Source organism: Myodes glareolus, chromosome 24 (assembly GCF_982192425.1).
Source record: "Myodes glareolus chromosome 24, mMyoGla1.1, whole genome shotgun sequence".
NCBI classification, from domain to species: Eukaryota; Metazoa; Chordata; class Mammalia; order Rodentia; family Cricetidae; genus Myodes; species Myodes glareolus.
Genome location: NC_142049.1, coordinates 45,871,317 through 45,991,405, shown reverse-complemented (window position 1 = coordinate 45,991,405; position 120,089 = coordinate 45,871,317). Strand labels below are relative to the sequence as shown.

Here is a 120,089-nt window from a genome sequence, read left to right as displayed (position 1 = left end):
AACTTAACTAACTTAATCTACTTATTTGCTGCTGTAGATGAAAAACTGAGACAGAAAAAAGTTATTTTATAACTTGCCGGGCAGTGGTGGCACAAGCCTTTAATCCCAGCACTCTGGAGGCAGGGGTAGGCGGATCTCTGTGAGTTCAAGGCCAGCCTGGTCTACAAGAGCTAGTTTCCAGGACAGGCTCCAAAGCTACAGAGAAACCCTGTCTCGAAAAAGACAAGAGAGAGAGAGATGAAATAACTGCTCTATTGTTGTATAATTATTAAGTGAACAGCACATAAGAGATTAACCAAACTGGATTGCATCCTCCTGTTGTGGGGTATCCACCAGAGAAGGGCAGACACAAGTTTAAGCCAATAGAAGTCTCCATTAGCTACTAAGTGTCCAAGTGTCGTCCTTAGCTGAGCCTTTCTCAGGTGAGCTTTTTAGCACAAAAGCCATATCCTGAGTTGACATACTTAACAAGAACAGTTAGCTAGAATTGGAACTACAGAAGGCAAAAAGTAAGATTGGTGTATTTAGGGACTTTGTTTTCAATTTGGCAGATGATGCAGTCAATGTGCTAAGTTTTATGGCCTGAATGGTATTTCAGGTCATAAATCATGGAATTAGTTGTGCTAAGGTCTGGGACCTGTTATACTACTACCCCCACCCTCTTTTGAAATACAAGGTCTCACTTGTAGCTGAAACTCTGTGTAGACCAAGGTAACCTCAAATTTATGGAGATCTGTCTGCCTCTGCCTCTTGAGTTCTGGCATCAAAGGTGTGCGCCACTAAACCTGGAATACCTGTTCCATATATGAATTAACCCATGAAGATAAAATAGCTATCAGCAGCTAACAGTATAGTAGTCATGAACATATGCATGTGTGTGTGCGTGAGTGTGCGTTTGTCTGTATGGGACACAGTAGGTGATAAGTCAGTGCTGCTGGTGGTAAGGAGGAAGGGGAAGACAGAATCTCCATCTTTATCAGGGGAAGATAATGAATTCAGCAGATAATTCCAGAGAAAGCACTGCGTGCTTGGCCTGATGGACAGTACAAAGACCCAGCTCCTGCCCAACCAAGGCTTTATTCCAGTAGTAACTGAGTAAGGAAAGTTCGGAGTGGAGAGTTGCTAGAGTTTACATGGAAAAGGGCAGTGACCACATTTGTTATGCTTCTGAAATTAAGTGTAACTGGGTCTCCCATACTTCAGCCGGCAAGTTCAGAAGTAATAGAGTTGCAGTTGGAATATAAGCATGGAGCCAAGAACATCCTTCGAGGTTCTGAGAATTAGCGGGTCTATTTAGGATGGTATGAAATAAGGTCAGAAAAGTTGCACAGTTTGAGAAGGTATTGAGAGCCAGGGTAGGAGGGAAGGAGCTTAAGGCAGAGCCGTCAGAGCTATGCCGAGTGGTGCATGCCTTTAATCCCAGCACTCAGAAGGCAAAGGCAGGTGGATCTCTGTGAGTTTGAAGCCAGCCTGTCTGGTCTACAGAGCGAGTTCCTGAACAGCCAGAGCTACATAGTGAGACTCTGAGCAGGCAGGCAGGAAGAAATTAAAGTCCGAATAGCATAGTCTTCTCTATTCCCTTCAGATTGACACAATCCAAAAGCTTTTGCAAATAAGCAATGCTCATAAGGGTCAGGGAAATGCACTGTCATGGAAATATTTGAAGTCATCTTGGTAAAGTATAAAACCCAATGCTGCAGAGCGGCCACTGTGTGCCGAACACTCTTCTGAATAGCTTTTATATATAAAGCACTTGGTTTCTTACAGCATCTCTGCTAAGTGTAGTTATCACATGAGTGGTCTAAGTTCTTTCAAATATTGTCTGTGCCAACATTTGGCTTTAGGTTCTGTTGTATACTATTACTATTACTTTTTTTTTTTTTTTTGATAAGGGATTTCTAGACAGTGTTGGCTGTCTTTGAACTTGCTCTGTAGACCAGGATTGCCTTGAACTCTCAAAGCACTGTCTCTGCCTCCCAAGTGCTGAAATTAAAGACGTGCGCCACCACATCTGGCCTTGTTATTTTAATTATGTGTAAGTCTGTGTGTCTGTGTGTGGGTATATGTAATCAGCACAGGAGGGCATCCGATCTCTAGGAACTGGAGTTACAGTCACTTGTGAGCTGTCTGATATAGGTTCTGGGAACTGAACTCTAGTACCACCTCTCCAGCCCCGCTCTCGCTACTTTTTATTTAAAATGTTAATGTACCTAGTTGGATGTAGAGATTCTTTTTCTAGCTCTACCACAGAATGCCCACGTATATGCAGAGCCACTCAAACAGTTTCTGCGGAGGAGTGGGTGGGTCATGGCTCTTGCCATCAGGTCCAACAACTTGAGTTTGATCCTCAGGACCCGCACGGTGGAAGGAGGTAACCGACTCCTGCAAGTTGTCCTCTCGCTGCCACACATGCCAGAGCATGAACACCTAAACTCACCCTCATCTCCCCCCCCACACCATAGGATGTAATCCAAACTTTAACAAAGGAAAAAGAACATTGAAAACACCCTGAATGGTGCCTGTTAGACATTGGAGCGGAAACGTTTGTGACCCTACAAAGAACAAAGTGGATAATGATCTTTTAGATACATTGTTAGAAAAGAGAAAGGATGTTACAGTACACTGTTCTAAAGGAAAGTGAGCATAAGGTGCTGGTGGTGGGTGTAGCTCAGGCTTAGAGCCTGTATCTGACACATGCAGGCTCCAGGCTCAATCCCCACCCAAAGAAAGGGTTTCACTGTGCAGCCTTGGCCATCCTGGAACTTGCTTTGTAGCCCAGGCTGGCCTTGAACTCACAGAGATCCACCTTCCTCTGCTTCCCGAGTATTGGGATTAAAGGTGTGTGCCACCACTACTAGGCTGAAAGTTAAGATTTTTTAAAAAGTAAATTTAAAGTATATTCACACAAACAGGCTTGTCTATATAAGGGTTCAGCTGAAAGGAAGGCCAAAGGCCAGCAGATGCTCTAGAAAATGGAGAGAATCAGTCCCAGGCAGGAAGGAAGTGGGTTTCTATTTGAAGGTTTTTCCTTGAGTAAATATTTTCGTTTCTATTTTTTTTTTTGGTTTTCTCTTTTGAGAAAGAGGATGTGCTATCCTGCTGATTTATAGTGCTCTCCACTTATTAGTGGGCTCTTCTATGAGTTTCTTCTTCAGAGTCCTCAAGAACATTAACAGCATTAACAGTATTTGCACCGCTGAGTAATTTTCAGAAAGAAACGTGTCCTTTGGGCCTCCAAGTTGCTGTGGTGGGGGAGCTTTTATTATTGTGGTTTAGTGAGAGGCAGGGGCTTGCGCAGGCTGTGGCAGGGTTGGGCAGGGCAGGGTTGGTCCTGTGGGCTCAGCTGAATCAGCAACATTTCTCCATAGTTCAGTAACCTCAGCCAGCTTTTTAAAAGAGGCTTCAGCAAATGGTGAAGAAGAGAGAACTCATGTTAATGAGGTGTGAGGAGAAGCAGGTGTGTGTGTGTGTGTGTGTGTGTGTGTGTGTGTGTGTGTGTGTGTGTGTAAGCTATTTGGGGAGGAAAAAGATAAGCAATTAATGAGGGAACCTTGGGAGAAAGGCAAACAGATAGTGCCAGAGAAACCCCTGCAGTCTCTGGTATTTGGAAGCCTGCCTAGCTGAAACTGAAAGCTGGAGGTTAGCAAGGCAAACTCTGCAAGACCCTGTCTCAAAGTAAACGATTACTTGGCTGTGTGACACACACCTGCAGTTCTAAGGCTTGGAGTGGGAAGCAGGAGGGTCAGGAGTTCAAGGTCACAATCTTCCAGGCTGGCGCATCTTTGAGTGGAATCCAGAGGCTTCTCCTAAAAGATAATTTAAGAAGTCTCTTATGGGAGGGAGAGGAGCAGAGAAAAATGTAGAGCTCAATAAAAATCAATTAAAAAAAGAAATCTCTTATTAGCCAGGCAATGGAGGTGCATACCTTTAACCCCAGCACTAGGAAGGCAGAGGCAAGCAGATCTCTATGAATTCAAGGTCATCCTGCTCTACAGAGTGAGTTCCAGGACAGGCTTCAAAAATGTGCAGCTGAGCCTGGCGGTGGTGGCATAAACCTTTAAACCCAGCACTTGGGAGGCAGAGGTAGGCAGATCTCTGTGAGTTCGAGGCCAGCCTGGTCTACAAGAACTAGTTCCAGGACAGGCTCCGAAAGCTACAGAGATACCCTGTCTCAAACAAACAAACAAACAAACAAGCAAACAAATAAAAACATATGAAATGAGATCCATATGTTATGGAATGAATCTGTAATCCTAGCACTTTTTTCTTTCTTTCTTTTTTTTTTCTTTCGAAAGGGTCTATGTAGTCTTGGCTGTCCTGGTATTCTCTAATGTAGACCAGCCTGGACTGGAACTCACAGTGATCCAATCTTGCTGGGATTAAAGATATGCTATTATGCCTGGCTAATCCTAGCACTTTTGAGGCTGAGGCAGAAAGATTTAAAAAAAAAAATAGGGCAGCCTGGGCTACAGATGAGGCTCTCTCCCAATGCAACAATCATACAAAGAAAAAAATGGCATATGTCCACTGTTTGTACATGTGTTAAGGTCTGCATTCTGCCCATCCCCCCATCCATCTCTCTAGCCTGAATGTGTTTGGAGACAGACCCCTTAATGATAATAATCAAGGCTGAGTGAGGTCATTGTGGGCCCTGATCCACATGACTCATAAAAGAGGAAGTCAGCTAGAAACGTGAGTGCGCACAAAGAAGGTCAAGTGAGAGGCAGGTGTCTCTCCAGAGTTTGGAGCCAGTTTAGTCTACAAAGTGAGTTCCACACCCCTGGGCTATCTTAAAAAAAAAAAAAGGAAGAATAACGATGAAGATATTTGAGGTGAACTGAGGGGCCTAAGGCCATCAACTGACACAATGGCTTCTCTCACCCAACTGAAAGGCAAGGATGCTGACGGGAATCAAAGGGCACGGAGAAGGGGCCTGGCAAGTAGCTCTGTGGACCCTTCATGTGAGGCTGTTGAAGCTTTTTGGCACCTGTGAAGCAGCAATCCCAGTGTAGGAAAATGCACAGATATAAAAACTGCCAACACACAAGGGTAAGTGTACAATATTTATTGCGGGCTTATGTGTTTTGGCACAACCCTGGAAGTAGCCTGGATGCTCTCAGAGGACAGGAACACACAAAGAACCCACTCCACCCGTGCCTTGGAACAGGGGAGTTTGATGGGAGAGAGTTATGGAGTAAAATGGGCTTCGAGTAATGAGGGATTGGCTAGTTAGAAGAGGAGAATTTCCTAAAATTCACCTTTGTGTACTTATGGGCGTGCCCCTTACGTATCATTCCAGCTTGGCTTTTGAAGCAGGGTCTCGTTGCCTGGATAAGGTAGGCTGTTTGCTTAGATAGCCCCATTGATTGTCCTGTCTTCTGGCCCAGTGCTTGAATTAAAGGCATTCTCCCACAGGCCCACCTATTTACCCGCGGTGAGCTGACACTCAGGAATTTGTGCGGGCAGAGCCAGCAGTTTAGGGCTGAACTATCGCCCCAGGTGAAGAAAAGATTTCTAAGGACTACAAAAGGGCATCAGTCCTCTGAAACAGCATCCGGGGAAGAACTCCGTCTCCAGAGCTAAGATTCAGATGGTGATGATGCGACTCTGGGTCGCTGCTGACTAACAGAGAAATCAGTGGAACTCGTGGGAAATCTGCCCGGTGGAATTTGACATCTGCCTGCTAGGGTGCTTGGGCCCACCTCATTGTGCTCCCTCCTACAGAGCTGCCTGAGGTGCAGGAGCAGTCTGCGGAGAGTGCTTCTGGCTCTGCTGACTTCCCCACAGGGCGGTCGCCAGGGCGCAAGAAGCCATGCTGAGAGTAGAGTTTGTCCAGGCCGGGCCCACGCAGGAACTAGGACACGGGTTCATTCCCGTTTCTCTGGCGCCCTCTAATGACAAAACTTCATTATTGCTAAGGAAAAATATTTAAAGAGCCCAGAACTCTTTTCTCATTGAGCAGTCAACCAGTAAATTTGGAACTGAGAAAATTGATAACTGAATCAATGAGATTATTCTTACAAGCAAACATCACAGAATTATTTGTAATGGCTAAAAATTAGGAATGACCTGGATGTTCTTAAAATGATGACTGATCAAGACCATATCTCAATCAGCACCTCACACCTGTAATCCCAGCACTCTGATCCCAGCAGGGGGATCTCTATGAGTTGAGGCTAGCAGGTTCCGGCTGTGAGCCATCATGTGGGTGCTGGAGATTGACCTTAGGGCTTCATAAGTGCTAAGCAGGCGTTCTACCAACTGAGCGACACCACCAATCTCAGGGCAGCTATTTTTTTTTGTGATAAGATTATAGATGATAATTTTTTTTTCTAATTTTGACTTTTAAATAATTAAAAATTATTATTTTGAAACAGGATCTCCTGTAAGTCCTGGCTGACCTGGAACTGACTGTGTAGAACACGCTGGCCTTGAACTCACTAAGCTCCACCTGCCTCTGCCTCCTGAGTGCTGGACCTAAGGATGTCCATCACCATGCCCAGCTATTTTCACTATTTTTAGTTCCAAGTAGGTGTGTGCATCTCTGTGTGGGTATGTGCACGTGCGTTCAAGTGTCCTTAGAAGCTAAAGGATGCTGGGTCCTCTGCAGCTTGAGTCAAGCAGTTACAAGCTGCACACTGTTCTGGAATCTTTCTGGAATGAGCACTCCACCAGTGAGAGTAAAAGGGAGGAGGCGCACGGGAGACGGAAACCAGGACAGCTCCTGAAAGGCTTCCCTCTGGCTCCAGTTTGCATCCTCGTTTTATAAGCAGAAGTGGCAATCGCAGGTTGGTAAGGGCAACGGTCCTTTGTCTCGGCTGTCCCTCCGGCTCATTCTGCTCCAGGTAGCAAGTGAAGTCCTGCTTGGCAGACAGGCAGTGCGAGGAGTGCTTTAAGTGAATCATTCTCATTCTTAATGCAGCTCCTCTCCAGGTTTTAAAGTCATTCCACCTCTTGTCTTTAGTCTAAAGCACAGTCAAGTTTATATCTACATATTGTTTCTGTATAACACTCTCCTTTCACCATCATGGCCTGGGGGTCCTTTCTCCAAATAAATCGTGTTCTTTTGGAAGATATCACATGTCATCTTCCTTTCCTGACCAACTACTGCTGTTCATATATATATGAACATATATATACATATATATGCATACTCAATATATTAAATATATATAAATAACACACACATATATCAGTTTCTGGTATGGACTCGTTATGAACTGTGTTGCTATGAATCTTCTAGAAGAGGTGGTTTGGGGCAGGGAGAGGTTCGATGAACAGAGCTTGGTGCCCAGATCCCACGTGAAAAGCTGAATGCAGTGAATATCTGTCATCCCCGTACTCTGGTGTGCAGGACAGGAGCTGAGGAAGACTGGCTGGAAGCTCAGGTGCCAGACTGGCTGGAGAAGCAGCCTAGAGAAGCCCACGCACACCATCACCTGGCCCCTGTGCCCAAACTCCTTCCAGGATGAAGGATTTTTCTCCTTGCTAGTGGTGGAACCCCGGGTTTGTGTAGGTGCTCCACCACGAGCAGCACCCCAGTCCTCTATCCGTGTTAAACAACTTCCCATGGGGCTGGGAAGATGGCCCAGTTGGTAAAGTGTTTGCTACACATGAGAACCTGAGTTTGAACCCTAGAACCCACCTGAAAAGTTAGGCACCTGCTGGGGAGGCTAAACCAGGCAGAAAGAACTTTGGGGCACACTGGTGCATCAGGCTAGACTAATCAGTGGTTTCCAGGGTGCCACTAAACAGCAGCACCAGCAACCAAACAACGTGCCTGTGCCCTTTCTCTTGTTCCTGGAGCAGTTCTCTGAGCCCCCAGATCTACTGCCACAGTTTCCAGACACCTGGCAGCTTCCTTGCTCACAGCCACAGTCCTCCGTGAAACCGTCACAGTCCGCTGACTCCCTTCCTCCGAGTTCTGAGCCCTGAGCCCACCTCTTGAAACTGAGGCTACAAAGGACAGTTATTAATTTAATGCGGGGGTGTTGGGGCTCCGCTTTTGCGGTTCTTAGTCTCCTTAATAAAATAATTTGAGTGAATCTGTGAGTTCGAGGCCAGCCAGCCTGGTGTACAAAGTGAGTTCCAGGACTGTCTCCAAAGCTATAGAGAAACCCTGTCTTGAAAAACTGAAAATAAATAAATAAAAATAAAGAAATAAAGTCATTTGAGAAGAGACGGTGGCTCAGTGGTTAAGAGCACTGGCTGCTCTTTCGGAGGACCTTGATTCAATTCCTAGTACTCACATGGTGGCTCACAACCATCAATAACTACAGTTCCACGGGATCTGACACTCTCTTCTGGCCTCTTGGGGCACCAGGCACACATGTGGTGTACAGATATACATGCAGGGAAAACACCCATACCAAAATATAAAAATGAATAAATTAATTGAAGCCAGGCAGGGGTGGCGCAGGCCTTTAATCCCAGCACTCAGAAGGCAGAGGCAGGTGGATATACAAAGCAAGTTCCAGAATGGCCAGGGTTACACAGAGAGACCTGTTTCGAAAAAAAAAAAAGTAAAAGATGATTTATTTATTATGTATACAGTGTTCTGCCTGCGTGTATGTCTGCAGTCCAGAAGAGGGCGCCAAATCTCATTACAGATGGTTGTGAGCCACCATGTGGTTGCTGGGAATTGAATTCAGGACGTCTAGAAGAGTAGCCAGTGCTCTTAACCGCTGAGCCATCTCTCCAGCCATGAAAGAAATGAAAAAAAAAAAAAGAGTAGACTGAAATCATAACTCAAGGACAGTTTTATTAGAGTTTAAAATTACCCCAAGGCAGGCAAACTGCAAACTTCAGCAGTCATCTAGAGGAGCGGATGGAGGGAAGGATGGAAACAGCCATGCCATTTAACCTGATATAGAGGTCAGACATACACATGGCAGACATACAGTCACAGGGTAGGCAGGGAGGCACTAGAGAAAGAATAGGGAAGCCCAAAATGTTGTGTATGTGTGTGTGTCGGGAAGCACAGCCCAAAGTATTGAGGAAAGCAGGGCTTAGGAAGGAGGAGAAAGAAAAGGAAAGGTTAGACTGCTCTAAGAATTCAGAAAACCAGGCTGACTTACGCCCTTCACACAGCTGTGGTCTGTGAGGCTCTGCACTAGGGCAGTGGGTCAGGACAGGGGTCACATGTCAGATATCCTGCGTATCAGATATTTATATCATGATTCACAACAGTAGCAAAATCACAGTTATGAAGTAGCAATGAAATCATCTTATGGTTGGGGTCACCACGACAGGAACTGTATTAAAGGGTCGCAGCATTAGGAAGGTTGAGGACCGGTGCAATTACTCCACCTATCTCTTTGTCATGGTGTAAGGTGAGCCCCCTCCCTAGGGGTAGTCCCTTAGTCAAAATTAACGAACCGGCCTAGTTCTGTTCTATTCTCCTGATCAGGAGCCTGTTTTACATTTTTGCCCAGCGGCAATCATTCCTTCCGGAGCCAGTGCTGAGTGACCACGGCCCAGCTGCAGATACTGCTTGCTCCGAGTAGCATGATTCATTATGGAAACGGCTTCTCAGAGTCTTTACCATTGTGGAATGTAAGAAAGTCACAACTTTCCAGACATGGTGGCACACATCTTTTATCCCAGCACTTGGGAGGCAGAGGCAGGTGGATTTCTGTGAGTTTGAGGCCAGCCTGGTCTATGTAGAAAGTCCCATAGGTCTCAGAAGCTATCTGGTGACATTCTTAGCTTTGGATTAGTGTAAGATCTGCTGAATTAGTATAAGTCTGCTAAATTGGTATATGATGAAAAGTTTTACTCATTTAAGTGGAGAAGATGTTATTCAGACACAGAAGTAGTCAATAAGTGGTTACTAAGGATAATTTTGGTTCCAGATTTGCAACATCCAAACTCTCCGGTCAGGGTGGTCTAATATATCAATTAACCAAAGTGTGGCTGTTTTTCTGGAAACTTCACTTCTCAGAGCCCTTGAAATAGAATGCTCAGATAAATTATAGGCTACCTAGTTAAATCTGGATTTCAGGTAAGTGAACTTTTTTTAAAAACTATAAGTGAACTCAAGTAAAAAGTTATTTGTTGTTCATTCAGAATTTAAATTTCTGAGTGTCCTGTATTTGGAATTGCTGGTATCAGCTACCCTACTTAGAAAACTAAGGGCAAGAGTCCATTTGGAAAAGAGAGCCTCAGAGAGGTCTTGTGGTAACTCCTCGCCTTACCACTGGGTGGCGGTAGAGCACTGAACAGCAGCACTGCTTGTAGGGGGGGGCGCCTTCATCTCTCATGCAGAATCTCAAATCATCTTGGGGTGGTGGGATAGCTCAGTGGGTAAGGATGCTTGTTGCCACCAGGTGGTAGCGGTGCAGGCCTTTAATCCCAGCACTTGGGAGGCAGAGGCAGGCAGATCTCTGTGAGTTCAAGGAGAAAAGATGCTTCCCGCCAAGCCTAATAGCCTACGTTTGATTCTTGGAAGGAGGGAATTGTCTCCCACAAGTTGTTTTCTGACAGTACACTTGAGCATGTGTGCGTGAACACACACACACACACACACACACACACACACACACACACACACACACACGAAAGCCAGAACTACTTTAATTAGGGAAACTAGTGAAAGCCGAAGTTTTACCCAGTAGTTTTCCCCTTTATACTCAGAGGCGCATAGATGGCTACTCATTGTATTTGTACCAGACAAAAACAAAGCACACAGCCTAATTATCCACCCAAGGGCGACTGGTTGAATAAATGATGACGTGCTCTATGGTAGAATTATAATTATAGAGCCCTGCAGTGCTTGAAAGACTGATGCAGACTTGGCAAGGAATTCCAACAGCAGAACCGGGCGGCGCTGGCTCAGGGCTGGTAACAGGGAGTCAGGAGGCCATCGCTAATGAGCGCACAGACACTTCCAGAGCTAAACCTTTGACCTGGACTTGCCCTCCCACCCACATTCAAGCTGACCTATGGGCTGAGCAAAGCAGCATTTTCCAGACACATTCTTGGTATCTCAGTGATCTTCCCTGTAGCAGGCCCCGTACTACCCAGAAACTGAGACCTCACTTAACCCCTTCTTACAAGATGCTCTCACTTCCCCAGAACTGGTCTCAGTTCCTTGATGTCCAAAGTTATAAACACAGCTGCATCTCTGTAAGACCTTGGAGTGCATTGCACGTGTGCCCGGTGTCTTATAGGCCAGATGAGGACACTGGATCCCTGGAGCTGGAGTTATGGTTAGGAAGGTATTATGTGGGTGCTGGGAACTGAACCCAGGTCCTCTGCGAGGGACCAGCCCCCACAGAAACTTTTTTTATGGGGGGGGGCTCTGAAGATTAGCATTAGCAAGAAGAGAAAGACAGAAGGGACTGGTCACTGGGCAGGTGTTAAAATTAGGAACCGAAAGACATTTTCAGAATTTGGTGTGAGAACAGCAGTTCCCAAAGTGTGGACTCCAGTCAAGGCCGTAACCAAGAAAACCAGGGGTGCTTTCTACTATGTTTGTAGCTAAAATAAAGGTACAGAATGAAGCTTTTACTCAATTTAGTTGCATACCTAAAAGTGTCCTGAAAAATAAAGTTTAGTGGCAGTGCACACCTCTCATCTCGGCACTTGGGAGGTCAAGGTTGCCCTTGGTACATTGAGTTTGATGTGAACCTGAAATTCATGAGACCCTGTCTCAAAACTCCTAAAACTCCAAACCAAAGCAAGCAATGCCTTGCAACAAACATAAATGCAAATAGAGCAAACAAAGAAAGCCTTCAAAAAATGAATTATACTGAGCACTGATGGTGCATGCCTTTAATTCCAACACTTGTCGGGGAGGTAGAGGCAGGCGAATCTCTGTGAGTTCAAGGCTAGCCAGGTCTACAGAGCAAGTTCCAAGACAGCTAGCGCTACACAGAGAAACCCTGCCTTCGAAAACTAAAAATAAATAAATAAAACCCCCAAACAACCAATCAACCAACCAAACAAAACAACAAAAGACTTATTTGTTTATGTATGTGGGTATTAAATCTGCATGTATGTTTGCATCCCCTAAGAGGGTAAGCAAGACCAGTGGGATTGAGTGGAGCACACTTCTAAGGCTAACAATTAGGAAGTAGAGGCAGGTGGATCTCTGTGAGTTCCAGGCCAGCCTGTCAGGGTCACATAGTGAGACCAACCCTTAAACAACCCCTAAACAACCCTTAAACAACCTCAAACAATAACACACAAATATGAAAAACTGAATTTTCCAGGGTAATGACTTCAATATTCAAAAAAAAAGTAAAACACCAAATCTAAAATATTTTCCTAAGTTTTTTGCTTCCTCTCTTTGCCGGCCCGCTGAACTCTGACTTCTGTCGTCTGTTGGATAGTCCACCTGTCTGTTTTGGTGGCGACTGCAGTACTTCTAAATGAGAAGTCCTTGGGGTAGGGTCAGAAACCCGAATTCAAACAAGAATTACAGTAAACGGTGCAGTAAGTAGCCTCCAAGATGGCTTCCAAATGGTTCCTGCTTCTGGAGCGGAAGCCCTTGAGTAGCTTTGCCCCACGCTGTCCCGAAGCCGTCTGTGTGACCAGAAGCACAGAACCTGTCACCTGAGACAAGGCGATTGATAAATAAATGGCTGTGGCTTTGGTCTTCGGTTCTTTCGAACTTTCCTCTGGGAAACTTACTTCTCTGTGCTGTGTGGAGACTGGGAAAGGCGCCTTGTACGATGGTTGTTTCTGCCCTGTTAGTAGCTAAAGTTTGCCCATCCCCACACGAGTGAGCTTGGAAACCAGGTCTCCACCCTGTTCAGCCCTGGCATGATGACAGACTCAAGTCCTCAGCTGTCTGATTGATTAGCCTCACATGACCCTGAGCCAGAACCACCTTTGCCAAAGCGACTTTGCGGTTCCTCCTGGGCCAGGGCCATTGCTGCAGCTTGTGGCTTTTTCCACTTTGTGAAGTCATGTGTGGCGACCATGTTGGTGTGAGGTGGAGTTGGTTGCTACTTCTGAAGCTTCCTGATACAGCGGTGTTGATTTGAACTCCTATAACACACTGTCACTTGACTAGTGGGGGGAGGGGGCAGAAGCTTGAGCTGGATGCAGACACCCCACTGCTACAACAATTGCAGGTTCATGGAGAAGGAAGCTAGGGCCAGATACCCTTCAGAGAGGAGCTTTGTTGTAAGAAGGGTCTTCCAAACCAAGGTGTGTGTGTGGTGTGGCTGGGAGGTGGGATGTCCTTAGGAGATGCACACCAGAGGGAGTATGATGGAGTCTCAAAGGACAGAGTCTTCCCCTCAGGAGAGACAGCTGCCATGTACAACGTGACGGGGATCCTGGAGATTAGAGTCTGCAGAGAAATGCCCTGAAGAAAAGGACTTTCATGGCTTTTCAGGGAGTGGGGGGAAGTTTCACACCTTGTGATTTAGTCTGGCTCAGCCTATGTGACCAGCACTGTAAATTTACCTTGTAGCTGCCAGGGAGAGGGGCTGGGTTTGCCCCTCTCCTGCATCTGAGTGCTCTCGTTTTTATAATAAGGGTGTGTCAGTTGCGTGGCCTTATTTCCAGAAAAGAGAGAAAGGCAGTTAGAGCAATGGTTCTCAACCAGTGGATCACGACCCCTTTGTGGGGTGGAATGACCCTCTCACAGGGATGGAATATCAGATATCCTGTGTATCAGGTATTTGCATTACAATTCATAACAGTAGAAAGTTTACAGTTACGAAGTAGCAACAAAAATAATCTAATGGTTGGTGTCAGTCACCACAACATGAGGAACTGTATTAAAGGGTCGCAGCATTAGCAAGGTTGAGAACCTCTGAGTTAGAAGGTCTGACCTAAAGCCCATACTTCCCAGCTGGGAAGCAGCAGGGGATGGTGTCTGGATTCTTCCTGCTTCCTAGCAAATCTTGGTCCTTCCAGTCATTTGCTGAATGACTTTGGTCTCATAACTTTGCCTCTCTGTACTTCAGCTCTTTATTTTAATAAATCCAATCATGTATGTATTAAAACACTACTGAGAACTCCCTAGGCACTGGGGCTGTCTCTCCCTCCCCCCCCCAGTGATTTCTGAAGTGAGGTTTGAGGTTTGAGACAGTCTCACTGTGCAGGATCAAGCTGGACTTGAAACGGGCAATCTGTAGCCACAGGAATGCTGGGATTATAGGAGTGTCATCTTGCCTGGCTCAAGGCATGGGAATTCTGTGTTGAACAAGACAAAATCCCTTATCTCTGAGAGCTTTTGGATGTAGAGGGTTATTCTGGGGGAAAATACCCTAATATATATGAAGTAATGTCATTTGGGAATAATACTGTGTGCTAGGCTCTCTATTAAATGTCAGTGATGCCCTGGTGCCCACCCCACTCAATCCCCAATCACCCCTCAGACAGGGTCTCAATGAGCCCCACAACATTGCTATGTAGCTCTGGCTGGCAGATCTGGAACTCACTAGGCCAAGCTGGCCTTGAACCCACAGAGATCCACCTGCCTCTGCCTCCCGAGTGCTGGGATTAAAGGCGTGCGCCACCACCGGCCAGCTCCAATTATTATTATTATTATTATTATTATTATTATTATTATTATTATTTTGACACAGGATCTCTCTGCACAGTTCAGGCTGACCTTGAACTGTCTCTCCTCCTGTCCCAACCTCCCGAGTGCTGGGATTTCAGACCTGGGCTACCATCTGCTATTCTCACCCACTATGGAGACTATAGTTTAATTGAGAGCAGATAACAAAACAGTATAATTAATTTATCTCAGAATTACAACTTGAGATGACATCTTCATGAGTCGACATATTGAAGGCAGTGGCTGTGATACTGTCCTAAAACAAGTGAAGTCACGAGTAAGGTGACTTAGGGAAGTCATTGAGCGTCATAGAGAGTTAGTTACTGTACATACATGGATGAATTCAACCTCCTCTGATAAACACAGTACATAACCTTCAGCAAACAGCTCAATTCTCCACAACAAACACTTCCCCACCAGTTGGAGTCTCATTCAGCACAGAATGGCTGCAAACTCACTGCGTAGCTGAGTGTGACCCTGAACTTCATGATTTTCCTGCCTCCATCTCCCCAGAGCTGGAATTACAGGTGTGTGCCACCATGCCAGGCTTACGTGGTACAGGAGATCAAACCCTAGGATTTATGTACTCTAAGTAAGTAACTTACCAATTCAGCTACATCTTTGCCTCCAATAACCACAAACATTCTATTTTTTTAAATAATTTTTACTGATATTTATTGAGCTCTACATTTTTCTCTGTTCCCCTCCCTGCCTCTCCTCTCCCCCATTCAACCCTCCCCCAAGGTCCCCACACACCCAGTTTACTCAGGAGATCTTGTCTTTTTCTACTTTCTACTTCCCATGTAGATTAGATCTATGTAAGTCTCTCTTAGTGTCCACATTGTTGTCTAAATTCTCTGGGATTGTGGTTTGTAGGCTGGCTTTCTTTGCTTTATGTTTGAAAACCACCTATGAGTGAGTACATGTGATAATTGTTTCTCTGTGTCTGGGTTACCTCACTCAAAATAATGTTTTCTGGCTCCAACCATCATGACTTGATGTAAACCCACTTATCTCTCAAGGAAAGCGAGATGCTATCACAATGGGCATTAAAGTTTCTGCATGGAAATTTGGGAGAGAGATAAATATTCAGTCCATTATAGAAACCCAACATTATGATAGTTTACAGAACATATAGACTTAAACTTTTTAAAAAAGATTTTTAAAATTTATAAAACACACACACACACACACACACAAACACACACAATGGGTATGTGCTTATAACTGTAGTACTTTCAGAGGCCAGGAGATGGTGTCTAGCTCTGTGGAGCTGAAGTACAGGTAATGTGAGCAGTCCAGTGTGGGTACTGGGAATGACCTTGGGTCTCCTGGAGGGTGGTGTGTGCTCTTGACTGTTGCACCAGCTCCCTAGTTGCAACTTCAACACACTTAGGAGCGCATGACCTGTGAACCCTCAGTTCTTTTCCTTTCTTGACCAGGGTGCACTGTCAGTTGGCACCTTATCTACCGCTTTCTTTTTCACAGTTCCTCAGTCGATGAGGAATTTTGCGGAAAAAGGCCAATTAAAGAATTATTTGGCATTTCTGACTTTCTGTTTCCTCATTTATGACCAAGGGCAAGTCTCTTAGCTGGCTTTGTAAGGCCTTTGTCAGTTCCTCATCTGTAAAAAGTAGATAATGATAGACCCTATGTCGTAAAAGTATTGTGAAAACTCAAAGGGGAAATGCAAGCCAAGCAAATGGCATGCTGTCTGGCATACAACAAATGCTGGGAAATCGTCACTGTTACGGACATAGAAAGAAGAGATTGCAGAAAATTAATTGAAATGGGAATATGATTTTTAAATGCTTAATGGGGCCGGAGAGATTGGTTAGCAGTTAAGAGCAAGTGCTACTCTTGCAGAGGACCTGGCTTGTTCCCAGAACCTAAGCTGCTGACTCCCAGCTACCAGTTGCTAGCTCCAGCTCCAGGGGATCTGATGTCCTCCTCTGACCTCCAGTGACCTCTTCTGGCATGCACATGACAGTATGCATACTCATACAGGCACACACACAAATTTAAAAATATTATGCTTAAGTAAAGCTTTCAGACAGTCATTAATCAGATGAATTAAGGTTCTTCAAAGTTGTCACAAAAGCATAAACTCTTTTCGGAGCGTAATTTGACAGTTTATCTGGAGAGTAATTTATGATTCACAAATATAATGATGCCCTAGTCAACTTACTTCCAGAGATCTGTACTAAGAAAGCAATTTTAAAAAAGCAGACATTGTGGCATATGCCTGTAATTCCAGCCCTGAGAAGAACGAGGCAGGAGGATGGCAAATTTGAGGTCAGCCTGAGAGAGGGAGAGAGTGAAAAAAAAAAAAAAAGTAGGAGAGAAAGCAATAAAGACAAGGATCGATTCCTGTGATGTTTGCTGTTGCCTTTTTAAATAGGAAAACAACTTGCATACCCACAAGTATGGTTATATTAAATAAGCTATCATAAATTTACATTTTAAAGCCTGATATATGTGTGTGAAACCATTGGAAGAAATATACTAAACCTTTCCAACTGTGATTATCACTGGACTGTGGTCTTAGAGGTGGCCTCTGATATATTATTTATGCTTTTCTCTATTTGCCAAACTTTTCATGATAAATATGCTATGTTCACAAGCAGAATTAATATCAGCAGAGAGAAAACTGTTTCCAGTAAGCTGTTGAAAAGGGTTTCACAGAGATGCCACCAGTGTAGTAAAGTGACATCCCTTCTAATCTTCTTAGTTCTTTAAACATTTTATTAACATGGATTCATTATACAGGATAGTGGATTTCATTATGGTATTTCCATGCACGTCTACAAAGTATCTTCATATTTTCCCCATCCCCCTTTCTCGTCTCCCTCTCCCTCCCACTACCTAACTAGTTTGTCTATTTTTATGTCTTTTATTCTTACTTGGTGAACCAATGTATTTAATTAGGGTATCTTGTGGGATCATGGGCAATTCAGCAGTGGCTGTACTGTTGAATACGTCTTTTCCTCCCCAGTAACCACTGATTGTCTATTGATCCACAGGGATGGGTGGAGCCTTGTGAGACCCTCTCGGCTCAATGATGGAATGTTGATGATTCCAGTCTTACACGCTGTCACAGATGCTTAGAGTTCAAGAGCCATCCCTGGAAGACAGATGGAGATAATATGCTACAACGCAATGCTCCTTCTTCTGGCTCTAACATATCTAACTCATCTCTTGTCCATTTGGCAGAAAATAGCAATAGCCTCAGATGCACCAATCATGGGCTTTCAGTCAGGTCACATGGTCTGAATGGTCTCCTGTGGATGGGGCTTCAAATCCACATAGAAAGCACTTGGTTACGCCAATAACAGTCATGCCACCAGTCACTGCACCAGTGGGCTTGTCTGCAGCGTGTCATACAGTCAATGTACAGCTGACCGTTCTACTGGTCTCTCCACAGGAAGCGTACACTCCACCTGGAGAACCCGTATTTGCAGAGCTATGGGCACACCAGTCCTTTGGATAAGTCACTGTCAATTCTGTGAAAATCTTCTGAAATCATGACCTTTCTCCCTTCTATAGTACCCCACCAGAGTATAAACCTGACTTTTCCTGTTGGGCAACTGGATACCTCCACTGACCCCAACACACACCATGAAGCCATGGTGGGGAAAGGATTCAGTCAAGTCTTTGTTCTCCCAGCCAAAATCTACATAAAATTGTCCCCCACAAACCTTCTTTATTGACAGTAGTCACTGATGAGAAAGGAGCCTCATACAGGAGGTAACATGTCTGCTCTAACAGCAGACTCAGGAAGGTGAAATCTACTGGTCTTCTGCTCTGACTTAACAGGCTAATAATATTCTGTGTTACCCTTTACCTTGATTTCAACTAATATAGGATCAAAAATCCAGAACATTAACTGTCTATACAGGAAAAAGATCTGAGTCCCTAAAACTAGCTTCAGAGAGAAAAATCCTCACCTAGACACCCTGCTGGAGTCAAAAGCAGGGTCCCCAGAAGAGATTCCTTTATCCAACCAGCTAGACGCTAATGCAAATCAAGCCCGCAGGTTAGTATAGCTACCAAAGCTGTGTTCTCAGCTGCAGGGGAACCTCACAGCCATGCCCCCTCTGAGACATAAGGTGCCTCCTTGCCAGATCCACAGGTTTCTTGTGGCTCTGTGAACATGCATGCTTGATACTATTGTTGCTGCCTATGGTACTGCTAGCTTGTCTGTATGCCCATATAAACTGAAAGTTTTGTGGACATCACCCCCCACCCCCCGTTTTTCTTTTATACCCTTAGCCTTAGGCGCTTATCCCTTACCCTGATGCTTTATGCTTTATGTCCCTGTGCTTCTTCCTTCTTTCATCTTCCCCCCAAGACATAAAGAAACATACAGGGAAAACGTGCCTGAGTCAGTCAGTTTGTTCTACCCCTCAGATCCTGTTCAAGCCAGTTTCCCTCGTCGCAGAAGTCCTGTTCTGACCCCTGGGAGAGGGCTGAGGCGGTGCTCAGTAACTCTCGATACTTGTCTTCCCTCTCTGTTCAGCATTTTTGCATACTTGATCCACTGCTAAGAACGACTGTGGGCAATTCTTCCTCAGCAGCCCGCACGACGCCTTCCAGCACTCTAAAAGTCAGTTAGTTCTCCGGGAGGAAGCTTCTAGCACAGCTTCAGCTGGATGTCTCTGTCCTGTCCGCTGGTGTCTTCAGCAAAAGGGCCTTAGCAGCCGGTTTCAGTGGGTGACCAACAGTGGTGGCAACAGCCTATGTGTTTGGAGGACTTTTCCTCAGAGGCTTCCCTGGCCAACAACTTGTCGGAGGTAGCCCACTTCTGGAACTGGGATTTTCACTTAAGGATCTTACGGGTTCTTGGAAATCACGCTGTTCATTTATGCTGGGCACCTCAATTTAAACCCTCCGTTTAAAAAGTTTAAGTAGTTTAGCTATTTATTTGTACAAATGTGTGTATGTCATAGGCATGTGTGGGTGTCAGAGGACAACTTGGAAGATGTGTTTTTTTTTTTTTTCACCACGTGGGTTTTGGGGAATCAAATGCAGGTCATTAGGCTTGGTGACAAATATATTTTACCCATGAAGTCATCTCTCCAGCCCTCCTCCTCTTTCTCCTCCTCCTTCTTCTGTCTTACATTTATTTTTTATTTTGAATGTTATAGCTAAAATTTTAGCTTTTTATTTTGTTTGACAGGGTTTCTCTGTGCAGCAGAACTAGCTGTACTGAAACTTACTGTGTAGACCAGGCTGGCCCCGAACTCACAGAGATCCACTTGTCCCTGCCTTCTCAGTGCTGGGACTAAAGGTGTGCGCCACCACCACTCGGCTTTAGCTCCTTAGTTCTTATGTGGGTCTCCTTTGGTTGGATCTAGAAACCCAGTAAAGACAAGAACTAATTTGTTTACTTTTTGAGACAGGGTCTCACTATGTAGTCCTAACTGGCCTAGAACTCATTATGTAGACCAGGCTGGCCTAGAATTCACAGAGATCCTTTTGCCTCTGCCTTCTAAGTGCTGGGATTTTTTCCCTAAAGACAGGGTCTCACTTTGTAGCCTTGGCTGACCTAGCATTACCACACCTGAATTGATTTTATTTATTTATTTTTTTTGAGACAAAGCCTTAAGCTCAGGCTAGCTTAGAATTTGCTACGAGCCCATGGTTCCCCTGCCTCCACTTCAAGTGGATAACAGAATAAGACAGTCATCTTTCTTGATATCAGAGTTGATTAGCAAGAGAGTTCTCCCTCAAATCAACAGAAGGATTTAATATCCTAGACCACATCCCTGATTGTTCAGGGTCTTGCTTCTGGCGATGGGTAACTCAGATCTCACTAGATTGCTACACTGTTCCTTTGGCAGAAACACAGATGCCAAAACTTTCTGATGCCCTTGTTTTAACTGCTGTGGCTTATTGGATTAAAACTTTTGACTGTGAAACAAGTTAAGTATCAGTTTTTAAGGATTAATTTCTTCACGAGAGACAGAACAAGCAACACCTATCCTCATATGATCCTTGTGGATGTACTTTTCACCTGTAAAATTTCAGATTTCAATCGAGACAATTCAGAGGCCCCTTCTCTGGATAACTATGTTGACAGGAAAGTAAGGATGTGTGGAACTCAGCTTGCATCCCTGGTCATGTTCTACGCTGGAGCACAGACGGGTCATACAAACGCAGCAGCCAGTTCCTGTCTATTTCTCTATCACATGTCAACCTGGAGCCACGTCTTTTTCTTTCCAGGGAGACTCAGCTCTCCCTCATTGGACAGAAGTTCCTCTGAGGCCCACCATAACTGTGCGTCCTTTCAGAGAGGTGCTGCCATTTTCTGGACAATCAACAGTCTTCGTTCTCAAAGTGGATGCAGCAGAGATTTTAAAATTTACATTAAGGCTAGTGTGTGTGTGTGTGTGTGTGTGTGTGTGTGTGTGTGTGTGTGTGTAAAGGTGAGAACCTGAGTCTGGGTAGAAGGCCAGAAGAGAGAGGGCTTAGAGTTACAGGTAGTTGTGAGCTACCTGGTTGGGAACTGAACTCAGACTTTCTGGAAGAGCAGCAAGTGATCTTAAGCACTGATCTCTTCTGTGATATTTTATTTTATTATATTTTCCCTAAAGACAGAGTCTTACTATGTAGACCTGGTTGGCTTGGAACTCTCTCTATGTAGACCAGGTTGGCCCTGAACTCACAGTGACCTGCCTGTCTCTACCTCTGAGTACTGGGATTAAAGGTGTGCACCAACAAACCCAGAAAGAAAAAAAGAGTTTTTAAAAATTAATTTTAAAAGTATAGGGAGATCTCACAGCAATATCCAAGGAAGTGGCCAAATACGATGCCTTTATACTTTTAAAATAAAGGATTACGCTGGGTGGTCGTGGCACATGCCTTTAATCCCAGCAGTTGGGAGGCAGATGTGAGTTTGAGGCCAGCCTGGTCTACAGAGCTAGTTCCAGGACAGTCAAGGCTATACAGAGAGAAATACTGTCTCCCCGCCCCCAAAACAAAACAAAACAAAACAAACAAACAAAAACAAAGAATTATATCTGACCTTGGAGTAAATTCTGTGGGTGTTTCCAGTAAATCCACAGAACAAGAGGGTGTTAAAGCTGGTGGAAAGGAAGTATAATTTCAAAGCATTTGTTTATTTGGTTCCAGAGAGGCCCCAGTTTTCAGACTCTGATGACCAAAGCCATTTTTCATCAGGGAATGAGAGGGACTTTCCTCTCAAAAGAATATGGCTTACTGAGTGCAAGAAAAGACAGGGCAAAGGGTCCTGTAGCTATCGTTTCTAATTGATTTCAGCTGGAAACAATCAAGATATCCACTTGGCAATTTTGGAGCTACCACATCTTTAATCCGTGTCCTGGATAGTTTTATATCAAGTTGACACAGGCTAGAGTCATATGAAAGGAGGGAACCTAAATTGAGAAAATGCTTCCGTAAGACCTGGCTTTAGGGCATTTTCTTAATTAGTGGCGGATGCGGAAGGGTCCAGTCCACTGTGGTTCCATTCTTGGGCTGGTGGTCCTGGGTTCTATAGGAAAGCAGGCTGAGCAAGCCATGATGAGCAAGCCAGTAAGTAACTCCCCTCCATGGCCTTGGCTCCCGCCTCCAGGTTCCCGCCCTGCTTGAGTTCCTGTCCTGACTTCCTTTGGTAATGAACAGGGCTGTGGAAGCAGAAGTCAAATAAACCCTTTGCTCCCCAGGTTACTTTTGGCCATGGTGTTTCATCACACCAGTGATAATCCTAACTCGGACAGGGGAAGGAACTTCTTAAAAATCTTTGGAATCGATCCCTCCACAACCTACTGCCATTGCTCCAAATGGGTCTTCTCCAGTAGAAGCTTCTGAATTGTTCTCTTTGCCTGCTGTCACGGACTGTGCTATCCCACAGACTTCTTTCCAACTGTGTCTGAGTAAATCTGTTGCAATATAATCCTCAAACCCACAGACTTCTTCCTGCTGTACTTTTTACCGCATTCCCTGGTACCCTAAGATGCAGACCTGTCTTGCCACTCGATCACACCTTTAGCTGTTAACACACATCTATAGCTGAGACTGGTACGCGTTATCCTTTAAACAGTCAGACATTCCTCTAGAAAACCTTTTCTCCTATCTCCCCTTGGCAAGCATTTTTTAAGAAGAATGTTTATTAATTATTTGAAAATTTTATGCAATTGTTTTGATCAGATTCACCCCTTCCATCCCCAGATCCACCCCCACCTCTCTATCTCCTCAAGTTTATTGCCCTTTTAAAAGTTATTATTAGTAAGCCATTGGATCCAATTTGTGTTGCCTCTGAGTGTGGTGCCATCCACTGTCCGTAGTACTGCAGTCCCGGGTAGGTAGGGGGTCATGAATCCCTTCCTTCCGTGCTAGAAGTGCTAGAATGTTTACTGACTTGATGTTGTGCAGGCAATCACAGCCCCTGTGAGCTGATCCTTTCTTTTGCTTGCAATTTATTTATACACTTATGTCTGTTGTCCTTAAACGATGTACCTTCTTGAAGACTTTGTTTTTGGGCAACCATTTAATCAGGGTTCACTGTATGTCAGGCCCTGAATGAGGTAAGAGCTTCTCCCAGAGTTCATTGCTTTTGCCCAGCTTCTGGCACATGCTTGCTGGATGAACAACACAGTGCATTATATAGCACAAAGCACCCCAAGTTGCATGAGCACATGACTAACTCGAGGGAACTTGTCAACACGCGGATGTCAGAGCTCCACCCTGAAGCTCTTGAGTCAGAAGCTTGTGGGGAAAATGTGGGCACCCAGGTGTTTAGTGAGCTTCCAAATGCTTCAGATGTGCCCCAGTTTGTGAATGTTGGGAAGTCATGCCTGCGCACTAGGAAAGGCCATCCTCAGCTCATTCCAGGCAGGCAGAAGCCCACCCTGAGTTCCAGCTCCCTTAAAAGAAGAAAAGTACAAAGTGTAAAAGACCAAGTTTGAGGAATTTTGTATTTCAATGCCTATGTGCTGCTTTCATTTAGTTCCTTTAAGAACTGTGCAAGGAAACTATTTACCTCCCCACTTAAAAAAAAACAAAACAAAAAAACCCCAAAAAAACCGAGGCCAGAGTCAGTCACTTGTCCAGGAGGAATGGCTGGTGCTAGAAATCGAAGCAGGAACTTCCGGCCTCTGACGCTGTCCCCGTGACACCTGGCTGCCGTCCCACACCTGCCGTAGCGAATGCCTCTCTTACGTGTGTCTGGTTTCCCACTGTCCTCAGGGACCCATGGCGTACCACTGCTGGTCTTGGTGGGGTTTCTACAGGCCTAGGAAAAATGGGGAAAGATAAGATAGACACTATTCTCATCACCGTGCCTCAGAAAATGGAGAATGTTATGGATTTTCTGCTGATGGCCAGAAAGGATACCAAATCAGTCAAAGAACAAGGGTAGTGTGAGATTCAAAGTTCAGTGCACCCGAAACCTTTATGTTCTGGTTACCACTGACAAGGAGAAGGCAGAGATACTGTAGCAGTCCCTTTGGCAGTGAAGGGACCGAAATGAACCAATCCTCCTAATTTGAAATGTATTAAAAATCTTGAAAAGTCAAAAGAAAGAAAAGGAGGGGAGGTTTAAACAAAGCCTTCGGAAACAAGCTTTATTGCCAGGTGGTGGTGGCGCACACCTTTAGTCCCAGCACTAGGGAGGCAGAGGTAGGTAGATTTCTGTGAGTTCGAGGCCAGCCTTGTCTGTAAGAGCTAGTTCCAGAGTTCCAGGACAGCTAAAACTGTCACACAGAGAAACCCTGTCTCGGGGAGGGGGGACTCCAAAATAAGCTTCATTGTAAAATGTTTTAAAAAGGGGCTAAATGTTCAGTTCTGGAAGATAGAGGGACGTGGAGACAGAGCTGAAGCCACCACCTTAATTAACCCCTGCCCTCTTCAGTTAGAGTCAAGGGGGTGTATGGTGAGAACTTCAGCACTTCCTCCTTTGGAGTTTCAACCCTATTGTAACACACGAATCTGACATGCTTCCAAGGTCTGTACTCCTCCGGATGGGAGACAGGAAGCTGGGCTGGAATAGGAAAGGGTTTGGGGAGGGCTGGGATAACATAAACAATTCCCTGACCTTTGCACAGCCCTGCCCCACCTCCTCCCAACCCCAGCCTCACTGTCTCTGTCCACTGTTCTGATCAGATCTGTGGAGAGAGAAGTGTCAGCCTCCCCAGCTGGACTGGGGGCGCCACGGCGACAGGGAAGCTCTGTTGTGTTCGTGTCAGCATCTAGAGGCAACCTGTTTTGGTGTAAGTGCTCAGCGAGTGCCATTTGTAGGCCTGACTGAAGAAGGAGCAGCCACATTGGAACAAGAATAGCTAGAGAAGTGGTCTGTGCAGGGGGAGAGTGTGTGGGCAGTCTGTTCTTCCCTATTGTCCCAAATAATTCAGAGTCCCAGGTCTTAAGGAGTGGGATCTCCTGTTTCCCCCCTAAGGCAATCTTCTTATTCAACCCCTGAGACACTGCCTTCTTCCTCCTAGCTTTCCAGCACTGGGGTAGGAGAACCCTAAAGTAAGCCCCAGCCACTGAAGGATCTAATGGGGTGCGTGAGATTGAGGGGGCTGGGATGACAAAAGCACTCGAGGGCTGCTGAGAAGGCTCGGGGGTAAAGCGGCTTGCTGCTGAGCCTGAAGAGCTGTGTTCAAAGCCCAGGATCCACATGATGGAAGCAGAGAGGAAGGGAGGAAAGAATTGACTTTTAGAACTTGTTCTCTAACCTCTACATGTGTGTTATGACACACCACACACACACACACACACACACACACACACACACACACACGAGAGAGAAAGAGAGAAAGAGAGAGAGAGAGAGAGAGAGAGAGAGAGAGAGAGAGAGAGAACAGATTTCAGAGACCCTGGAATTCTGGAAGTTTCGGTGCTGGTGTTAATCCCACATAATCGTCTGGAAGAGAGGGATTCCCCCTGGGGAACATTCCCAGAAGACCCTTCAGCTGATAAATTCTAGTTATAAAAATTTACTTGGATTTTAAGGCCCAATGATGCCCTTGTCAATGAACTCCTCTGAAAGCTGGATATGGAACATGTGTTAACAAACTTCCTTTCAGAAAAAAAAAGAGAGAGATCAATAGATTTGACAAAGGCACGCAGAAAATGAAGAGCCAAGCCCAGAGTCCAATCACAGAGCCCAGAACATCTTTGTTGAGACCACCCTTGATTCCACATATTAATTTCTAACTGTATCAAAATTCAGCCCTCCAGGAGGGTCCAGAAAGGAGTTCTGATAGATTCTTTGGTCCCAAACCATGGATTACATTGTGAACTCCAGGGTTCACCTCCCTGCCTCCATGACACAGGCATTCTGGAATGGATGCTCTCAGATGATTTGATATTCCTAGGTCAGCTCCTGGAAGCAGAGAGGGAAGGAATGTGTGTGCGTGCGTGTGTGCGTGTGTGTGTGTGTGTGTGTGCATGCAAAGTCTCACACAGACCTTGGGGCATGGAACATAATTTGGAATGGGGATGGGTAGTGGTTCACTTCTTTGAAGCTTCTGCTACTGCAAAGGAGAAGTAAAGCCATCATCCGTCACCTTTTCTGGATGGAGTTAACCAAGTCACAGTCCCATGTTATCTCTGGGTGGCATAGCATCTGGGTGTGCCTGTCTCTTTCCTTGTGAGTGCACTTGTATCTGAGCATAGCAGAGCTTACCGGCCACATGTTTACCTGTGTTTGTCTCTTTACAGGTTTTCTTTTGTATGCCATTCCCCTAAATATCATAGTTCCTCAGAGCTTGGCTTGGTGCTTCTTTTCTGCTCTATCAAGACTCTCCACGGGCTAGTCACATTCAGCTCGCTGTCAGTACGGCTATTACTTACGCACTTGATCCCAGTCCAAAGCCCAGGAAACCACTGGCTGTGACTTGCAAGTCTTTACTCGAAGGTCTTTACTTCTGGTCTGTGCTCTAGATCGGTGTCTAGTGCCTTCCAAACACCCCCTCCACCCCCCCCTCCGTTTGGCTGGCACACATTTATCTCTCTTAAAAAAAAAACAAACCTATCACTTGGGTCAGGCATGATGGTACCTGCCTTTAATCCCAGCACTGGGGAAGCAGAGGCAAGTGGATCTTTGGAAGCCAGTCTAGTCAATATAGTGAGTTACAACACAGTGAGGCCCTGTCTCAAAAACAAACAAGCACATAATCAAACCACCCCGACAACCTGACCAACCCGGTCTCACATACTTGTATCATAGTTTCATGTCACATCCTGGTGACACTTCTGATATTTCTTCCCCAGATCTTCAGGTTAAGTGGGAGGGTAACAGGAGCGAAGCCGAAGATTCTATTTTGGTTTGTTTGCTTTTCTGAGACAGGCTTTCTTTCTGTAGCCTTCCTGCATTGTTGGAACTCACTGTGTAGACCAGGCAGGCCTCGAACTCATAGAGATCCACCCACCTGTCTCTGCCTCCTGAGTGCTGGGATTAAAGGTATGTGCCACCACCGCCTGACTGGGGTGAAGATCTTAAAGCTGGTTAGGTGTGCTCTGGGGAGTCTGGACCAGACTTAGAGAGCCAGGACTAACCAGAGAAGTTAATAGCAGAAAACAATTGTCATCGACTGGCCTAAGTCCAAACTCCCTAGTAGAACCTTAAAGATCCTCCCTGACTTGGCTCCTCTTATTTCTTCCCCAGTTTCCCTAGTTCACAGCATCATTCTCCCTCTCCCAGGCTACAGGTTTGTCCCCGATTCCATGGGTCTCTCGTGCTGTTCTGTGCATATCTGACTCCATCTTCCTGGAGGGTTGTACTCATTGGTGCTTGCTCAATGAAGGCTAACTTATTCTTCTAGATTAAGCCCCATCTTCCTCTACCACGACAGGTACAATGAATCACTCTGATGTCTTCAGTTGTCACATACATTCATACTTTAATTATTGTCATCATTTTTTTTTCCTTGAGACTGTGCTGACCATACTGGTCTTGACTCTGAGGGTTCAAGGCACCCTTCCACATCAGCTTCCTGAGCATCTGGGACTACAGGTATGTGACACCACACCCGGCTTCATAGCGCAATTACTGTGGTTGCTCCACCACCTGTTTGTTTGACTCGTCCGCTCGCAGTCAGCTGTGCACTCCATGAGCTCACAGGCTGTTTTCGACTCAATGTTTCTCACTCTGGCATCTAACACGAGAGCCGGCACATATGCAGGCACACTTTATATATTTCTCAGTGGAACGAATCAGTGCATGAAATGAAAATTGAATAAAAAATATATTACCCATATGAACAAAATTAGGATACATCGTCTCTTTGAGGGAAAGCACGCTTTTCAGGGTCTGCATCAGTGACGGCCCAATATCTAGAGGATTGAACTGAAGAGAATCGTTCCCTACCTGTAGAGGCGTGGGTAGATCTGCCAAACTGTTGATAATTCTTAAGTTCCCTTTTCCTTCTTGGAGTTGCAGAATTTCCAATAAAATTGAATGCCCACTGAACAGGGAAGGAAATTTTTGGCAAAGACTAGGAGTGGGAGCTAAATTTGCACAGTTGCTGCTCCAGTGTCTAGGGTCAGGAAGTTATAGCTGGGGTAAAGAAACACGGGAGAGGTAAGGTAATGAAGGATGGAAAGAGCCCTATCTTTCCTGTGCTTGCTAAAGACTTTACAGGAATCCAAATGCCCCTATTTTTCTTCCTTCTATGGTTCTTTCTGCTCACCTGTCACGGTGCTGAGAGGTGTCATTTAGCACACAGCCACAGGATCTTAAGGAAGTCAGAAGTCATGGGCAGTCACTCTAGTATCCATCTTAGGTCAGACCGGTTTAATTAACCACCTGAAGAGGGACTTCTGGCCATCGGGCATTTTGTCTTCAAAGATAAGATTAGGGCAGGGCAGAAATTCAGTTAGTTCAAGCAGGCAGAGAAAGATGAGGATTAGGTAACAAAACCAGTCATTGGTCCAGAGGCACACTGCCAAAGCCTGAGGTTTGAGGACGACAGCCCGAGTTAGCCAGGGAGGAGCACGTCCTCTAGAAATGCGGATTCTCAGCCTGGTCCAATGGACCTTGTTCATGTATTCCTCCCACTCCGATAGGCCTCTGACGGCTGAACTTAACTAGAAGGGGTGTTTCTGGCCAGCACTATGCTTAAGTCTAAGGCTTGGACTCCCAGGGCAGAGAGAAGGACCAAGAACGGATCTGGGCAGCAGGTCTCTGTGAATTCAAGTCCAGCCTTGCCTACAGAGTTCCAGGTCAGCCAGAGCTATACAGTGCAACTCTTCTCAAAACAAAACAGCAATAACAATAGGAGCTCTAAATGATAGGAGGATAGATTGAGAAACAGCGTGGAGGAACGATGCCATGGTTCTGCGGGCAACTATTTATGAAGTTACTTTGCCCACTGGTAGTACTATTCTGTGAGTGACATTTCTAGGCTTTATGCTTTTCTGTATATTTAGGTATTTTTAATATGAAGCTTATGAAAACTGGTGAATTAGCAGGGCCAAGGTAGGGAAATGACATGTTTTTAAAAACACTTCTCAAGTAATTCTGGTTGGCCCCAGGTTTTGCGAACCACTAATAAAGTTTACATTCTCGGGGGCTGGAGAGATGGCTCATGGGTAGCAGCAGTACATACTGTTCTTGCAGAGGACCCGAGTTCTGTTCCAGGCATTCCAGGCAACTCACAGATGCCCATAATACCCCCTCCAGGGAGTTCTGACAACTCTGACCTCAACTGCACTCACTCCATCCCACCCCCCGGGGAGAAATCCTTTTAAAAGTTTACACTTTCATTTTTAGAATTTGGCAAACTGGGGTCCAGAGAAACAAAAACACTTTGACTTGACAATTCCCCTATGTGACAGGGACGGTTTGGCCTGAAACTGAAAGGTATGTCATGATTTTATAACTTGTTCATGGGGAACGGAGGCTCCAAGGGCAGAGTGGCGTGTGACCAGTTACAACCCCAGTGAGCCCCAGGAAAGGGGGGGCATAGGGAGGCATTGTCCATGTTGCTTTCAGTTTGGAGCTCTTCCCCAGCAACACACACTTCCCCAGCAACATATGGTGCATATGAAAGCCACGGGGACAGCTGTTCTCTTCTCTCACTCTGAAAGGTAGGTGGTCTCCTCAAAGCTCCTAACTGGAAAAAACCAGACCATGAATTAGCCTAGAGATCAGGTGAGCGACTCCCCTTTCCCAAACCTTGTCTGTCATCCTTCATGGACCCTATCTGAAATTTCAGGTCACAATTTCAGGTTAACAATGTCACAAAAAGAGGGCTGTCTAGTTCCAGGACAGGCTCCAAAGCTACAGAGAAACCCAGTCTCAAAAAAACAAAACAAAAAAAAGAGGACTGTCCTCCTCTGAGGGGGTTAGGTCAGTAGTTCGGGGCTTAGGGATAGCTGGGGAACGGTTGGAGGGGAAACAAAGAGAATGACTGTGGGTAGGGATAACTCGAGAGGCATCTTGTGTCTCCTCCAGGACGGCAGGGGCCTGGTAAGCCCATCTCGGGAAGCTGCCAGTGTTCCTCCTCTTCCCAACAGCCAAGGCCACAGTTAAAGCTCTGCGTATATCACAGACCGCATACCTAGCCTGCGGAATTTGGAAAGCTCTATTTCCATGAAATCTCCTAGACAGACTTGTATTTCCCGACACCAGCAATCTTTCCCCTTCCTCATCCTATACAACAGGTCTGGACTGGGCAGGTCTTAGAGGTCACCCACTCATTTTACAGATGAGGAAATTTAGGCTAGAGAGGGCAAAGGCCATGGGATCTCTAGCGCTGCAATCCGTTAGACTCCCTGCCAATCCGTCCAGTTTTGAGCAATACTTCTAAACACGCTCGAGCCCACCAGGATTACTACCGTTTACACTGGACTTCTGGCAATCAGTTCACATTCCTTTGGGTCCTTAAGCACGCTCAGGTTTGCCTGCCATTCCTGCTTTGCTCTTGTCTGTGTCACTGTTGTTCCGGCTGTGAGGGGTGTGTGACCAAGGCAATCTAGTACCTGTTGCCTTTATGGGGCCCACACACAGGCCGCTGCTTTCTTTCATCCGCGGCTTTAATAGTAGGTGAAGAATGGTGGTCAACCCCACAGTTGACGTCCGTAGCAGCACTGGTTCAGTGCACTTAATGCAACTACGATTCTGTATAGTTTATGTACATTGTGTTCCGGAATGAGTATCTCTTCCCATGCTGAAAGTTGAGTGTCTCCTGACTCTCCCGTGACCACTGGGATCTGTGACTACACTATTAAAGCCGTGTCTTATTGGAATTGCGTCCGCCTAGACTGCCTGTTTAAAGGCTGACGAGAATCTGTCTTTGCTTTTTGTTCCGGAGTTAAGAGAGGATGCATCTCGCGGTGCTCCCAGGGCAGTGATGTGCTTGTTTCGTTAGCCACGCTGGCTCCTTAGCCGTGGGGGTCGCGGTCACGTTCCGGGATGCCCTGGCACGCCTCCCAAAAGGGCGTGGCCTTGGGGCCCCGCCCACGCCCGGGGGTGGGAGGACCTCCTTTTCAGCGCCGAAACAGAGGGAGCCCAGCGGGCGCCGCCAGACGGACTCCGCCCATCCGAGGTTCCGGCGCGCTCATTGGCTGGAAATGTGGTGACGTCGTACGGTTTACAGACAGTACTCCGAGCGCCCGGCGCGCGGGAGGTATTGTACTTCACCCGGCTTTGTTCCTTCGTCTGCTCACCTGGCCCTGGGTGCGTCCCGGCGGTGCATTCCGGAGCGGGTGCCAGCCGCCGGCGCCGCCGCCGCCATGGTGTCCCCGGTCACTGTGGTGAGTGCGCGAGCGCGCGCGCCGCGGCCGGAGCTCCCCCGGGCCTGGGACGAGTCAGCGGCCAGCCGGGCCGCCTGGGGAGCCGAGGAAGCTGGTGCCCCTCCTGGGGAATCGCGGCTGTCACGGTCCCTTGCTGCTCACTCACGCGGCACTCCTCCTTCTAGCGCCCCCCGTCTGCCCGCGGGAGGGAGGAAAACATTGTGCACGTGACTCGGAAGCGTGACTTTGTTGATCCATGTGTGTCTGGAGCGGGTCTGCGGGTCTTGGCCTGGGACTGGACGCAGCAGGCCTCTGGGTTCGGCATGGTGGGACCTCAGAGAAGCGTTCGAGAGGGTGTGTGTGTCGGAGCGGGTGGGGGGGGGTGGGGGGAAGACTTCTTGAGAATCCTGCCCCAAGTTCGTTTCCTCGTTATCTTGTAGGCGCAGGAGGCGACGCCTCAGTCTAAGCAATATTGTTAAGGCGCTAGGTGACAGTGGACCGCTCTCTATTGGCTTGACCTCCTTTTCAAACTTTAACTCTAACCTTTGTCTTGTCTCCCCATCCTTCTAAGGCTGGCTTCTCTGCCGTGATTTCACCACCTACTGCTAGTTTCTTCTAGAAAATAATGAATCTGGGCAATGAGGGAAGAGCAAAATTGACGTTCCGAGGGCTGACAGGTGGAGCTGGGCATCCCTGCGGGGCTCCTCCCTCAACTATGCTCTCAGCCTGACTATTCCTGATAAGGGTGGGAATGGGAAGGGAGTGTCAACTCTGCTCTCGTCTCTCACTTCTGACAGAAAAAGAGCAGGTTATTCTCTGGACCCACTGTATGTATCTTCTCTACCCATCCCCAGTCGCATCAGGTACCGGATTGCCTGGGTCTCTGAGTGTGTCCTCACAATCCTGTGTAGAATAGCTTGCTCACCCAGCCAGAGCACTTTCCCTGGAGTTTGGGGTCTATAGGGAACCCCAGCTGCTCCAATTCACCCCCAATTCGTCCTCCAATTCACCTGAACTAGCAAACCCAAGAGGAGCTTCAGGAGATCATAGAACATCTGCAGACTCTCTTCCCCCATCTCGGACTGTGCCTGCAGTGGCCTTGAGTAAAACCTTTCTTTAGCTGCCCTCCCCCTAATCCAACTGAGACCCAGTCAGCTGCGCCAACTTCCCTCTCTCAGTTCCCCATCTCCTCCCAGCCTGTCTGCTGGCTCCAGATCAGAAGCTGGGACAAGAAGCTCTCCCCACCCCCCTTCCTGTCTTTAGTGCCTCAAGTTGCTCTTGTTCTCTGGGAAAAGAAATGGCCAGCCCCCCCCCCCTCCCTAGCCAAGGAAATCTTTGGTGTTTCAAGCACTGTTTATTGCTCTCAATACAAATCTATTTCTCCTCCCAGCGTCCCAAGCACCTCTCTTTGTCCTTGATGCCACCTTTAGTCTAACACAGGTATAGTGGAAGCTGAGGGGCAGACTGGGCAGGACGGAAAGCCCGTGGGGCAGAGGTACTGTCTGTCACTCTTCTACATTCCTGGCCCTCACCTGGTGTTGCCAGGGCTCTAAGCTTGAATCCTGGCTCCAAAGCTGGGATCATGAGTTAGTCAGTCAGTGTGTTTCTGTGCTTTCTCTCTGACAGTGCTCCAATCCCACACAGCTGGGAGCTGAGGACACTGACGCTGACCACTGGGCGCGGTGCTGAGGGACCCCTCTAGGAGTGGTGGGGTGGAAGCCAGAAGAGAGCAGCACTAGGTTGTAGAAGGGGGTATCCTAATATTCACTGGTAGTCCCGTGAATGACTATTCTGGCCCAGCCCCAGGGCCGAGAGTGGACGAGAGTGACGGGACAGTGGAGCCCTTGCCTGTCCTGGTAAATGGAGCCTCAGGATGATAATGACTCTGTTCACATCCTGCTGACTGGTTGGAGCCGGACAGGCTAGGTTTCTCTGTCAGTCCTCCCTGTTCTGAGCCGTAAAGGGCTAGTGTATGCACTGTAGCCTGGGGGAAAGGTGCTGGGTTGTACACCCCACCGTGGGCTCCTGTGCTGCCCACCTCTGAGTGTTGCCCTTGTCCTCTCTCTTCCAGGTGAAGAGTGAGGGACCCAAACTGGTGCCCTTCTTTAAGGCCACCTGCGTGTATTTTGTGCTCTGGCTGCCCTCATCCAGTCCATCGTGGGTCAGTGCCCTTATCAAGTGCCTGCCCATCTTCTGCCTCTGGCTTTTCCTTCTGGCCCATGGCTTCAGATTCCTGCTGGCCCACCCCAGTGCCTCCCTCATCTTTGTGGGGCTCGTCTTCTCTGCCGTGGGCGATGCCTTCCTCATCTGGCAGGACCACGGCTACTTTGAGTATGGTCAGTAGTAATAGGAGTTGCCTGGGAGGGTGCCTGGGGCTGGAGGAAACGGAGGGTCTTTGGGGTTGGGGTAGGGGAAGGCTTTGGAAGAAGGGACAGGGAGTTGGAGGGTTTCCGAGGCTGGGGACTTCGGTCTTCTGTTGGAGGAGGACCAGTTCTCTAAGGGAGCACGTGAGGGTGGATTTAAAACTATGGGTCTTCCTACACCCTCTTAGTCCCAGAGCAAAGCTGATGGGTTATCCCCAGTCCCATTCCCTTCACACAAGTACTCACTAGTCACCGAGCCTGCCTTTAGCATACTTTATCCCCTCTCGCTTCCAGGTCTCCTGATGTTTGCTGTGACGCACATCCTCTATGCTTCGGCCTTTGGCATGCGGCCACTGGCTCTCCGGACAGGTCTGGTGATTGCAGTGCTGTCTGTCTTGTGCTATGCCCTGCTCTACCCAGGACTGTCAGGTGCCTTCACCTACCTGGTAGGGGTCTATGTGGCCCTCATCAGCTTCATGGGCTGGAGAGCTATGGCAGGGTTGCGGCTGGTTGGGGCAGCCTGGCGATGGACGGAGCTGGCGGCCGGCAGCGGGGCCCTGCTTTTCATCATCTCAGACCTGACCATCGCTCTCAACAAGTTCCGCTTTCCTGTGCCCTACGCTCGGGCCCTCATCATGTCCACCTACTACGCTGCTCAGATGCTCATTGCCCTGTCAGCTGTCGAGAGTCGGGAGCCGGTGGAAGACTATCGGCTGAGCAAGTCCAACTGAAGGAGAGACTGGGGTCTGTTCACCTTCCTCCTGGGGCTGGAGCCCAGACTCTGGGAGTGTGCAGGAGCTGGATCAGCAGGCACTCCCTGGGAAAATTGGCAGGCAGGCGGCAAGGGGTAAGCAGGAGGCGCTCCCAGGAAAGCTGATAGTCCAGGAGAACACTGAGAGCTCAAAGAGGCAGCTTCATCCCCTTGCCTAATTCAGAGCAGCCCTCTCAGCGTCCCATCAGGACTGTCCGAGCCCTCCTGGAAGGCGATGGTGCTTTTTGACCCCTCATTTTTTTTTTTTCTAGTCAGAAGAGTGTGACTATCTCTTATCCCTAGGACCAATTGCCAAGCTCACCCTCTTCCACCTTTTCTCTCCCAAGATGACCCAGGACCAGAGCTTGAAGCTTCTTCCCCAGGCTCCCCGTTGGAAGATTGGTTGAAGGTGGATCTAGTTTTCCTTTGTCTAGCCTTGTTACTTTGCCGGACTCAGTCTTCAAGTGCTGAGTGGATGTCTTTCTATGAGGTGGTAGAGGGAGCTTCCTTCACAGGCCATTCCAGAGCTCAGGCCTCAGGCTCTGTCCCCAGGGCTAGGGTGAACCATGCCAAAGGAAGGGGCTGGTCCCAGCTATATGTCTTTGCCCTGCTGTCTGTAAAGGTCTTAAAGTAGTGGGCCTTGGAGAGCTCCTCAGGGGTGCTTAACCTGGCTCACAGCTGGGGGCCTCCCCCTAGCACACCATCAACCACGCTTTCTTCCTGCCCTGGGAGTAAGTTCCGACAATTTGGGGTCTTAAGACCCAAGGCACAGTCAATGCAAGGGGAGTAAGGGTGGGGTAACTCCACCCTTTACTGCCCGTATGAAAAAATAAAATAAAATTAAACTCAAGGGCTGTTGGCTTCCTAACTTGTCTGCCTGTGTGGCACGTGCCTGTGCTGGGCAGGGGTGGAGGCATGGTGCCAGGAGCCCTGGTTGTCCTCAGAGTCTGGGTCATAGTTGTCTCCTTGGCTTGGCTTGGCCATCTTGGCACCTAGCTGGCTCCCTGGCTGTGCTGACACTACTTGTTTCAGTGAGTCTCACTTCCCTGGTCGTGTGTGTGTGTGTGTGTGTGTGTGTGTGTGTGTGTGTGTGTGTGTGTATGTATACACCCCCCCCCCACGGTTAGAGGTCAAGAGAGTGGGGGATGGGTAGTGTCTTGCTTTTGTCTGCCCTTGTCCTTGACATAGTCCCCTGTGTATAGGTGCTTAGTTGTCTTGGTAACCCTTAACTATGCAGTTGCTGCATTACCCTCTCTCCTGTCCACAGGCCAGACCAACTGCTTCTCTAAGTGATGCAGACTTCTATTGTATCCTCTCCTCCTTGGACTCTGGGTTTAGTTGAACAGCAGAGAGGAATGGGATGAGATTTGCTGGTTCTTACTCTAGATCTGAAGCCCCAGCAGAACACTGTTCTGCCACACTCCAGAGGCATTCGGATTTTAACAGGCAGTACTTAGTCCTGAAGTAGAAAATATCGGTGGTGAATATACCATCGATATGTTTGCTGTATCTTTGGGGGACTGTAATATAGGAGAGGCAAGCCTCATGGGTGTTGAATAAATCTATGGCTTTCCAAACCTTTTTTTTTGAGGGGGGGGGGACAGGGAACAGTGCTAGGGATCATACCCAAGGCATTCCACGTGCTGAAATTATACTCTACCATTTATCTGTCTATTACTATGAAGCTTTTACAGAGACCTCTCATGGGGACAGAGAGCAAAGAAACATAGACTGAGAGGAGCAGGGCTCAGGGCATCATCATTTCCAGCCTCAAGTTTAAAATCCTTCAAGGAAGTTTTCTACCGTAAAACACATTTAAAACCAGCAAACTACATGAGCACTTCCGTGCTGCTTTGATGGGAGAGTGGCTGGATACTAAGGGAGCAAGGTCCTGATCCATTTACACTCTAGAATGCTGAACACAGACCCCGTGACGTAAAGAAATAGAAAGGAGGAGGATGGGGAGGAGGAAGGCAGCAGGATCTGGTCTGTGTGCTGAGGGGACGGTGAGTGTGTGTATGAAGGAGGAAGGGAAGCCCCAAGGTGATTCCATGTGTTGGCTGTGCTCATTCCTGGGGTTCCTGTTACACTGCACTCTGAGGAGCAAGGAGGGTGAGCTCCAGGCTGGAGCTTGCATGAGCTGCTCCACCATCTGAAGATGCTCCATGATCAAAGCTAGGCTTGACTTGCCATCTTTGAAAGATCAAAGCAAATGTTTTATTAGCACTCACGAAAGATCTGAAATTGCCGAATTTAGAGTTGCTACGTAGGAGCTGAGAACTGGTTCCCGTGTCTCCCGAGCTGGATTAGCTGTGTGTGAGGTCAAAAGCTACCATCTAGTCTTCTTTCTTCTTTTCTTCCAGGAATTGTGTTAGGCACTTCCTCATAACCCAGGAGGTGAGGAAACAGAAAGGTGGCTTGCCCCAGTTCACGTTCTAAAACCAACTGGAGTGACTGTCAGGGATCTCTGGTTGTGGCATGGAAGCTGGATCCACCACCTCCATCACCCATGCCCTCCTGGCTTAGTTCTGACACTGTTCAGAAGCCCTTCTGCAAGCATTATTCTCTTAGTGCCAGACACTTAGGTGAACGCTTGGGAGACTGGGATACCATCTTTCCCCCCAAAGAAGGAAATCTCTAACTGGCTGAATAAAGATCTGTAGCCATAGAGACCACAACCATGGAAGGGTATCACCACAGAAAACTTAAGGGAGTGATAGAACATGAAACTGGGGAGATAGGGAACGGGGTGGGGTGGGGTGCCTGGCCTGCTGCGATGTTAACATGGCGGTTGGGAGGAACTTGAATAACAAAGCCTGGCAGTTTGGCTTCACACTAGAGGGGTCACACTGCTAGCCCTGTAGCCGTGAAGACAGTAGACTGGATGAGAATGAGTACAGTATCGTCTCAAATATGTGCATCACAGGCAAAAGCAAGACAGGCATGTGTGAGAGCGGTGGTCCCCTTCACGCTTCCCCGTGTTTGAGACTCTCATCTGCCCTTACCCTGGGCCATCGATGCATATCAAAATCACTTGAAAAGATTTGTAAATATACAGACTTCTTCCAGATCTCTGCTGATAAATTGTGATGGGTCAGTCTGCTTTAAACCTGATGACCAGTATTCTTGTAAAAGGTGAGTCTCAGGCCATCAATGTGTGCTGTCCCAGTTTGGTAAGGAATCATGAACTCCCCACATCCGCAGAGGCCAGGAACAATGCATATGACATTGGTAAAATAGGAGAATATTTGTACTACTTCATGGTAGATCCAATAAAAAACAGCCCTAGCCAATTGAAGAGAGTGATTGACGGTTTGGGCCCCTGCCCTTTGGCAGGATGGATATGTCCTCCCTCCAGGCCATGCCTGGTGGTGTTCTTGCCATAGACAGTGAGCGTGCAGCCGCGGTGGTCCTTGCCTAGTGCATTCTTTAGCACCGTACAGAATCCACAGTTGTCCTTTAGTGTGCAGGTGGGGACGACCAGGGTGCATACACTGCTGGAAAGTGGTGCCGGATCTTAGAATTGACAGTGATGTTGACATCTCCCTTGTAAGACAGTCACCGTGAGCCATGGGTTCCCAAGGAAGGTGCCAGTCATGGTGTAGTTCTGGCCACAGAGCACCATGGATCAGAAAGCAGGGTGCATTGTGCCAGTCCGGCTGATAGGATTTGAGCTTGGGGCTCAAGTCCTCACTGCATAGGTGGGACGGGCAACTGTGAATTGCCCTCATGTTAGAGCTCAAAAGATACCCAGGAGGACGTGCTATTCTCAGATGTTAGCAATGATGAGAGCCTCAACTGTGTACTCTTTTTTGCCCCCCCCCCCATTCTTTCTCTGAAACAGTCTCACTATTGTACAATCTTGTGTAGACCAGGTTGGCCTCAAACTTCCATCCACCTGCCTCTGTCTCCCGACTGCTGGAACTAAAAGTGAGTACACAGTTCTCAAGGACTCTTGTGCACTCACAGTGCCCCACCCAACTCCAGGGTTTGACTAGCCAAAGCAGTCTCCCAGGCTTTTATGCTTTCCCAGACTGAGGGAATCTAGACGCCTTCTGCGTACCCACTTCTTGGATCCTGGTATTCTCAGCTCTTTACCCTGGCAGGGAACTCCTCCTCCTGACTTCCCCTGTGTCAGGTGAGCTTGTAGGCTGCCCTCTGCCCCATTTCCCCTCATTTCCAGCTTCCTGATGTTCTCTCTATCCCTTTGAACTTCACCACCGTTTTCCAGAGTCCCAGCCTTCTCCTCTACCCCGCCCTCTCTTTATAGCAGGCTTCCAATTGGCTCTGTAATCTTTCTCTCCCTCACTATTAACTGGGCACCTAAGGGCACCTTCCTACCTCCGTACCAGTCACACCGCTGAAAGAACCCACAAGATAACCTCTGCTGAGTTTCTCTAAGAGCTGTAAGTGATAACCAATCTTTACTCTTAATTCTCTGATCTTAATTCTTGGGTACCCTTTAGTGACCTTAGCTATAGTCCTCTTCACTATCAGGGCTTCCTGATCAGGCCTCCAATCCTGTATTCACTCTGGTCCTTATTGACAAGCCAGGTATCCTTGGAGTGCGGTGGTCACTGTCCCCCATCCATTTCATTTGGAGCCTCCAGTCTGCAGGAGCATTTCTTGCCATCTCACCACGCACTTGCTGCTGAAGACACCCTTAGCTGCAGTGAACCAGGTGGGGGCTACTTTTATCCCTCTTCAGGTGACATAGTGGGCATCACCATCTTCTTGGACATCAGGGTTATGGTTCCAGGTCAAAGTCATGGTGTTGGGATCCTCTTCAAACAGCCGTAGGTTTGCAGGAGGTCTGTCTGGAGAAACCTGGAAGAATTGGAGGTCTTTTAGCTACCCTGGGGAGAGTTGTGCCTTCACCCTAGCCTGTTAGAAGATGGAACCACACACTTTCCTTCTGTGGCTAGTAGGCACAGATATCCTGGAGTCAGAAAAGCCTGTTTGTGAAGTGTCACCTTGTCATTTACTAGCTTGTGACCTTTGGCAAGTTACATCTCTTTTATGATACCCATTGCTTCATTTGCTAAAGTAAGACTAACAATGGCTGCTTATTTTATGGCATTAAGAGATAACCAACCATATATATATATATATATATATATATATATATATCCATATAGTTAATAGCCAATAAAGGTTCATCTTTTTTTTTTTTTTTTTTGTTCTTGGGGCTGTTTAAAGCGTCCAGTCCTCTGTTAAGAGGTCACTCCAATTTTTAGTAGATTCCTCTGCATTGGTAGTTCCTGCCCTTCACCCTGTCGCCACTTCTTTTCCTGCACATTGTACTCTGTTTATGCCTCATATCTCAACAGATATGACCAACCACAGAATCTGAAGCAAGGCCTGTGCCCTAGGTCAGTGTCTCCAGGGCTTCAGGACTCTGAGATAAAAGGGGGAAACCCCCCCAATCAAACCAAACAAAACAACAAGCCTCTCTACCAATCTAAGGCTGATAAAGCCTTGCTTTGTGGAGTCAAAAAGGCCCACTGTCCATCTACCTACCGGCCAAGGTTGTGTCTTAGGTTGGTAAGTAGCAGTGGGGAGTGACGTTTTGTAGCGTGTGCAAGGATAGCAGCAGAAGGCCTCTGCCACCGCCCGTACCTGCCACAAGCATGCGGAAAGTATGTGATGATACCGTCCAGAGACCTCTGCCCACTGCCAGCACCTACCACATACATGTGGTCAGTTTGTAAGGACAGCAGTCCCCAGGCCTCTTACTGTACCTACTACTAGCATGTAGACATCATAGTGTGCCCCTCCAAGCTCATTCTGGAGCAAGGTCCGACACACTCCTTATTTTGGAGCAGTTGGTGCTGCTAATGGGAACTGGGGACAGTTTTTGCCCTCGGTGGTGGTATTCTCAGCCCTTGATGGTGATGCTGTCTTTCTGCCAGGTCATAGCAGGTAGTGAGCCTCGGGTGGTAGTAGGAGACAGCACAGTCCATCACCTGGGAAGCATTCGGAAGAAGGCTCTTCTCATTATCAAAGATTCTCCTTCTAGGCTTTAGGGATGGGGATCTGGTGAGTGGCAGAACTAGTCAGGAAGAATAGTGCCTACAACACCCAACTTGTTGCAAGAGCAGTGTGGGGAGCAGAATCAGGAACAGCCCAGGGAAGGCTGTGCAGGTGCGAGGGATGTCCCAGCACCCACCACTGTCTGTCTCTAGCTAGGTACCGAGATCAAACTTGGGGGCAACACAGGTAAGGCATGGATTGCTCTTCAGCTTTGAGCCTTCCCTCCAGAGCCAGTCCCTACCCCTTTTGTGGCTGTGGTACAGGCAAGATGTCTGGCTGCCCTGGAACGCTGGGAAATATTTACATTTTCATCTATGTCCCCCAGCAGGTAAAATCTTGGAAGGCAGGTCCTACATTTTATTTGTTTCTATATTCCTTACACCTCCAAGGCACACAGAGATACTAATTTGGCACAGTGTTTGTTTTGGATTTTTTCAAGCAAGGGGATTCCAAAGATTACTCTTGGCCTTGTCCAGGCATAAGAAGCATAGATGAATTTTCTTGATCAGGACATCACCATAGCTTTCTCTGTGGGATGAAGCCTCAGGGGAAAGGTTTGCAGTTGGGATGTTAGCCATGAACCTATAGTTCTGTGTCCACATCTGGTGAGCGTGTGACCTGGGTCCTCATATAACTCCTATAGGGTCTCCAACTCCAGCCTCACTGACAGCTTGGCTATGGAAGAAATACTTCTGCTTCCTGGCAAGAATTCCTGCTGTGTAGCAGGTATTAGAGATGGGCACATCCATGCACTTGCTCCACTCCTTGCTGCTTTCAACTCTCATCTCAAGGATGTAGCTGAATGGTGGGTCCCTTCTACAGGCTCACACCAGCCAAGGGAGATGTTTGAGTTAGAGGAATCAGTCATATTTTGGCCCTGGACCAGGCCAGGAGTTTCTAGGGCAGCACAGACATCCAGTTGCTCCCCAACTCATCCATGCTAACCCCATGGCTAGTTCTCACATTCAGCCTGGACCCTCATTTGAACCACTTCCACAGCAGCTTCCACAGGGAACACCCTCAATCCATAACTTGATTACTCAACAAGGTACCAGCTTAGTTATTTTCCTAACTCAGTAGTTTCAGTATCTTCAAAATTCGACACACCCTACACAGTCAACTCTCCTATGTTCAAATCCAGATTTAACCTAGCCATTTCCACCGCATCCACTTATTCCCACATCATATCCTAACTGAAGGTCTCCTGAGCATCTACCCAGCATCCTCACTCCATCCCAACACACCTCCTCATTCACCTAACAACAGATTGCAAAACTTGAGAAAAACCCTGCCTATCCTGCCTTCTCACTGGCCCAGATGCTCAGACTTTATTTGTTGGCTTTCTCTTGAGTATGAATCCCGCTCCTCCATGAGGCTGGCAGTTGCCAGAGAGGGAGAACGTAGTCCTCCTGTCAGACTTTTCCCAGTGAAGATATTCTTTCTCGAGAGGGCTGGTTCCACTCGTGTGTTGGACCTGGCCTCATACCAACAGGATCCTTGGCCACCACTGAACACACCCTACACAGTCAACTCTTTTACGTTCAAATCCAGATTTAACCTAGCCATTTCCACCGCATCCACTTATTCCCACATCATATCCCAACTGAAGGCCTCCTGAGCATCTACCCAGCATCTTCACTCCATCCCAACACACCTCTTCACTCACCTAACAACAGGTTGGCAGGCTGGAATGTTCTCGGGTGGCCTTATACACAGCTAGAACTTGGAGTTTACATTCTGTGTCCTCCATCCACAGTATACTCTGTGCCTGAGGTGGGGAGATGGAGAGATCATGAGGCTAGGAGCACCTGTGACATAAGAGACCGAAGAGTGGGAGACCACAGAAGGGGAGGTAATGGGATGCTAAGACTCCAAAGCAACTTGAGGAAAGAGTATACCCACTCAGGAAGACTTTTCTTTGTCTCACCCACTCCTGACCTAGAACGTCTGTCCCTAGCACCTCACCCTAAATGGGGTCCTTGTTGACTGGCATTCACAGATTATTGCCTTTCTTTCTCCACTGGGACAAAGTAGCCAAGCACTGCCCTGCCCCATCCTGGACAGGGACATTCTATGTGATGGTCACCAAATCCCTGGTCACATCAGTCACTTGAGGCTGAGCGACAAGGCGCAAAGCGGTGCTATGGATAACCTGGAGAGGGAAAAAGTAAGGAAGGGGAACACGTCACTAGCTCCCTGACGCATGCTCATTACTGCCCCTGTTTGAAACACCGAAACCAGTGATTGTTAACGCCGGTTAAACATTAAATGGGAAACATGGAAACCCACCACCAACAGTTAGTAGCTGGGTCCTAATTCAAAATTTCCTATTTGGATTTTCTTGGGGTAGAGGGCAGGCATGCACGAGCATTTACCAAAGCCCAGATGGTTTTACCGTGTAAGCTATGGGCAATACAAGTCCTCTGGTTCCTGCAACTTTGAGGCCACAGTTCTCAGTCTCGTCACACTGACACCGGGAAACCATCTGGGAGGGGTGCAGCCAGTAGTTAATTAAGAATTATAATTAAAATACCGATACCGCCCAGGGTTTTCTTTGGGAAAGTGAAAGTGGTTTCAAGCTTATTCCTAAGTTGGTGGAATGGACCCTCAGCTTCCCAAACGATTTCTGGAAATGAAGAAAGAAGTGGAGTTGGTTCTATCATGACATTTGCTCTTCATCTGCGACCGGAATGCCGTACAGAACAGTTAGTGGATGAGCCTGTGGTATTCCATGCAGCTTAGCATACCTCAGTAGCCAAAGGCCCTTATCATAACTCCTAGGTGCCCCTCCCCACTTAACACTAAGCAATCTCTCAACTATAGGATTTGCTACAAAGACTTTCTCAGTCTCAGCTGGGTCTTTCCATTCTTTTGCCTGGGTGGTGAAATTGGCCATTTTGGCATCCATCACTCCTTCTCCTCTAGGACTTCCACAGTGAACTGTTTCCCCGGCCAGCCTTCCATTTCCTGTGCACTCAGTTACACAAGAGCTCCAGGAACTGCCCTTGGCCTTGGCGAGACTTCAGATGACGCACGACGGTCTAGAGACAGACAGCAGCGTCACACATGGGGCTTTGGAGCCAAGGGACAAAAGGGTTTCTCACTAACCAGGGGTCTGGCTAGGCTGGGGCAAAACTGGGCTCTGAGTTTTCTGGCTTCCTCACTTGTCCTGTGCCCAGCACTCCTAGATGTGCCTCGGGAGTTTGATCCTTGCCTGTCTGAGCCTTCTGCCTCCCTAGAGATGAGTGCCCCGAAGCCCCTGGAAAACCCTACTTAGCTGCCATCCACACCACAACCCTCTCCTAGACAAGTTCTCCCCCCTTTTCTGAGGTTCCAGAATACCTGTGCTTTCTAGTGTTACTGTTGTTTTTGGGGAACAATTACTTCTGTGTCTACTGGTTTTACTCATTTGGGTATGCTGTATCTATGTGTCCCCAACATCAAGATCACATGGTGCGAGAGAATTGTCTGTATTCTGTCAATCATGTATTTTAATAAAACGCTGATTGGCCAGGCAGGAAGTATAGGCAGGTCAACCAGACAGGAAGTAGAGGCGGGGCAATGAGAATAGGATAAAGCTAGGGAGGAGGAAACTCCCTCAGCCACTCCTGCACAGATCACTGAAGAAGCAACATGTAAGCTGCCCCTGCTGGAAAAGGTACTGAGCCATTATGGCTAACATAGATGAGAATAATGGGTTAATATAAGTTATAAGAGTTAACAAGAAGCCTGACCTAATGATCCAATCAGTTTATAACCTTATGGAGTCTTGTGTGTGATTTTCCTTGGGACTTGCTGGCTTGTTGGGGTACTGGGCGGGACAGAAACCCCAACAAGCCGGCCCTCGTGTTACAGATGGCGCCCAGACGTGGATAACTGAATCCACAAAAAGCCTGAGAAAGCTTGGGAATGAATAGAGTAAAGCATGGTTTCTTGGTAGCAGCAATTTCTCGGGTCTGCTCTGCTTGCTAGACGCAAGCAAGCGCTCTCATCTAAGAGAGGCTTCCTGACTCAGCTTTAGCTGCAAAATCCTGCAGCTCTTTTAAGAGGTCCTGCCATGAAATATTTCTGGGACTAAGCTAGCTGTGCGGGAGCTGGGCAGGATGAAAAGCAGGCCTGCCCGCAGCCCCTCACTACAATCACAGGGGTGGTAAACAGAATGAAAATGCAAACCTTCCCATGCCCTAGCTTTGCGGTGTGATGGATGCTGAAGGCCACAGAGCCAGCTCCTCATGGTCCAAACGATGGTGTGTGTATGTGTGATGGATGCTGAAGGCCGCAAAGCCAGCTCCTCCTCATGGTCCAAACGATGGTGTGTGTGTGATGGATGCTGAAGGTCACAGAGCCAGCTCCTCTTCATGGTTCAAATCAATCTAAAATCCCCTTCCTACCCCAACTCCAGCTCCTTGTTTTTCCACCCATCTCAGTGCTCTTTGCAACCAACCTGACCTCCTCTCCTCAGTCTCACCTCTCACCCCATCTCCTTCCCTCCAGCCCAATCCTCAGTGTTTAGTCCACAACAACACTCAAGTGACTACTGGGAGATGAGTTGTGTACTGTGCACTCTGCTGTGCATTTGAGAAACACTAGAAATAGATGTTAGGGTAAATCCCTACCCTGTTCCCAGTGGGAAGCTTAGAGTGGTCTACTTGACCAAGGCCGCTTAAGAAATTAGGCAGTCAGCTTCTGGTTACAAAACCAGTATTCCAATCCCACTCCCAGTCAAAACTCAAAACTCTGTCCAGAGCCTTCTTCCCAGTTACCCACTCTGATTACTGGCCAGCTGGTGCCCTCAGACAGCCTGGTGGTTGTGCCCTCACCTAGCACGCTGGGGTGCACAGTAGCATTTCTGTGTGACTGTTATTCTTGAGCTTGAGCAGGACTAAGCTGCTGTCTTTATGGATGGTTGGAGATGGTGAGAAGATGCTTGTCTTCTCTGTGCTCCACGGACACATGCTCCTCTTCGGTCACCTACATACCATCTTGTACCAGGTCACTTTGGACAATAGCCTTGCTAGTAAGGGCACCTTAATGTGACTTTCATGGTCGCAGGACAGCTAGTGTTTCCAGATGGATGCATCAATGGAAGGAGATCTACAGGGCAAGGCATTGGGGGATGAGGGGGAGAACTGGTAGGATGGGGCAGGGGCTATGAGCTTACAGATTGGTCCAGCATCCTCGAACCTGTCTATCTTCAGAGGAACTTACATGCAATGAATACTTGGGCTTACCTGGGGGTGAATAAATGTGGATTCACATCTCCACAGAGAACATTACACAGCTCAAAGGTGTACATTCTTGGTCCACGATTACCCAGCTGATAATATGACCCCAGTGTGTGTTAACTCCAGGTTAGTAACTATTATAATTTCATTTTCTTTCCTGCCTCCCCTACTAGAAGAACCTTCTATTTTCAGTACCCATCACAGAGCCTTGCCAAGAGGAGCTGTACGGATGGGTGGACACATGAGGGCTGCCATGGCATGAATTCCACCCCCCAGCTCTCACTGAACCATTCACAGCCTGATATTGCGATGAGCCTCTGTACCACGCTCCTGCTTGGTCGGAGAACACGCCACTCCTGCTGAGTCTGGTGTCTTTGATCTGAAGTGTGGAGGTCAGACCACCCTCAGATGGTTTCAGAGCCCATGTTTGTCACTCCTCGGCAGCTCCTTCTTGTTGAACGTTCACACAAATTCAGTCTCTTTTTCGGAGTGGTGGATCTCACACACGGCTGTCCACCATGGTCACCATCGCTAGTTTCGCTTCTGTGGACTTCAGTGGCCATCTGCGGCAGAGAACAGGAGGTGGGCAGTTGAGGGGAATGAAAACACAGGGGTCATTGGCCTCCTGTGGCCCACAGCTAGGGAAACACCCTTCCTTTCATACCACTTGTGAACCTCCATCTGACCTGGAGTCCCATCTTATGATATTTACACGGTCCCTCTTCCAGTAGTATTAACAGCAGTATTAGAGATTGGATAGTTGCTATTATAGCTAATTTTCACATATTGATTAATCCGAAGAGTCCAAAAATAAGAATCTAAAAATGTGGATTCCAGAAATAAGAATGTAAAAAATAAAGAAATATAAAGTTGTAAGCCCAGGAGAATGAGAGCAGGCTGTCAGTGGCTTTCTCAGCAGCTTGAGGATTAACTATTAACAGTGGATTACTCCGCTTTACAACCCATAGCTCTGTTTGTGAGGCTGCAGCTGCCCTCTGCACACTCAGGGTCGCTCTGCAGACTGAGGATCAGCTTTTAGATCCCCCTGGCCACCCATGACCAGTAATGATGTGAGCTGAGGTAACTTTTAAATGATGGGACGGACATGACTTTTGACTTTTTGGTCTTACATTGTTCCATACCATTCCCTGCCATGAGAAACTGGCAGTGTCAGGGGAAGTGCAGAGCCTTGGTAAACACCATCAAGGAGTGCCAGGGAAAACAACGGGCTAAATACAAATACTAGTTTAACTGAAAAATTCTGTTAATGGAATTTGCAAGGGCAATTTGTGTCTAAGTTGCACCTCAAGATTGTAAAAATTCCTTTGTTATTGCCTAATGCTTGTTGTTTCTTCATATAAAAAGGGAGGGTTCAAAAGCTGGCCTTTGCCACAGCCTTGCAAGTGCGAATGCTGTCTGTGGTCTTGGCTAGATGATAAGCTTTCTGTGCCCCAGGGAGATTTATTTTTTTTTAAATTTTTTATTTTTTCCTGAAATAAAGTTTGCTTCTTGTTTATTAGACTTCAGTGGTCTGTCCCCATCTTTGTGTGACCCCCGTGGACCAACAAATCTAATTCTCATCTAGGTAGGTTCTATTATATTTTCCCATTTTACGGACAGAGAAAAAAGGTCCAAGAAATAAGGCAACTTGCTGTCAATCACACATCTATAAGTAGCAGAAGCTGAGACTTGGACCCCGGTAGTGTAATTCTAGAGTCTGCCCTCTTAACCACGATGCTGCGCTGCCCCATGACATTATTTTATAATCTCTAAGGAATAGCTGTACCTTATAGTTCATGCTTTTTTTTTTTTATACTAACTCTCATGCCCCTGTAGTCTTTCATGCTTAGACCGCAGTCTTCTCTCCAATATGACTGTAGGCCCCTCTAGGCCATTCCTCTTCCTGACATGCCTTTTGGGCTTAGATGCCCACTTCCATATCCAGCATGGTGAGCTCTGCACGCATCTTAGTCACTTTTCCATTGCTTGGGAAGGAAAGTGCTTATTTGGGGCTTACAGTTTCAGAGCGTTTGCCACCACCAGTATCACGGCAGCGAGCACGACACGGGAGCAGTGGCGGAGACCTCATGCCTTGAGACATAACTACCAGGCAGAGAGAGCTTACTGGGGATGGCTTGGGTGTCTAAAACCTCAGTCTGTCCCCAGTGACACACCTCCTTCAATAAGCCACACATCCTAATCCTTCCCAAACAGTTCTGCTAACTGGGGACCAAGCATTCAAATATACGGTCCCATGGTGGGGGGCATTCTCATTCTCAAACTGCCACGGCAGCCATGACCAGCATGCACTTGGTGCTTACCTGCTCACACTGGACCTGTTCATGGAGTACTGGGTCCTGAAAGGCTCAGTGTTCTACCTCATAGAACAGCTAGAGAAGGTGACAAAGGGGTTTATAGACTCCTGAGCTCCCTGTTCTCCAGAGTCAGCATGCCTGACTTGAGAGTGCATGCTCATCTCTCTAAACATACCCAGGCCCAGTAATCTCTCTAGCTTCATCATCCAGCTTGGTGAGACCCAAAATCCCTGTCTTCCCTTAAGGCCCACAGTCTTTCTTTTTAATTAATTAATTTATTTTACATCCTGACTGCAGTTTCCTCTCCATCTTATCCTCTCATTCCCTCTCTCTCCCTTCTTCCCTCTCTGCTGTGGGAGCTCCTTCCGCTCCATCAGCCAATAGCCACTGAGATACCAGCCCATTGGGGCGTGGTCTCTTTCTTTTTAAAAAAGCAGCGGCTGTCCTCCATTCTCTCTCTGGTTTCCGGCTCCACTTCCGGCTCCTAGACGCCTTTCCTGATTGCGCAGAGGGGCTGTTGTCTGGGATGGTGATCTGTAAGTTTTTTCCTTTGAATAAATAACCATTCTATTAATCATAATTCCAAACTGGTGTGGGATTGTTTGTGACTTAAGCCTTCATCTGGCACCCAAACATTTGGTTGTAACTCCCCCCACACCCCCCTTGGCTGCCTGCCACGAGCTCGGCTAGGCACGAGTCCTCCCTCAGCCGTGGCCTGTGCCCTGTGAGTGGAGCCAGCAGTTCAATATAAACTATCATACAGTGGCTTTTCTTGCTGCAATTCTTTATATTTTCTCTTTACACGCCTCAGATTGGCTTCAAGCCTCCATGTGGATTTAAACTCCACGCCTCCTGGGCTCCACAGGCCCCGGGACAGTCTTTGCCTGCCTGATTTGCTCTTTTCTGAGTTGTTTTTAAATCTCCCTTACAAGCGCAGTGCTTAAGTGGCGTCAACCAGAGCGCAAGCAGTTGCCAAAAGCTGCAACCCCACGGGGCTACTCAGTCACGTGGAGTCATATGTGGCTTCCAGATTGCTCTTCTCTACCCTTGGATTCTGGGTTTCTGGTTCCGTGTATGGAACTGATTTAATTACATTTGCTTTGTCGAGCAACTTATATTTCCCAGTTTTTAACAAATACTAAAGTGGACACTGAAACAGGACCCCATTTCCGTAGTCACCTTTGCAGTGGTTCTAGTCGTGACTCGACAACAGCGCCACCTGCTGGGTAATAGGTAATATGGCAGTTTTCATTTCTAACGCAACTTTTACTGCTTTCTTTACTAATACAATGGATTATATCATGCGAGGTTTATATGAGTATGAGGATACCTTCATTTACTGGTTACAAGGTTTTGGTTTTCTTTTCCATATTCTATCATTAAGGAAGAATATGACACTCCTAAGAATGAAACAATCTTTACAGACTAATAATGAACGGCTAACTGAAAGGATTAAAATTATTGAAAATAAGAGCTTATCTAAACAAGTGGATACTATGATAGACAAAATTGACTCAATCTCCAAGGGTACTAGGAAGTTACATGAAAGGGTTCAGGCTGTTGAATTTGATGTTCAAACGTTATCACAAAGTTTGATAAGGTAACAGACAGAACGTACCTCCAGGATGGGAATATACATGATATACAAGAAAGTTTAAGGAGGACATGTTATCTTTGAAGGAAAAAAGTAAAGCCTTGAAATCACAGGTGCAGAATGGGAACCAAAAAATTGATACCTTAGTGATCATAAATAAAGTTAATGCCTTAAAAAAGGTGAAGTCTTTAAAGAGACAGAGTACAGATAGTTATAGATTAAAAGAAATAAAGAAAAATAAGCCATGCAAAAATGGAAAATTCACAGAGAGTTTGGATTCTGTATATTGTGTTTTCTATTAATTTTTTGACTGTAAAGGAGCTAAGTACAGAGGCACATCTCATTGTGTGGGCTGCTAAGATAAACCAGGACGTATATTATAAAGCTATCTTGACTTCAGAATTTGGATCTAGGGACATGATGTTTTGGAAAAGAGGTCCTTTTTTTTTGTTTTCACAGAGGATGAGACCCATTGGATTGCTTCTATCTCAATACGGTATGATAGACCACGCCCTACTGAAAGGTTGCTGTAGACACCATCAAAAAATTACTTCACTCAACTGCTGACTGAGATGAACCTTGCACACAGGTTACACCATAAAAGACCTGATTAACAGTGCCCCCATACAGCAGGAAGAAGTTTGGAGAGAAATAACTGCGCCCATATTCCCAAATATTGTTTGTAAATGTTCTTTTACATTTAAAGGGGGATACAATATAGATATGAATAATTTGCACTGGTATGGATTTTAAGGTCAATTTTGTTATATGTATATGTATTTCTGATATTGATTAAGGTATTGTGATTGTGTAATTCATTTTAAAAATGTAATGTATAATTAGGAAATATAGGTTGATAATGGATAATCATCAATAATAGTCAAGCTTGTAGTCATGTTAGTTAGATTTTCTAGATATATAGAGATATATTTCAGTTAGATAGGCATTCTTCATATCTTTCAAAGACTTCAGAATATGGCATTTTAAATGTTTTTAATAACTTAGGGTTTTTCATGACAATGAGACACATCTGATCCTGGCAGCACCAGCTACTTCAAGAGGAAAATGGGCATCGAAGAGGCTCCTTGTGGAGTTTGATAGCCATTTGGGCAAGAAACTGCTCTTGCCTGGACTGATGCATAGACTGGACACAAAGAACCCGCAGGACTGCTGAACTTGCCTAAAGGTGAGATGGTCTTTCGGGGTTCCTGATTCATGAAAGAGTCTACGAGACATTCTGCAGGACACAGCAGATAGTGACTGAACTGCCTTTGAAATTTCCTACTTCATGGAAAAGTCTGCTGGATACTATGGACCTAAAGGCTGAAAATGGATGCCTCAATGGTACAAAAGAACTTTGGGTGACTGTCCAGGCAGCGAGATGTCTCTGTCATTTCTAGAATTTGGTAGTTGCTTGTTTCTTGTTTGCTTAGGTAATATTATATCCTTCTGGAATCTTTGATGGAGTTGAAGAATGGATAGTCATAGTTATAGTTTTCCTTAGTTATGATAAAAGATAAAATAGATATAAATATTGTAACTGTAATTCTTGCTTGATAACTGTTTTGTTATATGTAATTTTACGATGTTAAAGTGAAGCCTTTTTTTTTGTTTAAACAGAAAAAGGGGAAATGATATAGGAGTGTCATCTGCCTATGTGTTACTTTCATTGGTTAATAAAGAAACTGCCTTGGCTTTTGATAGGACAGCAGCTTAGATAGGCAGAGTAGAAAGAACAGGATGCTGGGAGAAAGAAGCAGAGTCAGGCAAACGCCATGGAACCAGCCACCAGGTCAGACATGCTGAATCTATCCCAGTAAGCCACCACCTCATGGTGCTACACAGATTATTAGAAATGGGTTAATCAAGATGTGAGAATTAGCCCATAAGAGGCTGGAGATAATGGGCCAGACAGTGTTTAAATGAGTACAGTTTCCGTGTAATTATTTCGGGTAAAGCTAGCTGGGAGCCAGGTGGTGGGATGCAGCCCACCACTCCTTTTGCAACACCTCTTCCCCTTCATCCACTCCTTTTCTGTTTCTGTTCAGAAAGAAGCAGGCCTCCCATGGGTATCAGCAAAGCATGAAGTATCAAGTAAGACTAAGCACCTCCCTTTGCATTTAGGCTGGGCAAGGAAATCCAGTATGAGGAACAGGTTCCCAAGAGCCAGCCAAAGCATTAGAGATAGCCCCTGATCCCATTGTTAGGAGTCCTACAAATAGACCAAGCTACACCACTGTCTCATGTATATAGAGGAAGGTCCATGTTCTTAATGCGTATGAACCCGTGAGATGCTTTCCCTAGGAACAGAACTTCAGTGACCTTCAGGGTTATTTACTTCAGGCTTTCTGTTTGAAGGTGAGTAGACTAACCATTGCACATCGAAATGAACATGGTAGAGTAACTAGAAAAAAAGTCTAGGAACTAGCTTCTTTCAGCGTTATCAGAAGGTGTCCTGTTGATTAGCTACAAGAGAGGAGCTGGCTTATCACTAATTAGAGGGTCTGAGGAGGCAGAAGGTGCAGCAGACGTGGTGTAGCTAGGTTGGTTCCTGGCTAGGGGTTCTCCACCTTGACCCATATCATCTCAGTATTGGGGTCCTTCAGCTCCACCATATAGTCGAAGACTGTGGTGGTATCAACCTTGGTCTCTATGTCTTCAGAATCCAATGACTTGAGAGGTTGTTTCAACAAAATACAAGGCTCAGAGGCACTCGGGTTCTGTCTAGGCTGTGCCCACAGTCCTGGAGGTTAACCCTTAAGGGTCTAAGCTCATTAGGTATCACCTTCCGCCTTACCAGGCTCGTTGATCAACGGGAGGATAGGAGAGTAGGGTTGTAGGAGACGAAGAAGGAGCCATCATTCATAGAATAGTCATGATGTGCCTGGGCCCAGGACAGACTCTATCATTAGATAGTCAGTGCTTAGAAAGAGTTTGAGTGAGCGAATAAATGACAACAGAAAAACAAATATAAGAGAGAAGTAGAACTTTTGCTGAAGTAGAAACTGAAACTCAGATACCCAAGACAATGGAAATGTAATTTGAACCCAGGTCTGTCTGAATCCACATGCATGCAACTGGGGAGGTGATGTGAGTAAGGATAGGAGCATGACAGGATCTCTCTCTGCATTTGTGGTGGACAGTCTGCCTTGCACATGTGAGTGTGTGTGTGTGTGTGTGTGTGTGTGTGTGTGTGTGTGTGCAGGGAAGTGGAGAAGTCCAGGCCTGACCCCCAAGCCCCTGCTCTGCTGGGCACTGACCCTCCTCCCCACTCCCACTTTCTTCTATCCCTTCGTGTTGTTTTTTTTTTTTTTTAGCAGCTCTCCTAAGTCAGGTCCATAGAGATCTTTGCAAAGTCCTTCTTGGGTACCTCTGCCCAAATCTCCAGCATCTTTCTCTTCTGTCACCCTCTGCTTTTTTTTTGGGGGGGGGTCAGGGGAGCCCTAGACTATTAGAGGGGGACCAAGATTGTTACTCGTGTCTCCCTCTGTACCAGCCTTGAGATACCTCTCCACACTCTGTGGATTCTTGAACTCAGGACTCTGCGACAAAGCCTTTGAGAAGCTTCAGCTGGATAGGGAGGAGACCTCATCCTGGGCAGGGACTGCCCTCCCCCCACCTCCCATCCTCTTTCACAGCTTCTTGATCTAGTCTTTCTTGACCTGAGGACAAAAAGAGGGCACAGTCTGAAAGGCAGATCCTAGTTCCTAGGAGAAAAAGCCAGGAGGATGCAGGCTCTCTGTCACCAGCAGGGATGGTGCACTGGTATCTGTGTGCTCATTGCTTTCAATGCACCGGCTGTTGTCTGAATCACCTGATGTCACTCCGCTGGAGCAGAGTTAGACCATCGGGGGTTGGGCAAGAGATGGAAAAAGAGAGTTTTTAGAGGCGGGAAGGTATCTGAGTGTTGGGGTTATGTATGAAAAACGGGGCAAGCAGTGTGGGTACGGGTATCTGCTGTCCAGTTCTACAGCAACAACATTCTCAGTTTTCCCAACAGACACCCCCTCCCGCCAGCTACGAGCTCCAAAAGGGCATGGACCTCCGGAGTTGAAATTTATATTTCATTTTCCTGCAGTGGGAAATCTAATGAAATTTCACTTAATGCAATTTACTTGTTCATCTCAGGCACTAGCCTGGACCCTCGAGGGAACAGGAGAGAATACGACTGCCCTGGTTCTTGTCTGCATGGTGCTCACAGAGGGCTGGCCTTGTGCAGGGGGTGCCCTGGAGGAGACTCCAGGACAGCTTGTGTGTGGGCAGAAGATCCAAGGACCAAGTTTTGGGAAAAGAGACCAAGTTCTGTTAAGGGAGCGAGGCAGAGCTTCACCTTTCACAGTGGGAAGTGGGGAAGGATCTTAGGAATTTAGGGTCCCCCAGTGAGTGACCCATCTCTGCCTCTGGAAGCAGACTTTGCAGTTGGGCAGCACTTTTCTGGAAGGAATCCAGAGTGATACCTTAAGGATGGTTGGTCCTTGATGAGGCTCTTCTGGAGGGTCCAGGAGCTCCAAGTCTCAGCCCTATCCTATTTTCCCCAGCATGGTCTCACTCCATCTACCATGGTCCCTCTTTGCTATCCTTACTATGTAGCTATTCACTTCCTGAGTCCTCAGTTTGATCAACTACTCCTTTGGCTTTCGTCTGCTGGTCTCTTCCCTTCCCTCTGACTTTGTCCCTGCCTTCTGACTTGGCCCTAGTTGTCACCTTGCCCTGCAGATAATTGCATGGTGACTCTCTGAGGTCTGCAGCCTGCCCTGGCAGGGGTCGGGTGGAGTGAGTGACGGGCGAGAGGTGTCCAGGCCTCTGCCTCCTCGGTGTCCAGCTTCATCTTTAGCATCTGTTCCTTGTAGATTTTGTTATCGAAGGTCTTAGAAGATTCCCCCTTCTCCTCCTCCAGGACATGGAAGGTTTGAGGTTTTCCTGCACCAGGGCTCTGAACACTGCGTTATTCGCCGTGGTGGAAACACGGTATGTTTTACTCCATAGCCCGCAGGTTGGAAGCACTGCCAACTCCTTGCCTCCTCCCTGGACCTGGGGCCAGCCTGGAGTAGGGAGGAATACAGTACTCAGTTTGTGTATTGGGGGACACTGGAGAAGGGGCTGGAGGAGAAAGAGGTATGGGGAGACACAGAGAGAGGCGTATCCTCAGGAGAGATGGTGGGACGAGGTTTCTCGTGAACTCAGGGACATTCCCCAGGCAGGGTGCCGGAACCCCAGGTTCACAAGAATGACACTGTGCTGGACAACTTCCTTGTCACTGCTTCCTGTGGGCCAACGGAGAGGTCCGGAAGGACTCTAGGTAGAAGTTCATCCTGGGATTGAGGACTCACATTTGCTTGAGTGGGTGGGGCTTGGGAAGCAAGGGCAGTGAGGATCAGAGAGAACAGGAAACCATCTGGGGCTGGAATTGATAGTCATCAAATTCTGTCTAATTTCAGCCACTAGGGAACACTAACACTTCCACCACACAGTGGTCAAGGATCTTTATAGGATCGCCATGAATCTCATACAGATATATAAAAGGAGACTGCCCTTTTAGGATGGGTATCTGTCTGTCTATCATCTGTCTGCGTATCATCTATTCTATTCTATCTATCTATCTATCTATCTATCTATCTATCTATCTATCTATCTATCTATCTATCTATAATCTATCTTCTTTTGAGCTTCTCTCCTGGGAGTTCTGGTCTCCTAGTGTTAGGTACTTGGGCCTGCTTCTCCTTGGAAGGACTGTAACTTAGCTGAATGCTCTCTTAGATTTTCTCAGCAAGTCTGTGGGTTCAGCCTGAGTTTTCTTGGAAGTAGTGATTGCCCCTGGGTGAGGGGCAGGACACATTGCCAATCCAGAGAGGCTGCCTATGGATTTCACCCTAACCGAAAGAGCATATCCCACCCCCATCCCCTTCTTGTTTTATTTTCTTGGGATGCTGGGGAGTGAACCCAGGGCCTTGCACATGCTAGGCCAGTGCTCTGCCACTGTGGTATAAACTACACAAGATCTTCATGACTGCTTTAGGAAGCCCTTTCCCTGTGCCCTGGGCCATGTGAGGCACACGTCAGAGATGATTTTGTCAACCCTCAGGGCAGCCAGTAATGTAGGGGCTCTTGCTATCCGCACTCAGGTTGGGATGGAAAACATTTTGTTAAGGACTCTCAGGGCTTGGTTTTCAATAGCAACTAGCAGTCTAAAGAGGCGGTGTGGAGGCCGCTCTCTGCCTGCAGATGTCTTTTCTTGACCGCCACGATGCGTAAACAAAGTGGCAGTCCACGAGAAAGGAAAGATGTTACATGTGAATGTTGGCAGCTAGTTAGTGGGAGGTGAACCACAGCTGCTTCTTTAGAAAGGTGTCCTCTCAAGTGTCCTCCACTTTCCCTGCCCCCGACATTTGTGTTTCCCCATTCCCTGCCTGAACTCTGCTGGTCAGTCCTGTCGACCCTGGCTGCACACTAGAATCCCTGAGGAGCTTAAAAAACATTCCCGATTTAATGGTCCGGGAGAGACTCTGGCGTGGCTGGTTTTTCCAGCCCCACCCCTTGGTGGAGATGGCTCTCATTCACTTCAGGGGCTGAAAATCACGACTGTAAACCATTTTTGCAGTTTTTGGTCTAGACCCTAGACCTTGAATCCTGGCTGCTTTACTTCAAGGCTCTGTCTCACTGGCCAGAGCGGTGTGCTGTTTATCTCACGACCTTGTACACAGAGGACTTAAAGAGACTCTGTCCTTCTGAGACCTTGAAGGTAGACAAAGAAGCCTGTGAGGAAAGATAATACCTTGGCCTCCAGTCATCTTTTAACCGCTTCCACACCAGAAGCACAGCTGAAACAGCCTGTCCTGCTCTGAGACCCCTTCCCAGCTTTCCTGTGATACTCTCTGTTTCAAGTCTGGCCCCAAGGAGTAAGAGCCGGATTGCTCAGGACATTTGTTTACGTGCTTGTCTCGCCTCTGCCTGTGGCTAGGTCTTCTCCAGTTTCTTAAGTGGACCAGGGCTAGCATAGCTCCATGTAGATAATGCTCAATGTACCTTCCTGCAGGGGTGACATTCAAGCAATCCATTTGTCCCCGGCTCCGAATGTCTTAAGCAATTAAAGAGTTTATTAACCTTTTATACACATCTGTGGGATTCCTGGTTTTCCTAATCTGTTTTCTCAGAGATTTGGCCATCCAGCTCAAGCCTTGGATTAGAAGCACAGGTTGGGAGGAGGTAGCTGTTAGTACTGGGGTCTCCTGAAGGGCCAACTCAGGGCAAAGACTGAGGCCACCTATGGGTGGGTATAGAAAAGGGAAGGCTTTTCTGACCTCCCTTCATACTCCCTCACCCATACCACTGCCTCCCACCATCTTGGTTGTCTGAGAGGTCTTCAATGGGGGGTGGGGCTGGAGAACCCCAGGGACACATATTAGTACCCTACTGTCTGCTGGGGGTAAGGGGCCATCATGGTGACAGCAGGCATGGGCATTCTCCTGTGTGGACCACGGAGGGGATGAGGCCACTGAAGATGAAGGGGTAGGAGAAATAGTCAGAGGTGCTGAGTGTGTGTGTGTGTGTGCACATGCATGTCCATGCACACACGTCATGTGTCTATAGACACGAGGGATAGGGAATACACAGCAGAGGAGAGTAGTCAGACAATGGACCTTTACTCTCTGGTCTCTCTTTTCTCTACTCCCCATTTCCTTTCCCTAACTGGTTACAAGGACCAGTGGGCCTGTGCCTTCACCCAGCAGCACAAACAGCCCCAGGTTCCTGGAGACGGAGGACCTGGGGCTTAAGCTTACCCAGATGACTGAGCAGGACTCACATGGGAAACCTGCTGAGAGGCACTGGGAGGAAGACAGTGCTGGGAGTTCATCTGGAAGTCGGGCCAGAGGAGGGATTTCTGACTATGCCCTTCTGAGACAGGCCATTCAAGGAAGCTGGATAGCTTTCCGTTCTGGGTCTGGGGGACTTGTGGTGGTTGGAACATTGACACAGGTGACGGTGTTTCCACAGCTCTTTCCATTTGTCACAGGACAAAGGCAGAGGCTTAGCTTTTATTTCTTACACTCTTTAAAGCCAGTAGCCTAATAGATTAATTCCATAAGATGTCATAAACGTTTTCTTCCCACCTCCTAGCCCTCCAGAGAGGGACCCACATGCAATCTGGGGTTCCCTCTGGAGTCCTTCCATTCAGACACGGATAGGGGCATGTGGTCTTCCCATTGTACATGTCAGGTGGCCTGTCACACACAGTTCTGTCCCCGTTTTCTCTCTGTGCCGTGGAGATCTCTGTACACCAGTTTACAAGGAATTTCCTTGTTCTTGACGACAGCACCCGCGTTTCAGTGAATGGACACACCTGCCTCTTAGTTAACCTGCGTGGTGGTTTTTAGGAACCTAGTTGGCATAGGAGGAAATGTGTCTGATTGACGTGGCCTATCCAAATTGTCACCCACAACAGAATCTGAGCTTCTTGCTCCCCCAGCCCTGTCTGGCCCAGTGGCCTCCAGAGAATTCAAAGTCTTTTTCAGAGCAATGGTCTGAGGCTAACTTCCCATTTCTGCTTCATACGTCTTCGCCTGGGTTCTGTCTCTAGGTTCTGAGAGCAGCCCAAACTGTCTCACTCCATCTCCCGCTCCGGCACAGAAAGTACTGCTGATGTCTTTTCTCAGAGGCAACGTCAGGAAGCCTTACCTTCTTACTAACCTCAGCCTTCCAACCCTTGGTTGCTGTGCCTGTGGCTTGGAAGCTTGGTTGCTGCTCTGGCAGCGGGATGGTCAGTTTCCTTCTTTGTTCCAACAGTGGACACTGACTGTCACCAGTTCCTTAGATGCTGTGCTCTTGTGAGGAGGAACCCCTTCTTTAGGCTCTTATTTCAGCCTGATGGCACACAGCGTAGCAGTGGACATTAGGGGAGGGAAGAAAGCTGGATGCAGGAATGGGCGGAATGCTGACCAGGCCTGAGGGATGCTGAGGTGGCCAGCCAGGAATCCATTTCCTGTGTCTTATGGTAGAGATTCTGTTTCTCACTGCTGCCGGGTGGGGCTTCTCTGAGCTGAGGGGCCCAAGGTAGCTGTCCCTGCGTGGGTGTATGAGCATGTGCAGCCTGACAGGGTTGGGGGCAAAGCCAAATGCCTTTGTGTGCACAGGACTGGGAAGAGGTATGCTGGGTGAATCTAGTGGATGCACCACCTTGCACAAATCCTGGGATCACCGTTTGTTCTGCTGCACGGTGTGGCCTTATGGGGTAGGGGAATGACTGTAGCTCGGCTCCTTCCTAGTCCTTAGCCCAGTCTCTGAACTCTGGGAGGGAGAGCTCGTGAGCTGGCAGCCCTGCCTTGGACCTGCCCACTTACTTCCTATTGACTCAATGGGGCCCAATAGCAGCTCTCATCCAACAGCTTCCCTTGGGAGGCCTGGGCTGAGAGTAGCCTCCCCCAAAGGGCCTCAGGGAGCTAGATTCCAGGCCATCTGGGACACTTCTGTTCTGGTCTTCTCCCCTGACCCTAAGATGAAGCAAAGGAAGCTGATGAACACTGATGGTAACGGAGGTCACCCCAGGACAGGCTGATGGCCAGCCAGCGGGGCCTTCAAAGATTCAGCCATGGAGGCCATCGCATGGACAATAAGAAAAAAAAAAGGGTGTCTGAAGCTCAGATGGGGTCCCAGAGAAAAATACTACACGATCCAACCAGAGAGGGGCCTGGGTATGATAGGGAGGCCTTGGCCTCCCTGCCTCAGCTCTCTAGCTGGTGGCAAGTTAATCACTTTGCTTTTCTGGAAACTTCCCATACCCATCTGCGAGGTTCCCTGTGGTGCAGTGTACTTCTGTGGGCTGGGGCTGAAGGCTGAGTGAGAATCCTGAGGTATTAATAGACTTTGGCGTTTTAGATTTGGCTTCATGTATATTCCCAGTCTCCACAGGGGGCGCCAGCGAGCAAGAAGGGCAACTTTATGCACATGGGCAGAGGAGAGGCACAAAATCCTGGGGTGCAAGGAGACTGGGAATGGAGGGAACTGGAAATGACAGACCCAGGAGGCTAGTTTTGCTCAAAATGCTCTGTTTATTGCTCTATTCAATGACCACGAGCGAATTATAAAAAGACACCAAATGTCTCTGTTTGCCGTGGGAATAAATATTTAAAGTCAGCAATAAAAACACGTGGCTTCAAGATAACACATGTTGCCAAAGAGTCATGCATGCCCTGCTCATGGGCTCTCAACACACATGTGGACACAGGGAACACACGCAGAGCGACACGCAGAGAGACTTTTGGGCTTTCCCATAGTGACACAGAAAGATGTCTCCAGGTTTGGAGTGGAGTCCCCATCCTACCCTTGGAGGCCCCCCTCAGGGCCCGACTCTTTGGGGTTCCCCACCTGCATCTCTCCTCTTCCTCTCCAGTGCCTCCCAGGCTGGTCATTGCCTCCCGAGAGTACCAAACACTCAGAAGGCATCTAGAGTAATGCCCACCCTTGCCCAGGAACCTTCCTTAGCTGGGATCTCTCTGTCAACCACCACGTGCTCCCCCTGCCTCGTTTCTGAATCCTATTCCTGCCATCCACATTCTGATGGCAAAATACAATCTGCCTTTTCCGAGGAGCTGGTGGGGCCAGAGGCAGGTACCTCTCTGCCTCGGGGGCTGGGGCACTGAGGGGCCGGAGCTCAGTTCAGGGTTCCATTCCTGGCTGAGGGGACACAGTGTCTGGTACAGATAGCAGAGATGGATGGATAGACAGAACACATAGTGATAGAACACTTGGGATGTGGCATTGAAACATTTTGGACCAAGTAGCGGTGGAACCATGGTTAAAACTGAGGCCCCAGGTCTGTATGGTGTGGGTCAGGCCCAGGGTCCCCAGGCCTGGCCTGGCACATTCCTCCCCTGCCCTCCCCAACTCTGCAGTATGTCCAGTGGAAGAGCTAGGCTGGGGATAGAGACCAGGCCAGGATAACAGAGGGGGAGCAGACTGAAGAAAAAGAAGAGTGGGGGTGGGGTGGGGGGAAGGACAGGGAGCAGACCCAGGACCCAAGCAAGGCCAGGTCTTGGGTTGTGAGGGTGAAGGCCCAGACTCAGACTGGGCAGTGCCCAGAGGAGCTCAGAGGAAGAGCGTGGTCACTCTGAGGACTGGTGGGACAGTTGCTTCTCATAGAGGCTCATGACGTGGTGCACAAACTGGTACTGTTCACATGTCTGGATCATGCCACCCCTGGCCAGTAGAGATGCAGTGGGCTGCGGGAGGGGTCCTCAAACACTAGGGGTACCAGCTATTCTCTCTGTCCCTTCATTTCGGGGACACACCCTGATTTCAGCTCCTGTCCTTTCCACCAGCTGCCTGTCTTCTGTCGTCCTCCAGAGAGCTGCCTGGATTCCGCTCTCTTCCATTTTTTATTTCTGTTCCCCATCTGCCTTACAGACTACATCTGGCTTGTCAACAGTCCCTCAATTCATGCACACATCACACTACCACCCTCTCCTCCCCTGACCAGTGGCTGACCTGTCCTGACGGAGCTGACATGTGGTCTTTAGGATGTCCACGACGCCCTCACGTCGCAGCTGCTGGCAGCAGATGCTGGTGGCGATGAAGCAGCCAGTCCTCCCAATCCCTGCACTGGGGGTCGGGAGGATAGATGGAGTTAGGGGCCCAGGGATGGGGGTGGCTCTGCCCAGTGGGTGGACAGGAAAACCCACCTGCAGTGAACGATGATTGGGGAACAATGGGGTCCCTCCTGTTGGGCTGCCTCCTCCACCTCCCGTACCAGGTGCAGGAGAGGAGGTGCTCGGTCCGGAGTCTTCTGGTCAGGCCAGGATGTGAACCAGTAATGCTTCAAGCCTCGCTCTTCAGTCCCTCTCTGCTCAGGAGAGAGAGAGAGAGAGAGAGAGAGAGAGAGAGAGAGAGAGAGAGAGAGAGAGCGCTCCCACTCCCCTTCAGATACATGTGAATGTTCCGGGACCTGATTCATCCAAAGATGAAGATGGGAAAGAGAGGGCACAGAGACAGAGAGTGGAGGGATCCTCAGTACCCATCTACCATACTGTGCAATGGTACAAGACGGATCAGAGTTAGGTTGGTGTGTGTGCATGCCTGCGTACATGCCTGCATGCGTGCGTGCGTATGATACTGGCCTCTAAACACTAAAACCATCCAAGAAAGGCAAAGAACATTTTTCTCCAGTTCATTACTACCTGGAAGTTCCTTATTCTGACAGATGTTCCAGGAACCCCACAGTCACATGACCCAGAGCACAGGGACTCTGCCTGCTCGTTCCTCTGCCCTCATTACGCACTGCCTGTCTCTGCTCTACCATCCCACTGTGAGAAGGGCCTACCCTATTCCTGCCTGACTACCAAAGACCCTTAGCATCAAAGTGGTCTCCCTTCAACACAAATCTGGATACTGCATTGTGTTTAAGATCTTTGGCTGGCTGGGCCTGATGTACAGGCCTGTAATCCTAGCTACTTGGAAACCAGAGGCAGGAAGATCAAGGCCTGCTTGATCTACAGAGCAAGTTCCAGGTCACTGTGGGAAACTTAGTGAGACTGTCTCAAAACAAACAAGACAATAACAAAGCGCTGGGGATGTAGCTCAGTGAGAGAGTTCTGGCCTAGGGTGAGAACCTGGGTATCTTCCTACACCAAACCAATATGTTGAAGCCTCCTTTCTAATGTGTGGGAAGCAGACAGTGGGGCCTGTGGGTCAGGGGTGCACACCTTCAAATGTGATCCTTCCGCTAGAGACCCCAGAGAGCTTCTTCACTCCATCACCCTTTCTGCTGCACACACAGCTGCTCCTTCTGCACGCTAGGAAAGCTTTCCCACTTGTTCGCCCCTGGCCACCCCTCCCCAACCCTCCAAGACCCCATACAGCACTTCTAGGAGGCACCCTCAGAACATTCTATATCGCAGGGTGTCTTTCTACATCCTTGTTGATCACTAGGTGATATTTGCCATCTTATAGGTGCTCCTTGAACCAAGAGTCCAGAACACAGCTCTGTCCCCAGTATCCGAGTCACACCCCAAGATCCTCCGTTCTTCCCTAACTGATCCTGTAGCACGGAGAAGATGAGCAGCCCCACACAGCCTCTTTCTACTTGGAAGCTGGTTCCTCATGTTCTCGTGTTACATGGCTATGACAGTGACCACAGCACCCGCCCCTCCCTTGGGGCCTTCAGTGTTTCCAGTAAGTCTTGGTGTTAGATGCTCATGTGGACACTGCCTTCTGGGGGCTCAGGCACCCTGGTATCTTGCCCAGTTCTGCATCCACCGGGAGACAGGGCAGCTCAGAGGGTCAAACGTCAGGCCCCAAGCTCCTTTCTGTGGCTGAACCCTGTGGCTGTCGGCATCAATGACCTTTCTAGGCTGTTTCTGAAGAGGGCGTCAGCTTTCTGGTGCCCTGCTTAACTTTTCCACCTCTCTGGGTGATCACAGGGGACTCCACCTTCTGCAAACACGTATCTCATTGCTTTTCCAAACCGGAACCTTCTAATACCCCAAAGGAGCAGTCTCTCCTCTTCTGCTTGTGAGAGGACGCCTTTCCCCAATCTTCTGGGCTGCTCTGTGTTGCTCATACTTTGCGTGTTTTCCTTTTGTCTGCCATTTCCTGTAAGCATGATCGTGTGTCCTAAAGCAGCAAGGAGTGCCTGCCCTCTGGTGGTGGACACACTGGGTGCATCAGACTAGAAGTCAGAATCCCAACGGAAGGGACATTACTGGCACTCCAAGTCATAAAGAACCTTCCGTTATGACAAGGACAGTGCTGGAAGCTCTGGAAGCTTCCTCGCTGGGTCGGTCCTGGTGCTGAGAGGTTGCAGAGAAGAACTAGAACAGTCATGAGCAGCAGGGCCCAGGAAGAGCTTGATGGTATATGAAAATAAGGTTTGGGAAATGCCGCCGAGGCTCCGTCTTGACCCTAGTGTCCAAGTCTATTCACCCTGCTTACCAGTAAACCCTGGGTGTGGCCTAGACCTATGTATCGCCTATGGTAGGCCTTTGAGTACTTTCCTCAGTTGGTGGTCCCAGCCAAGCCTCCCAGTCAGCCCTGTCTGACCACAGGCCTCACCCTGAGGGAGATGAGCCGCAGCCGATAGTCCTCAGTGTGGATGACTTTCTGCACAGTGATCTCCACGCCGTCGTGGACAACCTGCTCTTCCGGCCAGTACTCCGTGCACTTCTGCAAGGACCAAGATCAGGCTGTGTTACTCCCCTGTTTCCCTCCCACATCCCCTCCTGCTCTGCTGGGGCCAACAGACGGGAACACGAGGACAGCAGGTTTGGTTATTAGAGGGTAGCATTAAAATTCTGACTTCATACCCCGTCACCTACTCATTTCTGAGCCTCAGTTTCCCCATTTGTAAGATGAAAATGGTACCCCTTTATAGGATTTTGTATGTGTGTAGCGGCCAGAGTTTAACATCAAGTGTTGTTCCCATGTGCAGTCCACTGTGGTGTTCAGGACAGAATCTCTCATTGACCTGGAATTCATCAAGACTGGTTGGCCAGTGAGCCCTTGGTCTGCCCGTCTAGCTTCATAGCACTGGTGGTACTGATGCATATACCATGCCTGGGTTTATTTACATGGGTGCTGAGTTGAAACTCAAGTCCTCAACTGAGCTATGTCCCCAGCCTCCCTCTGAAGGCTATTTTATGGGGGTTCAATTAAAGGAGCTGTTCATCATGAGCTTTCATGTCACTGGCAGATTGGGAGGCAGCAAAGTATCCCGGAGGAAAGCATGGCCACTGGATGGGGAGGGAGAAGCCGGCCCCAGGCTCTGCTCTGCTCTGCTCTGTGTGGCCCCAAATGGAAATCTTAATCCCTGTCATCTTCCATTTCCTTATGCTGGCAGTTAAGTGCACACCAGGATCACAACATTCTCATAAAAATTAATATGCAAACGAGATGCTTCATGTGGGGCTAAAAGCAGGGAGCACTGAGCAACGGCACAGGGTCCCTACCTCGTTCATCTCCTCGATGTTGGTGATCATGACAATGATGGGTGTGTGCTCCTGCCACACCATGCGCCAGAAGTCGGCCACAGTGCTGACAATGGGTCCCTGTGTGGCGATGTACACCTTCTCCTTCCCACTGTAGCCCTGTAGCCGGCCAAGTTCAGCCTGTCAGGTCAGGGTCAGAGGCGGCACTCCCGGGGCCCCATCCCATAGTTAGGCTCCTCTTGGGGCTTGTAGGAGCCACACTGGGTTAGGGACAAGTCTGGAGGATAGATTCCACCAGCTCAGGCCTCTCCTTTAGTGGAAAGCTCTTGGAATGGAGCTACGTACCCGGATGTAGTTGGCATTGATGTAGGAACTCAGAGGATCTGTAGGATCTGGTGAAGTCAGACACACCCTGCTGTGAGGATCTGGGGTGGGAGACAGGTGAAACTGTGAGCTGGGCCTTCTGGTACAGGATGTAACTTCTCTGTTCTACTGCACAGTACCCACATTTCCTCTGGGATCATGGCCAGTATGTGCTCTCACGGTGCAGGGGTGCCATTATGAATCATTACCATCAGGTATAACCAAACCAATACCATCAGTCATAACCGAAAGAGTTACCAGGGGCTGCTAAGGTGGCTCAGAGGGTACAGCCACTTGCTGCCAAGCCTGACAACTTGAGTTGGATCCCTAGGATCCACAAGCTGGAGGGGAGAACTGAATCTCACACATCGTCCTCAGACCTCCACAAGTGTGCGGCCCCATACGTACTTATATGTATGTATATACAAAATAAATCATATTAAAAGCAAGTCAATGGGAAAAAGTAGAGCCCCTGACCCTGGAAGCAGCCCGCGCAACAACTTAGGGCAGATGCTAATTAACAGGCAGCTGCTGTTATCACGAGTTTCCAGCAGACAGTAGGAACGAAGAAGAACCTAGGGGTGATGGGTATATGCCTCTCATCTCCACTCCTCTGCCAGCCCCTGTCTCTGCCTGGGTCATGGCAGGTGACACGGGGGTGGACAGCTCTTGTAGAGAGGGCAAGGAAGTAGTGCAGGGGAGGGGTAAGAGCAGGTAGGAGAGGCTTCTGCAGGGTCAGAAGAAGAGAGTGCTCGAGCAGACAGTTCTGTCTGGACCTCTTGGTTTCGCCTATCCATGTTAGGTGCTGGAAGGACAGATGTGGGTGCTGCCTTCTCTGGCCGGATATCAGAGCTTCGTGATATCTGGGAGTCACTGTGGTGGTGGTAATGATTGCATTCTACAGCCCCCGGTTTGTGCTGGCCCTGTGCTGTGCTTGTGAGAAGAGCCTTTGAGATCAACAAGACATGTGTGGTTCCTGCTACAAAAGAGGGCATAGTGTTGGGCAGGAAGACAAGAGGTGCATGGCCTGAGAGCTCTGGGCTGGAGGGACAGGGGAGACTGGAGGGACGGGGGGGGGGGGGACTGTGATCGGGTTAGGGTTGCTGCGCTTCCCAGAAAATGTGGCACTTTTCAGGGGTTGGAGAACCAGAAGGAGAAACAGAGAACACTGTCTGAGCAGGTGCTCAGGCCATGGCTTAGCTTGGTGAGAGATGGGAGCTGCAGGGGAGCCAGGTGCCACCGTCTCACATATGCTTAGAGGGGGTGATATTGACTGTGTTTAGGGAAGGAGGTGGCAAGATAAGGTTTCTGGTGTGCTCCGTTTTGAGAGAGGGGCAGGAAGGAGAAAAAGCACAAGTCAGGATATGTCTGCCACAGTCTAGGAAGAAGTGTCAAGGTCACACAGGCTGCCCTCTCTGGCACCTCGCCCAGGGACATTTATGCCAGTGTACCATAAGTCAGTGGTGCTCATTAGAGCTAGGCAATATGGAAGTAATTTGGTAGTAAGGATGGAAGGGAGGGGGCCGGACCTGAGAGGCTCATCCACTCATTCATTCAAGAAGGTCCAGACCGCCTCCCAGTTGCTTCACACTCTTTTGGAGTTTGAGGTACTGTGCTGGGCAGGGCAGTTATTGTGCCCCTGCGGGGCCTGTGCTCACCCACAGAACTGTTGCTTTTGCTTGACGCCAAGCTCTGTGTGCAGAATCCAAATTCTCAGTCCCTGGGATGGGGCTCAGGAAATGTGAGCAATCAATGATAGGACAAATCTCAGGGTGCCACCCCCCCCATCCTAGAGGCTGCCTCTGCTGAGCCTTCTGTGATCTTTGTCCCCCCAGTCCAGGTCTCTTATAGTTCAAGGTCAGCTCTGCCTGATTGTACAACATTCTATGTTGGGTTTGGGGGCCTGGAGGTTCAGGACGCAGTTAGAGAAGCTGGGAGCCTGTCAGCAGCCCAGCAGGACCACAGGGACTCTGGTTGACTCCAGTGGCCATTCTAAGGAGCCAGCGAAACCCTAGCCTCTGGGGTACCCGGGCCCCTGCCTCCAGGAAGAACAGGAGCATGGAGAGTAAGTCGAGAAAAGAGGTGAGCAGCCCGACGACGGCATCCTGGCCTTAAATGGTGCTTTGTTTCAACGTAACTACCTAGAGACTGGGTAACCATAGCAACCACAAGTCGATATTTTAAAAGTTAAAAATAAGTCATGACATCTTCCATGCTGCCGGAGAAGCTGATGGCAAACTGCTTTTTAAGGGCTCACTACTCCACAAACTGGCTGGAGTAGGTTTTTGGGGATTCACGTTCAACAACGAGTCACCCCCTCCTTCCGAGCTAGCCCCCGGAGGGCCTTGATCAAAACTACCTGGCGATGATACCATGGGATGGGATGGGAACAGGAGGTCTCCAAGGGAGACAAGCCCTGCTCAGGCCTTACGGAGGGCTCTCTGTGTAGCCTCACTTGGACATGCCTCCTTATAGACAGATCACTACAGGATAAAGGTACCTCATTTCCTGTGGGAGGCGGCTCTGCCTGCTAGAGGACTGACAGTCAGGTCCTGCAGAACACAGGCAGACAGAAAAGTCTGATTCTGGGGTCACAGAAGCCCAGGTTTAGGGAACCTTTTTTTTTTTTTTTTTTTTAACTAGCTGTGTGTCTGTGGACAAACCACTTACCTTCTCTGAGCCTTTAATGTTTTCTTCTTAAAGTATACCCACCCAGAAGAGAAAGGTCATGCAAATACTTTAGTCACTGCTCACGGCCTCAGAGCCACCCTTTTTCCAGAGTTCAGTGTGACTAGCCAGGAAGGGCAAGGGCCAGGGCTAAAAAAGGAGCCCGTCTCTGCTCTCCATCCTCTCTCTCCCCGGATGGGCCTGGTCTCCATACCGTCTACTGTGATGACTGCCCACCATCTCTAGAGGCCCAACTCTGGATTTAGATCTTCCCAGATGACAGGACCCATGCTCCTCCCCACCCTGGGGTAGCAGGTACTCACTGGGGAGGATGGTTCGGTACCGATTCTTCCGCACCAGTCCTGGGATGTCATACTCTTTTGGATCCACGAAGTTCATGGGGATTTCCTACAAGAGGAAGACATGGGGCTGTAAGTAGCTTCAGGCTGGTCTTCTCAGAAGTCCATATTCAGCTCTACCTGCCAGTGCAGGGGCTGTCTTGAGTTCATGCATTCATTCGAGGGACATTTACTACCGAGTGAGTGAGCGCGCACACACATGTAGAATAGTTACTGGCATTTGCCAAGTGCACAAAATAAAGAGCACAGCAGTAGCCCGTTGAGGGCCAGCTTGGTTTGAGACAGACATTCAATGAAAGGCCAAGCGAAAACGAACAAGACGAAGAGTGACCTTGCCAGTCGCCCCCTCCCTCCCTGTTTCCTGTGCAGCAGCCAGTCCGGTAGTTCGGGGATGTGTGTTCCTGCTGTGGGCATCCTCACCTTGGACTTCTGTTTGTGATGCTCACTTTTTGGTAAGACTTGACCCACCCTCCTCTCCTCCACACATCCCGTCTATCTGAAGTCACTTCCTCTAAGAATCTTCCCTGATTGCCCAGTACAAAGGGAACTGATTCTCATCCCTTAAGGCCCTTTGTGCCTCCGAAGGAGTTCCTTGTCAGATGGGCACCTCTTCAGATCTGGCTTCCCTTCATTTGCAGTTGGGTCTGAGTCTTCTCTTGTTCCATTCCCCATGTCCCCCTTATACTGGAGGTTGGACCTAGAGCCTTATGCATGCCCGGCAAGTACCCTCCCACTGAACTAAAATTCCAGCTTTCCCCACCCACTTTTAAATTCTGAGGCGATCTCAGCTGGTTGCTCAATAACCCTGTATGGCCCAGGTGGGCCCTGAACTTGTGTGCTTCCCAACTTGGCTTTCTTTGTTTTCCCTCCTCTGCCTCCCAGGCCCAGGTCTGCGTTCATGGTGCTACGCTTGCTGAGAGGACTCGTCTCAGCTCTGCACGTCCGAATTGCCTCTAACTCTCAGGTTCACCTTAGTGCCAATCCCCACCCATGGCCTCTGGGGTATCTCCCCAAAGATGCCTCCCTATGCACCCCCTTCTAATCAGGCTGCACACTTTACCACCTAGTCTTACTACTCACTGGATATACTAGATGGTCTTTGCCCAGTGTAGAGGATGATCCCATCTAGGACTCTTGTGAGAATCAAAAGAAGCAATAATTAAAAAAAAAGCCCCACCACACACATGTGCAGAACTGCCCATGGAGTGGGTGAGCAGGCTGTGTTCCTTTTTCCCTGGCAAAAATCTATAGTATCTGCCGAGCAGGAAGGGACGGGGAAGGCTGTTTTCACGGGGAGAGGATGATGGTGGGAGCTGGGTGGTGGAGGAAGGCTGTCTAGAGACAGGAGGTGGGAATGATGGGAGAAAGGTACCAGTCACCTGACCCAGAAATGAACAGTTTCTGCTGGTATGTGTGTGTCAGGGGAACATGAAGAAGGCCGGGGTCCATCACTTGGGGCTTTCTGCAGGTGGAGACAAGCTCTTGAGATCTTGGAGCACTGAGCCCAAGCAGCACAGTGTGTGTGTTACCTGACTGGTGAGTTCGATGGGAGAGTGGACTGGCAAGCGTCAGGTCCTCCCTTTCCCCTCTGGGGGTTCTTTTGTTAACGATTGGCACAGACCATGGGCAAGGCCAAGACCCCCTCTGGCAGTGGAGCCTGCTATTTCTGAGGACCATTCTCAAAAGTCTAACACTGCCAAAGTCTCACTTCAGCCTTCCCTTGTGGTGACAACACAGGCCACACATTCTTATGGCTGAGCTCTTATGTGGCTAAGCACTCCTGGCAGGAGATTAGGACTGTTACTTGTCAGAGGTTGGGAAAGGACTAAGCCCTAGCCTAAGCTTGAAACCAGGGAAGAGAAGGGGGGACCCAGGAGCATGGGCATAAACATCCTTGATGATATCAGGCAGGAAGACAGGAGAATGAGTAGGCGAGGCTTTCTTTTTCCTGGGGGTTGACCCAGATTGGTGTTTGCTACTCGGCACGTGTTCTACCGCGGCACTACACCACCAGGGGAAGGCTGCTTTCTGTGGCTTCCAGAGTCCAGTTCCAGTTCTCCCAACAGACCCAGAATCTGTCTGCCTGATGTATGGTTCTGTCCTCCTCAACTCCTGCAAAGACCCTGCCATTTGTGACTTTCCAGGGGAGGATATCAGGTCTCAGAGGGTAAGAGCTTGCCCAGGGTGCTCGGAGAGATGACCACGGGCTGTTGATCTGTTCCATGTGTGGATCTGTATACTCTGCAGTACTGACTGGCTGGGTGGTGCAAAGGTGGCTGGCCACTTCAAGGAACTCACAAAGAATTCTGCCTGCAGCAAGAATGGGTCCAGGGCCTTCTCGTGCAGCTCCTCTGCCCGGAGGATGCGGGAGGCACTGAGCAGGTACTCATGGGCTGACTCCTCCCGGGGGGACACCAGGTAGCCAAAGCCCTCCTCATTGCAGCCAGGGGTACACATGTCCAGGGTCAGGGAGACGTTGGAGCCCCTCCTGCAAGGGTCACAGAAGAAGATACGAGCCTTAGGCATGAAAGAAAGAAAGAAGGTGGCCAGAGGAGATCAGGGCGGGCTTCAGGAAGAGAGATGTGACAAGAACCTGTTCTAAGACGCACATGGCTCTGTCCACACACCTGTCTGCTGCTTCCCACAGTGGGGCGGAGGCCCCGGTTCCCAAAGTTCAACCCAAGCAATCCCTAATGGCCCTCCCCTGGACTCTGCTGAGGGAGGAGGCCCACAGGGGAGACACATGCTACGGTGACCCTCAAGCTCAAGAGGGCAGCTTCCGAGCCCAGCATCACAGTGCTAGAATGAGGCTGTCATGGTATTCAATGCATTTCAGCCGGGAGAGGCCAGGGCCCTTTGCATCCAGGGAAGGAGGGAGCTCAAAGGCAGCCAGTAGCAGCCCACCTATATAGTTAGCTATACTGGGCCAGCTCCATCATGCCCAGTGTCGAAAACCTCAGGACAGGAGGGATCCTGCTTACACAGAAAGGGGCACCGAGTTTCAGGAGGTACGAGCATTGTTCAGGCTTTTACTATGAGAAAGTGGCAGAGCCAAAAAAGGTCGTCTAAGTTTTCTGAGTTCCCGTCTAGTATTTTCTATAATATCCTGTGGGTAATACAAACCATGGGTGAGCTGGCTTACCCAGCCTTAAATTCAGGATGCCACTACCTCTCAAAACTTGCTCATGGAATCCTATGGGGTACTTACAGGAAGTAGAGGTTTTGGGAAATGCTACCTACTGTCCTTTTGTCAGATTACAAGGAATACCATCAAGTTAAAGGCTCCAACAATAAGGAAATGAACCCTGACTTCCTCAAGTCAAGAAGAGTATGGGTGTGCTCATGTGCACGTCTGCACATACCTGTGTGTGCATGGGAAGGAACTGCACTTTTGGGCATTCATCTTGAAGTACCCCAATCAATATGCAGTACTGGGAAAGCACATGTTTACACATGCTAAGCTATGAGGCAAACCCTGCACTCTAACCTAGAGGCTAGGTATCTGCCCTCCAAACAGGAGCTGAGAATTTGTCATCCCCAGCCCACCCGTCCCCTGCCCCTCCCACCTCTCCTGCAGACCCATGGACTTGACAGTCAACGAGGTGGGATCACTCTCAGGCTTGATGTCCATCACACAGTCAAACACAGGGGTCTCGGGCACCGCATCCAGGTCCAGGAAGTCATCCTCCACCTTCTCCTCCATCCACTCCGAATAGGTGAAGGAGGGCTGGCGGCTCACGGATTGGCGCCTGTCCTCTGGGGGAAGTGGGGCAGGTGGCTCTGGGGGTACCTTGAGGAGGTGCCACACCTGGTTGGGAGCATACGGCATCATGGACCTGGGCTCATGCTCACTACCTGCTGGGCGCATGGGTTACCCTGTGGGACTGAGCTGTCTGATGCTACCAGGTCTAGAGCAACCACATTCTCCTGGCTCTTAGACGCCAGGCTCTACCCACACTCTACCTTCTCTGTCCCCAGTTTCTAGTGGACTTAATTCTTCTGGGTGGGGCTTGGGGGTTCTTCGTGCCTCAGCCCTTTTTCTTAGCCTCAATCACTTCTAGGAAGGAGCCTCTTGCTTTAAGGAGGCATCCTGCTGAAGGAGGAAGCCTGTTTTTGTCCGATTCAAAACCAGGTTAGCCCTGTCTAGGGGTCAGGTGGATCCAGCGGGAAGTGAGGCTTTCGAGAGAGGGAAGGACTTCCCTGGGGCTCAGGACAAGGAGGTACCTTACCAGGGCGGTGATGACGACCAGGCCTATAGTCAGAGAGACTAGCAGCAGACTTGGGATCCCCCAGGTCCCAGAAACCAGCCAGGCCTGGGGAATATCAGACAAACTAGTCAGTTCCCCGAGGGGTTGAGAGAGGTCATGTTCTTGTCTATTTCAAAAGTAACAAGAAAACCCATCCTGGGTCTGGGTGGGATGCAGGCAGATGGCTTTTGGGTTCCTGAACCCAGAGATGCCCCAGCCAGATGTTGTGAGGGAGGGATGGGAAGCCCCAGCGTATCCCCACTCCATCCCACTGTCCTAGGGGTCCCCAGAGTTTACTCACCACAGGTCCCAGATGGTTCAACAGGGTGAGCGAGGAAGAGATGAGGTCTGTGGTGTTCTGCAGCCAGGAGTGGCCATGGCCACTGAGCCAGAGCACCCCACAGGCGAGCTGGGGCAGTCAGGGGAGCAGACTGAGCGCAGAGCTGGGGCCCTTTGCCCCTATATTGCCCTGCAGAGCTCACCTTCAGCCCCAGCCTGGGCCCCCAGGAAGCCTCTGGCCTTCAGGGCCCCAGGAGCCGCTCAGACTGGGCAGCGGAGGGAAGGGCCGCGTACCCAGAGGAGGCCCCAGCACTCTTTGGGAGAAAAGCTAATCACAGGTGGCTGAGACAGAGCCCTTCCCACAGGAGACCCCAGAGGCACACATAGAAGACAGGTCTTCCAGGAAGACCTCCTTAGACGGGAAGTCTTCAGGGGGAACCCCGTCGGACCAGGAGCTCAGGGACTGGGGATCCTGTTTTCTTAGTTTGGGGATAAGAGTTGACAGGACCTGAGGAGCTTCATTCCCTAGACTGCAGCTCAGAACTCCAGTCTTCCCCTCACTCCAGTCAGAAGACTTGGAGTAACTGAGGGCCACCAGAATGGCCCTTGCCTCTCAGCTTCCCCAGGCAGCCATCTCAGGAAGAAGTAGAAGGCTGTCCCTTAACCCACCCTCTCTCCAGGCCCTAGTGGGGCCAGTGACATCCTTACCAGGAACTGAGAAGCAGCGAACAGGCACAGGCTGCTTCTGACAGTGAGGGAGTGGCTCCCGGAGTCTTGAGGTGGCAGCTTTTGAGCTGGCTCAGAGGGCGGTGAGGGTGGCGGGGGTGGTGGCATCTCCCTCTGCTTGCTGGGGAGCCCTTCAGCCTCGTTCAGTGGTTCCATCTCTACCGGCTGGGGGAGACCTGCAGAGGATGGGCCAGGAGGGGTTGGTAACTCTGGGCTGTCTGAGCACAGGACTGCCAGCCTATGGAGGTCTGCACCTTCCCGTGCTGCCGTGGCTTCCTCTCAATACCGGCTCAGGCAGCGAGGCTCCACTTCCAGCAGTCACCCTCGATTAGCAAAGCAATATTCACCTACCTTCGTCAGAAAGAGCTACGTGTGGGTGGACAAATTATTTCTCTTTTATTTCTGCAGTAAGGGAGTTAAAATGGCAGGGGGTTTTCAGAGTTAACACCGTTGTATTTGCGCAGCTTCATTCTTTTCCGTTTCTTAAGGAAACAAAAACAACTACCTCAAACTCAATTAAAAAAGCAATGGGGGAAAAAAAAGAATACGGCATAAGCAGGCCATGACCCTGAGCAACCCACCCACGCCTGCTCTCCAGATTTTTGTCTTTTGTGATAAGAGCCGCAAGTGGGGCTGGAAGACTGAACCTGGGGTGATTATGGCTGTGCATCTTCCCCACTGTGAGACCCCCACACGAACTGGGAAAGGGAGGTCGGGGCCGTGTGGAAGAAGATTTTGGTGATAAGAATAGATATTGGCTGTCTTTGGTGGTGAAAACTAGGTATTGGGTTCAGCTCTAGTATGACTGCAGTTGTCACGGCCGAGGACGCTTGTTCTTTGAACCTCAGTTTCCCCATCTGAGAGATGGGTGTTGGGTTCAATATTAGTCTTTCCCTCTTAAGAAAATGATTATTTTTAATGGACGTGTCTGAATATAGGTGCAGGCATGTGAGTGCAGGTACCCAATGAAGCCAGAGGCATGGGATCCCCTGGAGCTAGAGTTACAGAGGGTTGTGAGCTGCCTGACAGGGGTGCTGGGAACTACACCCGAGTCCTCTGCGAGAGCAGCAAGTGCTCGGAGCCGTTGCCCCATCCCCCAGTCTTTCTCTAAAAGAAGCATCATTTATTGAGGGCCTGCGTGTGAGTGAGTTGGTCAAAGGCTAACTTTCGAGGCAGAGCCTCTCTTGTTTCGCTTGCTGTGCTGCAGGTACTACTGGCTGGTTCTTCTGTCTCTGTCTCCCATCTCCCCTTAGAAATGCTGGCATTACATATGCAAGACACCATGTTCGGTTTTTCTCTGTGGGTTCTGGGATTTGAACTCAGGCTGTCAGGCTTACAAAGTCATCTTTTTCGTTCCTCTTCCTTCCTTCCTTCCTTCCTTCCTTCCTTCCTTCCTTCCTTCCTTCCTTCCTTCCTTCCTTCCTTGGAGGCAGGGTATCATGAAACCTCAAATTCGCTATGTAACCGAGGGTGATCTTGAGCTCCCAGGCACCGCCCCCACCTCTGGAGTGTTGCGATTACAGGCGTGCACTACCATACTTAGTTTGTGTGGTGCTGGGGATCCAGCCCAGGGCTGGGTGCAAGCAAGACAATGCTTTACCAATCGAGCTACCATCTTCAGCCCACCCCCGGTTTCCTAACAGAACTTCCCAGAGCCCCTGCATCCTGTCTGTCACTATCTCCGAGTGCCTCTGCCTGGGCCTCCAGTGAGTGCCCCAGCCCTGATCCCATTGTGACGATTGGGACTTTCACCTCTAACATGCTGGCTTAGATCTGAGCCTCTCAATAGGGTGTGGGGAACCAGATGTTGGAGATTTCCACCCGAACTTAGCTTAGGATAGCGCCAAGAAGAAAGAGTCTGACAAAATGGATGTGAATACCTCACTATGCCGTTGGGGCTGTGGACTTGCTTTCTAGTTGAGTGACAACAGAAGCAGGTGAAGCCAACACAGCTAGCTGTGCATGTGTTCAGTCACTCACTCAACATTTACTGAGCGTCTCGCCAGACTTAGATCAGCCAGGCTATGCAAGAACCTGGAGAAGCCTTGTTAAAATCACAGGCCCCTTGCTAACCCCTGTGAACCCCGGATGGTTCCCCGATGCGGATGCTGTGTTTTAGCCACACCCCCTGTAGCTTCCCAAGTGAGTTGATGCTGTACTTTGCCTATCATTCCCTCTACCTAGAATATCCCTCCAACACTCTGTGCCCCTGCCTCTGTATATATCACCAAGGAAACCCCTTTTCATCTGTAGTGACCAAATAAATGTCACTGGAACTAGATTCTGCCCCATTACCCAGGCCACTCCTTCATACTACCATCCATAGCAAGATACCTTGGCACAGCTCTGCTCTGAATGCTGATATACATTAATTCACCTATCATTCACAGTATCCTTAGGAAGTTGGCACAGCCATCACTCCCTCCAATTTACAAAGGGGAGGTGAGGGACAGAGAGCTAAGAAGTTGTGTCCCCCCCACCAAAGTGGCCTACTCTTTAGGTGGGTTCTGTCTGAGGCAGTCTCATGGGACTCTGCATACACTGCAATCACTAAGGTTTGTAGAATGTCACTGTCTCTATTCACTTACAAGTCCCTGAAAGCAGCGTGGTATCAGTATTCTAGCGTGCAGCACATGTTTGCTGGTTTGTAGGTTTTGATACATATTGACTGGCTGAGCGCCTGATGAGCAGTGATACTATTTAACCCCGTTCCTTTTGTTTGTGTGTATGCCTGAGACAAGTGTGGCTCTGGCTGACCCTGAACTCAGAGATCAGTCTGTTTCTGCCTCTCAAGTGCTGGGATAAAAGGCATGCGCCACCCTGCCTATACCTACTCCTTCTCCTCTTCTTTTATTCAGTGGGGGCTGGGGGGCATGGTATATACTTTGCAAAGATGCTATGAAGGTTTTAGATACTACATATAAAACAATGTATGATTCCTGACACTTTAAAGGCACCTGATATCATTCTTGCTCTGGAATGAAGGGCTTCTAGCTTCATGGGACAACCAGAACAAATGAATGCGCATAGGTGAACAAATGTGCACAGAACAAATGAATGTGTGAGAGGAAAGGAGGAGGGCAGGTCACCATGGTGGGCACAGCTAGTGAGCATTAAGTTCAGCTTGATGCTGGGTGAAAGGAAAAGCTGCTGCTAGAAGTTGGACTGTGTGTTGGGGGGGTTTCCTCAGGGGCAAGGCCTCCATGTACACATTGACAGGTGATGTCATGTAAGGATGGTGGAGGGGTGCAGGCAGGGCCCCTAGCTCTTCTGCCTCAGTTTAAGTCGCAGACCTTGAGTCCCTTCTTCTCTTCCCTGGGCATACATTCCTTCCGTATGCATACACACAGGGGACTTGAGCTGGAATTTTGTTCTTGCCTGTTTCTAACCTCAGAGGGTAATTCAATAGGTAATCTATTGAGTTCACATAGATTGGGATTTTGTTGCTTTCTTTTAAAAATGATGGGTTTTCTCTAACCTACCTTATGGATTATCTGAAATCATCTGATACTGAATTTTTTTCCCTCCCAAAGTTTTGAATCAAATTTGTGCTTCGGGAAGATGGGTGACATTTATCTTGTGGCTTTGCCCTTAGGGTTACATGTGCTCCAGTCTGAGAAGCATGAAACCTGCCTGCGATAAAGTTTCATGCAACCATTATATTGTGAGCCTGTAGATGAATATTTAATGTCATGGAAAGAAAGTTTGGAAATTTGGAGTGCGAAAGGCGAAGTTATAACACAGTATGATGTTATTGGCTTTAAAATTTGAGACAAATATGAATGTGCTTAGGAGAAGACGGTGCATGGTAGAGAGAAAGGGGGGGTGGTTGTGCCAGCGAGCCGGTAGTGCGGGCTCTGACACTATGATGCTTCATAGACGTGACTGCTAAGTGAAAATCAAGCAAGCCAGGTGTTAACAGCTGCTTTTATTTATTTATTGAGAAAGGGTGCCACTGTGTAACCCTGCTGGCCTAGAACTCTCTAGGCCGGTCTTGAACTCATAGAGATTCATTTGCCTCCGCCTCCCAAGTACTTAGATCAAAGCTGTGTGCTACCATGTCAATCATGGGATGGGGGGAGGGATGGTGGGAGGAGAGGTGATTTATTTTTACATATTAAATTTTCTGAAAAAATATACATACACATATACACGTGTATATTCACTATATATGTATATTTGATATATTTGCAGCAATAAAGATATTCTTTTTGTTGTTGTTGTTGTTGATTTTTTTCAAAACAGGGTTTCTCTGTAGCTTTGGAGCTTGTCCTAGAACTAGCTCTTGTAGACCAGGCTGGCCTTGAACTCACAGAGATCGGCCTAACTCTGCCTCCCAAGTGCTGGGATTAAAGGCATGCACCACTACCACCTGACTTATATTCTTTAAAAGAGATAAAAGCTCCGAGTTCAGATGTTATGAGTCCTAGCTGATACTCTCAAGTTTCAGGCCCTGACTCCACCTGTCCCACTGAGAAGTGTAGGAGACAGAGGTCGTCAGTGCACACAGCTCTGTGAGAGCTGTCCAGGGTAGCAGCCACTCAGCAGGCAAGCCAGCCCTTCTGAGAACCTGCGCTCATTACATCTGCATACAGGAGACGGCAGACTAATTGCATGTATGTGGTGTGGGCGAGGGGGCAACACAGGCTGATGGGGCCCTGAATCAATGTCGCAGAGACAAACGTGGAACCTTTACACACATTTTTTTTTTTTCTTGAGTCGGGTCCCATGTATGACAGGCTGGCTGCAAACTTACCATGTGTCTGAGGATAAACTTGAACTTCTAATTCTCCTGCTTCTACCTCTCACGCGCTGGGATGGTAGACATGCACCACGGCACCTGATTTTACATGGCGACAGGGATCATGTCCAAGGCTTTGTGCAGTCTAGGTAGGCATTCTGCGAACTGAGCTATATAGCTCTAGCCCAGTACTCTGCATTTAAAGAAAAAAATCTCTGGGGTTCTGATGAAGCAAATGAGGAAATTCACTAGGCGTCACGCAGGTGTACATCTTCAGAGCTGAGTTATTTAAAACCATTTTCTTAGGCCAGCTAGATGACTCGGTGGGTCAATGTCCTTGTCACACAACCTGGTGACCTGAGTTTGATCCCTGGAACCCACATAAAGGTGAAGGGAGAGAATCAATTTGACAGAGTTGTCCTCCGGTCTTCACGTGTGTCATGGCATGTGTGACCCTCCCAATCTCTCTCTCTCTCTCTCTCTCTCTCTCTCTCTCTCTCTCTCTCTCACACACACACACACACGATAATTCTGATAATATGAAAATTAAAAAGAATTGGGGACCAGAAAGATGGCTCAGTGATTAAGAGCACTCCCTCACGACTCTTTCAGAGGGCCAGAGTCCAGTTCCCAGCACCTACGTTAGGAGGCTCACAACTACCTATAATTCTAGCTACAGGGGATCTGATACCTACTTTTGGCCTCTGCAAGCACCACACAAATGAATGTTAACACACACACATGCATAAAATAAAAAAAAATAAAATCTAATCCTGGGCAGTGGCAGCACTCAGGAGGCAGAAGCAGGTGGATCTCTGTGAGTTCGAGGCCAACCTGGTGGTCTATAAGGCAAGTTCCAGGATGATCAGATCTGTTACACAGAGAAACCTATATCAAAAAATTAAAACCAAAACAAAAATTAAAATCAAAAAACAAAAAATAAACCAAAACCAACCCAAAACCAAAACGAAAACCCACAGAAACTTTTTACAATTAAAGACTTGTTACGTGGGAGTTGGAATGATGGCTCAGTGGTTAGGAGCACTGACTGGCTACTTCTCTAGAAGACCCAGGTTCAATTCCTAGCACTCACACAGCAGCTTACAACTGTCCAGTTGAATCCATTTCCAAGGATCCACCGCACCAGCCATGCATGTGGTGCATATATTTGTGCATGCAGGCAAAATACCCATACGCATAAAATAAAATAAGTAAATCTTAAAAAATTATTTCCCAGTCAGAAATTGGACATTTTAAAAATCAGTTTAGACACACTGCCAAGCACACACCATACTACGCATATAATCTGGAGGGGGTTCCACGGACCTCCAATTAAGAAGCCCTGGTCTCCAATGGGGATCCCCGATAGGAAATGGTAGAAATCACAGATATGGAGAACTGTGCTGGGATCACATCCCTGATGTTGGCCTCTGCTCACTCGTACGTGAACCCAGTGCACACTTATTTACCACCAAGTACATGACAAGGACCGGGATCACAAGGATTTGCTTCCCTGTCATGCAGTAAGGATCTGCATGTACCTACTTTGCCAAGCACTGGGCCAGGTTCTGGGAATTTAGCAATAAGGAAGCAGTTCAGCCGGCGAAGGTGCCAGAGTCCTGGCCCATTATCCTCTTGTCTCTTGTCCTTCTTCTAGAGATGATGCTACTTCTTCTTTTTTTGTAGATCAGGCTGGCCTTGAACTCACAGAGATCTGCCTGCCTCGGCCTCCCGTGTGCTGGGATTAAGGACATGTGCCACCATTGCCTGGCTAATGATGTCACTTCTTATTGTCCTGCCCTCCCTTTTACTCACTCCCATGTTCTTTCTGGGAAAGGACATCGCCTCATTGGGCTTCAGTTCCCAGAGTAGTTGCATTGACCTATATGGCAGGCATCATCATGAGCCCCATTTGTCGGTGGTTGTATCGAGGGTTAGCTCTTCAGTAGTTCCCAGTAAGGCAGCTGCTTTGCCATGCATGAAACCCCCATGCAGAGGTTGCTTGCTTACAGGCGATTTCCTAGGAGGCTCTGATAGGCTTCCCTCCTGAGTCAGGTGAAAGGGATTTTTCCAGGTAGGCAAATGTAGGCTTTGAGAACCCAAGCATCTTTCCCAAGTAAATGCAGACCTGAGATTTAAACCCTGGACTTCCTGACAGAAACGGATGGTTTCTTTTTGCCTTATGACTTCTTAGGAAAGGGTCGCTGCAGCACAGGCAGGGAGGATAGTGAGAGACTAGAGACTGAAGAGGGAGGGGTATGTATGTGGAACCTTGAATTCTAAACAGCTGTCCTGGGCTGTTGGTGCAGCTTCTGCACCTGACATCTGGCAGACGGATCCTGGGATGCTGAGTGGTGTTGAGGGAGGAGAAAAGGGACTGAGAGGCGGAATCAGTAACCCAGGCCAAAGCTTCCCAGGTAAAGCGTGGAGGCAAATGGCCTTCGGATGTCACCCAGGGCATGCGAGGACACACTGATCCCTCTGTTGTACCCCAGCTCTCAAATCACACCATTAAGCCTTGCAGTTCCTCTGCCCGGGGGCTGGTTGGAGCTCCAGAACCACGGCGGCTCCCTGGTGACTCATCCGCCTGCTCTCAGCCTCAGCCCACCATATCTGAAGCTGAAGCCTGGCTCAGCCTGCTCTGGTTTATGAGAGGAGGGAGACTGTCCCATTCAGCTTTTCTTCCTTCTCAGAGTGGCCAAGAGTGACCTCCCGGCTAAGGCTGCCAGCCACAGACCATGCCTGCCTGACCACGGCCTTCCAAAGCCATTGAATGTCAGAACCTGAGAATTTGAGGCAGGGATATTCGGCTCAGCCTGATGGTTCTTTGAAAAGGTTGAGGGAGCCAGGCGGTGGTGGCGCACGCCTTCAATCCCTGCACCTGGGAGGCAGAGGCAGGTGGATCTCTGTGAGTTTGAGGCCGGCCTGGTCTGCAGAGTGAGTTCCAGGACAGGCTCCAAAGCTACAGAGAAACCCTGTCTCGACAAACAAAAACAAAACAAACAAACAAACGAAAAAGGCTGAGGGAAAACTTGGGGACATGCCTTGCCCAAGCTTGCAGAACATTGGGGTTGGCTGCTATCCCAAGCATTATGAGCAAGCAGATTCCCCCTCTACCCCCCCAAGATAGCATCTCCTATAGTCCAAGCTGGCCTTGAATTCTTCATGTAGCCAAGGATGGTCTGCAACTTTTGACCTCCCTGCCTCCACTTCCTGAATGTTGGGACTGCAGATCCCGACCTTCCCACCTCTACTTTCTGAATGCCGGGACTACAGATAGAGCCACCATGCTGAACCTCTGGATAAAGACTGTTTACCACACTCTGGTGCAGTTCCAGAGCTTTATGGGTATTGACTCTCAACCCTCCTAACAACCCGGGAAATAGAGTCACTCGTGTGTGTGTGTGTGTGTGTGTGTGTGTGCATGCGTGGGAGTGCATATGTGGAAGTGTATGCCCATGCCTACATGTGTGTTTGTGTGTGTGCATGTGTGGGAGTGTGTGTGTGTGTGTGTGTGTGTGTGTGTGCGCATGTGTGAGAGTGTGTGCCCGTGAGTGCATGCGTGCGTGCATGTGTGCGTGCATGTGTGCGTGTGTGTGTTTGTGTGTGTATGCACTCATGTATCACAGTGCAGGCCAGCAGGATTCTAGGAACACCACAGATCCTGGTGAAAAAAAAATTCTGGCTCCTCTCTGCAAAGGCAATAGGCAGTAGATGTAGCTTTGTGGGAATGTGTATTGGCTCCCCACAACACCTCTGCCCCGTCAGTCCTGCTAGCCAGTGCACACCAAGACCAAGAGATCCACCTAAGGTGCAGTAGGACGAGAGACAGAGCCTGGGGAAGGAGCAAGTCTATCCTGGATGGCAAGCTGGCTGATGGTGGGACCTGCATCTTGTGTTTGTGTGTGCATTGCGTGCAGAGGCCAGAAAGTCGACCTCTGGTGTCCCCCAGGCACTCACTGTCGATTTTATTTTTTGAGGCAGGGTCTCACCATTCAGACTAGACTGGCTGGCCAGTGCTCTCTGTGAATCCTCCTGTTGCTGTCTCCTGGGTGGGGCCGTGGATGACAAGCACACGATGCCATACTTTTTAAATTTGTCTTTTTGGATGTTAGGGATCCCAACTCGAGTCTCCGTGCTTACATGACAAGCCCTTTCCTGAGTGAACCATCTCCTCAGCCAACACCCACAGCTGATTCATCTTCCTGCTTCTCCCGGCAGGCAGGATGCAGTAGCAGGAGAAAATGGATTTGGGCAGAAGGTTCTGAACTAGGATGTACGTGCTTACCAGTCTCAGCCCCAGTGACTGACTTGGGCAAGGTATGAAACCTCTCTGTGGTTGTTTAGACAAGGGTAAGTCCCTCAACAGACCTTTCATCAATAGGTGGAGAGTCTATGACTCCACCCCAGGCAGAGGGATGTCACACATAGGATTGTCAGGCTGGGAATGGAAAGCCCACGTAATGTTTGCTGGCTTCTTGTATGAAATTTGGCTGCCTGGTGGAGAGAGACTTCAGTGACCTCTTTACAAGCACTGACTCAGTCAGTCCTTGAATGACTGCATGACAGAGGTAACGGGACTGTTCTTTTACAGTTTAGAAAACAGAGAGACATGCGAGAGTGAGTGACTTGCCCAAAGCCATCACCATGGGTTGAAGGGTCAGGACACAGTCTCAAGAGGCATGGTGCGTCTGCCCTCCCATCCTGTGTCTGTTACCTACCCTAGACTGCTGTTGCTTTTGCCTCTCCTCCGTGACACAGAGACAGGGTGTGGCTATGCCTTTGAAGCTAGACAGAATCAGCCACATTCAGTGGGTGGGCTTTTCTGGTCAGGAAGACTCTTAAAGTAGGGCTAGGATCAAGCAATGCAGTGGGGAGGGTTCTGGAAGTCAAGGGTGCCCACTGCTTAGTCTGCAGTGGGTGTGTGAGCTGACCACTGCCTGCAGACACCAGAGTGTATACTCTCTGGAAGGGGGGCCTGCTGGGAGACTGCATGGAAACTCAGGGTAGGCAGACCTCCAGGAACCTGAAGTAGCTCTGCCTTCTAGGCAGGCAGCTTTTTGGAGCGGCCAGCAGTCCAACGATTTAGAATCCTACAGATTGAGGGTTGAGGCCCAGTTTTGTCATTTACTACATGTGACCCTGGATAAGCGCCATGGCTAAGTGACAATATGGACCTAGTTATCTGCTAGAAAGTGGATCTACAAATCCTATCTCAAAAGACTTTTAGGAAACTATGATCTAAAAACACACAAATGCTTAGTCCGGTGCCTAGTAGATCATGAATGCCCAATAAACCGTAGCCAGAGCTAAGAGATGAGGTGGGCGAGAGGTGGGGTGGGGAGGCAGGTGGTGGCAAGGACCCTCCTTTTCATGTGAGAGCTGAGCCTCCAGGAGGACAATGAGCACCCCACCTGGATGTGGGCTGGGGCTGAGAACTGGGGTCAGCGGGTAGGTAAAATGGGCATGGACTCGGGGTGAGGGAAACAGGGAGGCTTTGTCTCTGCCAGTTAATTAAATCCAGAATGCTAACACGCTTTCAGAACAAAATGCAACTCAAGTACGCCTCGGATGGGATATAAAGGGACGGCTCTGCGCTGCGCGGGACTGCAGACAGCTTTGTGGCTGCCCACAAAGGCCGACAGCCTCTGCTTCTCTGCAGTGCAGGCTCCACAGTAGGAGGGTGAAAAGCGTCCAGGAGAAGCCACCACACTGAGAAACCAAGGAACAGACATCAGCAAACCCTCAGGAGCCCCCAGTGCCTGAGGCCAAAGCACGAAAACACATGGAGGATGAGAGCTTCTTTGTTCACCTTGGTTCTTTCATGAATAAATGGAGGTTCAGCGGATAATAGCCGTTTTGTTTTATTTTTTTGAGACGGGGGTCTTTGATAGCCTACGGCTGGCCTTGAACTTGATACGTTGTGGAGAATGACCTTGACCTCCTGATCCTCCCAGCCTTATCTCTTGAGTGCTGGGATTACAGGCCTCGCACCATGACATCCTGGTTCAGAGGGTCATCCCTAAATCCTCTCATTAGCTCCCTCTCATGAATGAGACAGCAGAGAGGTTTCACAAGTGCTGGATGGAGTACCCTGAAGGACTGGGGCCTAAGCCCAAGGCAGTGGTAGGCCAAGTCCTAGCTTGGAGTTCTTTAGCAGTTTGTGCTAATGACCTCAGAAGTCCTTAAAGACAGTCCAGATGGCAGGAGGGGAGTAAAAACAATCGGAGCCGCACCCCACCCTCACCCCAGACAGCGGGGTTAACAAATCCCCAGGAACAGCCACCGTCAGATGGCCGTGGGCTGCCCAGGAGACTCATTCTCACATTCTCCAGGTGGTAGGGTCGAGGGCTCTGTGTCAGGCTTGTGGCCCTGGGCGTTCCATTGCCTCTCTAGGCCTTGCATGAAATTAGAGCAGGTCTGTAAGGACCTGCTCAGCTTTTAAGATCCCTCTGCTTAAAGAGGAATCCTGAGCCCACAGCTTAGCTTAATTCAAGGGCTTCTCTTCAGTCTTGGAATAAAGAACAAAAGTCCCGGCCACGGTCAGCAGGAAAGGTCTAGCAAGCTCTGGCTCCCGCACATCTCCACCAGCTCCACCAGCAACTCCTGCCTCCGGGCTCTCTGCTGGAACTGGTATGAAACCAGAGGGTGTGATCCAAGGTGCAAAACCCAAGGACATTTTTACATCATCCCCAAGTATTCTGGTTTGCTTTCTAGTGCTGTGATAAGTGCCACACCCAAAAGCAACCCAAGGAGGAAAGGGTCTGACAGATTACACTCCTTTATGGAGGAAAGCCAAGGCAGGAACCTGGAGGCAGAAGCTGAAGCAGCTTTCTCAGTTGCTCTGTGGGGTATCCTGACAGACTGACATTGGTTTATTGCTTCTTATTGGTTTGCTCACTTGGTTTTCTTCTCTGAAGTTCTGTTTCTACTGTTTCACCTTCATCTCCAAGTCAAAAAAACCTTTAATTCCACCCATTGTAAGTCAAAGATCAAATATAAAATATACACTATTAAAAATATAGAATATGAAATTTTGACATTATTTAGCAAGAGCAGAACCAAGAATGAACATTAAACACACGACCTGTGTATAGAAGGGCACAGCAGAGAGAAAAGGAAGCAAGTTCAGGAAGCCAGACTGGAGCCCCGTGTTGATCTTTGAAGATGCGCTGACAGCAAACACCAACAAACATGGCTGACCATGACTGAAAACTTCAATGCCTTCTCCACCTCTAAGGAAACCAGAAACCAAGCCACCAAATTAGAAATTTGTTTAGTGTCTGAAGAGAATGACAGACCAGACGCCTGTGGCCCTTTGGCTCCTGAAAGAGCTGGAGAGAGGTCCCGCGGGGAATCAACACCGCTCAGTAGGAAAGAGTCCTGGTTCTGGGTGTAGCACAGATGATTGTCAAAGGGCCTTTGAACCTCCCTTTCCATGAGTGGCCTCATCAATGTGATCTCTGATTCATTTTGTTGATTTTCTACAAGAAAACAGAATTCCATGTTTTGGGGTCATCTGTCTCTACAGAAGTTTCCATGGGATTAATCATTAATTATTATTAATTAATAATAATTATTATTCCCATTAATAACCATGGGTTTGTGTCAGTCCCAGGTTTGGGGGGGTCTGTCAATAGAGCAAACAGGGGTAGGGGTGTCCCTAACACCTACAGCTACTGTTTAATTAGCATTTTGGAATGCTCAACCATTTTGTGTAAAAATGATTTAGAAAATGCAGAGACCATCTTTCCATCAAAGAATAAAGAAAATCCAAGTCTTTCACAGTCCTGCCACACTGAGAAAGGCATTGGTCTCATTATGATGGTTTTTTTTTTTTTTTTTTTTGCTGTTCTTCTGTTTTGGTTAGTGGGCTTTTCCCCCTACAGCTCATCGGCACATCCTAAGACTGTGGATTATGAGGATTTGACTGTGTTAAAAGATAGACATTTTATATTAAAATTTTAAGACTGATGATACACTTGGCCATATTACCATATATAACTTAACTTGCAAACTGAACAATGAAAGACGCTAAGAAGAAAGCATGCTGAAGTAGTCTGGTGTTGAAAACGAAGCTGGATGGAGGGTGATAGCTATATTAAGCTTTATTAAAAGCTTTTCAAATTTAATTATTCAACTCTTTTTTTAAAAAAAATTTATTTATTTATTATGTATACAATATTCTGTCTGTGTGTACGCCTGCAGGCCAGAAGAGGGCACCAGACCTCATTACAGGTGGTTGTGAGCCATCATGTGGTTGCCGGGAATTGAACTCAGGACCTTTGGAAGAGCAGGCAGTGCTCTTAATCACTGAGCCATCTCTCTAGCCCTAATTACTCAACTTTTAAGCAATACAGTAGACAGGCCCCAAATTGGCCTTCAATGACCCTGCCTCCTGGCACTCACAATCACGGTAGGCTCTGTGGCCAAAAGCACGTAGCAGAAGTGAAGGCACATCATTTGGAAGATTAGGTTAGAAGAGATTGTGACTTCATGTGGGGAGCCCCCTCCTGCATGGCACGCTCTCTGGAGTCACCCACATGGGGGGTACCAGTTTCCTGACTAGGTAGGTGTGGAGAGGAACCAAGACTACCAGGCTGCAGGGAGATGAAGCATGCTGACAACTCGTGGTACATGTGTAACCTCAGGTAAGTTTTGAGATTTTGTACAAGGGTCAACATTTTGAGATGTTCTGAGAGACTGGGCTAGAACCACAAGCTCTTTAAATCATCCCTGGGCTCTTGAATGAAAAACACAATGGGATGCTATAAAGTTTGGGCAACAGAATTTGCCTAACACGAGCAGTCTTATTCCTTTCTGAGAACACAGACTCCCACAACAGGCTGGATTCACATTGTATCATGGTGGGCCTGAGCGACTGGGCATGGCTACGGTGCACCTTGCTGCGGAGTGTGGGCTGCACATGCTGGCAGAGGGTGCCACTATGTTAGGTAGACATAAGAAGCACATTCCCTAATGGCCTTGTTTGTGATGCATTTTTAATTAATTACTTTTTTTGGAATGTATGTTTCTCATGGCATGTATGTGGAAGTCAGAGGATACCACCTTGCAGGGTGGGTCTCTCTTTCTACCATGTAGTTCCTAGGGATTGAACTTAGGTCATGAGCTTTGGCAGCAGGTACCTTTATCTGTCTATCTATCTTGTTGCCCCAGAAACAGTCTGTATTAATCAAGGTGATAATCAATTGGGATTTGGCAAAAAAGGACAACTTTTCTCAATAGTCATAGTCAGCCACAGCCTGAGTGGGGCTGACAGACACTTAGAGCTGTAAAATGATTTGTGCAGAATCCCAAGCTCTAAGAGGAAGAGCTCAGGTTCATATTCAGGCCTGAATCCAACAATTAGAAAACAAAGTCAGTAGAGTCTACTTTACAAGCTCCATGTACAGACCAGCAATTGTGACCTCCCAGCTGCTATGGGGAGACTGGTTTCCCCATTTTCAGCGCAGGAGAGTGACCCAAGGGCTCGAATGGCGTGCAGGCTTGTCTTAGTCTAGCCGCGAGAGTGATGCCCAACACCAGGGCACACACGCTCAGTACTGCCATTACACCAGGAAAATGGCCCTTGGTCTGGACTTACATGTGAAGCTCTTCTCTACTCTTTTACTAGGCATCCTTCTCAGAGGTGAGGAGTAGATGGACCCAAAAAGACATTTCGCTGTTTATACACAAATCCAAAGGTTCTCTGTGCATCCTGGCCTGAGCCTGGTTTTCAGCATGGTGTTCTCTTTCCTCGTTTTCTGATGCACAACATGCTGCTGCGTGCATCTGTAATTTGCAGAAGGTATGTTTAGAGATCAGATGTGTGGGGCAGAGAGCCTATGCACATAAGTGCACGTGGACATTGCATGTGAGCATCCTTACAGTTGAATGGAGCCAGATAGGCTAGTACTGGTTTTCTCTAAATCTCGTCTCTCGATGCAGAATGCTAAGAAGTCACAATTCTAGTCTGGCTTAACTCCTAAGTATGAACCTGGCTGTCATACTCCATAGAGATGAATATTTGTCCATGTAGAAGGGCAGAACATATCTTATTTCAAAATTTGTTTCCAACTTTAAATTATTTTGATATAGCACACAGTGACCTTACAGACGCTGGGAAGAAGCCTGCACACAGCCATGCTCTTTGCAAGTAGGGAGAAGAGCCAAAGACTTGAGATATGCACAGGTGAGTAGCTGAAAGGCGTAGAAAAACAATGGGGCATGAAATAGGAGAAAAAAATAGAAAAGAATGAGTGTATGAGGAACAGAGGCCGATAAAGGATGTTATGACAGATGAGGGTGATGCAGATTCCTGGATCCTATCCAGAGGCGCGCCATGCTTCTTCCTCTACTTGAATCTGGGCTGAGACTGTGGTTAGCTTTGACCAATAAATCAAACAAACACTATAGTTTATTTTCTGAGGCATAGGAAGCCTGAAGTGTCTGTTTCCCCCTAGTCTTAGAATGTCAGAAGTCAGCTGTTATATGAGAAATCTAACATACTTATGACTACCTTACTGTGAGGTAGCCCAGGTTAATTAAAGAGAGAGCAGGTTCACGCGGCAGAGACCGAGGCACCAGATGCATAAGAAAAGCTCTCATGGACGTTATTTCCCAGGCTTTAGGCAGGTGAACACAGCCCGGTCAGAACAACACCCTACCTGGTCCTGTAGCTCATGAGCAGGTAAGATGCTTTGTCTGAAGCTTCTGAGTTTCGAGACTGTTCATGAGGAGGTAAATAAAGCTGACTAAGCAGACACTGAGGTCTGAGAAGAAGAAATGAGAGGGAACACAGGGTGACATTGTAAGGACATGTCTTAAGAAGGTTGTACAGAATATAATGAGAGCTAGGGTAGCTCGAGACTGGACAAAGCAAAGGAAAAGGAGAGTGTCTGCTGCCTCATGCCTAGGAATGTGATGAATTCTCATCTATCTCAATGGCCTTTGGTGTCAACCACTGTGGAGAGAGCTGCTGCAGAGACCTCTTTTCAGAGTCCCTGCACATCCAGGTACCTTCCTACAGTATCACAGCCGTGTCTACCTCAGTGAAGGGAAATGGACAGAGATTCTCTCCCACAAGTGCTGGCCCCTTTCCTACTTGACTTTACAAGCAGACAATGCTCCTCTCCAGAGGCTCTGCTGGCTGTGTGAGATCTCAGGCCTGTAGTGGAGAGCTATGGTAGAACTGTAGCTATATTGCTGAAGGACTGGCCAGAACTTGACACCTGAGCCTTGGAGCAGGCTCAAAAAAATGCAAGAATTTTTCTGTTAATGCTCTGTACTCTGGAATGACCACCATCATTGTCAGCTACCATTGACTGAACGCTGTGCAATAAAACTTTCAATCTATTAACTCCGTATCATGGCCTCTGTGAAGATCTTACACCACCATCTACAGTTTAGAGAATAGAATTTTGAGGTCAAAACAGACGATTTACCTAAGGCCATAGTGCCAGTTAGTGGCAGAACTAAAACATAAACCCAGGTCTGTCTACCTCCCTTAAGCACTTCTAGGCCCAGCTATACGGGTTCCTGCTCTCATTTCTGTCTTGGTGTCAGAGACTAGTTAAACTCTACCACTGTTGACTAGCGGATACCTGGCCAGGGCCTCTCCACAAAATGTTACTTTATTAGTATCTTAGCACCTCCTAACAGTGTTTTGTTTCTCTATAATGGTCTAAAGACTCAAATTATCAGTCAGTGTAAACATCTTTAAACGCATTAATAGTCCTAAATGAAAATAGGAGCATTTCTCAGAAAATTAGGATACAACCTTCCTCAAGACCCAGCAATACCACTTTTGGGTATATATCCAAAGGATATTCAGTTGTGCCACAATGACATGTGCTTAACTATGTTCATAGCAGCTTTGTTTGTCGTAGCCAGACCCTGGAAACAACCTAAATGCCCCTAGACTGAAGAATGGGTAAGGAAAATGTGGTACATTTACACAATGGAGTACTACACAGCAGAAAAAAATAACGACAGCTTGAATTTTGCAGAAAAATGGATGGAGCTAGAAATCATTATTTTGAGTGAGGTAACCCAGACACAGAAAGACAATTATCACATGTACTCACTCACAGGTGGTTTTTAAACATAAAGCAAAGAAAGCCAGCCTACAAACCACAATCCCAGAGAACTTAGACCACAATGAGGACACTAAGAGAGACTTACATAGATCTAATCTACATGGGAAGTAGAAAGTAGAAAAAGACAAGATCTCCTGAGTAAATTGGGAGTATGGGGACCTTGGGGGAGAGTTGAAGTGGGGAGAGGAGAGGCCGGGAGGGGAGCAGAGAAAAAAAATGTAGAGCTCAATAAGTATCAATAAAAATGTACAAAAAAAAAGAAAAGAAAATAGGAGCACCAGTCTGGTAAAGAAATAAGAACCTGTAGAATGGTGGCTATATGGATAGCGCAGTGCTGACCTAGTGTGTACATAGGCCGTGAGTTCTATCCCCATACCACAGAAGGAGAAAGACATGCAGAATGTGTGCATGCAGAATGTGGACAGGCATCAGCAACACCTTAGCCATGTGCCACATACAGTCTGCTTGCCCGCTAGGGTTCATGTACCTGCTCCCGTGTTAAAGGAGCAGCGGGCTGCATTCCCGCCAGCCACCCGGCTCCCTTTACCCGAAATAATTACACGGAAACGGTATTCATTTAAACACTGCTTGGCCCATGATCTGTAGCCTCTTATTGACTAACTCTTACATATTGATCTAACCCATTTCTAATAATCTGTGTAGCACCACGAGGTGGTGGCTTACCAGGAGGATTCTAACCGGCGGCTGTCTCGGAGAGAAGCGTCATGGCGTCTGCCTCACTTCCCTTCTTCCCACCAACATTCAGTTCTGTCTTCCCCGCCTACCTAAGTTCTGACCTATCAGGGCAAGCAGTTTCTTTATTAATTAGCCAATGAAAGCAACACCTACATCACTCCCAGGACAGTTAGAACCAGTACTAGGCACCGGACCTGGATGCTCAGTAAGGGCAGGGTTTAGCAGATGGAAGCTAAATCTCCTTCTGAGGTTACCTATCTTCTTACAGTATTTGACAGAGGCCCCTGGAGACTTGAGTAGGGACCTACTCATACTCTAGCATGGTTTCAGGGAGCCTTTCTTGGTTCTTGTCTCTAGGCCTGCACAGACGCCTTCCCTGGTTTCCTGTGTTCTCTGAGAAAAGAGGAGTATACATCTGATTTGCTCAGCACTATACCACTAATCTGGGACATGTTGGGATTGAGTGGATGCCCCATAAATTTGAGTTGATCAAAGGGCATTTTCAACAGTCCATTGGCTTCTAGCACAAAGTCTCTTAAGTGACGTGATGGGAATGCTGCGAAAGCTATGACCCTTCTGCTGGTCAGATGGGGTCACTGGAGGTGAGGATAATCAAGCCTTTGTTAGTACAGGCCTCCACCTCCTTTTCTCCATAAAGTAGCACCCAGGATAAGCAATTGCTTCTTGTTGAGTCTGAGTCCTCATCCCTGGCTCAGGAGAATCCACTGAACACTGGTGAGCAGACAAACAGAATGCTGTATTTAGTGCTGGACTGGGACCCACCTTCAAGCTACCAAGATAAAAGATGGAAGTAGGGTTCATAGCCACCAGCCCAAGAAGTCATCTCTGTTCTTACCAAAAGGACTAGTTTTAGGCCTTCAGTGTATACTTGAAACCTTGTATGAACCCAGGTGAATATCACATACTTAACCCTCAGGGTATCCAGGACTATCATGACTCTAGTCATATATAAAGGACCTCTGGAGTACCCAGGTCTCAAGAGCAATGGTATTCTTAGACATGGGGCTTGCCATTCTTATAGGGCAATAATTCACAATGACCAGGAGAGGTACCCATGCATCTACCTAGTGTTCATGTCCTCTTCTCAAGTGGTACTCTAATAATGAGGACTTCAGAATTTGCTTTCATCATAGCCTGATGCTTGCAAGGTTTTTCCTTCAGGAGCTTCTTTCTCAGGCTACATACTGATTGGGGTGAACTGTGGACCATGATTGCTTATACAGAGTGATGTGCCCACATGCACACACACAAGGGTCCTTGGAGGTGGTATATCATTAGTGGCCTCACTTATGTAGTCAGAACTTTCTGTTCCACTCAGTCCCACAACCATTCAATCCTAAATAAACAGAGGCTTATATTAATTAGAAACTTTTTGGCCTGTTTCTCAGGTTTATTGCTAGTTAGCTCCTACAACTTAAATTCATCCATAATTCCCATCTATGTTTAGTCATGTGGTTTGGTACCTTTTCTCAGTAAGACATTCTCATCTTGCTTCCTCTGTGTCTGACTTGCAACTGACTCTCTGCCTCTCCTCTTCCCACAATTCTCCTAGTCTGGTTGCCCTGCCTGTACTTCCTGCCTGGCTACTGGCCAATCAGCATCTATTAAACCAGTAAGAATGACAAATATTTATAGTGTACAAGAGCATTACCCCACAGCACACTGGTGATCTGGCCTCAGTTCCTACAAATCTTAGAAGGCAACCTGTCGATAAGTCTGCTCATTAGAGACACTGAAAGCAAGACTTAATGTCACTCTATTGCACAACCTGATCATCACTGGCCATGATATCCTCTACCTCTCATGTACTCCAAGGAAGCTATTGGATTTGAGACTAGTCCCATACCAATGCTAGCTGGGGGAAGGAACAGAGGCCCCAGCATCCGCAGCATTGTTTGCTTTCATGCAAATGTGAACACCTACACGCTCAAGAGCAGGGGGTGTGGGTTTGAATGTACTAATGTGTTTGGATGACTGCAAAGCAAGTAAAGTGAGCATGCAAGGGGAGTGGAAGAGAACAAAGTGACTGTGTGCAAAGGAATGTGTGCACGAGGGAAAAGGAAAGAAGTCTGTGCATGCATGGAGTGGTGAAGGCAGCCAGGTCTACGCCAAGTGCTTACCACTGGTTTCCAAAACTAAGAGGCGCTAAGCGCTAAGTGCCAAGGAAAGGACAGGAAATGCAGAAGGAAGGAGTGTGCTTTCTGATCTTTGTGCATGGGCATGAGATCAGGGTGCAGTCCCAGGAGAGATCTAAAGAGAGTAAGAGAGCTAGTGTGTCTTTTAGTTGCCAGGGAGCTTGCATGGTGCGTGAAGGGTGGTGGAGCTGCGCGAGCTGAGCATGCAAGAGGAAGAAGATATGCAGGTGTGTGTCCTCTGAAGGTGCGTGTCCACCCCCACAGGGCCCTGTGAGTCTGAGGCAGGCTACGTGCTTGGGTGACTGTGTGGGCACGTGCATGTGTGTACGTGAGCATGCGACTGTGTCAAAGGAGAACAAACACAAGTGTGTGAGCAGACGTGGGAGTACCCTGGAGGGTGTGAGCAACCTACCCGCTCTGAAGGCAGCGTGGGCTTCCTGGGTTGCTGGCGATGTCTAAAGGCATCTTCACTTCAGTAAGTATTATCTGAGAGGTCTATGTGACCTGGCTGACGCTAGCTCGGGTCTGGGTGACCGAGGCTCTGAGTGTTAGGCATGTCACTCTACTCTGAAGTTTGTGTGGGAATGAATGAGTCATCCTGGCATGGCTGGCCCTCGCTCTGCCTGTGTCTTGCCCAGCAGGGAAGGCAGTAGGGAGGGAGAGAAACTACTGAGGGCTGTATTCTTATACCATTATTATCATTACGCAACTGCTCACAGTGTCTATGGGCTCTCCTGGAGGCCCAGCACCCCCGTGCTCTTGGCCTCTATACATCCATTTGTTTTATGTCCAGGTTTCCATTGAGGTCAGCAGATCTGGATGACCAGCCTTTGTGGCAATCTGCTCCACACTGGGCTCAGGTCCACACAGTCACAATGCTAAACTACCTTCCAGTCCTTCCCCATGCTGCCTGGCTTAATTTTCATCTTTTTCTATATTCTTTCCCACTGTTTGCCACATGACGCCCCCTCTCCTTGTTTGTTGCCTGTCTTCCCTTTCCAGTGAACACTTACTTAGCATCACTGTGTGTCAGGCTAGTCTCTCAGCTCTCCATTAGTTCTCTGAGCCATCCAAAAATTCTGTATGGCACTGAAGATTAATCATGACACTTTATAGATAGCAGGTCCCGGGAGGGAAAATGAGCATCTCACTGATTAGTGACTGAGTCAGGTTTAGGACCCGAGGCCCTACTTTTTTTCCTTTAAATTAATTTATTTAATGTGCATGGATGCTTGTTTGCATATAAGTTTATGTACTACATGCATGCAATATTCATGGAGCAACCGGAGTTATAGATAACATATGGGTGCTGAGCCTAGACCCTCTGTGCTGTCACAAGGTGAGCCATCTCTCAAGGCTTGAGACCCACTCTTCATACCTAATACAGTCCTGTGGGGTAGGCACTCTCTCAGCTTAGTGTCTACTGGAGCTCCTGAATCTACTTCAGTGCCAGCCACATGCAGGTGCTTAGTTATTGGGGAATAAATGAAGACATGGCTCAATAAATGGTGGGCAAGGAGGACACAGAAGTGAGACAGACAGGGGTTTGCCTTAAAGAGCTCACGGTCATAAAAAGATGAATAATTATTACAATACCATATCTGCCTGGCAGCATGAGTGTCTAGCAGGCATATACTTTCCTGGCCCTTGGCAGACAGGGCTTTCTAGAAGAAGTAGGGCATAGAAGGAGACAGGCACAGTGACAGTGCCTGACTCCTCTCTGGGGGACAAACACACCTTCACTCTTTTTCCCTCTGTAAACAACACTGACTCTCCGGAGACGATCGGGGTAAGAACAGGGTAGTGGTGAGGACACAGGCTCAGGAATGGCTGACTGGGCCTGCCCTTGCCAAACATCATCTAGCTAAGGGAATTTGAGAAGGAAGCCCAACTTCCCTGGGCCTTGGTCCTGTCATCTGTAAGATGGGGGCAGTAAATGATACCAACTTCCTGAGTATTGCATAAGGCAGGCAATGTGCCAGCTTCAATGGAGATGACTAATCTCCTCTTCCATTCGACATTGTTTGCCGGCTCTAGGGGAGGAGATAGAATTAAACACATCGTGCTTCTTACTGTAACCTCTCTGCTGTGGCTCTGTCCCATTTTCCAGAATTGGCTCAGCACAGAGCTTGTCTGTGAACCTTCATTAAGGCAGGGACTGTGTTTCATCTCCCTCCACATCCCCAGCACCCAATACAGTATCCGAGACATGGTAGGGACTCAATAAAGGGGCTTGGGGAACAAATGAGTTACATTTCTTCTTGTGAAGATTCATATTCATATTCATGTTGCTGTTATTTCCATTTTCAGAGAATGGACTGTCCAGGTCCAGCAAGGTTAAATAACTCGCCCATAAACACAGAGGCTGGAAATAGCATAGCCAGACTCAAATGCCACATCCTATGCTCTCTTCTCCCCACCATGCTCCTCCCTGGGTTCCTATACATTATACCCTACTTTCTGTGGATATTTTCTTAGCCAGTGGGGCCATCTCTGGTTGGAGAGTCATCTCCGAATCCTATGACTCATATCTGAATCACAGAAGTGTTTAATAGTTGAAAGGAACTTCGACGTCACGGAGACCTCCCACCCACTGTGGAAATTTCCTCTCCATTGCTTGTCTTCCAATAGTTGAATGCCTCCAGCGATGGAACACTCATTTCCCTCCTCTGGAATCATCGGTTCTATGACTGGACCATTCTGAGAGTCAGAAAGTAAGTTATTCATCTTGTGGGCCCGGATCTTCTTTATGTCTATGTGTTGGGCTTACGTCATACTCCTAAAATATGCAGAACAGACCTGCTGTCCCCCAGCATACGGTGGCCCTTCAGACACTCAGTTTTCACAACCTTTGGAGAATTCTTTCTTTCTAACTAGCTCCTCTGGTCCTTGCCAGGATGCCTCCTAGGCATAGCATCCATTCCACCAGCAGCAAAAACAGGGGCTCATGGTGTGCAATGGTGCCCCTGCTGGAGGAGAGAGAACTGGGCCAAGGGCTCAGCCTGCTGGAGAAGCCAGGGAGATGGGAAGGGTGGGGCAGTGGATCCTGTAATAGATTATTTTGAAGCCACTGCTTCAGAGTCGCATCTATTTGTTTTCAATGTCAACCATAAATGTCACATGGAGACTGCATTTTTAAGCTTCTTACCTAGCGTGATCGCGAGGTTTCTCAGACACCACAAGTTTGAGGCTTCAAAGTTAGAATTCAAAAGGCTATTTTTCAAACAAACATTTGGGTGGAGGATATGAAAATGTAGGCATACAAAGGTATGGCAAATTTCCAAATGTTTCACTTGCCTTTATTTTGTAATACTGCTACAACCGACACTTGTTATAAGGAAAATAATTAAAACATATAAAAAGAAAATAAACCCCTTTCACTATCTTTTCCACTCTATTCCTTTTAATGCAGTTTATTTTGACCAGGAATATGGTCTCCAACTGGTGGGCCATGCTGCCACTCTGTGGGCACACTGCCCTGGCCGTCTCCATGGTGACAGCCATGGCAGGGGTTCAGGCAGGCAGACTCCCACATCTGTGGGCACCTGGACTCTCAGCCAGGCTTTTCTGCAGGACTGACAGGCAGCTCTGCACGCTGCTTGGCCACCCTCAGCTCAGACCCTATCACCTGGTTTAGATTTCTTCCATTGCTCCTGCGGCCTGCACTGACACATTACTGGTCAGCTGCTCTCTCTCCATGCTAAGCTCCCGTGCCAACTTTCTTCCTCCTCTCTACTTCTGCGCACACCTTCAGATGTCTGTTCTTACTCTCAGAGGAGACAGAACTGCCCTAAAAGACCTTAGGACAGAAAGACACTGAGGGTTGGAGAAACAAACCCCCATCTCTACAGAGACCTCAGAACAGCAACTTCACAGGCAACCAGACTTCTAATTCTGTGTCAGCTGGTACCCGCTTTCTCCAGTCTGAGTTCCTCGGTCATAGGAGTGCTGAGACTTACCCGACAGCCTCTCACCACAGCACATGTCCAGGGCTCCTCCCGTGGAGTCATCAGCAGCCTGGCTCTCTCTCTCACTCCTGCAGTGGGAGAGAAATGGTTGTCAGAGGATACTGGTGGTCTAGGATCAAGAGTCCCAACCTCTAACGAAGAGGAAAAGCTGTCTCCCTCAGTATTCTTTTGATTACCTCCACCTCATCAGGGGACCAAAGGGGACAAGAAGCCTCTTACGGCATCAAGATGCAGAGGAGAGGCAGGGTTTTGTAGGTGTCTGCCATATATGTCATTACCACCACCGCCGCCGCCACCATCGCCACCACCGCTGCCACCACCAGACTGGCTCACCCTTTAGAGACTCTGAAAACAGAGTCCTCACCATAATCTCATCAAACAAGGCTTCGGAGGTTTATGGGACTTGTCCAAGGTCTCATCAGAGTGAAGCTGGGTTTGAAGTTACACCGGAGAACTCTAAACTAAATGCTTTTACTCTGCTATCCTGTGCCTAAATCCCTTGTTAGTGGTGATGATGGCAGTGATGATGATAGTGGTGTATATATGTGCATGTCTGTGCCATGGTGCGCATAAAGAGAGGAAGTTCCGTGAGTCACTATGTGGGTGCTGAGAATTGAAGCCTGGTTCTCTGCAAGAACAAGTGCTCTGAACCACCCAGCCATCTATCCAGCCCCCAGAAAACCCTATTTCTAGCCCACCAGGGTACCCAATGGACCGCCCTAGGGTCTAATTTTCTTTCTTCACACAGTGATCTGGAAAAAAGCTTGCTGGAAATCAATTAGATTACAGAAAGTGTCTTCAGACTCAGCAGATCTGGAGGGCAGAACACCATGATACTTACAGAGTCCCCTGCTCTGGCAATGCAGGTGTGTGCCCCCAATGTTTCTGGCTCCATTTCATGCCTGACCCTTTGCAGTTGTGGGCTGGATGGGGGCTGGACACACAAGTCAGACTGTGCCTATCAGAGAATCATCCTTCATGTTTACTATGCATTCTGGGAGTCTGGGATCTGTGCTTCTGCGGTTGAGTCATGGCTGTGGCCATGCCCCGAGAGAAGGATTGCAGAGGACGGTAGCCTCAGAGCTCCTTAGTCCTTCCTGTGCTGGCCCTCTTGATGGAGAGCACATCCGTTAAGACTGTGAGACAGCCAGGGGTTTCTCACGAGGTCCCCACATCTTAGTTTAACCAGTAGAACTGGCAGCTGAATAACCTTCAACGCAGACTCACTAGCACAGATTCCAAGCAGTCTCAAAGGTCAGCAGCCTCTCTGCCCACCAGCCCTGCAGTGTGGCCTCTCATCCATCCTACAGCCTCTTTTAGAGACATTACAGAATTCAATAATAAGGGCTAACAGGCCGGGATAGGGCTGACTCTTCCCACGCTGGTATCTTTCACTCTCAACTTGCACTGTCTTGTTTTATTCCCACCCCTCCCCACTCTAACTGGCAGCATCTCTGAGAATCCCGGGTCTAGAGAGCAGATGACTCAGAGACAGAGGGACACTTCTTTCAAGGTGTCCCTGCTTGCAAGTGTGATCTTTACCTAATGGTCTTGGGCATCCATTCAGTCCGGCCCTCACAATACTCCCCAACATAGTCCCAAAGTCTATCACTTACATGGCTGTACAGTTCCCAACCTGCACACAGGATGGGACCGCCTTGGGCTAGCACCAGCTCTTCAAATTCACCACTTAACCTCCCTTGGAAAAATAGTCCCATGCCATCCCGTTTCACTAAGACCAAAGACAAACATCCTGAAATGCGGCTAACTAGATTATTTCTCCTTCAACATTGCCTTCTGTCCTTCCTGCCCTTGACCGCTACTCGGGGCGCTTTGGATGGACTCCTTCCTGCACACACCTCCACACTCACATTGCTCGGCCTGGGTTGTGCGTTCATCTCTACTTGCTGGGATTTTTTTTTTTTATTCAGCACTCGACACAGTTAGGAAGTCCATATTAATGGATGCTTGCTGGATCAACATCATTGCCAGCCGTTAGGGTATAGGCTGCAATAGGGCAACGACTTTTACTTAGCTTGCATCTTCAAAGCCCGGCTCAGTGCCTGGCTCTTAGAAGGAGGTTCAATAGACAAAGAACTGTAGAAAAAGATAATGGCACTGCAATGTGCTTCAGAAAACATCAGCTACCGTAAGCAGCCGCCATCTGAGCCACGTTATGGGTGGGTCTTTGTTAAGCCACCTGGAACCGTCCTCAACAGCTGTTGGGGAACCACGGATATTGAAGACCTTTCATTTCAGAGGAGGGCACTGAAGCATGGTGAATGCAAAAGTGGGGGCCTTAGGGATTGGGTTTGAGAACACTCTCAGTCCTGAACTTGTTTTACTATAAGAGCACCCCTAGATGGAGGATACCTCAAGACGGTGGCCCATGATGGGGCAGAAAGGTAACCAAGGCATCTGGAAGGAGACCCACAGATGACTCACACCTGCTTTCACACCCCAGCCACGTGCAGAATAGCTCAGCACAGCGTGTGTGCAGTGGACGCTATAAATAAGCTTCCTAGAAAATGACTAATTTCATAATCAGAAGAGCACTGAGAGTCGCACCTCAGCACCGCAGAGGGAAATGGAGCAAGATGTGGTTCTGCCCTGTGGTGGACGCCAGCCCTCACCCCTTCTCAGAGACACCGGTGTGACTAGGCTGTGTGTGTGTCTAGGCTGTGTCAGGTGTGTGTGTGTCAGGTGTGTGTGTGTGTGTGTGAGAGAGAGAGACAGAGAGACACAGAGAGAGAGAGAGACAGAGAGAGAGAGAGAGACAGAGAGAGAGACCCCAGCCCCCACCCCTTCTCAGAGCGGTGTGACTAGGCTGTGTGTGTGTCTAGGCTGTGTCAGGTGTGTGTGTGTGTGTGTGTGTGTGTGTGTGTGTGTATGAGAGAGAGAGAGAGAGAGAGAGAGAGAGAGAGAGAGAGAGACCCCAGCCCCCACCCCTTCTCAGAGATGTGTGTCTAGGCTGTGTCAGGGGTGTCTGTGTGTGTGTGTGTGTGTGTATGTGTGTGTGTGTGTGTGAAAGGGAGAGAGAGAGAGAGAGAGAGAGAGAGAGAGAGAGAGAGAGCGAGAAGGGGGGGAGAATGGTCCATTCACAGAGCACAAGAGAAGCCCTGTCTCTGGGTATTGCCTTTCTCTTTGCCCACCAGGAGCAGAAATAGCAGCTTGGAATGGATTGCTGTGGGCAACCCTCTCCTCCTCCATCCCTATCACCTGGGAAACATTGGCTAATATCTCCTGTGTCAATAGGCAGCACCTCACTCAATGGCTTCCCACTGCTTCTCTGAGAAGCACAGAGCCTCAGAGATGATGGGTGCCCTCAACTTGCATTTGCCAAGCACTCCTGTGAGCAAGGCTTATGGAAGTCCCTGCAATACAATGCCGAGCAAGCCAGGGCCCTTCTCATCTGACTGAAGAGTTGGAGGTGCTAACGTGATTGTGCTCTGGCATCTCCTTTAACTGATTTCTGTATAGGGGGCAGAGTTCCCCCCAAGTCTGTGGGAGGAGGAAGTGTCCTCCAAAAGGAAGGCATGAGCTACTTCGAAAAGGATGTTTCTAGTACATGATTGGTCACCAGAGTAAGGACTTGGGCAGTAGAAATGCTACACTTGGGGCACCCGCTGGAAATAGGCTGGGCAGAGGGATGGGAAGGCAAATGATGCTTAAGCATCAGCAGAGGCATTAGAGCAAAACATCTACCCTAAGTCATGAGCCCTGCCTCTTGGGTGGGGTGCCCTTCTTGCACTTGGCTGCATGGTCTCCCAGTGCCAGCATGGGCTTGGGAGGTCTGCAGCAGAGGGGAGGTGGAGGTTAGCAGCACAGATGTAAGGAAGGGGCATTGGATTCAGCAGGTGGCATCTGGTCATAAAGCCTGTATATCCTAAAATCTACGGTTTATTTATCTAGTTATTTATTAAAACATTGTCACTCACCTAGTTCCCTCAAACTTCATTCCCAAGGTATCCGGGTAAGAAAAAGTGCCATCTGGGGCCAGGACCAGGAATTTCCCTCAGGGAAAAGCAAACTGTCTATGTAAAGAGAAAGAGGCCAGCTTCAGAATATCCAGATGAAGAAACTGAGGCACAGAGAAGTAACTCAGGTCACACAGGGTGGGAACAATTGTTTGCAGGTTGTTCATCAAATCCTGAAATCTTGTTAGGAGCTACCAACCCTCTCATCTGCCTGCCCCCTGTCACAGGAAGGTGTGACACCCTGAAGTCACAGAGGTCAACTACCTCTACCCCTTAAAGTAATGGAGAATGTGGTTGCGGCCCTCCACAGAAGGGGCCCATCACGCCTGTGTCATGTTCCAAGGCTTCTAATAAGTATTTTTGCCTCCTGGGTTACTAAGTGTTTCTGTTATTGCCAGCCAAAGAGCCCAGAATGACGTGTGCAGCAAACTCAGGGAACAGACAGGCTCTGCACCCAGGACTCCCAATGCCTAGTTCATGCTATTTCTATCCCAACAGGCTGCCTGCCCTCCTGGCCCATCTGTCCACTGTCCAGCCATCTGTGCCCTCGTCTGAGCAGACCACAAACTTGGAAGTGCACTGGATCCCGAAGAAGGGGCCTGAGTGTTCTCTGGCTGAGTTGTACTCAGACGAACGACTTCCCTTTCATCCCATTCTGTGGCTGGCATTATGGAGCGTGGGACTGCCTGAGAGCCAAGGAAGGGAGGACGGAAGGGGCTGGGCATGCTCAGCTAAGGGGCTTGGCAACTTGGCTTTCTATCTTTTGGGTGAGTCTAGCATAGGGACTGGCCCATCCATTTCTTTAAAGGGTATTTACTTCAAACAGCTACTGTGTGTAAACCATGCAAGCACAAATGCAAGCCTCTCTTGCAGGATGCAGGTAGGAAAGAAGCCAGGCCCAAGTCAGTGTCTGATAGGAAATGTTCAGGGTTCCCTGGTGTACCATCAAGGCGCCAAACAAGGTAGATGAGTCATAAGATTGACGGATGAGTGGGAGTGGCCCTGGGGTGGGAGTGGTGTCCAAGCAGAGGAGGTCACGTGGAGTTGAGAGAAAGCAGGCATAGTCATGAAGGAAAGAACACCAGCCTGACAAGACAAGCGTGGAAAGGGAGGGAGGCGTGGGACGGGATGACGGGCTGAGATGCGTACTGGTGCCGATTTCCTCCTCATTTTCCTTCTCCTCACGTTCTCTTACAGAGAAATAAGACAGACATGTCCTAGGAACCTTGAAGATTTGGCTGTAGATTCCCAAAGCCACGTTCTCTGAGAAGCTGCCCTTGGTGGTTTTGTGTCTTGAGGAAGGTGGAGCCCCTCAAGATGGAATCTTCTGGACAAGGAGGAAGTATGGGTGGTGAGCATGAGGAGAGCTGTCTTCATAGCAAGAAAGGTGATATGGCCACTCTCAGCCCTGTGTGTGCACGTCTGCACGTGCACTGTGAGTGTTCTCTCCTTCTACCACGTGGGTTCCAGGTATCAAACTCAGGTCATCGGGCTTGGTAGCAAGTGACCTTGCTTGCTAAGCCTCACTGACTCCTACGTTTTAGCTTACTCTTTAGTTCCTCAGGGGCTATCACATAACCTAGTAAAATAGCAGATGCCGAGAAACACTGTAGATTAGGTGATCAACAAAGATACGATGGAGGGGGAAAATAGTGGTGAAGGCAATTATGTAGACAATGCTACTTCATGGAAAGGGCCAGGGCATGCTTCTGAAGGGCTCAAAACCCTTAATGTTGACTAGCTGCCTGGAATAGCTTCAGGACAAATGAGATATCCAAGGACTATGCCCATCCTTGGAGACAATGGAGGGAGTACTGTTAAGCCTGCTGTTGTCTATGGTTTGGTCCAGTGGCTCAGGCTGAACTCTGTCTTCTTGCTTCTACAGCGATCTGAGGCTCGGGGACTGCAGAGAGACACCAAAACCCCTACTTTGTTAGATAGGAACAGCGGACACACAGAGGTTCTCTGCTGGCCTTGGCTACCATGCAAGGCCTGGGAAGCAGGGGCCAACTGTGCAAGCAACATGAAGAGACACCAGAGGCTCATGAATGTGGCTAAGGCATCTTGCCCTGATTCCATCTTTAGGGTGAGGGTCCATAACCTCACTGGGACCCAGCTCAGGCTTTGGGTATCCTGGCCTCTCCTTCCCTGAGCCACTTCTGATCTTCAAAATCTAGATCCTCTGTTTCTCACGGCTGATGACAATGGAAATCAGGAATTGCCCAGAGGGGGAGGGAAATAGGCAGAATCAGTATTGTTCTTCCACTCTCCATGCTCTCAGAGGGAATGGTGGCAATGGCACAGTTTCAGGCCCTTTCCTGAGCATGGCATGAGGCATTTGGCCTAGAAGGAATACACTGTTACTTTACTTTTATAGAAAAGAGAATAGAGATTCTGCCAAGTGAAGTGACCTGCCCAAGATCATACACAGTTACAGATCTGCCCTCCTTACCCACCTTCCGAACTTTTTGCTCCCATGTTCTAGCCCTGGGTATAAACCATATTCAGAGATAGGAAGAGGGCACATTCTAGCAGGCACTGACATCTAAGATGCTCTGTAAGAAAGCCCTTCCACAGGTGGGGGGAGAGAGTACCAGGGAAGACAAGTGGAATCTTGGAGTGGGGGAGCATCTCTGGGATGGATGAGCTAGAAACTGAGAGCAACGGAAACTCCCATGAATCTATGAGGGTGACTCTCGCTAAGGGGATATGGAGCCTGAACCAGTCATCTCCTATAACCAGGAAAGACCCCCAGGGGAGAGACTGGGATACTAACTCCGCCACAAACCCTTTGCCCTACAATGATGCGGGAGAATTGTCTGTATTCTGTCAATCATGTTTTAAATAAACGCTGATTGGCCAGGCAGGAGGTGTAGGCGGGGAAACCAGTCAGGAAGTGGAAATGATGCAAAGAGAGCAGGAGAATTCTGGGGAGTGGGAAGTTGATTTCTCCCACTCCTGCCCAGATCACCGAAGCAGCAGGATGTGATCTGCCCCACTGAAAAAGGTACTGAGCCACATGGCTAAAATAGATCAGAAAAATGGGTTAATCAAGATGTGAGAGTTAGCCAGTAAGAGGCTAGACCTAATGGGCCAATCAGCTTTATAACTTATAGAGATCTCAGTGTGATTTTTCTCTGGGACTAAACAGCTGGGGGGTCGGGCAGGACAGAAACACAAACAAGTAAGCCTCCATCATGTTACACTACAATTCATTCTGCCTACAAGATGTGTTGGGGTAATGGTGGCACAGAAACTGTGGGAGTGACTAACTCATGACTGGCACAGCTGGAGAGGGAGCTCCCATGCCCTGGGAGGGAGCTCACCCTTGAGGGTCAGGACCAAGAGATGGGATACCTCAGAGACCTAGGATAGAGCCAAACACAAATGAAAAGAAGAGAAAGTCAATGAAATGATTCCTAATGATATTCTGCTATACTCATAGATTGGTGCCTAGCCCAACTGTCATCCGAGAGGCTTCACCCAGAAACTGATGGAAACAGATGCAGAGACCCACAGTCAAACATTAGGTGGAACTTGGGGAATGGTGAGGAAGTGTGGGAGAGAGAATTGTAGGAGCCAGAGGGGTCAAGGACACCACAGAACCAACGAACCTGGACTCATAGGGGCTCACAGAGACTGAATCAACAACCAGGAAGTCTTTCTAGGACTGACCTAGGTCCTTGGCGTATATGTTACAATTGTGTAACTTGGTCTTCGTGTGGGACTCACAGTGGGAGCAGGGGCTGTCTCTGACTCTGTTGCCTCCTTTAAGGACCCATTCCTTCTGCCAGATTGTCTCATCCAACCTTAATAGAAGAGGAGGTGCCTAGTCTCAATGTGACTTGACATGCCATGGCTGGCTGATATCCAAGGGAGGCCTGCTTGTATCTAAAGCGAAACAGTGAAGGAGGAGTGGACAGGGTAGGCTGAGTGACTGGGAAGAAGGGAGGGAGGGGAAACTTTGATGAGGATATAAAAACAAATAAATAAATACTCCCCCAAAAAAGAAAAAAAAAGAAGCATGCAAGCAAGCCCCTCCCACAGAGAGATGGGGAAGCTTGGGATGATTCCTGTTTTATAGAGGAAGATACTCAGGCTTGGAGGTACAGTGGTTTTTCTGGGTTCATAGCGCTAGCCAGTGAAGGAGCTAGAGAGAGATTCCTGCACCTGACCCCTAGGGAGGTTCCCTGGAGTCCTCTGTGGGAACAGAAGGATTTGTGTGACCATCAATTTCCCAGAAAGCATAAGCCCGCCTTGGGAGGCAGTGTGAGGAGTGTGTGATAATGGTGACCATGCTCCACCGTGCATAGATGGATGCACTCACAGGCCAGAACCTACTAATTCTTGGCTCTAGTCACAGGGTGATATGATCTGAATATTCATAGCCTGTAATGGAAATGAAAGGTGTAAAACAACAACAACACCCCCCTCCAAAAAAAAAACAAAAATAAAAACGGAGACCATTTAATGAATGGGCCTATCCCCCAGGTTTCAACTTTGCAGCTGTCAAGGTTAAAAGAAGCAGGGGCAGAGTGGCAATGACTCAACAGAGGACACTCACAACATCAGGGAATTCAGGCCATGGTCCAGAGAGGCTGGGTAAAGGCTGCTGACCAGGTGTGGAGAGTGGACAAAGCTGAGCCACCTGTTGGTAGAATCTGAGTCCAGCTGGGATCATTGGGCAATGTGACCATTCACACAGCTGGATGGACCTATGTGATGAGGAATGGTGTGTCAGACAGGGACTCTAGGGACAACTGAAGGGTTGGAGGGTTCAAAGGTCATCTGGTCTACCTGTGCTTTCTAAGACTTTGAAAGCATTCCATTCTGCTCCCCCCTCCCCAGGTACACAGTTTAATTTGTGAGGAGAAAACAGGCAATCACAAATGGTGAAGGTGTGATCACACCTCCCGTGGGGGTGCTGATGCTTCCTCTACTTAGATTCTCACCCCTTGGAAATGCACCTTCCTCTCTACTGGAAAAGTCCCTTTATCTGTCTGCCTGGAAAGCACTAATTTCCCCTTTAAGAGAAGTGGGGACTGTTTATGGGTAAGAAACAGGCCAGCAAGGTGTGTGTGTGTGGGGGGGTAGAGAGGGTAGTGGGGGTAAGAATAAAATAAAATGATATTTATTTATGAAAATGACATACTTCATGCTAATAAAAATTAAAGACCCTGTTCAAATATCACCTTTTCAAGAATTCCTGCTGACTCCCCCAGAGAGCCTGGTATTCACTTTCCTGGTCTTTCCCTCTGTTCTGTGATCAATGTCTAGGGTCCTGCCTCACTGGGAAGACTTGTACCCAGGGCTTTGGAGGGGTCATCATGGCCTCCCTTGGACTAGGGTTTACTGTGTGCCGGATCCCACACCAAACATATCACCTCCTTTCTCTTTTCTCCTTCTAATCCCAGGGAGAAAACAACATGCTCCTTCTACACATGTGCCTGGAAAAGAGAGAGCCAAGGGAGAGGAAGAGGGAGTGGGGGTAGGGAAGAGGGGAGGGGAGAGTGGGGAGAGGGAGAGAGAGAATGAGGGAGGGTGGGAGAGAGGATTCTTTGTTCAAGAGCACACCTGGCAAACAGCAGAGCCAGGCTTTAAACTGTTTCAGCCCCAGAGTCAGGTTCTAGTTGACCACTTGGTTTATGGTCTCAGATATGGGTGTTCCTTCTTAATCTTTACCCAGGCAATTGTTCAAAAAGTAGTTCTAAAAAAGTAAATAAGTCAAAATGAGCTAGAGTTTGAGTGTTGACAAGTGGCTTTTAAAATCACCACAAAAGAAGCAAATGTGAGCCTCTGATATCTCTCTACAAATTAGGGCTCCCAACTGCCTGCCTGATTTGATCAGGATGTCCAATTCCCAGGTTCCCATTTCCTTACCTGATACACACTTTAGGTGCAGAGGGTTGTTATGAAGCTTACGTGAATTTTGGGTTCTATACAAGGTTTTTATATGAGATGTACATAAAATGTTCAGGATGTGATTCTATAAGCTCCTAAAGACTCCAGCTGTTGAACAATTTTCAAAGGTAATTGCATAAATGACTAACAAATAATGGGAAAAAAATGTCTACATCTTTAGCCAACAGGGAAATGCAGACCATAGCTTGAGGTTCCGCTTCACTCTAGTCAGAATGGCTATCTCCAGGAAACCAAATAGCATACTCCAGAGAGGATGCTGGGAAAGCATCTCTTTTATACTGTTGTTGGGAATGTTAGGTTAGAGCAGCCCCTATAGAGATCAGTATGAAGGTTCCTCAAAAAGCTAAAAATAGAGCTTCCATAGGATTTAGCTATACCACCCCTAGGGATTTTCCCAAAGAAATCTAAGCCAGCAGATGACGGGGACACTGGCACACTCAAGTTATGGTGGCACTGTGCACATACTCAGGTATGGAATCATGGAATCAGCCCAGCTGTCCATCAGCTGCTGAATGGATAAAGAGTGTGGTGTGTGCACACCATGGAGTTTTATTTGCCTGCAAAGAATGAATTTATGCGATTTGATAGAAGGATAGAACCAGAGACTATCATGTTAAATGAAAGAAGCAAGACTTAGAAAGATAAATACCACATTTTCTCTAATAGGTAGGATATAGAATTAAATAAATAAATAAACAAACAAACAAATAAATAAATAAGGCAGCCAGGTAGTGGTGGTGCACACTTTTAATCCCAGAACTTGGGAGGCAAAGGCAGTTGGGTCTCTGAGTTTGAGGCCAGACTGGTCTACAGAGGGAGTTTGAGAACAGCCAAGACTATACAGAGAAGCCCTGTTTGGATAAACGAAACAAAACAAAAAACCAAGCAAGCAAAAATTGGCTCGAAAATAGAAGTAAGATGAAGTGGGAAGAGGAGGAACATCAGGACGAAGGAGGGGGGTGAGAGCATGGTGGGGGGGGCTGAACATGATTGAATACATTGTGCACACATACGATGGAAATGTCATAATCACATTGATTTGCACAGATATATGCTGCTGTGTTAAAGGGGGGGATGCCAATTGTTATTCTGATGTGTGAGGCTCTGGGGTGTTCTCCATTGACTACAGCCCCTTTTCCTCCCATACAAGTTCTGTGGAGATTCAAAGTGAGTCCTGAATCCAGCACAGCAACAGGTTTCAGTGGCAAGACCCTGCTTTGTAACATTTGCTGATATCCACGGAGTAAATGCTGCCGCTGTGCTGTGGGGGCTATTCTTGTTGTCAGCTCGACTGTGTCTGTACTTAGCTACAACCCAGAAATGGAGCACACATTTTCATTCAAACCACCACAGCGGGCGACACCACCATCCATTTGTAGAAGCTGAAGGAAATTTTGGGAGCTTTAGCATCTGACATGGAGATCACTCTGGCCAATACAGAAGACATGATGATGTCTGGTCCTGGGCTCTGGAGAGTGAATTCTTTTATGATTGTGTCCTGGAATACAGCTGCATTCCTGGGGCCCTGGATGGCCTTCAACAGACATCTCAATCATGAGTTGGCTCTCTCAAAACATGCCACACTGGCAATCCTGTGGTCACCCACCTTAAATCAAGCACAGTTTCTTTGGGAAAAGGATGGATTTACACGCTGAAATACTATATGTTACCACCTTTTCCCTTTAGAGCTCTGAGCTGATGTTTTAATGTCTCTGAGGCTCAGCAGATGTAATGGGAGCTGCAGGGCAGTGGTGAAGACTAGCAAGCGAGTCATGCGCAGAGAAAATGCTAAGTAATCCTGAGGTAGACACCCTCATAGCTGTTCCCATTGACCCAGCTCAGAGGGTCACCTCCAGTGTTCCTCTGAGGCAGGGGAGACAGACCTCTAGTTATTTTGCGGTTGCCATCGGCTACAGTCAGCTTCCCATTGCCTCAGGCTCTTGCAGCTGAAGAGATCTGCAGGCTAAGAAGGGTTTGCCAGCCAAACTCCTCCTCTCTCCTCTGGAGAGCCCTGGCTGTTTCCAGACCCTCAGTCAGACCCAGAGCCCTGGGGAGGAGCAGGTAAAATAACTGGATTCTCTAAGTCCTCTTCCATGAGAAACGGGTCCCTCCCCAGCCATGTTCTCTCCTGCTTCTCAGCCTCTGTCTCCTATGCTTCCTGTTTGGACCAGATCTCCAAGCTGTGGCCTCCAGTCCTCTCTTCCAAGGCCCACCCCAGTGTGTGCCTCCTCCTGGGGGGCTGCTGCATGCAACTTGAGCTCGGACTGACCTCTTTCTCCAGTGTTCTGGCTGTCAGGGGCCTGGTAACACCCCACGCTAGGGCTAGTCCCTGGCTCTTCTGTCCATGACTACGGCTTCTATGAGTTGTGCAGGTGAAGAAGGAACAAGGGATGGGTTTCATCCAGTGTAGGAGAAGGTGCAGAGAAGAGAGGAAAGGCAACAGAACAAGCCTTCAGTCCTTCCCCGTGCGCTCAGGTTTAGAAGGAGATGGGAAGGAAAGACGTGAGAGAAGGAAGGAGCAAGAAGGAGAGAAAGAGGAGGGAAGGGTGGCTTTTTGAGACCCAGCATTCGGCACAGCTGGACGGATCATGTTTTAAGGCTTTCTGTGGATTATCCTGATTATATAACCCAGGGCTCCACACAGGCTCCTTCTTGAAAACCTTTAAAGTTCACCTCCTCCAGGCAACTTTGCTTGACTGGTCTCTGCTTCCCTATGGCTTCCTGAGCTGCGGAGCTTTTCTTGGGCCGTAAGTCCTAGGCTGTGATTCTCGTCCGTGCTCAGAAATTAGACTTCTTTTCACCACGTTCCCATTAGCAACTTCAGAGAATGGCCTGAGATACATTTGTAGCTTATTTATAATTTTTACATACATACAATCATTTATTTATTATTTATTTGTGTGTGTGTGCACGCGTGCGCACACACACACGCACACACACACACGCACACACACACACCCCACAGTATGCTTACAGAGGTCAGAAGACAACTTTTGGAGCCATAAGGACTCCAGGTATAGAACTCAGGTCAACCTTGTCTGCAAGCACTTTTATTCAGTGAGTCATCGCACTGTCTCCCTCCATTGTTATTCTTAAATTTGTGTTTTTATGTTTGTTTTGTGGTCCTGATAATTGAATCTAGAACCTCTTAGATGGTATTCGAATATAATAATATAACATATAATATAAATATAAAATATAATATATAATCTCCAGTTGCATGCGCATGTGTGCATGCACACATGTATATACATAAAATGCTTATTTTTATTTTATGTGCAAGAATGTTCTGCCTGTGTGTATTCATGTGTACTGCATGTATGTCTGGTGCTCATGGAAGCTAGAAGGTGGTGCTGGATCCCTGAAGATGTTATAGTTGCCATGTGGGTGCTGGCAATCAAACCTGGACCCTCCGCAAGTGCAATCAGTGTTCCAATCACTGAGCCATCCCTTTGGCTGCTGTGTACTTTTTGTTTGCTTGTTTTATTTTTTGAGACTCAGTTTCTCTGTGTAACCTGGGCTGTCCTGGAACTTGCTCTATACACCAGGCTGCCCTTGACCTCATAGAAATCCTACTGCTTCTGCCTCCTCCAAGGGCTGGGATTAAAGTAGGCTTGACTTGCATACTTGTTATTTTTCCCCTTTCTTTTATTCTTTCTCATATATTTCATCCCAACTGCAGTTTCCCTTCCCTACACTCTTCCCAACAACCCCCCCCCCCCAGTACCTCCTGTCTCTCCCAGATCCATTTCTCCTGTTTCCCTTCAAAAAAGGAGCAGGCCTCCCAGGGGTATCAACCGAACATGGCATATAACAAGTTACAAGAAGACTAGGCACAAATCCTCATATCGAGGCCGGATGAGGCCATCCACTAGGAGGAAAAGGGTCCCATGGCAGACAGAAGAGTCTGAGACACTCGTATTCCTACTGTTAGGAGTCCCACAAGACCAGCTACACAACATATAAGCAGAGAACCTAACTCAGACCCATACAAGTCCTGTGGTTGTCACTTCAGTCTTTGTGACCTATAAGCCCTGCTTAGTTGAGTCTGTGGGTTGTGTTCCTGTGGTGTCCTCAACCCCTCTGGCTCCCATAATCCCTCTCACCTCCCACTCCTGCGGGATTCCCCTGGATCCTCCTGGTGTTTGACTTTGGGTCTCTTCATCTGTTTATATCTGAATGAATCTTAGACGAAACACAGTATAACGTATCCACATCTATGTAGCTTGTCCTGGAGACACATAGCTGGTCCCAGTCTCTGCTCTCTATGAGCCTGCAATCTAGAGAGTGGTGCCAGACATGTGTGAAGTGAAGGCTGAGGCTGCCTAGGGTGTGTAGCTGGAGTCTGCTCAGAGGAGAGCTGAAAGACAAGGGGTCCCTAGAAAGCAGGGGAGATGTTTGGGGTTGGAGGAAGCAGGACACAATGGCTTGGTGAGGCGAATGGGCAATTCAGTGTGCCATTCAGTGTGGCTGGAGGCTGGGCAGAAGGACAAGACACTGATTAGAACCTAAAGACCATTTTCCCCCTGGGGGTATAAGGCAGGCGGTACTATTCTAGTTGGCATTTAGAAATCAACACCCAAATCAATGTCATTGGACCCATTTGTGTGGGTCCAATTACATGGATGGATCTCAAAAACTACTTTCTAGTATAAAATACCACCCATGACATGATTCTATTTACACGAAGCTCTAGAAAAGAGAAAACTCTCCCACAATGATAGAAGTGGGCCTAACTATTGCCTTTGAAGGCTGGAGGGTAATGAAGCTTTTCACATCTACATCTCTTTATTGTTTTAGACTTGGGAAGAAATTTGCACTTCTGATTCCATAAAAGTAAAAACATAAGAGCAGCTATATACTGTGCATATAACTCATGGAGAGCATCCTTAAAGCACACAAACACTCAGGACTGTGAAGACTCAGTAGACCATTGTACAACTGGCTGATACCTTAAGATTATATGTGAGCAATATTTAATAAAGGTAGGGTAAATATAGAGTCTCATGTATCTCAGGCTGGCATTGAGCTCACTATGTTGCTAAAGGATGACCTAGAACTTTAGATCCTCCTACCTCTATTCCCAAGTGTTGGGATTACTGGCATGCACTACATGCCCAGTTTATGCACTGCTGAGAACTGAACCCAGGGCTTCTTGTGTACCAGACACGCACTCTGCTGACTCAACTACATCTCTGGTTTTACTACTTTTTTCTTTTAAATTTTGAATAGAGTCTCCCTATGTTACCCAGACTGCCTTGAACTGACTATCTTCTTGCCTCAGCCTCCTGAGCAGTGAGGTTTACAAGCTGCTACCACCAGGCCTGTCTGAAAGCCTGCATGTCTTACTCTCAGGACACACTTTGACAGGGATCCCTGTTGCCAGATTGCTTTCCTGGCCCCCACTAGAGCAGAGTGATTCAAGGGCAAGGTCTTCCAGGTCACGCTGATTGCCGAGGCTCCTGTGTCCACCTTGATGCCCGATGCAGTAAATACCTGCATGCTTGAATGAGTTCCACCCACTATGATCTCTCTCGAGGGCATTCTTTCTCCACCCACGGTGCCTTCAGATCACAGTAATTCTTCAGAAATGGAGGCTGCACCCATTTGTAATCTGCTCTACTTTCTTCCTCTCTATTCACCTCCCAGATCATGTAGAGCTCACACAAAATTTACTTGTTTTAAATCAATGACTTCTTCCTGCACCCTTCGTTCCTAAAACATCCATGGGAGGTCTTCTTCACACTAGGCAAACAAAAATCCTTTTTTTAAAAAAAAATATAAAAGAACCCCATAGCTTCTCAAAAAGTTAAACACAGAATTAGTGGTAAGCCAGCAATTTCACCTGTAGGTATAGATGTACCCCAAAGAACTAAAAGCAGGGGCGTAAGCCTGCCCTCTCAAGCACTCCTACATCTCCTTGATCACAGCTCTCTCCCTCTCTCCGTTTTCTCCAGGATCCAGCTTTTGTGTCCCATGTTTCCTTCCTGTTCCAGGATACGGAGCCAAAGCATCTGCTAGATTCAGATGGGGTTTGGACCAGGAGGTTCAGACAGTCTTTGATTCTAAGACCAAGGCCACCTGTCAACTTGTTCTCCACAAGGTGCCACCTCACAGCTGGTCTCCTGTTCTCTGGAACAGTTCATGTTGGCAGTAGGCCAACGCATTACCTGTCTGCTTCACATCCAGAAATCACCCGAGGGCCATGGGGGCCACAGCATCGCTATCAACGGCACAAGCTAGAAGGGCTTAGTGTTGCAATCTCCTGGAAACTCAAGCCCTAAGCTACTAGAGGTGGGGAAACTCGGTTTGGGAGGCCCGAAGAACCTCACCTAGGTCACTCAGTCATGAGCAAGTTTAGGGCCCAAACACGATACACACCTGCAGTGGTGTGGTGCCAGTCCATAGGAGTGCTTGGGTAATTTCTGGTGACCTTTTGTTTTTGGCATAGGGCCCCATATAATTTGAAATATGCATACACACCCTGTTTAGTTTAATACACAAAAGCTCTATATGGCTAGCTACCTTCTAGATCTTGCCCTCGACACTTGCAGATTCATTTAAATAACTAATTAGGTATCTGTAGTATTCACATTTCTCTAAATGATTTCTATGTTCTGTCGCTCTCTCTGCCTTTTGGGGATCTGTCATCTTACTGGAGATGACAATGCCATGTCCTGCAAACCTGTGCCTTTGTGCAAGAATTTAGTGTCTTCAGAGTCTCTGTTAGAAAAATGGTGGAGGGTGCAGGAGTTAAGCCGGATAAAATGTGAAATGAACAGAAGTAAGAAAAAGACCTTAAATGTTACCATTATAATTGTTTTTGCAGTCATTTCAGGTATGTTTTTCTACTTAGTCTAAGTCATTAACAGGGTTTACCACATTGAGCCAGACTAAATGAGAGATGAAGATTACTATGTTTGAGTGTGGGTACCAGGGTCTGTATAGAGAGATCAGAGGTCAACTGTGGGGAGTTATTTCTCTCCACCTTTACATGGCTCCAGGGACCAAACGAAGGATGTCAGACTTGAGCCGTCTTGTTGCCCAAGATACGGGTCTTTGACACAGGCGTTCAAGTCCTCTGAGTTTTATGAATGTGACCGGACTACAAGTTCACTATATCCTTACTATGAAACAACATATCTATTGATTCATCTACATCTAAGATATGCAATCTGGTACATGAATGGCCAGGTCCAACATTTATCCCTTCAATGGCTGTATTTAGTGAGCCACGGTATAGCACTAGGGTTGTTTTGCTGGGCACTAAGAATACAAATAGGACTTGGGTCCTCTTGGACTCATTAACATCACCGTGTTATAGGTCTCATTCCTCAGACCTATAAGCAGCCTTATGATTGGCTCTGTGCTCTTTCGCACACTTTTCCTTGCCCATCTCTCATAGCAATGCAGAGCTCCTTACAAATATCTTTTCATTCCTATCCCAGGCCTCTTACACATGCAACCTCTTCTAGAAAGCACTGCTCTCAAGTCTTCTCCTCATCCCCACTTCCTCCTCATCCTGCTTTACCCTTCTCCAGAGCACTGCTCACCACCTCAAGTATTTTATCTTTGCTTAGGTTTTATTTTCTTTCTCTCCTGGTGGGGCTGGCAGAGGAAGTTTATCTTTCGTAACAACACCTTCCCGGAACCTGCAACAAGCCAGCACATCACGGATGCTTCAATGTATCAGAGGATGGATGGATGGATGGATGGATGGATGGATGGATGGGCTAGCTCTTGACAGTATCAGGTGCTTGGCAAGCTGAGCTTTGCACCAGGAGTCAGCAAGGCTCCTGTCAAGGGCTGGTGGAGGCAGGTGCTAGGGCCCTGAGGGCCTTCTGTTGATGAGGAGCTCAGATGGGAAAAGATGGCAGTGGCCTAGGTGAGAAATAACAAGGATTTCTCAAGTCTCCTTCCACCTACATTCAACCTCAAGCCTTACTGTGTCCCTCTCAAGTCTTCTTCCACCTCCATTCAACCTCAAGCCTTACTGTGGCTTACCCTTCGCTGAGGCGCCCACATCTGATCACTTTCAGGTTTTGGTGACAATGCAGCCTCGTTGATGCCAGGTTCCTTTTCTATCCATTCTTGAAACCACCACCAGTTCAGATCCTTGTTATTTCTCACCTAGGCCACTGCCATCTTTTCCCATTTGAGCTCCCCGTCAACAGAAGGCCCTCAGGGCCCTACCACCTGCCTCCACCAGCCCTTCCTTGTCATGACTTGGCTTTAACTCTTTACTTCAGTAGGGATGGATTTTTTTTCCTATGTTCTAAATTCTTGACTATGGGTGCCCTCTGTTCAGGCTCTTTCCCCCTCCTGGAAACACCCCCCGTCTTCTAATATAGAAGTCATTCAGACCTAGCTCCGGTGCCCTAGCTTCATGCAACCACCTTGGTTCTCATGAAGAAGACATCCGCCTCCTTCCAAACTCTTTCAGTGGGCTCTTTGTTTCGCTCGTCCCCTGGAGTCTTTGTAGTCTTCAGTCTGAACTGCCCCACCTGCTTAATGGAGCTGATGGTGTTATCAGCCCCCCTGGTATGCGGTGTAGAGTGAACACGGGTGACCAGGAATAAGGAAAGCCTATACACAACATGTAAAGACTAATTGTTAAATCACTCCAATAACCGCAAACCAGCTCCACCAGGGTGTTGACATGGACGGCTTACGCGGGCTGAGCACTGAATCGAGGCATAGGTGGGCGGGAAGAGACTAGCTTTAGGGAGAAAGGTTGTGAAGACCTAAAAGTCCCACATCCTCAAAGGGTCTCAAGATGGGAAGAGGTACGAGGCTTTTCTGCCAAGCTAAGGCGCTAATGTTGTGAGTATCGATCAAGTCCGGAATCGTCCCTCTGTCCTGGGAACTCTGCTCAGTAGCCTCTATGTATTATCCTTTTAAGTCAGGAAACATTCCCTCACACAGTAAAAGGAGAGGAAACCAGGCCCAGAGTAGTTACATAAATAAATGCCCCCCCCCCAGCTCTTCCCAACAAATAGTTCAGCCTTGAAATCTATCCTGAATATTGGAGAATTTTTCTCAAGGAGCAAGCTTTGCAGAGAGGTCACAAGGAGCTTCTGAGCTGCACAGTGCTGAGGAGCTGGACGTGGGACCCAGGCCTCCCACTCTCAGGGTGGCAGCTCCTGTATACCCCAAACCTACGGGCCATTGCTCTTTATGAAGTCTGTATAAACAGTGCGTTTTAGAAGGAGGATGCCATCTACATAGACTACAATGTCAATGGTGGCCTCCTGGAGTTGATCACCTTAGCCCTGTTCCATGCTAGCCTGCTCACCTCACTCAAGGGAGCTCCATCTTGAGATAGCCTCACGCCCCTAGAGACTGAACTTGGTTCTCCTATCCCATCTGAATGCTCCAAGGTGAGCATTCAACTTCACCCTGTTTCCATCCAGCTTCATCCTGTTTCCATCCAGTTGTACTTGTACTCCCTGGGCCCACCTCTCGGGGCACCCTCGGTCACCAGACAGCCTACTCTGCCTGGGGACACCCAGCTGCCTTTGAGGGAGCTCAATGTAGCTGTAACTCAAGCCTCCCCAGAAGTTTTCTCAGCGGTACCAAGAGGCTGCACTTAATAAATGGCAAGAAGGAGGAGGAGGCATGGGGCGGGGGTGGGGGTGGGTCAGGGGTTGAGGGTGGGGGGAGACCTGGGGACCTCCACAAAGGCCATGTTGGATGAGAAGAGGTGGATGCTTAAGGAGGGCAGAGCGACTGACTGCGGAGGGCATACAGTCAGCTCAAAGTTGGGTAAGAAGATGAAGCCTGGAATACCACATCACCTAGTTCAACTGAGGACCCCTCAGGCTTAGTGACTTCTGGAAGGCCCGGGACTAACACCCTGGAATCTAATTTCTGCTTTATTTTCCTCAATTACCTTTCAACCCATGGAGTGCTTACAAAACAGGGCCCTCTTTGAGGTGGAATGAAGCAAACTAAAGCACCCACTCCCAATTTTTCAAAATAGTAAGGATAGCAGGAAATGACTGGAATCTTCAGCTTCAGTTGGGGGAAGGGCCAGCATTGCCAAGATTCACCTGGCATACTCACGTGAATATCTGGGCTCTGGGCTTTGTAGGGATTGGATCTGACTGTGTAGGGGAATGAGTATAAAAACCAAGCACCCCAGATTCTGATGCAGGTTTTGTTACTAACTCTCTGGTGACCTTGGCTATGCCACGTCGTCGGACCTCAGTTTCCCTGTCTGCAAAATGAAGCTGGAAATGAGTTCTTGGGCGCTAAGATCCTACTCCTCTCTCTAAATTGCTCCTTAATGAGGATTCTGACCTGAGCTTTGCAGGAGCCTGGGCCTCCTCCAGGAAAAAAAAGCAATATGTCGGGGGAGGGGAATAAACCGGATTCTATTTTGGAAACGGGTGGCGGATGGCTAAAGAGTCGGGGGAAGGTACAGTTTGGTAATTAGCAGGCTAGTTCCCATTTCCATCTCCCTTCTTGGGGGTTCAGATTCTGGAGAGGCGCTACAGCCTAGAGCTGCACACCAGGTTGGGCCGCAGAGGCTCGGACCTGGACCACTATCTGGATCCCTCCCTGGAACCACGCAAGAGCGCAGAGCGCGGGGAGTGGCGGCCGCTCCCTCCGTGGTCCCCAGGGCCAACCTCCCTCCCTTGCTTGGGGACCCCACTTCCAGTCTTCCGGGCGCCCCACGGGGGGCGTGGCGGGGGCGGGCGCGGGCTCCTGGGTCCCGAGGGTTGGAGGTGTCAGTTTTGCTACCGCCCCAGAGGGGACCCCTTACCAGTGCCTCCCGGCTTCTTACACAAAGGCACCCACCAAGGCGCCGCACTTACCGGCCAGAACAGGCTCCAGGCACCGGCGAGCGGACAGGCAGGCTGGCGGGAGGATGTGCGCGCGCGAGTGTGTGCGTGTCTGCGTGTGCCCCTATCTGTGTGTGACAGGGGCCGTGAGGCGCTCGGTGCGTCTGCGTGTGCGGGGGCGTCCGTCTGTCGGTCTGTCCGCGGAGCCCTCAGTCCCGCGCTTCTTGCGCGTTCACTGCCCAATCGCCCCACCAAATGCGCCTAGACTGCGGAGTCGCGGGCATAGCTGCCGGGTCTGCTTGGCACCCCCAGCCCCGGCTCCGCCCCGCCCCCGGACGAGTTTGCGCCGCTCCCCGGGAATTGCGCAGGGCTCGCCCGCTTGGCGGGGTGGGGGTGGGGAGCTCCGGCATCGCCTAAGGCTCTAGGGGCGCGCACCACAGACCCTTAACCTCGGATTCCATCTCCGGCGCCCCCTCACCCGCAGCAACTCTGCGCGGAGTCCCCACAAGCGCCGCCCCCATGCCAAGGTTGCCTGGACTGAGAGGGCGGGGGAGTGGGAGCACCGCATCCGTTTCATTCATGATTTTCTTCTCCCGGGAGCCCCGGGTCGGGGCTGAGCGACTACGGCAACCGCCAGAGGGACCCCACTAGGGTTGTGCACATTGAATCTGGAGCGGGATGGACAGACAGATAGATGAGGGTAGAGGCAAGCTAGACAAAGGGTCAGAGCTGGGATGGGGGTGTGCATGCACGGGGGTGGGTGCTATAGGGCTCCTTGCAGGATGTCGACACCTGCACTCGCTGAGACACCACACACCCGGGCGCTCAGGACCTGTTCTAGGACTCTGAGGAGGCGCCTGACTTCCCACTCCTTCCTTTTCTGTCTTTGTAGAGCAAGAGCGGGTGGACACCTTTCTCCACCAGGGTTAGCAGGGCAGGCACCATCTGCTTTGCTTCCAGGGTTCCAAGGGCTGCCCTGGTGCGGCATATTTCCAATCTTACCTTCTCCGGGGCTGGTTCCTGACATCTCGAGAACCCCACTGGATGCTGTAGGAGGCAGTGGACTGCACATGCAGTAGTTTTACATGGCGAAAGCAAGAGACAGCATGCGGCTACTGAAGAGAATGAGTCCAGTCACCGTTCTCTGTAGCTTGAGTTTCTGCAGTAGCCTCCCTACTAGTCTGTCATCCTTGGCCACCTGCAGCTGGTTCTCTACAGAGCAGTCAGAGCGATCCTTTTGAAACATGTACCAGGCTGTCCTTTGTCGGAACTCCCGCAGTGACTGCCCATTGCATCCAAGGGATAAGCTTATTATAGCCTGGGAGGGTCTTCAAGAGCAGGCATCCTTTTTATGGTCTAACTTCATTTCCTACCTTCCACTCCTTCCTCCCAATCTGGGACCATAACCAAGATGGCAGCCACGCAGGCACCAGGACCTTTGAATTGTTAGTCTTTCTCCTCCACAAAACCACATAGGTTTCTTTCTTCCTCCTTTTACCTGTTTAATGTGCTACTTCAATGACGTCTTTGGTGATTATCCTATTTAGGATTCCAGGCCTGCTCCCGTATTTCCCTATAGTGGTTATAACCTTTATTTTGTGTACCTGAAGGCACTCCAGTTCCTTATGCCAGCTGCCACTTAACTGCTGCCCTGCGGTTCGCAGCTGTCACTAAACAACAGGCCGTTGACCATGCTGTTCTTTAGCCTGGAATGCACCTCCTCCCCCCAACCGGCTTTGCTCAATTTTCAACATCACTTATCACCTCCTCCTTGGACCCTCTCTGGCCATCTTCAGTTCATTCTCTAGGTGGTCATCTGTGTGGAATGTTGCATTGGTCCTTTATTCGGCTGCCTACAACTGCTCCCGGTTTCCTCCAACCAGGATAGCTAAAGCGGTGTTTCCAGGGACACTCAGCTCCTTTACCTTCTGTCTGCTTTAGACGTTCAGAAAGTGACTTTGTTCTGCCTGATTGTCACACAGAAAGGCCCATCAGTCTGTGTCTGAAGGTCAAGAGCATTGATCAGAAGGCCATACACTGGGCCTTGATTGATCTTTTTCCTTTTGCCTATGAGGGACACAGAGACAAGCTGCATACCATCTAGGGATTTTCTTTCCAGGTCGTGGAGGTGGGAAGAAGGAATCAGTGTCAGACAATACTCCAGGACAAACTTCCCAGCTGCCTGGGAGTGTGGGTGGGACGCTGAAGGACGTGCTACCCCTCCCTGAGTGTAACGGCGGGCGCCGTGGTGGACTGTCCGGACCAGCTTCCCCAGGCATTGTCAGTGTGAACTAGCAGCTGTTGGGTGCCTGCTATATATGCGGCAGTGCCTTGTTTGTCCCTGGTGTTTAATCTTTGCGGCTACTTAGGTGAGTGATAGATATTTTTGATATACCACTAGTCAGGAGGAACCAGATGGAATACATAACTAATTAATTAATGCCACTCGAGAGGTGTGGTCTTCCAATGAAGCTTGTTCCAAAGTCCACACTCACAGGGTAGAGAGCAAAGTCTCTGGGGGTGGTGGCTGATGGGAGAGAAAAGAGCTCCACTGCAGGTCAGCCAAGCCAGGGTCCATGTCCTATAAGTCCAGGAATCCCAGAGGAGCACCCGGCTGGACCTGCAGGGTTTCTGGCAGTGCTGCCTATGGCATGCTGTGGGGGCAGCAGCAGCAGGAGGGGGTGA

General features: G+C 48.4%; 2 protein-coding genes and 2 long non-coding RNA genes across 8 annotated transcripts; 2 read left to right on the top strand and 2 right to left on the bottom strand.

The window, feature by feature from the left end:
- Positions 1-22,740: 22,740 nt before the first annotated feature.
- LOC125395584 (uncharacterized) lies at positions 22,741-31,129 on the bottom strand. 2 transcript variants are annotated; one of them, XR_015736282.1, is made up of 3 exons: positions 30,329-31,129; positions 28,180-29,604; positions 22,741-23,777 (listed from the first exon to the last, which is right to left on the bottom strand). It is a non-coding gene; the product is annotated as an uncharacterized LOC125395584 (long non-coding RNA). The 2 variants fall into 2 exon arrangements; XR_007230602.3 differs by lacking the exon at positions 22,741-23,777 and having other exon boundaries at positions 27,371-29,604.
- Tmem86a (transmembrane protein 86A) lies at positions 31,115-35,189 on the top strand. Its single transcript, XM_048427021.3, has 3 exons — positions 31,115-31,246; positions 33,297-33,561; positions 33,883-35,189. Exons 1-3 carry the CDS (start codon positions 31,226-31,228, stop codon positions 34,317-34,319), a joined length of 723 nt encoding a protein of 240 aa, XP_048282978.3. The 5' UTR covers positions 31,115-31,225; the 3' UTR covers positions 34,320-35,189.
- An 8,655-nt stretch (positions 35,190-43,844) lies between these two features.
- On the top strand, positions 43,845-51,432 carry LOC146889975 (uncharacterized). The gene is made up of 3 exons (XR_015736360.1): positions 43,845-44,030; positions 47,118-47,182; positions 49,966-51,432. It is a non-coding gene; the product is annotated as an uncharacterized LOC146889975 (long non-coding RNA).
- An 8,097-nt stretch (positions 51,433-59,529) lies between these two features.
- Positions 59,530-118,862, bottom strand: Ptpn5 (protein tyrosine phosphatase non-receptor type 5). Of its 4 annotated transcripts, XM_048427034.3 has the most exons (15): positions 117,438-117,726; positions 100,657-100,752; positions 96,710-96,786; positions 73,042-73,235; positions 72,356-72,463; positions 72,037-72,120; positions 71,374-71,615; positions 70,106-70,295; positions 67,772-67,856; positions 64,764-64,843; positions 64,440-64,577; positions 63,547-63,657; positions 61,179-61,339; positions 60,985-61,098; positions 59,530-60,696 (listed from the first exon to the last, which is right to left on the bottom strand). In XM_048427034.3, exons 2-15 carry the CDS (start codon positions 100,674-100,676, stop codon positions 60,603-60,605), a joined length of 1,698 nt encoding a protein of 565 aa, XP_048282991.3. In that variant the 5' UTR covers positions 100,677-100,752; positions 117,438-117,726; the 3' UTR covers positions 59,530-60,602. The 4 variants fall into 4 exon arrangements, with proteins under 4 accessions (XP_048282991.3, XP_048282993.3, XP_048282992.3 ...); XM_048427036.3 differs by lacking the exons at positions 100,657-100,752; positions 117,438-117,726 and adding an exon at positions 118,407-118,862; XM_048427035.3 differs by lacking the exon at positions 100,657-100,752 and having other exon boundaries at positions 117,438-117,725.
- Positions 118,863-120,089: the final 1,227 nt, after the last annotated feature.

What these genes read in the sequence shown, in the direction of transcription:
- Tmem86a (XM_048427021.3), top strand. Translation starts at nt 31,226, where the DNA reads ATGGTGTCCCCGGTCACTGTG. An exon ending in TGGTGTCCCCGGTCACTGTG is followed by an intron (nt 31,247 to 33,296) that starts GTGAGTGCGCGA and finishes TCTCTCTTCCAG; the next exon opens with GTGAAGAGTGAGGGACCCAA. An exon ending in CCACGGCTACTTTGAGTATG is followed by an intron (nt 33,562 to 33,882) that starts GTCAGTAGTAAT and finishes TCTCGCTTCCAG; the next exon opens with GTCTCCTGATGTTTGCTGTG.
- Ptpn5 (XM_048427034.3), bottom strand. Translation starts at nt 100,676, where the DNA reads ATGAAGTTTGAGGGAACTAG. An exon ending in CTGTGGTGAGAGGCTGTCGG is followed by an intron (nt 73,236 to 96,709) that starts GTAAGTCTCAGC and finishes CATCCTCTGCAG; the next exon opens with GTCTCCCCCAGCCGGTAGAG. An exon ending in TGAACCATCTGGGACCTGTG is followed by an intron (nt 72,121 to 72,355) that starts GTGAGTAAACTC and finishes GATATTCCCCAG; the next exon opens with GCCTGGCTGGTTTCTGGGAC.